The following is a 144179-nucleotide window of genomic DNA, read 5'->3' as shown; positions in this document are numbered from 1 at the left end:
GCATTTTAAGGTGTGTTTTATTCTCTCTGGTCATCCTTGTCCATTATCAGGAGCTTACAGCAAGTGGAAAATTTTAATGGTGACAAGAAAATTCAATCATCAACTTTAAGTCACGGGTTCTTTAATGAAAAAGCAAAATAAGGAAGCAAACAACTGTGCAAACCCATCATGTTTGGCAGCCCTGGTTAGCTATTCCACCCTGACTTCCGTGGCCCAAACTATGTGGAAACAGAGGGGAGTTATAACATTATTTAAGTGGCTAGTGTATTTTAATATTCTGGGCTCCTGGGGACAGTCTGTTTTCCTTTGTTAACTTGGTTTTAAAGTTAGCTTGTTGGGCTCTGTGCCAGCATTAAGTGATAAATAATAAGTTTTATATAGTATATTATTATCTAAATCTTTTAGGAACAGAAGAAATATGAAACTGAAGAAGGTGTGAATAAAGCCAACTGGCAGAAGACAGTTAATAATAATCAGTAAAGGTAGGATTTCATGTGTTCTGAAAGCTGTGTCTTTTAGAAACCCATTAGATTTCACATATACCTTAGTTTTAAAGTGCCATGTTTTGATACACATTTAATGTTCCATGTATGTTCAGCCCTTGGGCATCTTGTTTAGTCTCTTTCAGCGTCTCGATTCAAAATCCAAGGATATATCCAAAATAGCTGCAGATATTACGCAGGCAGTGTCTCTCTCACAAGGAATTGAGAGGAAGAAGGTAATCCAGCATATCAGAGGCGTGTACAAAGTGGACCTGAGCGCCAGCCGACACTGGCAGGAGCTCGTCCAGCAGCTGACACATGACCAGTAGGCAGCGAGGGAGGGCAGCTCGGGCTGGAAACTTTTATCTGCCGATGTTACTTTCATCCCAGAATAAAGATGCATAACTATCTCCTTAGTTTATTTCTTGTTTGATCATTTGTGATTTCTTTTACCTTGAAGAATAATCCTATGGGAATATTTTTTTAAATTCTTGGGGGAGAAAAAGTAATGAGAGGGAGAGACATTAACTTTTCCAGGGAGTAAAATCTACATATTGGCTTTAAATTTCAAATATGATCTTTGCAAAAGAATAATCACTGAAACAGGATAGTTGGGAAATAGTCCTTTTTCTAGTTAAGACTTTAATAATGTAGTTAAACAGATGTATCACAAATAATGAAAAGAGGGAAATTAAAGTATTATTTCCTTAATTTGATTAAGGTAACCAATTAGTGTGACTTTGGGGCTCTAAAATACACTATACATTATACACAAAAGCAAATTCCAGATGAATGAATTAAATTCAAAAAGTTTACAAAGTAGAAGAAAACAGGATGTTTATCAACTCTCGTGGACAGATAATTTTCTAAGATCAAATGTAATAGAAGAAACTATGAAGAGGAAATGAATGGATTTGAACTGTGATATTTTTTCCAGTGTGTTTAACAAGTGTAACAACAAAACATGAAAATTTACTTTCAGCAAATATTTCAAAGGGTCAGCATTTTTATTGTTTTAAAAATTTATAAACATTTGAAAGTAAAATACTAAGATCCCAAAATTTAAATGAGCAAAAGACATGAATATACACTTTACATAAGAAAAACAGAATTAATAAACAGATGGGAAAATAGTGAATATTGCTAGAGATTAATTTAGTTTTTTAAAACCTTTAGATACCATGTTTTACCTTTTGTGTTATCAAAAAAAAAAAAAAAAAGAAAGAAAGAAAGAAAGAAAGAAAGAAAGAATTAGGTGCTAATCTCCACAGCGGGAAGAAAGGTGTCTCAGCCCTTGGTCAGAGGTTTGGTGGCATAGTACACTTTGACATTTTATGTCAGGAACCCTACAAACATTTTATTTCTAGTTCCAGTTATCCTATTTTAGTGGTTCTATCCTAAGGAAAATATTCAAAATATGGAAAGGTAGTAAACAAAGGTTTTCATCTCTGCATTATTTATGCTAGTGAGTGGATTAGAAACCATTCAAATATATAATAATAGTAATAGAGTTAAATACATTATGATGCATCCACTCAGTGTAATGTTAGCCATTTAAAATGATGCAAAAAATGACTGTAAAGTGTTTGGTGAAGGAAGGCAGAATATAGAAATGTCTATATGTAATAATTTATAACTGCAATTTTAAATGACAGAAAATAATCACTACAAGTATTTTGATATGTTTAGGGTAATTTTTTTTCTCTTATCTATTTCTAAATATGTATTTAATAAATTCTACTGTCTCCTTTCATTTAAAATATTACTTTATTTTAAAATATTATAAGAAATGTGATTAACTGTAAAAATGTACTAATTTTATTTTTTACATCAGATAGTAGGCAAAATGGGAAATTCATTTTTCCTTTAGTTAACCATACTAAATCTGATAAATTGCTAAACATGTGGTAGTCATGCAATATCTTTTTTAAAATTTAATAGACACCAGAAACTAGTCCCAGGGCCTGCTTCTAGGCAGGGAGCCCAGGACTCCAGGGCAAAAGAATGCTTATTCTTTATGCGATCCCTTTGTCCTGTGTGTGTGCAGTTCCTAGTCTCTTTGTCTAAATAGTCAGGGTGGGGGTTAATTAACTAGATTATTGATGTATTTATTCAGCTTCTAGAATGATTTTTTAAAGCTACAAGTACTTCAGATTGCCACTAAAAGCATTCTTTTCTTTTCCATCTACTATCCAACTTCATGGCAGTTGGATCCAACAGAAGGGCCAAATCGGAAGACGAGGCATTTACAGAGATGCTACTTAACCATTCCAAACAAGTACCTCCTCAGGGATAGAAAGAAATCCGAAGGCAATCGTGGCTTCTTGACTCCACACGTAAATATGGCAGATAACATTGCTCACTTCACAAAGATAAGAATGTCCTTTTTTCCTCAACAGATGTGGTCAAACCACCACTCTTACCTATTTGAAGACAAAACTCACTCTTCTTTCTCTTCTACTGTAAAAGACAAAGCTGCAAGTGAGTCTATCAGGTAAATCTGAATCCATAAGACGCCATCTCTTTCTCTGAGTGTCAGAGACTTTAAAAGTCTATTGTAATGCTTATGTGCTGCTGATTTTGGAGCATACCATGGGTTTAGGAAAGATCCTAAACACAGCTCAAGAGAGGACAAGGATGAGTGGCCAGAATCCAGAAAGAACAAACATTTGAAGGGAAGGACTTACCGGACCTCAGTCCTCATTCTCTAGGCCTTGTTTGTATACATGAAGTTTTTAGTTGATTTTTCTAGCTGCTCTGTGAAATACACAGTACTGCTGGTGACATCCACAAGAGGCAACCTAGCTGGGGATTAAAGGTTCAAACTCTAGTCCCTCCTCTTCTGAGCTGTCTGCTCTCAGGCAAGTCACGTAGCCTTTTGGGCTGTTTCCTTGTCCATTGCACGAGGAAGTTGGTAACTCCCAGTATCACAGAGTATCACCTGGATCGGTATATGGTAACTAGTGGTAGTGTCTTTATGGTGGTGGAGGTTGTTATCCTGCCCATTTTATAGGTAAAAAACTGAGACTCAAAGAAGATAAGTGACTTGACTGAAGAAGAGAGGAACTTTTCTGAATCAGAAGCCCCTCTTTTTCCTGGAATGTTCAGCTTCCTTTCTCTGGAGTATCCAAGGCATGAACCAATGAATGGAAAATATGAAATATTGAAGATGCTTTTAAATAATTGAATCCCTTATTCTGAGTAAGGGTCTAGAGATTGTTCACCTTTTCTAAAAGAGTCTGTCATTTTCTCCTCTATCATAATGCCAAAAACTGAGATATTATTTTCATGTGGATTTTAACAAGACATTTTATGCTTTTGAAACTATATTCCGCTTTGCTGAATTCTTCTGCTAGAGAAAATAAAGCTTTTACTCTCTGAAAAGGGTCAAAACATTTAATCATAGTTTTAAATATGTTTTGACAGAGTGAATCGAAGATGTATCAGCGTTGCCCCATCTAGAGAGATAACTGGTGAATTGTTATTGGGTAAGCCACGATTGGGAGATTTGTACACGTATTCCCCCTGCCTTATTTTATTCTTAGATAATTTGAAGCATTGTTTGGACACACTGCCATTAAATGAGATAAACTTTCTCTAACTTTATGTAGACTGTTTTGCCTTAACATTGTATACATCGCATATGACTCAGGAATGTGAAGAAATGACAATCTTATTTCCTGAAAAGCACATGAACAGCATTTTAATTTTTATAAAGTTGACTTTCTTCATGAGTATACATTTCCATATTTAATCATCCCTTTTATTATATATCAATTTTTATTTTTAAAGTGAAGAATTATTGCCATACTTAGATGCCCACTGTTTTAATAGATATACCTATGCATAAGAAATATGTCCACCCTAAAAAAAAAAAAAAGAAATATATCCACTCTGAGATTGTTCACAATTTATATTCTTTATTATACTTCTGAGAGAAAGGCCAGGGCTGTTGATCCATGGAGAGTACATTTGGTGAAAAACTTTTTCCCCAAGATATGATGAAAGAAAGTTATGCCACTTGACTTCTGTTCCCTTAAAGAACCAGTCCGTGTGCTGTATGCCTGTTATTCTCAAAGCGCACTCGCCAGATCAGGAGGGGCCGCCTCACACGGGAGCTTCCGAGAAATACGCATTCTCAGCCCCACCCCAGGCCCCTGGAATCTGAAACCCTGCGTCTGGGGCCCAGCAGTCTGCATTTTGATGAACGCTGCAGAGATTCTGCTAGCCTTCAAATTTGGAAATCGCTGCTGTAGGGTAACTCAGTAGCGTCCAAGGTCTAACATGGAGAGTTACGAACTTGCCCAGACCGAGCCCCACGGCCCCAGGATGGAGACGGTGGCCGTCTCTGAGGCAGCCAGGCAGCGCCCTGGCGACCGAGGTGAGGGGGGAGGGGAGGTGGGGGAGGGGAGGTGGCGGGGGGGGGTGGTGGGAGACCGGCGCACAGCACAGAGCCCAGGGGAGGGCCTGCTGTTTGGTTACATTAGTAGGGACATGCCCTAACGCAGCCTACGAAGCAGGAAAAATTGGGGGACTGTCCTTAAAGCTCCTGTTCTGCCCTATTGAGTGTGTAAGTCAGCAGAATAATTAAGGTTCCTCTTTTGCTAGAAAATTTGATTTACAACTTGACTTCAGCTAATGTGTGACAAAATAAAGCCAAATAATATGCTAGTAATGTAAGAAGAATACTGGTAAAAAATAAATAGCCACTCAGTGCCAGAAACTGTTAATAACCACTTTACACATATTAAATTTAATTCCCACAGTAACCTGTGAAATAGAGTCCTCCCTTACCTCTTCCTGCCCCCTTCTTTTTATAAGGAAACTCAGACACAAAGAGGTTAAGCAACTTGCCCAAGGTCTTGTGGATGCTCTTCAAAAATATATACTGAGTATTAGGAACTGTTTCTGGGCAGTGGGATTCAAATTCAGTCCAGCTGCATCCAATGGCATGCTTTTAACCATATAAGGTAATAGTGCACATACATTTTTAAACTCATATCCAATTATGTTCTGCAGGTAAATGTGAAATGTATTTTGTGGAAGATAACGCTTCTGATACAGTTGAAAGTTCGGTGAGTAGAGATTACGTTTGCACTTATATAAATCGAGGCAGATTCCCAAAATGTATACATTTAACACGATGAGAGAGCAGGTAGAACTATTAGAGTTCAACTGTTGTCACACTATGTGTAAATTGGTATGAATTTGTTTTTAAATAATTTTACAAAGAAGACGATGCCATCCCCTCTGGTCGCTGTCTGAGTCCCGTGTCAGTATCATGAGTCAGTTGTAAGGGCTCCTCTCACTTCAGCTTCCATCTGCGTGGTCCTCGTTCCCACCCTCAGGTGCCCCAAATAACTACCCCGCCTCCCGCAGCTTCCTGTCAGGTCCATTTGCCTTCAGAAAGAAAGGAAAACAGTGTATCGCTGAATAGCTTCAGTCATCCTGATATTCACATAGCTTTTAGTAACTGTGCTTTTATTCTTCTGGTGATACTGATGTTAATCAGAAAATAACATAAAAAAAGACTCTTAATTCGCTATTTTTATACAGTAAAGCTTTTTATCCATTTAAATTAGTTTGTATGCCACTAAAATATTGTTTTGAGATCCCTGTAATAGAAGAAATAAAGCTTTTTGTTTCAGAAGTTCTAAAGGATTTCCTAAGGCTACACTGAAATATGATTATGTATGATTTAATGGTGAGTACATATTTGACTTAAAGAAATTAATGAGTGAAAACATAAAATCTTGTTGTAAAACAAATGATGTAAAAAAATTCGTTAAAATATTTAATACAGCCCCCAAAATTGCGTGGGCACTATTTCCTGATTTACATAGCAATTACTATAGTATTTATCCCAGCAAGTACAATTATAGTTATGTTATTTTTCAAGATGTATCTTTTTAGAAGCAAAGGAATTTAATAGTTGATACATGAACAAACTTTTTTCTGGGTTCAAAGGTGACATTTTCCACCTTGAAAACTCTAAAAATACCCTTGTTTTTAGTGCACTGAAGGACCCTTTCTCCCTCTGTACTTTTGTAGCATGAATTCTTACTTCTTGTAGGACATTTGCTCTCTTGCATTTTAAATGTGTGTACAAGTACCTCACGCCCCCTCTTTATCACACTTAGGTTTATTTCATGCAGAGCAGGTTAGCTGGGCACCTTGCCTGTAGAAGCTTAATATATGTATGTTACATTGAACATATGCTGAGTGTTGAAGCTAAACAGGGAGGAATTCAGTTTTAAGAATGACAATATTACACTTTCATTAAAATATTTTGCTTTCTTTGTAACATATTTCCTCCCATTACTTCTAAAAATTAGCTGGGACCCAGTACCATAGTAAAACACGCAGAGCTGGCTTAAGTGTCACTCCCTCCTTTCTGCTGTTTTTCAAATTTCTCTTTATCTTTGACTCCTGAAGAATTCATTTCCCTTCCTTTCTTGAAAGCTCAGCTATATATTTAGAAGACTATTTGCTTAGTAAAAAAAATCCATCTGGCAAATCTACATACTGTGTGGTTACAGCTCTGTGACATTCTGGAAAAGGGAAAAACTGGTGACGTTAAAAAGAGCAGTGGTTGCCAGCTGGAGCACAAGGGGTTTTGAAGAAGTGGAACCATTCTGTACAGAACTGAAATGGTGGACGCCTGTCATTAAACATCTGTAAAAACCCATGAATCCACGGCACAACACCGAGATTCAGCTGTGACTGAAGTTCAGAATACTATATTCAGTGGGGGCTCAGCCATGTTCACAGTCAGCACACAAATCCCCCCCCCCCCCGATGTTCACAGCAGGGGGGCTGAGTGTGGAGAGGTCTGCATGGGAACCCCAGGCTCTCTGCTCAGTTTTCTTACACCTGAGACTTCTCTGAAAAATAGTCTACAAAAAAGTTTAAATGAAACCTATTAATTAAAATATTTTTCTTAGATTATATCCAGCATTTTTAAATATTTAGCAGTGGGAGGATTTTCAGAGAATCTTATCTGCCATTTTGCCACAAAAGGAAGACTTTCTGTTGCATTTTGATACTTTTTAAAAATCTAAAATTAAAATGATTTTATTTCATGTAAAGCAAATACTTCCATGTATTTCCTTTGTCTTTAGAGCCTTCAGGGAGAATTAGAACCAGCATAATTTTCCTGGACATATGAAGAAATTAAAGAAGTTCACAAACGTTGGTGGCATTTGAGAGATAATGCTGTGGAAATATTTTTAACAAATGGAAGGACACTCCTGTTAGCATTTGATAACACCAAGGTAAATCTGCCTTTATTAATAGATACACTTTTTTGAAGTGATCATAGGATCAGTGTAACTATAGTCATACTGATTAAATGAAGTTTTAACTTATTTAAACTTTAAGTCACTGTTTCTGAAATCAAATAAAAATTGCCTTGTTTCTTAGTCCTGATGAAAGTAAACCCTTGGTTATATTAAAATTTGCTTTGTCCTCCAAAACCGTATTAAATTCTATTCCCCAAAGTGACTGCGTCTATAAAAAGTAAATGAATGAATGTATAACCAACCTTCAAGTGGTTTAAACTTGTAGATTCCATTTTTGACAAACCCTTCCTTGGCCACCATGTCCCTTCTGCTACTGTTTGTCTGCCGTCCTTCACAGAAGACCTCTTGGAAGAAATTGTGTGCCCGTTGCCTCCAGGTCTTCCGCTCGATCCTCCTGTGAGATGCTCATCACCCCTACCCTGTGACCTCTGCCCGGCACCCCCCCGTCACCTTCATGTTGCTCCTCCTGTGGTCCTCTTTCCTAGTCTCCGTCTTCCTTGACTCACCAGCAGCATTTGACACAGCTTATTACTCTCCTTCTCCTCAAAGAGAGGGAAAGAGGAAGCCAGAGCCCCTTCTCCCTGGGCTTCCTGGTTCCCCTCAGCTCTCCCTCAGCCTCACCGGCCATGCCTTCCCCATCTTGTTTGCAGATGCCTCCTCTGAGCGTTTCAGGGCTCCTCCTCACCTCTTCTCTTCTCATCCCATCAGTTGACTTTAAATACTGTCTGTATTATAACAACTGATGAATCTGAATCACTACCCGAACCTCTCCCCTGAATGCCACACTCAGATATTTAAGTTACCCCTTGGCATCTCCACTTGGAAGTCTCACTGGCAACTCAAGTTTAACATGTGCAGAACTGAACTCCTAATCTTCCCCCCAAAAGCTCTCTGCAGCTTCCCCATCTCAGTAAGTAGCAGCTCCAGTCTCCCTGATGTCCCGGCCCAAACCCTTGGGATTATCCCCACTCCACTTGTTCCTTCCTCCCCTCCATCTGTTCCATCAGTGAGTTCTGTGGGCTCTCCCCTGACAGTGCATCCAGAATCTGATGGCTTCCCTGCTACCGTCCTGCTCTCGCCATGGTCCTCCTGCACACACATCATGACAGTAGCCTCTGCCTGCTTCCATAGCCCTCCTGTTTGAGACTACTATAAATGCAGCAGCAGAGGTCAGATCGTGCCATTCCTCTGCTCAGAGCACTACGCCCACTGTATGTGTCACTCTGTTAGAGCCTGATTCTTACAGTGTTGAGTAACCTGGCACTTCCTTGCCCCTCTGACCTCATCTTCTCCGGCCCCACTCCTAACTCCCACCCTGCCCCTCACTCCCCCTCCACCATCCGTGGAGGGAGACTGACTTCCTCACACATAGCGGCACACCAGTGCCTCCAATCCTTTGTGCTCACTGCTCCCTGGATGCTACCTGCAATGCATTTCCTCTTAGAAATCTACATGGTTCACTGCCTTACTTTTTTCAGGTTTCCTGATCAAATACCTTCATATCAGAGAGACTTCCCTGATTACTCTAAATAAAATAGCAACCCCCTCTCACTCCCACCCCTAAAAATCCCTTGTTCCCTACACTCTGATCTGTTTTTCTCTACAGCACTTGTCTCCCCAGTGGAAGGTAAGCTTTGTTTTGTTGAGTGCTGCAGCTTTAGCACCTTAAACATACTGGGATATAGGTGCTCACTAAATACTTGTTGAATGACTAAATGTTTCCTGTCTCTTGCCGAGTGTAGTATGTAGACTGTCATAAATTCTCTTCATCAACCTTACCTTCCATAATCATCATCCTTCAGATTTAGACTGCAGATTGGGGTGGGGGGTGTTTTTAACTTTTTGCCTTGAACAGATTTTTTTTTAATCGTGGCAAAAAATACATAACATGGAAGTTACCATCTTAACTACGTTCAAGCAACAAGTCAGCCGTGTTGAGCACACTCACGCCGTGGAGATGCAGACCCACAGATTGGGTTCTTCACACCCTGCGACCTTGCCTGTGGCTCTTTTCTTGTCATTCTCCTCTCGTTGGGCTCTGACTCCCCACCTCCCTGGCTCTTCTTCCTGTGCCTGAAGCACCCACAATTTAAGAGGAGTGTTTCAGATTTGTGTTTAGCAGGGGTCTGGTTCATCTCTTTTTCCATGTGTTACCAGTTATCATTTAATTGCTTTAGCCGAAACCAGAATACCATGCCCTTTTTTTGTGATAGAACGTTTGTGTAGCTCTTTAAAAAAACAGTTTATATATTAGTTTTCAATCAGTAGTGAAAATCAAGCATTGTGTTTTACATAGGATATTTTATTTCATTCTTATGAAATAAATATGATGGCCCCTGTATTAGAGAGATGGTAACTGCAGCATAAAGGATTTAAGCAAGAAAAATGCCCAGGTCTGCCTAATTCAGAAAACCATGCTCTTTCTATTACATCATGTTACATTTATTTAGATGAAGATTCTTGTTCCTTTATTGATTTTTTTTCCCCTTAGGGTCTGTATATACATGACTTTTCCATATATACTTCTTAGTTTATTAACTGATTTCTCCAGCAGCAGAACACTGTGGTTAACAACAAGCCATGAATGAATGAGTGAATATAACAATACAGAAGCAGACTCACAGATACAGAGAACAAACTAGTGGTCCTGGTGTGGACGGGGGGCAAGAGGAGGGTAGGGAACTGAGAGGTACCAACTACTGTGTGTGAAATAAATATCCATTACGAGGGTATACTGGACAGCACAGGAAATACAGCCAATATTTTATAACACCTTTAAATGGTATGTAATGTTTATATTGAATCATTATGTTGTACACCTAAAACTAATATAAAGCTGTGAATCAGCTGTACTTCAATAACTAGAGAAATAGCCCGACCTTTGGAGGAAAACCTGGATTTGAATCTCGGTTCTTCGCATGTTAATGTTGTCAGGGAAAATGTATTTTCTTGGAGGGCTTGGGGTTAGTGACACGCCTACAGCATCCTGGGTCCTTTGCAGGAACGTGCCAATAAGCCCTAAAGTAAAATCTGGTTTTTTTCTCTTTCTCTTGGAGGTCCATGATGATGTGTACCACAGCATTCTAACAAACAACCTCCCTAACCTTCTGGAATATGGCAACATCACTGCTCTAACAAATTTGTGATATGCTGGACAAATAACTAACTTCGAATAGTTGACTCACTTGAACAAGCATGCCGGCTGGACCTTCAGTGACCTCATGCAGTACCCAGTGCTCCCATTCAACCTGGCTGACTGTGTCAGTGAGACCCTTGACCTCGGCGACCCTGCTGTCTACAGGTGAGTGAGGATGTCAGCACCTTTTGGCTGCATCAGTATGCCATATTTATTTCACTAAAGTTCTTATTGTGAGAATTTTCAAACATACACAAAAATGGAATGAGTATATAATAAACCCCTGTATGTCCCTCACCCCAACTCAATTATGAAGACCCTTGCCAAACTTGCATCTTTTTTTTCTTCTTAAGACAGATCACACATATCTTCTATGTCACTCATGTGTTCTTTAGTACACATCTCTTAAGAAAAAAACAGAACATTTTCTTACCTAACCTCAGTGCCATTGTCATTGCTGGTAACAGTGCCTGGCCCTACAAGTGAAGATTTAGCCAGCAGGACAGTCCTCACGTCATTTTTTTAAAATAGCCAAAATTTAGAGACAACCTAAATGCCCAGCACTAGGTTTGAGTAAATTGTTCCATGTTGCAGCCATTAACAATGTTATTGTAGAAATGTATATTTGGGGGCAAAAGATGTTTTTTTTATTTAAAAAGTGAATATGCACACACAGATACGGGGAAGACGTCAGGAAAGGCTTATGCCCTTCCAGACACATTATGAGTATTAGAAGCAGTTTTGTGGTTGACTTTTGGTTTTTTGCTCATCAGTAATTTCTGATTTTCCAACCACAACAATAAGGATTACTCATGTTTTAAAAAAAAGAAACTATTTACACTCTTTAGAAAAAAATTGCGAGCCAGAATCTGCAACGTGATTTCTCCGATTTTGAGATGTGAATTCGTATCTATTCCATAAAACTATCTTTACTTTTTAACAAAGCATTTAGGATTGTAAAAGTCTCAAAAATGAAATTAATGTGTTTGCTATTGCTAATTTTAATATCCTGAGGCCATAATTTCCCCCCCCAAATAGATAGATCAGCATCCAACTAAACAGACATGGTTTCACTTGCTGAAGTCTGAGCAAATCTTGATGTTGATCTGGGTACGCTGCCAGCTGTTGACCCTGCAGGGGCCTCATCCTGGTGCAGCCCAGATGGCACCTCGGCCAGGGAAGCCTGCGTCCCTCACTGAATCTTGTTCTGTCGCTCCTTCCGGGCCCCAGGGAGCTGCTGCTTGACTCTGTAGCCTGTAAAAGCAGGGCCTCCTCCTCGAGCTCCCTGCCTCCCTGCCGAGTGCGAGCACCGGCGCGGGCTTGCATGCTCACTTCGTCCCCTCCGGGCACAGCGCTGCCCCTCGCTGTCCACAAGTTAGTTCAGTGCTCAGGCTACAGAGCTCAGCGTGGTCAGTTGAAGCCTATGTTGTTTCTTTAGTTTTCCCTGAAAACCTGATAATTATGTAACATTTCCTCATGATCATATTTCCTGTCCAAACTGCCCTTCATTTTCACTGCCTTACTGGTGTGGAGTCTGGAGGTGCGGACAGGAACCCCGGGGCCTGGCGGGAATCAGCTGCCAAGCAAGTGCAGCAGCAGTTAGGATTTGGAGCGAGCGGAGGGGCCAGCGAGGGGAGGGAGAGCGGCAGCTCTGGGCTGGGTTACTCCTGGGTCTGGAGTCCCAACACCCGACTGCGTCTGACCGAACAGTTATGAAGGCGTCATTGTGAGTGGTGACTGTCAGTTGCAAAGCAGCACTTGTAAGCACTGTGCTGTTGGCCAGTGGCTCTCTTATTTACCTGCAAACATCTGGGGACCTAATCCTGACAGTGGCAACATGCGTCCTGTGCTTTCCAACGTCTCTTCCTCTGTAGAAACCTCTCCAAGCCCATCACGGTGCAGTACAAAGAAAAGACCAGTACGTGGACACCTACAGGGTAGGTTTAGTTTTGCCTCTTGTATTTCAATAAAGGAAAATGATTTTTGTTTCACAGGCTTGTGTTTTACCTAACTTTAAATTTATAAGATTGATTTTTCTGTTTCTCACTTCCTTGTGCTTTGGTTGACAGACGACTGGAAATCATTAGATGATTTTAAGTATTAATCTGTCTTAATTCTCTGAAGACATTTTGTCCAGAAAAAGAAATATACTTATTGTTGCATAAGTTGGAAGCTAATAGTCCATTGTTACGTTGAAATATGTAAATAATTGCATTCCTTATAAAAACCATAAAGATTTTCAGGGACTCAATCTTTGTATCCCCTAGTATTATATGTAATAGCGTCAGTACGTTTATAATGTACCATAATCCATTATTCATATTCAGCAGGTTATGCTTTGGTTTATTAATAAAAATACCAAATTTTAAAGTTTAAAAATAGAAAATAATTGTCCATTTCTGTGAAATTAGTATTAATGGAATCCTGTCAGAAATTCAGGAGGACTCGTTAGCTCTAGGCTGCGCTCTTCACAACAGTATCAGGACGGGGCAGCTGAAGCAGGGTCCCCCTATTCCGTACATTGTCTTACATCAGAATTCCAGAAAGATCCCTCCAGGCATCTTATGTGACAGTTATGTCACTGCTTGATTCTTCTGCAGCTGAGAATGAGACAGTGTCATGGGAGTCAAGAAGTGACTCCAGAAAATTAACTGTCACCTGAATTTGTTATTAGAGACAGAAGCTGTGGGAGGCGAGGATGGTGCCAGACATTCAAAGTTTGGTTGCGCTTCCTTCTTTATGATGGGAGATGGAAGTAGGTGGAAAATGCCTGAAGTATGTGTTACGTCTGTGTAACTCCACTGCAGAACAGCCGTAAAGAGTTCTGTTAAAGAATTCCAGTAGTGTAATATCATTTTTCTATTTCTGTGGCATTCCCACTGCTAGAGAAGCGTTTCTGTAAAGAATGTAGCATTCCCTATTGAACCTTCTTAAAATGCAGCAGCCCCAGTGTGGGGCAGCCCTCACGTGCTGAGCGCTCAGTCCGCTCAGACTTTATAGCCAGTCAGCTTGGAGCCGGGGTGATGGAGGTGGGGTGCAGAACAGGTGAGTTTTCTCAGAGGGAAGGAGACGGTCAAAGTGCAGACCTGGGGGAGGCTTCTCGAGTGCTCAGGCCTCAGCAGGGCACCACGGAGGAACCTCCAGGCCCTCAGGGTGGCTGAGGTCCAGACAGGGGTAGGGGGCAAGCCATGGAGAATGGGTCTAAGGGGCCGCAGAGAGGGACGGAGAGGATGGGCAGGCTTCCACACCCCACCAACACTCAGCGCAGTGACTTCTGACTCCTTCAGTACCTGGAGGAGGAGTACTGCAAAGGGGTCCACAAGGATGACCTGATGCCCCCAGTACAGCCCTACCACTACGGTGCCCACCAGTCCAGCAGCGGCAGGGTGCTGCACTTCCTGGTCAGGATGCCTCCCTTCACCAAGATGTTCCTGGCCTACCAAGGTAAGCGGGATCTACAGCCGCCTCCAAAGTCAGCTTGGTCATGAGGGGAGGTGGGGAAGCACTTGACAGGCAGCCTGAGCACATGTTCAGACTAATCAAACCATGACAAAAAGAATTCCACTTACTCCTTCCATAGACTTCTCTCCAGGAAACCTGCAGGCAGCCAAACCATCTTGCCCTGTCTCAGACTTTAGCTTTAAATTAAACATGTCCGAGTTTGTAAAAATGCAGTTCACATTTTAAAAATTAAGAGGTAATTCCCATAGTATAACATTTACCCTTCTTAACCCCCTTAAAGTGTCTGCAATTCACTTTTTTAACATGTTCAACTGAGTAGCCATTTCAGATCACCTAAGTGCTCTTTTGACCCTAACGGGGAATAGGTTGTTGTAAATCAGAACGTGTAACTGGTTACAGGAGAGTCATGTTGCCCCCTGCACCACAGGGACTTCCTGGTTGATAATCTTCTACCTCGGCATGTTCGGGGGCAGACTGCAGGCCTGAAGATGACTTAGGTAGAGGGGGATCCTTGTACAAATAGGGACACACCTACTTAGTGGTGTCTAACGAGAGCCATGGCAGTAGCCTTGTGGCTGTTCCTCCGGGCACTCGGAATCCTTTGTGGACATCATCCATTCATTTCTCTGACCCTTCTTGAATGTCCTTCTGTATTTCTGCTCACATGCAACTCCTTGGAGGAATGAGTTTTGTATCTGTACACTACTTGGTCTATAAAAGGGGCTTTCATAGATCTGCCCCTGTCTGAGTACACAGAGCACAGGGTCCACATGACAGCTGTCCAGACACTGGGAGGTTACTGCCCTGCCCCTCCCTCCTCCCTGTCCTGTTTACTGCCAGGCTGCTTGTCCTCAGCTCTTAGGACGTTGGGTTGAGAGCCTCCATGTGCAAGGCCTCCTCCAGCTGCTGCATGGAGCACACAATGAGGAGGACAGTTCTGTTCCTGGTAAAGAGCTTTGAAACTCACAGCTGAGCCGGTCTCACTCTGCTTCACAAGCCTGGTGCTGTGCTCATCTTTCTGGACATGATTTGCTAATGCCCTTATTAAAAAGTGGCTGTAGGAATAAAAAGGAATATCCCCGACGTGGTTTGGGGCAACTGCAGTGGATAAGAGAACTGTTACTGCCCTCATTTCTTTTAATGTAGCCCATGAACCTGTTAATATAAAACTCCCAATCAACCATTATGCTGGGTTTTCTTCATTGTGTGTTAAAGAATGATTTTAAAACAAAACAGCAATGACCTCAGTCCCCATTCACTTTCTTCTGATTCATTTAAAATGATTTGCATTGGCTTTTGAATTTACATCTAGACTTCTGGTTTAGTCTAAGTTTTCTCAGCTTGGCACTGTAGTCGCTTTGAGCCACCTAGTTCTTTGTTATGGGGACTGACCTGTGCTTTATAGGATGATTCACAGCATCCCTGGCCTCTCACTGCCAGAAGCCAGTGGCATCCCCCTGCCCAGCTGTGAGAACCAAGACTGTCTCCTGGCATTGCCAGATGTCCCCTGGGGGACAGAATTGCTGGGGTGACAACTGCTAGTTGAATATATACATGTTCTAGATTATAGGAGTTTGCAGTATTGCTTTTTTTTTTAAATTAAGAAATGACAGGGAATTTTAAAATCTGGACAGGACCCTCAGTGAGCTTGTCTCATTCCACAGTTCTGTGCTCTCAGGTCTGGGGCCTGTGGCTCCACCACAGCCTTACACAATTGCATTTATTTTTCTTGATTCCATTTAGATCAATAACTTTTCCTCCTGAATGAGTTAGTAAATATTTCTTTCAGTGGCCCTCCCTACTTTCTGTGGAAAAAAAAAAGACATATTTATAAACCTTATTTCTTCCCAGATTTTATATAGTGGCCAGCCAATGCTAACGAACTGAACAGAAGGGAAGAGAAGGTAATAAAATTGATAAAGAACATTATTCCACAAAGCAGGTCAGGCTGGGGGAGATTTAGTGCCTCCTTTAAAACTGAGCCTTGCTTGATGTTGAAATTAGTCTTTGACAGCCTCCCGTGAAAAGATGTGTTCCAATTCCAGCAAGTTCAAAGGAGTTTTAGCTGGTGCATCACGGTTCCTGAGAAGCGTCTACACTGCTGGTGTTTTCAAGGGCGGGCCTGTGGAGATCATTTAGCGTTCTAGGCTAGAAAGCCTGAGTAACTGTTGACAGAAAAGACAGGCTCAAAACTCCGTTCTTGATTAATTAGTGGTCTACACCAGATAAACTTAACAAAGTAGTAACTATTCTTAGTTTTATTTTCATTTATATGAAACTTTACTTAATTTTTTGGCATAGAGTTAGAACATCTAAAAAGCAATGCCCCCAACCCCGACAGGAAAAAAAAAAGAGGGGGGAAAGGAAAAGCAAGAAGAGTAGTCTTACTGATCAGAGGTAAAGGAATAATTTCGCTTCTTCATGGGGAAAAACGGTTTTAACTGTTTGAACTATGATTTTCCTTCCCTATTCATTCATTTGTTTATTCAGTAAACAAACCATTATCCAGTTCCTAGCATGTGCTGGGTGTGGCTACTATCCCAGGGTTCTGCTTCTGTGGAACTTTCATTCTACATGGGCAGACTGATCATAATCAGACAAACAATGTAAATGTACCTAGTTACTTGCACTGTGAAAGCAAAATACAGATTAAAAGTAATATAACACAGTCCCAAATAGGTATAGAAATATTCATTTTCAAGAACGTGAATAAACTTTTAAACCATGGACAAACAAAAGGGACATTATTTTAATCTTTTTGAAATAGTCAAAGTAAATTAACAGGTTTCAAATGGAATCACGTCTTTGTATCTTAATTGTGTAATTTGTGTTTCTTTTTAGATCAGAGTTTTGACATTGCAGACAGAACTTTTCATTCTACAAATACAACGTGGCGTCTGTCATCTTTTGAGTCCATGACTGATGTGAAAGAACTTATCCCAGAGTTTTTCTATCTTCCAGAATTCTTGGTTAACTGTGAAGGTATAAGAATAGATCATTTCTAATTTATATTTCTGAGAGCTTGTACATATTTTATAATTTTCCAAAAAGAAAAATAGCTTTGATAAATCCTAAAATTTGAGTCCCCAGGGAAGAGAAATACCTTTACTTATTAAATATATAGTTTTATTTCCAAGTGAGCTTGAGGATTTTAAGTCTTTTATAGGAGTAGGTATATTTGAAAAACTGTAACTTATAACTATTCAAAGTATTTGCAAACACGTATTTTAGTTTTGTTACAGAAATAACTTAATTAGTTTTTCTGACTACAAAAGTGATAATATGCTGATTATAAAAAAAGAATTATGAATTTATTAAAGCACAATATAAATTAACCAAAATCTTAACGATTTTATGAGGAATGACCAAGTTAGAGATAAAACACTCTAACCAGAATTATCTAATAATGGTAAGGGATACCTGGAGATAAAATCACCTTTTCTGTGATGCCAGTGACCAGCAAGCTTGGCCAGTCTTGCTTGTTCTTTACGGTGAGATCAGTTAACCCTTTGAGAGGTTACCTTTGGGTCATTTTCCTACATTACCGATTTCATATTTTTATGGGACCTTGAGGAGTAAATGTATTGAGAATTCTATCTTTAGAGAAGTTAGTTTTGGGCAACTTACTTTGGAATTTTTTCTGCCTTAACTGGCCTCTCAAGTTCGGCATATCGTTGATAAATTCATGCTGCTGTTTATGCAGAGCAGGCGCTGTCGTGTTGCCTGAGTGAGAAATGGCCCAGTGAAACATCAGCACCTTCAGTTTGGGGTCCCTGCCTCATGGCTTTCAGTCTGGGACTCATTTAAATCTACTGCTTGCTCTCTGTCCATGTTTCTTATGTGTATGTTCCAATTATCCACAGCTGCATGACAAATAACCCCAATACTGAGTGACTCCAAACAACGTTAATATATTCTCCATTGGAGTTTTTGCAGGTCAGAAATTGAGGAAAAGCTCAGCCAGGTGGTCTCTGTGGTTTGGCACAGGGTCTGTCATGCAGTTGTGCTCAGACTGGCTGCAGCTGGAACAGCTGGAGCAGAGCCGCTGGGGCTGGCAGACATCTCTCTTCATGTGGTGTCCGTGGTTTCCCACGTGGCTTCTCCACACGGATGAGTTCAGAGTTCCTCATAGCACGGCCACCTCAGACATCCTATCTTGTGACTCGGGGTCCCAGGGAGAGGAGCAGAAGCTGCATGGCCTTTTCCAGCCAGGCCTTGGAGGTCACACACTGGCACTTTGGCTGCATTCCATTCATGCCAGAGCCACAGTGCCATTCCACATTCGAAAGAAAAAGGCATGGGTGTTGCCATTTGATAGGGGTAGCAAAATTCTAGAAAAGTGCATGAGACAGCAAGTGTTGTTATAGCTGTTTCTGGAAAAGGTAACTTGCTATATGTCATGTCATTTCCAGTCAGCATTCCAACAGGATGCTCTCAGTAAACCTCCAGTCAGCTGCTCTGGGTGAAGAGGGCCCACCTCTGTGATGGGTCCCCAGAGCACCTGGAATCTGGGAATGACTTGAGTTCATGGAGACCCTTGCCACTCAGCCACTCCTCGCTCAGCCCTTAGATGCCTCATCACCACTGTCCAGTCAGTCTGCCTCTGCTTCCTCCCCTGGAGCTGCCCCCAGCGGGTGCATCCTAACCGTCAGCCCCTGCCACTGTTGGTCCTGTGACTGCAGGGCTCTCCAAGATGACCCTCACCACTACCCCCTGCTAAGCTGATGTGACCCCTTGATGTGTATTTTACATCATACCATTTCAGAGTACTTCCAGAATTAGTGAAGCTCCTTCTGTTTTCACAAGATTGAGAAGGAGGCAGACAGCAACTTAATTTTATGTGAAGCAGGATCAGCTTTTAAGAGGTCATTTCAAATTTGTATTGTTATGCTAACCACGGGGCCTTGGATAATTTAACCCACATCTCAGTTTCCCTATCTGTAAAACATGCATGAGATTAGGGCTGCCCCACAGAGCTGTCGTAAGCATTAAATGAGTTACAGTGTGCAGCAGTGTTCAACATCTAGTAAATACGATAGCCATTAAGATCATATGTCAGATTCTATATTTAGATAAAGGAAAAGAAATACCACACATCAAAAAAAAGCATCACAAGTTCAGAATAACAGTAGCTGATATGGGGAAGTTTAATCATGGTGAGTCTAGTGCCACTGCAGGTACAGATTCAGTTACCACAACTCCTACCTTGTTCAGCCACCAAGAGATCCAAAGAGATGTCGGATGCACAACAGAAAAGGTGAGAACACTAGCACTTCGTGAATTCGTATCAGAAAAAAGTTCTTCAATATGGATTCTTTTTCCCAACTGTATTTTCCTTAATCTTTCCTGATATTTGTTCAAGATTGTACCAAAACAACTGGCAGGAGGTCTGAAGACCACTCACGCTGACATCTCTCCAGTAGGAAATGTGACATCATTGGGAAACACCCTGAACAGAAATGAGGAGCTCCAGGCAGGACACTGACAGGCTGAGCCCTGACCTCCGCTGACCTTTCCATCATGAAGCACATATGGAAGGAGAAGACATGCTCTTATGAGGAACTTACAGCTTAGTTTGCAGAGGTAACTAACAGCAAAAAATGAAGACCTAAAATTAGTAACGCAAGAAACCACATTCAGTGCTGACAACAACCAGGTGGGTTAAGAGTGAGGCAGGCTCCACGCAGAAAGCCTGCCCTGGTTAAGCTGACAATTGAAGTGGACAGCGGGAATGAAGTGAATGAGCTTTCCAGGCAGGGAAATGCAAGAGGATTTCACTGACGGGTGGTTCATGTTGGGAGACTAAGAATCTGGGAATACTTCTGAACATGTAAGAGTGAAAATGTCATTTGCTTTTAAATTACCACTTAAAACATAACAACTCCCAAGTACTGAAGAGCCTAACTGGAAACAAATCCATCTGCTGCCCTTTTTCAAAAAGAGATTTAATTGTGGTAAAATACACATGCCATAAAATTTATCATCTTAACCATTTATTTTTATGTGCACAATTCAGCGTCATTAGATACATTCAGATTGGTGTGCAATCCATCACCGAAACTTTATCGTCTTACAAAACTGCAGTCTACACTCATTAAACAACTCCTCATAAGCACCTCCCCCAGCCTCTACCTTCAATCCCTATTAACTTGACTACTCTAAATATCTCATAGAAGTGGAATCACATGGTATTTGTCTTTTAGTGATCAGCTTGCCTCACTCAGTATCATGTCCCACTGTCCTTTCCAGCACTTCATACCTAACATCAAAGCCTGTGTCCAAACTGTCCTACACCCTCCCAGTGTTTCCCTGCCTCAGAGTGAGCTGTCTCACATCATCCTAAGTAGCTCCTCCAAAAAGCTTTAGGCATATCTGAAGAGGCTGTGGACATGTCTTCTGTCTAAAACACCAATGACTTAAACCCACAATCTTTATGATAAAACTATATGAAAGGGGGGGAGGGTACAGCTCAAGTGACAGAGTGCATGCTTAGTGTGCATGAGGTCCTGCGTTCAATCCCCAGTACCTCCTCTAAGAATAAGCAAATAAGTAAACTTAATTACCTCCCCTACCAAAAGAAAAAAAACTGTAGGAAAGAGGGCTAATAAAATTAGTGAATTAATTAACTTGTGCCTTTTCTCTACATATTTTCAAATCCCACCAAATCTTCTCAAATCACTCCTCCACAAATTCATCCCAGCCTCCTAATAACCAGCAAACTGTTAAGCTCCCCCTTTCTGGTTGCCCCCACCTACGTTCTGGGTGGTACTCATTTCACACTTAATAATGTCCATCATGTTGTCTTCTAATGGTCTCGTCTGCACATTTCCCAGCAAAATGCTAAGGTATGGAAAATATCATATTTTTTTAAACAAACTTTAAAGTACTAAGTATACAATAAACATTCTATAAGATGTATGATAAATTTACTTTAATAAACCAAAAAGAAAAAAAATCAAAACCACCAGAAAATAGTAACTACTAGTTTTACTGTTGAACATTTACATCTTATAAAAATAAGTACTGAGAAGATCTGGGAAGCCTGTGAAAATCAGTGGCTTAGAGGTAAAAACAGTATTGTTCTGCACAGCTAAGACTCTGATTAGACTCAGTTAAGTATGCACAGTGAAATTAAAAGTTAAAAGGAAAAGGTTAACCACTCTAAGAAAAGAAATAAAGTATATGGAGTAAATATCTTCCAAATGAGTAGAAAGGAAAAAGTGAAAAGAGAAAACTAAACAAAACCTCAGTTCCAAGAAAAAGCAAGAAAAGAGAAAGAAAAAAACACAGAAAGTACAAAGTATAAGATGGCAAAAAAAAGGACAAATCCATTTATACAACAATTATATTGTGGAGAGCCCATGAAAAGCCAGATGCTGTATGAGGCACTTTGGCTACAGCTGTAAACAAAACACAGAGAAACACCTGCCCTTGTGAAGCTTCTGCCCTGGTGGGGAAGCGTCAGTGAACCAGAGACATGAATACAGCACATGGTACACACGTCATACGGTGACAGGCACAAGGGCAAGGAGAAGGATGGAAATAGAAGGGAAGGTCTCTCTGAGAAGGTGATATTAAAAAAAAAGAGGGAGGTAAGGTCATAAAGGGGAAGAACATCTAGGCAAAGGCACTGCAAGTGCAATCATCCTGAGGTTAAGGTGTGCCTGAGGCAACAGAGTAGAGCAAAGGGGAGAGTAGCAAGTGATGAGATCAGAGGGAAAGGAAAGGTCCATCATACAGAACCTTGAGGGCCACTCTAAGGAATCTGGCTTTTATTTGCAGCAACATGGATGGACCTGGAGGTTATCATTCTAAGTGAAGTAAGCCAGAAAGAGAAAGAAAATACCATATGATATTACTCATATGTGGAATCAAAAATAAAAGAAAAAAGAGGACACTAATGAACTCATCTACAAAACAGAAACAGACTCACAGACATAGTAAACAATCTTGTTCTGCACAGCTTTTTGGTACAACATGCCAAAAAAAAAAAAAATCTAGCTTTTAATCTAAGTGAAATGGGTAGTCTTTGGTGGATGTTTTGAGAGGGAGATAATCTGATTTCTTTTTTCTTAAGGAGACTCACTCTAGCTGTTGTGATAGAAAGACTGAAAAAAGATAAAGCGGACTAGTTAGGTGGCTCCTGCAAAAATCCAGGTGAGAGATGACTGCAGTTTAGACAGTGAAATTGGTGAGACAGGCTTTAGACAGTGAAAGTGGTGAGGCAGGCTTGGGAGTCAGGATAGACTCTGAAGGCAGAGTTCTTAGAGGAGCGTGGTGTGCAAAAGATGTGTCAAGGATGACCCCAAACGTTTTGGCCTGAACATATATTTCAGGAATGACAAGTGACTGTACGTCTAACAAGCCTGCCAGTCAAAAGGCTAATTGTAAAAGCATTCAGAAAGCTTACAACTAAAATGATGCAAAAAGTTGAGACAATCTCAAAAGGCAGTGGCCAGGGCTATCCCAGGGATCATTTTGACACTGTGTCACCTCAGGCATAGTGCTTCAAATAAGGTCTTTTCAGATATAACCTTCCATGTTTTTATTAGCTTTACAGTTTTCAAGGATACATGACCTTGGAGTCAGCTTCATAGGTGAGGCCTGAGCCTGCTTAATTCCTACCTACACTCCACCAAGTCCTATGCTGTGTCTGCCTCTTCCTTTTTATTCCCCCCGCCCCCAGTTAGGTGACCCGCCCCCTACCCAGTTCCTCTGGTGTGCGATTTCCCTTGTTGCAACAACTTAATACATTTTGTTAGCTTTGCCTCAGATGGACTTTATCAGATGGGCTTTAGCACTGATTGATCAAGCCTCCTGCCCTCTTGAAGGTTGAAGGATACATTTGGCCCCAACTTAGAGGAAAACTGAAATGTAATAAAGTAAGTTATTTTACTGACATTCATTTGTGTCCTGATAAGACTGTGAACATTTTTAACTTGAGCATTTTAAATTATCTTTTGGCAGAGAATGACCACAGTTTTTGAAAACTACTAGCCTCCAGCAAATTCAGACCGGCCCCACAACCGGTATGGAAAGCACGTCCTCCTTTTTTTGTAAAGTACTTTCCTCTCTCCACCGAGTTGCAATAATATTTGCTTAGTTTTGTCTCAAGTGAAAGAATGACCCCTGTCTGCCTCTAGTCCATTTCTCATCACACTGATTTGTGCACTGCTGCCTCATCCATGTTATCACTTTGAAGTGTTTTCTCTGCTAAATTTTTCCCTAAAAGGGCCTCTCATTCCTCACCTCCCTCTCACTTCAATCCTTTTCAGCCTGATCTTTTGGCTCTCTCTCCCCTCCAGTTCTTCCATGATTACCTTCTCAAATACCACCAAGTGACTTCAAATCACCAAGGTGGTGTCTTAGTCACCATATTCCTTGATTTCTCTGTAGCATAGGCTGATAGGGTTAATTATCCCCCTTTGTTGTAAAAATCATCTGTAAAACATTGTAGGGAAAAAAGCTCACACTTAAAATATCAAATATTTGCAACACAATTAATTTTGAGGCTCATTATTTATGTTGCATCAAGTAAACAGTAAGGGCCAGCTCTGCATCAAATACTATTTTTAGGCACTGGAGAGCTAGCAGCAGAACAGAGATGCAATGTTCCAGTCTTGGACAAATTTATATCTTAGTGGTATGAGACAGATGATACATAAATTAAATAGGTAATTTCAGAATGTGCTAGGTGCAGAAAAGAAAATACATGCTATGTTACCAACTGAAAGTAGGGAGGGTAACTTTCAAGGTGACATCTGAGCTGATAGCTGCAAGATAAAAAAGGATCTAGCAATGTTAAAACAAAACAAAACAAAACAAAACTGGAGGAAGGTCTTTCTAGTGCTGTAGTGTAACAGAAGTGGGAGGCAGGGTTGAGGGAGGGTTAAGAGGGGTCACTTACTATTGTAATCATTTCATCTAGGGCACAAAAAGGAAATTGTGTCTTAAACAAGACAGGAAGGAGAAAAACTGGAAGACTGTGGGGTCACAGCTGCTGAGAAGATGAGAAGAGAGAACTGTTCACTAGATTTTGCAAAATACATGTCAGTGTCCTTGACAAGAGCCATTTCGGTGGAGTGGCAGACTCAGAAGTCAGTCTGCAGTGAGGTGAAGTGGAAAGGAGGTTGTAGGAGCACGGCTAAACTGCCCTTCAAAGACGAGACCTTCTCATTGCCATACTGAATGAATAGTTTTTGTAATAGAAAATAACAGATCTGACTCCATATTAGTTCTGTTTCTTTGGCTTTAACCCTGTCCCATTTTCTAGGCTTAATCTTGCTGGCTCTGCACTCTTTGTAAAATAATGTTGCTGTTAGCCTGAAATATACAGACAGCGTATTCTTAAGGCTCTGATCTTTAAGGACATTAACACTTTTGCACTTATATAAAAATAACAAGTTGCAGAATAGAAAATAACATTTGTTTTGGAGGTTTCACAGGAACACCATGACCTGACTCATGGGGACAGCTGCAAGGACAAAGGATTCCTACAGCAAGAAGTTTGCAACAACCAACCACACCCTCTTCCCCTTTTAGTGTTAAAGGAGCCTGAATTCTGTCTTGAGTAAGATGGTTCTCCAGGACATTAGTCTGCCATCTTCTCAGTCTGCTGGCTTTCCAAATAAAGTTCCTATTCCATGCCCTAACACCTCATCTCCTGATTTATTGGCCTGTCGTGCAGCCTGAAAGCAGAACAAGTTTGGACTCAGTAACATTTTCAGTCAGTATCCCATGTAATGGTTCACCCCTTGGAGCCAGATGGTTTCTGGTTTCTATCCAGCTGTTCTTTTTCCTTCTTCTCTTTTTCTTTTGGACAGGGAGTTACAAATCACTTTGGAAATCTAATGAAAGCTATCCACATACATGCAAATTTTACATATAATTTTAGGGAGCTAATTAATCCTTTGAAGATTATTAATGGGCCCCAGAGAATTCCATGGATTATAGATTAAGAACTCTCTTTTTTCAATTAGCCATTCTCTTCCTTCCTGGTTTCCTTATTCCTTTGATAGCTCCCTGCCTGATAACTGTCCTTGTCAACTGCTACACACTCTCTCAGTGACTACATCTACCTTCTTGATTTTTGTTATTGGGTTCATGACACCTGTTTTAGTACAGAAGCCCTCTGGAGTTGGGGGTAACCTAAAAGAAAATCAAGATCAGTTAAGCTTAATTTTCAATGTCAGGAGACTTATTTGATTTCACAGTGTCTAATTGGCTAACTGGACACCATAGGAGTTGAGGCTATGAATAACTGTTCATAAGGTCATTCTGGAATGGTTTATGTAAGAAAAAGAAATCAAAAGCTAATTCTCTCATTGTAACATTTTACAATCTTCTTCCATCTCTGTCTTCACAGCCCCATCACAGGAGGAGAGAGCCTTCTACTGGGAACTTCACAGTGGCATATGTTTATCATGCAAATTTCCCTCCAGTCTTCTTAGGAACTCTTGGTACCTTCTGATGTGCAACTTTTCATCCTGGCATGTGATTTGAAGGTTAGTTTTACAGGACAATGTGGCTAGGCCATGGCACCCAGCTATTTGGTCAAACACCAGTCTAGATATTGCTGTGAAGATTTGTTTTAGATGAGATCACCAGTTAAATCAGTAAACTCTGAGTAAAGCAGATTGCCCTCCATAACGTGGGTGAGCCTCACCCAACCATCTGAAGGCCTTAAGAGACAAAGACTAAGCTCCCCCAAGGAAGGGAGAATTCCATTTCCCCTGAAACACATGGCCACACAACATGTGGGAAATATCAGGGTTCTTTTCAGAAGGAAGAAGTTAGGAATGTCTGTTGGGTAGGCAAACACCACCTGCCATAGGTTCAGTTCAGTACCTCCTCTAATCTCTCCAGTGGCACAACTTATTATGGTTGGTCTTACTATAAGATGTTCTCTGTTCCCTTAATTATTCTTGTTTCCTCAAAATTAAGTTTTTCTATATTGTTTTGTTCCTTTTTTTTTTTAACCTTGGTCTTTCCCTGTCACTGCAGGTGTTCTATAAATTTGGGTGGGTTTCTGGCTTTCCACCTGTGTTTCAGACAGAATGAGGCAGCAGAAATGCTAAATGTGAGCTAATAGGAGCTCAGCTCATGTGACAGGGCTGGCTGGCTGGCTGGTGAGTTTCAGTGCCATGTGAGAGGGAAGGGAGCAGCCATCATGCTCCAGGAAGGCTCCCAGATGCCAGAATAGAAGAGTGTAGCTCTTTGGCACCAATACATTCTACTTGCTCAAATTTTCTAGAAACTTACTTCTAGTTCTCTAGAGGTGTCTACTTATTTTGCTTTGGGATAAATACCTGGCAACAATGATTTAGACTGCCTATTGGTGTACAAGAAGGAGGTAACATGGGGGAGTGTGCCCCTCCATTTACAGATTATCAATGAATTTCTGTTTTCATTCATGTTTATCACTCCCACCTTCTTTGTTGATAAGTATAGAGCTGTTCCAATTAGTTTCTTAATGCCTCTCTAACAAATTACCACAGTCTTAGTGGCTTAAAACAGCTTATATTTATTACCTTAGAGTTCTGCAGAGGTGCAGCACTTCTCGAGGTATCAGCAGGGCTGTGTTCCCTTCTGGAGACTCCAGGGGAGAATCTCTTTCTTTGTCCTCACTGGTTCTAGAGGCCATCAGCCATCTGTGGCTTGTGGCCCCTTCCTCCATATTCAGAGTTGGGTCCTTCTCATATCACACCACTCCAACCCTGGTTCCAACCTCACATCTCATTCTTCGACTCTCCTCTTCCACTTTGAAGAATGCTTGTAGTTGTCAATGGGTCCTTTTGGATAATTCAAGATAATCTTTTTATCTATTTTGAGATTATCAATTAGCATAATTTCAACTCCCAACCTTCATTCCTTTTTGCTACATAACCTAATATATCCAAAGGATCTGGGGGTGGGGACATGGACATCTCGGGGAGGGGGTATTATTCTATTTCAGGTTCTCATCAGCCACTCTCCATCCCCACTGCTTTCATCAATCACTAAGTAGTCTTTCTGCTTTCTGTATTCTAGACATTTTTTGAAATTTCTCACCCATTCACAAAGCCCTTACCATTCACAATGTTATTTCAATATTTTAGCCTTCTTATTCTTTTCCTTTCCTTTTAGTATTTTCTCAAGAGGGAGAAAAGATAAACACATGTACTCAGTCCAGCATCTTGAAGAGGATGAGCATTCTTTCTTCACTTCCTTCTTTCAGGGCTAGCAGAAAATTGACTCTCAGTGCTGGGGCCTCCTTACTTCTCACAGTTGCACCAGCTTCTAGGAGATTTTAGAGGAACCTGAGGGCATGCCAACTTCAGGCATCATGGACACCATAGACAGTTTTATTGCTGAAGTTGATAGTGATCCCTCAAAGCCAGGTACCTTTCTGCTTCCCTGCCACAGTGCTGCTATGCTCATTTGTGTATAAGTTTCTGTATGGATATATTTTTTCATTTCCCTTGGGTAATGTTATGTGCTGAATACTTGTGTCTCCCCCAAATTCCTATGTTGAAGCCTCAACCTCCAATATTTCTGTATTTGGATATAGGGCCTTTTTGGAAGAAATTAAGATTAATGAGGTCATAAGGGCGAGAATCTGAACCAATAGGATTAGTGTCCTTATAAGAAGAGACCTGAGAGCGTAAGCTGTCTTCTCTCTTTCCACCACGTGAGGACCCAGTAAGGCGGCGGCCGCCTGCAAGCCAGGAGAGAGCAGGAGTGCTGCTGTCCAGTCCGTCCTCCATGAAGCCTGGCTCATATCCTCGAGTGTTACCAAGACCACGAGCAATTCCCTTCCCAGGGGTCTCTACTCCCTCTGTTTGCTCTTCAAGTCGCTGCTCCTTCTCCGGGTCTTCCTTCCAGTACACCTAGCCTGATCTCTTCAATAGGCTCCAGTTATAGGAAAATTAATTCAGAAAGGGAAGTGTCTTGCAAGAAATTTTTTTTAGCTTGACCATCATAACACTTCCCTGAAGCAAAAAAGCACAAAATGGCCTGGGTACCTCTCTGGAACAAAAGATGGAAAAACAAGGGGAAAAGAATACAAATATCTCTAAAATTATTTTGCTACTAAATACTTACAGTATACAGGCAGTTTCACTGCATTAAATCACCGCACTGTGACTTAATCAATTCATACAAACACTTCCTGTCTGGGCTCCCTGCAGTCGCTCCTCTAACCCAATTCCGCTGATCTATCTTCTACTCTAAAGCTAGTAATCCTTTCCAAATTCAAATCTGGTCCTATCTCCCTTCTGAGTGGGATCCCTCTGAAGATACCCCATTGTTCTCAAATAAGGACAGACCTCCCCACCGCAACAAAGCATATCAGGGTCGGTGGGCACCCTCCCTCCCCTCCAGCCTCAGTTCCTTATACTTTAAAAAACCTCCCTCTGCACCCAAGGCTTTCCAATGCAGTTTTTTTTTTTTTTTGGAATGTCCTTTCTTTAGTTGAAACTCCAGCTAACCCTTCCGCTCTCAGCTCGAGCCTCACTTGCTCAGGAAAGCCTTTCCTTCTGTCCCAAGGGCAAATCCCATTTACAATAGTCCTGGCCCCACGGAGCTCTGATTAGCAATCGGAGGCCGTCTAAGAGGCCATCCAGGAAAGAGGTAGGGGAGGGGAAAAAATCTAGGGAAGGGGAGAGAGAAGGGAAGGGGGGCTTGGGGTGGGGGGAGAAACCATGTTCGCCCGTCGAGTCCGGAGTGAGGAGCTCGGGTGCCAGAGCGGAGGGAGACTCTTGAGCTTAAGCTTGCCGCCGCCACGGCCACCGCCTGGACCTTTGCCTGGAGGGAGCCGCAGAGGGTCCGTCGCCGCCGTCGTCTGGAGGGCAGCACGACTGGGTGCCCGGACCTCCAGTCCGGGAGGGATTTTTCGTCATCCCCCCTCCCCCCAGAGAGGGAGCCCGAGCGGCAGCCAAACAAAGGTACCAGTCGCCGCTGCGGGAGGAGGAGGAGCCGGAGTTTCAGCCTCAGCAATCACTGGACCCGCCGCCCTTCTTCCCTCATCTCTCCCCTGGGCCTGCTGGTTATGGGGGGGAGCCGAGGAGGGGACTCCGGACGTGCCAGGGTCAGAGATCGCCTCCCAGGAGGGTAGGGATGTTTTCTGGGGCTTCGCGGTCTCGTCAGGGGGTCTTTGGGGGGAGTCCCCGGGCCCGGCCGATGGGCAGGGTCAGATGGCTGTGGTGGTCTCTGCGGGCGCCCGAATTCGGGGCCGCGGACTCCGGGGGCCCCGCCCGCTCTCCGCTGCAGTCGCCGAGTCCGATTGCCCCCCCAGCCCAGCGGCCGCACACTCAGCGCTTTAGCGCCAGGCGGCCACGGAGGGGGCCCCGGGCCGGTGGGGGAGCCGCCGCCTCCCGGCCCCGCGGCTAATTGTGGGGTCTCCGCCTCGGAGCGGGCCGTGGGCAGAGGCTGCCGGGCCCCGAGCGAGGCCAGGCCTGCTTGGCTCGGACGCGGTGTGCGGCCGCTCGGAGCGGGAGGCCGGCGGGGAAGGGAGCAGGCAGCCCCGCGCCGGACCCCGGGCGGCTTGTGAGTTTCTTCTTGGACAGAAAAGGCGTCATCGTCGAGGACGGGAAACTCCATCAGTCCCGACAATGGGGACGCTCAGCCTCGAACCGTGTGGGCGGCCGCGTGTGAGGGGTGGCGAGGCCCGGGAACCCTGAGTCGGCGTTCGGGGTCGGGGCCGACGCTTCCTCGGGACCTTTTCGGGGTCCCCCGTCGGCGCCGGCTCAGGGGGTGCCGGTGGCGCTGACTGGGTGTCTTTTGTTTCTTCTCCAGGTGCAGGTGAACCCGGTGTTTTTCAGGGGATCGCAGTCCCGGAATAACCATGAAGGTAGGCTCACCTCCAGAAAAGGAAACCCGGGGCTTAGGGAATTCAGGAAGTAGGGAGGGTCTGATCGCGGTCGCGCGTGGGGCCCTCGAGTTCCACCAGGAGAGATGTGTGCAGGGGCTGGGGCCCAAGCTCTTCCCGGGGCCGGGGGTCAGCTGGCGCGGAAGTTGGTGGGCTTCGCTGCCGCGTTGGATCCGGTTACAGGGTATCTCACCGAGGACGGTTTTCCCATAGAGAACGTCTCTTTTTGCAGGAGGGTGTTAGGAATAACTGCAAGAATTCAGGTGTTTGAAAAGTAGGTCAAGTAATCTGACTCTAGAAACTGAACTGTGTTGTGGTTCTGTTACACCGATGAAAGACAATCTAACTTTTTGTGTGATGCGTACAGTACCATGAAATTTTCGCAGACCAATCTGATGAGCGAAATCCAGCATAATCTTAATCGGAAGGTTTTTAAAGAGAAATTTTGGTGGTCTTTGCACAACTCGGAGGTTACAGTTGTGTCTTGTATTTCCAGGGATTTAGGATTCTGTGGTTTATTCTCCTTTACTGATCCATTTGGTCTGTGAATTATCAGATGCTGTATCGCATTGTGATAAAACCCATGTGCGAAGCCAATGGCCAGGTTCCCCTTAAATGTAAGCATGTGAACCGAATGGAGGATATTGTCTAAAAAGTACAATTTGCTTAAATGGTGGAAGAAATTATGATCATAAAAGTATAGGTTGTTTTTTCACTTTAGAGAATGTGTGATTAAATGCTGTCATTTTTTTAATGCACTCTAGGATGAAAAGCCTTAGCTATCGGAAATGTCTGATTAAACTGGTAGAACTTAGAGACTAGCAGATATTTTTCATCCATTACAAATTCAGAAATGTTTGAAAGGGTGTATGTAATCACAGGTATAGAACTGCAGCAGCTAGAATGTAAAAATGCAAATGTCATCTACTTTTGACAGTTTATTTGAACTATTTTTAAAAAATTGACTGCTTCTCTTCAGAATCAGGACTGCTTTTATAGTACTGCATCTAAATTAAGTTCATAATGTTTGTGTTTATGGTAGAAAGTGAACGCCATGGCTACTTAAGTATTTGTCAGCTATACACAGTAATTAGATTTAGTCCAGTTTTTTTTTTCTTTTTGAGTTTGAGGTGCTATAAACTCTGAAGCAGTTTATATCTGCTGAATGACTATTTCACTTTCATGTAAATGAAAAAATAATCAGTGATATTTCAGAAATGAATTCCTTTTTTTAGTCACAGATGCTAGCTGCAACTTTGTGACCCGTGTGAAATGGTGACAAATTTATTAGGAAGATATATCTTCGCTGGTGTTGGATGAGAATTTCTTAAGAAAACATTCAGAAGGTGAATAAGACAAGTTTTAGTTTTGAATAAATGTTGTAATATGTCACAGTTCCCAGTGTAGTTCCTGGCACATCTTGGGTACTCTGTTAGTATTTGGTGAAAAGAAATATTGTAAGTTGAAAGTCTTCTAGATTTTAAACTTTCTTTCCTTTTCTCTCTTCCTTTCATGTCTTTTTTTTTTTAACTTATCTGTTCAAAAAAGTGAAAGTACTTTGGAAATTTTACCCTTGAAAATTTCATAGTATTAGGCAAATGCAAATTTTTTGGTATCATTTTAGAACTACTAATTTTAAGGCCTCAGCATTTCTATTATTGCTGCCTTTAAAAATAGTTACTAGTAATATTAAAGGGAAAGAAATATTATAATAGTCTTCTAATTTTATACAAGAAGAACTTCATGTTATTAGGAGTATAGTTAACTCCTCTCTTTGGGAAGCTAAAATCTTAGCTTATTTCTTACAGCTTAATTTTCTATGTGGTAAAAGTTGAGAGGCTGCGCATGATTGGTATTTTGTTAAAACAAAATTACCATTCAAAAAGTATGTAGTATTGATTATATTGGGCTTAAATTTCTTTTTTTTGTGTGTTCCCAATTTCTGTATTGCGACAACTGAGCTATAGAAGGGTTCACACCAATCATCGTATCTTACCAGATTTGTACTTTGAAGCAAGCTTTTGAGTTTGTATTATTTATTCCTATTAGTCACAAATTTAAATTTTGCTAAGTGGCAGTGTATTGATTTTTTGGTTGTTGCTTTGAAGCCCCAAAACAAAGAAAAATGTGTATATCATTTTAAGTGCTGTATGTTTTAGAAGCAATTTTCCTGTGGCACTACCTTCAGGAATGTATTTAAGTGAACAAAGCCCCTTTCATGACTAGTATACTCTATCATGTGATATTTTTACCTAGTGTTTTTTGAGAAATATGACTGTGACATAAAAGCAGTTTTGTGTTTTAACCTAGATCATGATGTTGGTGTTATGTTGGATTTATTTTTCATACTTTTGATAAAACTTTCAAAGTCAGTGATAGCACAGTATCAGGAAATGATGGGTTATTAAAGTTTATAAATAATACAAAGACTTAATTATGTCAAATTCATTTCCTACTTTTTTCTAACTAAAACTTTTTTGCTTTTATATCGTGCATGTTATTAACATCTCATTACACTACAGTAAATTTTCAAGTGCAAATGGGCTTGATAGACTGGACTTTGCAGCATTTTAAGAGATGAGGCAATTTAGATTGTGACACTTAGATCTGGGGAGATGGGCTTTGTCCGATGTACCATTCTCTCTTCAGTAATCGCTGGCTGAGGCCACATGAAAATAATGGATTGATTTCAGACGCTTTTTTAATGTCCTTTGCTTGTGTGCCTGTTCTCAGTCTCTCTCCCCTTCCTTCCCCTCTTCCTTCACCCTTTCCTCTCTCTGGCTCCCTCTCCCTCCCTCTCCCCATCTCCCTTCCTTCCTCTCTCCTTTTGTAAATCAGTCATGTAACAACTGCCCCTTCCATGTGTCAGGTAGTGTGGATTGAAGGCAAATATGAGAGCAAAACTGCTCTTAGGGAGCTCACAATTTAGTAGAAGACAGAGAAAAATAAAGCGAACAGCGCATATGAATTATAAGAGTATTTTTTTTGCAACATGCAGTGTGGTAAGTGCAGTGGGAGGGCAGAAGAGGACATCTAAAGCAGAGAGCCATGGAAAGTGCTCCGGTTAAACTGACATCTCAGCTGAGAGTTTAAGCTCTGGCTAGGCAAGGAAGAGTAGAAAAGAGTGTTTCAGAGAGGGAGCAACATATTGAAAAAAACAAGATGATGTGCCTGGCAACTGTAAGTAGTTCAGTGTGGCCCGATTAATTTAAAGTGTGACGTATTTAGGGTGGGAATAGGAGGGCAGTAATGAGAGATGAAGTTAAGTTAGGGAGTTGAGAATCTTTTGGAAGGCTTCATGGAACCACCGAAGGCAGAAATGCTGGGTTTGTACTGTAGACAGTTCACTTTGGTAGTTATAGTGAGTACATCAGAAGGGGGATCTGAATGGAAAGTCTGGAGTTTCCATGTGGTAAGCCAAAGTGAGAAGTGAATAGGGCTTGAAGTAATGCAATGGGAGTAGAACCGAGGGACTAGATCTGAGATACCTAGGAAGCAGAGTTCAGGACTAGTAAGTCGCTCTTGGGTAGGAGAAGACCTAGGTTTCACAGGAGAGATGCTACTGTCACTTGAATCCTGTTGTCATTGGAGTAAACCTGAATGAGGTTTTGCTTATTTAAGGCACCTGTAGGAGGTCCACATCCAAGTGGATCTACTAATTAAGATGTGAGACTAAGAAAGCAGGTAGGATGAGGAGGAGTCAGAGGCATGGTTAATCCAATGTGAATGTTAACCTAATACATGATATTCCAAGAGACTGAGATCCATACATGGCAAACGTATTCTGTGCTATAAATTTGTGGTCTTTTTGATGAACAGATACTTTTGTAACATACTGACTTGTTTTCTGTCCAAATTTCTGATTCTTCACTTATTGTAATTTTGAAAAGTGTGCTATATGAGTACATACTTCACTGAAGAACATGTTTTTGTTAACTCAGCTTGTAAATCAGTCATTAAAGAGATGTTGCATGCTTTCCTTGTGCCAGACGTGGTTCTAGGTACTGAGGCCACAGTAGTGAACACTCGTTCTCACACTTGTGGAACTTACTGTCTACAGTTGACCTTTGAACCACATGGATTTGAGCTGCACAAGTCCACTCAGACATGGACTTATTTTCAGTAAATACATAAAAGTTCTGTAAATGTATTTTCTCTTATGACTTTAATAATATTTTCTTTTTGCTAGCTTACCTTATTGTAAGAATAAAGAATATAATACATATAAGTAATCTGTTAGTCGACTGTTAGGATTGACCTGTGTTTGTGCTACCGATAAGGCTTTGGGTCAACATTGAGCTATGAGTCATTAAGTTTTGGGAGAGTCAGAAGTTGTACACAGATTTTCCACTGCACAGAGGAGTCAGTGCCCCTAACCTTAACCCTACGTTGTTTGAGGGTCAACTGTATTAGGGTGGATGGGCACCAAACCAAAAAAATTTGATACATGCTATAAAGAGAAATAAAACAGAATCCAGATGAGACGTTAGGGTTAAGGAGCATAGTTATTTTAGATTAGATCGGCCTTTTGGACCTCAGCATATTTAAGAAACAGGAAGGCAGCCTTTGGGGCTGGAGTGGTAGGACATGAGGCTGAAGAGGTCACAAGGCCAGTACAGTGTAGGGCCTTGTAGGCCATGGTAAGGGCTTTAAGTAAAATCTGAGTGTGCCAGGAAGTAACTGAAGGGTCTTGAGCAAGAGTGAAGTGGCTGTAGAGCGTGGGCTGGGGGAGCATGTGTGGTGGTGGGGGTCAGTGCAGGTTGCTGCCGGGGAGAGGTGCTGGTGGCCCAGCTGGGAGAGGCAGTCGTGTTCAAGGTGGGGGTGTAGGATTTGAATGGATTGGATGTGAGGGGAAGGTCTGCCTGCTGCTTCTGCCCCCACCCCCACCCCAGCCCCTTTTAAATAAAATCTTTCTGCTATAATTAGTTGGTGGACAGAATACTTGGAATTGAGTACAGCCAAGAAGTTCCCCACTCTTAGCCCTCCCTATAGTGAGAAGTGAACACTCAGCTGAGCAATCCTTTTCATGTTTGTTTTTTTAATTTTAGGAAATGAGATAAAATTCACACTTTCAGTGTGCAATTCAGTGCTTCTTGGTAGTTTCACAAGATATGTATCCATCATTACTGTCTAATTCCAGAACATTTCCATCTTCCCCCGAAGAAGCCCTGTTACCCATAATCACCCCTGTTCTCCCTCCCCCCACCACCCCACAGTCACTGATCTACTTGCTAAGGAGCTGCCAGTTCTGGGCATTTCCTAGCCACAGAATCTACCATATGTGGCCTTTTGTGTTTGACTTCTTTCACTTAGCATAATATTTTCAAGGTTCATTCATTTTGTAGCATGTCAGTACTTCATTCTTTTTATTGCTGAATAATACTCCATTTTATGGATATACACATTTGTTAATCCATTTATTAGCTGTTGGACATGTGGGCTATTTCTACTTTTTGCTTTTTATGAGTAATGCTGCTATGAACATTTGTTTACAAGCTTTTGTATGAACAGATATTTCCACTTTTGAGAGGGTCTTAGGAGTGAACCTTTCAGTTTTTGGGATACCACTGCCTGTGGGTGGGAGCCGAGTGTTTAACTTCAAGTGTTATGTGTTGTTGTGGCAAGTGACCACAAGGATTGGGACATTTTCAGAATTCATTCAGCATTTATTTGACATGTGCTAGGTGGGGGACAGACCAACAAGAATAAACATAATAAGTAGATGCCTAAGCTGTTAGGTGGTCAGTGGTGGGGAAGGAAGAGGGGAGATGGGGCAGGCGGATGGGCAGGTTGCAGCACTGCTGTGTGGTCCAGCAGGCACTGCTGGGAAGGATGTGAAGGACTTAGACATGTGGTCTCAGAGGACTGCACAGAGGTGGGGTGGCAGGGTGGAGGAAGGAAGGAAGAGAAAGGGAGTGGGTGGATGGGGTCAGCCAGTTAAAGGGGATGCAGGTGGAGGGTGCAGAAGATGAGATCAGATCACTTAGGAACCTGAGGGACCTTGTAAGGATTTTGGCTTTCACCCTGATAAAAATCGAGAGCAACTGTGGGGTCTGAATAGCAGAGTGATGCGGTCTCATTACAGACTGGCAAATTTTCATTGCATTTTTATTTTTATTTCATTGTATTTTTAAAGGAGCACTGACTGCTGTGTTAAAGATAGGCTACAGCTGTGTCTGCCAGATAGAAGCTGGCTGGTGCAGAAGCTGTGTTAATAAAGGATGGCGGCTGCCATGGTGGGGGTGTGGGGTGGTCAGATTCTGCACGTCCTCTGAAGGTAGAGCCAGTTCCTGTCAGACTGAATGTAGATGAAAGTCAAGGAGGACACCAAGATTGTTTTGGCTGAATAACTGGAAAACTGGGATTTATGATGAAGTTAGGGCTACATAAATTTTGGAAATAAATATTCAAACTTTAACATATTAAATATATTTATAAAATATATTTTACATTAATGAAAAATGCTAACTGGTATATTGCTCTGTGGAACGTGGGTTGTAAACAAAATACAAAGACTCTGTATAGTGGACGCTTGAACAACATGGGTTGGAATAGCTTAGCTACAAGGATTTTTTTTTTCAGTAAATACTATAGTCATACAGAATCTGTGGTTGGCCAAATCTGAGAATATGGAACTGCAGATACAGAAAGCCGGTTGTAAAGTTGTAAGGGGATTTTCAGCTGCGCCCCCAACCCCAGGGTTGTTCAAGAGTCAACTACTAATTTTTAAGAAATAGGAATTTAAAAGAGTTGAAAACCTTCATTCTTGATGAATTGTTTAAAAGCAGGACTGCCGCTGCCTTCATTCTGGTGTCACGGAACAAAGGTGTTTGTACATTCATGGGAAGCATGCTCTAGTCTTCTGTGTTAGATGTCACCACAGTCATCTGTGGGTCAAAAAGGATCAAAATCTTTTTGCTATTTATATGTTGTGGATTCTAGAAGGTGTGGATTTTGGTAAGGCACATACTACAAATAGAATTATTTCAAATTTGTATTGATTACCTAAGTGCAAAGGATCATTTTTAGCTTGTGACTTAATTTGAATATAAAAGATAAAAGAAAATAGTAAAGAAAATGGCCATTATTTATTTCTTTCAGTTGGGCCTCCTTTAAACCTAATGGACAATGAATGAAACATAAGCTGTAAATAACTAGCTTTTGTTCCCAAGATGATTGAAATATTTTCACTTAATTATTTTACATCAAAATAAGAAAGCATATTTTTTACCTCTTAAACTACTAATCAGTGTGTTTAACTTAACTTTAAGGGGGAACTTTTGTTATGAAAAGTATTATTTTTCTGCTCTTTAAGGAGTGCGGGAAATCTTGACATTCAGGTTTGGTACCCATAGTTCATCAGCTACCCTGTCAACCTGAGGACACAGTGAAGGCCCTGGGGTAGCAGAAGTCACATCACCTTACATCTGGGTAGTAAGAACCTAATGAGAACCACTTGCCAGCAACAGCCCTAGATGTTGGATGCACAAACAGAACTCTACTGAGAAGAGCATGATGGATCCTCCAACTTCCTATAGGCAAAGGTCATGCTCCCAGTAGCTCAAAAATGTTACACCTCTTTACCATGTAATTTCCTGTAATTGATAAGGTTTTTAAACATGCATTGACAAAGGCCAAATCCTCATAGCAGTTGGTTAACAAGTGCTTTGAAAATTAATTGGGAAATCTCACTGTCAGCTAATACTTGATAAATTGTTCCCTGTTCTGAGTAAAATCTATGGAGAATTATAAAGAATAAAAAAAAAATCAAGGGATTTCAAACTGTTAAGAAAGGATTTGGATGATTTAAAACACTGGTTTCCATGTGATCAGTGTTTCCCTTCGGGCAGGTGGAAGTTCTTAAAATCTCTTGACTGTTCCAACAGCTCCCTGGCTGGTTTCCACACTCATCCTCCTCCTGTTTTCAATGTAGTAGCTATAGTGTATTTTTTAAAAATATAAGTCAGATTAAGTTACTTTCCTCCTCAAAACCCCATCACACTTTGTTGTCCTATCACACGATCTCAGATTCTTGCCACAGCCCATATACATCTACAAACAGATAGTTCCCTTGCAAATTCATCTGCAACATTCTTTCCTACTCACTGTGTTCCAGCCACATTTGCAGTGCCTTTAACACACCCAGAACACTCCACTCTGAGGGCATTTGCACCTGCTATTCTCTCTGCTTGGTAACCTCCTCCCCCAGATAGAGATGTGCTTACCTCCTCACTTTTTAGGTTATTTACCCCAAATCAGCTTCTTAAAGAGAAAATTGCTGACCAATGGCCTTGTAAAAACACCCTGCAGTCATTCTATCCTCTGATTTTGCTTTATTTCTTTCAAAGCGCTATGACTATCTGATATTACATTATATATTTGCTTAGTTACTATCTCCCTAAAATAGAATTAATGTTCTGTAAACTCAAGAAATGTAGGTTTCCAGTGTAAGGAATAATGCCATAATAGTCACTCAACAAATATTTATTGAATAAATGAACTTTATTTTAGACATTGTTATACATAATATCAGTATATCTATGTGATGGGAACTTGTTACTTGGCTTGTAAATTTTCAGCCAGGTGTGCAGTGGGTAGACATTAAGAGCATAACACCTACACCCCATCAAATTAATTCTGAGTGTCACAAGTGGCAAGCCCACTTGCAGACAGTTTTCCAGAATTCAAACCGTGCTGGTCTCTGTCATGAGATCAATAAAGAACTGAAAAAGTATTTTCACACACAGATTGTCCATGGAGAGAGAATCTAATTATGTCATTTGTTTAAAAAATCATGAACCAGAGGCTGCATTTAATACTTAATGGTAGAATCCAAACCAGAGAATACTTGGGAAAGATCATTCCTCTTGGACTTTAAAATAAATCATTTAATATCTTTTAGTGGAATATTTCCTTCTTATTTACATTTTTCCTCAATTAATATTAACAAAATATATTTTTCCAACAACATGATAGTGTAGATAGAGCAAAGTCTTTGAAGATTTACAGATACCATATTGGGGCACCGACTCCAGCACTTATGGGTTGTATGTTTCCATTTTTAATTTCAGTCACAGTTTTGTATCTGTCAGATGGTGGTTAACATACCCACATTTCAGTGTAAGTGGGAGGAGTTATTAAATTAATCATCTATAAAGGATGTTGCCTAGTACCTGGCACACGGCAGGTGCTAAACAGTTTCCTTCCCCTTGGTTTTCACACCCCTCACCTTTCTCAGTGGTTAAATCAAAACCTTGTGGAGAAAGTACGGCCAGATTTACCCAGATTTTTTTCTTAAAATCTAGAATAATTACTGCATTTGTTGGAATGAAATGAGAGTTGTGTATTCCTCAATAGATAGAATCCTTTGTTTTAATATTTATTTTTGTAAGAAACTTGACATAAATCTTTTTTTCCCTCCTCCATCCTTGCAAACACAGCACTTTCTGTGGCTTTGGAGCTAATGTTACAGAACGAGTTGATATATTGGACACATTTCACCATAGCCAGCCAAATATAATTCTGATGAACTTATCTTGGCTAGTCTGTCATCTCTTTTTACTGATAGAACTTGAAATCTAAGCACATGCCATTCTATTGTAGGCTTCCAAGAGATTCAAGGGATTATATTTAATTACAGAGAACATAATTATCAGTGTTTTTGTTGTTGTTTTAGTCTGTTGAAGTTTTATCAGATATCTTGAATCAATCGGTTTGTCTACAAATTTGAACATATCCAAACTTGATCTTTGTTAATAAAATGAAGTCTAAGTATGAAATCAGTTATTTCCCATCTTCTGCAAAAGCAATATCTGCTTATAGTTCATTAAAACTAAACTAGAATAGTTTGAATGTATATCAACAAGAAAATGCAGTAACAATTCCCCTAGCCTGTGTATGTGTATATGTGTGTGTGTGTGTGTGTATACATATGTATGTATATACACAGCTCCAATTTGACACCTGGTGAGGTAAGACAAAAAGAGACAGTGAAGGGATTATTATTATTATTATGCCCATTATAGAAATGAAAAAATCGAGGTTAATAAATTTAAATAAATTATCCGAAGTTGTTACCGAGTACAAACTCGTTCTGCTCCCAGCAATGGTGCGCTCAGGGTACAAGGGCAGCAGCAGTGGCTGCAAGGGGAAGGGTGCTGCCTTAGGTGAGCTGGTGGTTTTGCTCCCTCCCCTGGGTGGCCTGGCCTGTGGGTGGCCTCTGCTAGCCAAGATCACCAGAAGCCAGACTCAAGGCAGCCAGCTCCCCAGAGGCCAGCGCCCTGCTCTTTGGGGGCAGTGAGGACAGTGAGCGGGGAGAGGGGCTGCTCCAATGAGCCTGTCCATTTCTTCTCTCCCCCGTGGCCTGGCCTGGGGGTGGCCTCTGCAGTCCCAGGTCGCGGGACACACCGGTCCCACTCAGCCGGCTGGGGAGAGGGGCTGGGCGGTCAGGGTGTGGGGTGGCTGCCTCAGGGAGCTGGTCCATTTCTTCTCTCCCCCATGGCCTCGCCTGGGGGCAGCCTTGGCCGCGGACCCCAGGTCAGCTTGCTCCTGGGAGACAGGTGCGGTGCAGTCAGGGCAGCGGCGGCAGCCCCAGGCGAGCCGGTCAGTTTACTCCCCTCTCCCCAGAGGCCTGGCCTGGGAGCGGCCTCTGCTGCCTAATTCGCCAGGCGCCCATCTCCAGGTCAGCTTGTCCCAGCGAGGTGGGCACGGTGCGGTCAGGGTGCGGGGGTGGCAGGGCTGCAGTGGCGGTAGGGGGCCTGCCGAGGGGGAGCTGGTCCATTTGCTCCCATCTCTCCCGTGGCTTGGCCAGGGGAGCTGTCTCTGTTGCCCCATGTGCCATGACACACGTCTCCATGCCAGCCTGATCCCAGGAGGCGGGCGCGATGCATTTGGGGCGGCGGCGGTGGGGAGAGGGGGTTTGCCCTGGCAAGCCGGTCAATTTCTTCTCTCCCTCACCGCGTGGCCTGGGGGCGGCCTCGGCCTCCGGAGATTCCCTATGTCCGACTTCAGGTCAGCTCTCTCCTGGGAGACAGGTGCGGTGCTATCAGGGGGCGGGTAAGGTGGTGGCTGCAGTGGGTAGGGGGGCTGCCCTGGGGGGACCTTGTGGATTAGCTTCCATCTCTGCGCAGCCTGGCCTGCTGGTGGTCTCTGCTGCACCAGGTCTAGGGACACACATGTCCCACTTTGCCTGCGGGAATATGGCGGTCAGGGTGCGGGGGCGGCGGGGGTAGGGAGCCTTCTGCGGGGGAGCCGGTCAATTTGCTCCCATCTCTCCTGCAGCTTGGCCTAGGGGGCGGTCTCTGTTGCCCCAGGTTCACCAGATGCCAGTCTCCAGGCCATCCTGCTCCCCAGAGGCCACTGTGAGGTCAGGGAAAAGGAGCTGTGTCGGCTGCGGAGGGAGGGGGCTGCCGTGGGGAGCTGGTGGATTGGCTCCAGTCTCCAGGGCGGCCTGGCCTGGGAGTGGCCTCTGCTGCCGCAGGTCACCGGACACACCTGTCCCACTCAGCCTACTAGGGGAGGGGGGCCGGGGTCGGTGTCGTTAGGGTGCAGGGGCAGAGAGGGCCGTAGAGGGCCTGCCGTGGGGCAGCCAGTCAGTTTGCTCCCTTCTTCCCCGGGACCAATCTTGGGGGTGTCCTCTGCTGCCCCAGAAGCTGGATGCCCGTCTCCAGGTCGGCTTGCTCCCGGGAGGTGGGCCCAGTGCGGTCACGGGGCGGCGGCGGCGGTGAGTGGAGGGGGGCTGCCCCGGCTGGCGGGTCCATTTCTTCTCTCCCTTGACCTGGCCTGAGGGCGGCCTCTCCCCGGGACGCAGGCGCGGTGAGGTCAGGGGGTGGGGCCCGTGGCTGCTGCGGGTGGAGGGGAACTGCTCCGAAGGAGTTGGTGGATTTGCCCCATCTCTCTGGAGGCCTGTCCTGGGGGCGGCCTCTTCTGCCCCTCATTTGCTAGTTGCCCTTCTCCAGGTCTTCCTGGGGGCAGTGGGGTGGTGGCGGGGGTATGGAGCCTGCAGGGGGGAGCCGGTGGATTAGCTCCCGTCTTCTCTGTGGCTTGGCCTGGGGGAGGCCTCTGTTGCCCCAAGTTGAAAGACATAGATTCTCTGACAGCCTCACCACCAGAGTCAGGCCACGTTGCCCTGAGGGGGCTGCCCCTGGCAGTCAGTCAGTTTGTTCCCATCTCCCCTGCAGCCTGGTACAGGGGCAACCTTTGCTGCCCCAGGTTCACGGGATGCTGCCTGTCTCCAGTTTATGCTGCTCCTGGGAGGCTGACGCGGTGTGGCGCAGTCAGCCCAAGGTGTGGGCTCTCCCCGGGGGATGGGCAGAACTCTCTTGCTCTCCTTTTCTTCATTCTTCAACAAAGGGATCAATGGAAACTGTTCATCATGCTGAGAAAGTGTAGCCTGTGTTGTGGAAGAGCTGCTGGACACTGTGGTTTCTGGGTGGGTTTTCACATCAGCTGATGCCCCAGGCAGGCAGGAAAGCTATTACACAGCGCTTCTAAGCCTGGAGTTGGGGGATGGTCCCACCATCCTCAACATGCTTTTTCTAAATGTGTTACTCCCCTCTTTTTCCTAGGTGACATTTTAGGTTATTGGGTCACAGATTGCTGGCACACTCATCCCTGTTCTCAAACACCTTTTAAACTTGGGTGAAGTGACAAGTAGTGGAAGAAGATGTACTGAAAGGTATGACCACTTAAATTTGTATTAAAGCCGCATTCTGTCAGTCTTTCTCAAACGATTTTTCTCTGATTCTAAACCCACAGTCTAGTGAGTGTTGTGCTTCTGTGTGAGTCATTGATCTTCACATCACATTTGTTGAGTGGGCGATGAGATTTGTTAATCAGGCTTATCCCTGAGAGGAGAAACTAAGGCTTTTGAGCAGAATTCCTTGTCTGATGTTGTGGGGAGCTGCCTCATGAAGTGAGAGTCTGGTAGACAGGAGTTAACAGTCCTGATTTACAAGACACAGCCCCTGTGGGGAGCTGCCTTATGGATTGAAGGTCTGGTATCTAGGAGTTAATAGCTCTGTTTACAAGACTCAGCTCTGGGAGGATTCCCTGTCCCGCCACCTCTACGTTCTTAAGATAAAGGATTAACAGATAGGAGTTTCTGTGCTTTGTTCTTTGCCCAAGGAAAATAAGATAAGGGTAAAAACAGGACTCCTTAGATTGAGGATTGTAAATGTCATTCCTTGAGATAAACATGAGTGTAATTGTAAAAGAATCTATGTAATCTTTCTGGTATTCAATGTTTCTTCCTTCTTGCATACTATAAAAAGAGTTGCAGAATAAACTGCGTTGGCGGTGTCTGGCCTTTGCCTTAGCAGGCTGTAAGACTCGTCCCTCTCGACCCCATTCTGTGTCTGTGTCCTTTCTTTTCTTAGTCGTGTCGACTGCGTCTTCGGACCTGTTCCTTTTGCTGGCAGGCTCCGGCATGATGTCACCCAGGCAGTCACAATAGGAGATAGATCTGATATAAAAGTCCCTCAGCTGCCTGAACTGCAAAGCTTCTGGGATTACTGATCCCTGAAATGCAGGTGACTCTCGATGATAATTTGGAGGTTAGTTAATATGATCATGTCTTTCCAGTCCTATAAGTGGGTTCTGTGGCCGCAGCCCTGGGAAAACTTGATCATAAGGGCCATGTCATGAGGGGTGGATGGGGAAGGCAGAGGTGTAAGAGCTGGAATCACTGAGATTCCACACTTGCTTAATGCAGACTCCAGAGCCTAATTGTTGTCAGGTTTTGCTGTGGACTTGAGAGAATATTAGGCATGATTCTTGCCCTTCAGGAGTCACTGCCTGGGTGGAAGTAACCTTTATAATAACCTGGAAAGGATGGTGATTAAAGTAGACAGGCTGTTATGTTACTCAGTTTGCCCAGGCTCTTTCTTCCAGGGATTTGTGTGACTAATGCAGAGTTGTGTTACTCACTCATTCACTGATTTATTACCCCTGAATTGATCATTTGTCCCACAGTAAATGAAACAAGGGATCAGGAACCTGAGTTTTGTCCCCTCTCCTATCACTGTATTGATCAGTCGGGTACCCTGTGTATGCATTTGTGAAATGGTGTGGTGTTTCTTGCCCTACGGGACTGCGCTGATCAGTTTTGAGAATCAGGGGAGACATGTGGATAGGACAGTGCTTTGACAAACATGAAACCTCTTTATATTGTCTCTTGGGAACTTCTCTCTCCATAGTTAGCTCTGTATTATTTTTGTTGTTGTATTTTATCCAGTGTTACTAAAAGTTTTACTTTAAAGGGATCCAAATTAGCTCTGTTCACTTGTTTCCAGACCTGAAATCTTCAGTTCTAGAGTATCTGCTTGATTTTCCTTAAAAATACATTCCAGTATATATCTCATGTGAAAATCTTTATCATGTTAGCTATTTCCCATCATTTTATTATTTTCTTGAATATATTAAAATTAATTATTTTATAGCCTTTATTGTTAACTCTGATGCCTACATCCCCTGTGGGTTTACTTCCATTGTCTAGTGTTTCTTATTCTCATAGTATCAGTCATATAGTCTTGACATGCTGCATGTCTAGAAATTCTTTATTACATGGCCGACATTGTGAGTGAAAAACCCATATGTTGTCTTCTGTGAGAGGTTTTCTACCTTCCCATTAGGCAGACAGGGTGAGGGACTGATCATGTCACTCCAAGCAGGTGCTGAGGTGGGTCAGGACTGAGATGCCTTTTTTCTTCAAACAGTTTTGAGGTATACTTGACAGAATAATTTTTACATATTAAAATGTACAACTTAAAACATTTTGACATATCCCCAAGAAACCATGACCACACTTAAGACAGTGAATGTATCCATCACCCACAGAAGTTCTCCCCTGCCCTTTCTTGTCCCTCCCTCCCTCCCCATCTCTTCCTCTGGAAACCACTGATCAGCTTTCTATCACAACATATTGGTTTGCATCTTCAGGATCCTTGTATGAATGGATTCATGCAGTATCTACTCTATTTTGTCTGACTTCTTTAATTCAGTGCAATTATTTTCAGAGTTATCTGTGTTGCTGTGGGTATTAATAGCTTATTTTTCTTATAGCAGAGTATTGTTTACTGTTCAGTTATTGCTGAGTAGTTTATTGTGAGCAGTGTTTGGATAGGCCATTTGTTTCTCCATGTACTTCTTGAAGGAGGTTATATACAACTTTGGCTATTATAAATAAAATTGCAGTGAATATTTGGTTACAAGACTTTGTACAGATGTATGCTTTTTATTTCTAAAGCACCCAGGTGAGGAATGTCTGGGTCATATGGTAGATCGGTGTTAACATTTTTTTTTAAGAAATTGCTGAACTGTTTTCCAAAATGATCATATTATTGTAAATTCCTCAGGGTGTGTATCAGTTCTGGTTGTTCTACTTCCTTGCCAACACTGAAGTCGGTCTTTCTAATCGTATTCATTCTAGTATGTATGTGTACTAGTATCTCACTGTGGTTTTTAAAAACATTTCATTAATGACTAATGGCATCTAATCAGCATCTTTTAATATGCTTATTTTCCATCTGGATATCTTTAGTGAAATGTGTTTTCAAGTCTGGCTCATCGTATTCAGGTGTTTGATTTATTATTGAGTTTTGAGAGTTCTTTATTCTGGATCAGTTGCAAAGAGAGATCTTTGTATCTCATTATCCTTTATCAGATATATGATCTGCAAATAGTTTCTGTCTGTGGCTTGTCTTTTCATTTGCTTAGCAGTGTTTAAGAAGAGCTTTGAGAGTCTTTCTTTTGATAAAGTTAACTGTATAAGTTTCTTTTTTATGTAGATTATACCTTTGGTGTCATAGCAAAGAAATATTCACCAAACCCAAGTTCATTAAAGTTTAAGCCTATGCTTTTTTCTCCTAGCTGTTTTATAGTTTGAGATTTTCTATTAAGATCTATGATCCAAATTGAGTTAATTTTTGTATATGTGGTGAGGTATGGATCAGAGTTCTTATTTATTTATTTATTTTTTGCATATGGATATCTAATTGTTCCAGCACTGCTTCTTGAAAAGACCCTTCTTCCACTGCATCTTTATTGAGAATCAGCTGTCCATGTAAGTGTTGGTTTAGTTCTGAACATCCTATTCTTCTGTTTCATTATTCTATTTTCCTATTTTACATGAATACCATACTTTCTGATTACTGTAGCTTTATAAAAAAAAAAAAAGTCTGAAAATCAGGTAGTGTCAGTTTTCCAAGTTTGTTCAAAGTTGTTTTGGATATTTGGGATCCTTTGCATTTTTATATGAATTTTAGAATCAGTTTTTAAGTTGTCTTCCTTACATCCTGTTCTGCCAAAATTCCACCCGTTTTTTGTCCACCTCCAAAGCCACATTTTCTGAAGTCTCTCTAGATCCCAGGTGAAAGGAATTTCTCTTTCATCTGTGCTCCTTTCACATTTCATATTTGATTACATTTATTCATATTTGGCTGTATGTTCTTGTCTGATATTTCCTGCCATATAGTAAACCTCTCAAGATTAGGAATCTTGACTTGGTTCCCTCTGTCTGCTGAGAAAAATAGTTCTATGCTTTGCAGGAGTGAGCCCTGCAGTAAGAGGTATCTGCAGCACACATCTAGCTCATTGCTTGCATATTGTCAAGGAATCCTGCAGACTTAAAATTGTTTATTGATTGTTGTCTCCAAGATGGCTCAGTCTTTATTATTTCTGTTGCTCCTGCTGCACTGTCAAAGAGCAATGGGCTAATTATTTTCCAAATATCAAAAAAAACTGTAATTGACTTATGCTAATTATGTGCTGCTGTGTCTTAACAACCTGCTTAGTGTTCACACACCTCTTCACTCACAGAATATTTGGGAGAATGTCATATCCTTAGAGATAGCAATGCTGTCTTTGGCGACTTGAGCAGCAGTATCTGAACTCACTCCTGCTGTATTTCCAGTGTCCCCTCTAGCCCTTCTCCTGCCCTCCTCCTGTCCTCCACAGGGGACCTGCAGTTCTGCCCTCTAAAAGTTTGTTGTTTCTCAGGAAGACTTTTCATATGAAATATAATCATGTCCTTCCTGTGGGGACATTCAGTCCAGAGACCTGACAGCAGAAGAAAATGTTTAGTCTGCTTTTGGTAGAGCCTAAACTGTCCCATACTTATTAGAAGCAAATCCAATGAGGAAACTGTTGGCATCTAGCAAATCAGCATAAATGTCTGGTGAGGAAGATCAGCTTCCCACCCCACTCAGGTGTCATGTTGATGTGACACTCAGCTTGGCTAACATTTTCTCCTATGAGCAACGTAAGGTTCAAGATGTTAGGAATGGCTTTTTGTTTTTCTTCCTTAGTCTTTCCACATTCATTGTGTCTGGCGAGATTATATGAATCCTGTTTATTTTTACACCAGCACTAATCTTTTTTTAAAGAATCACGTGTTTAAAAGGCCAGTGGGCAATTTGTTAGAAGATAGAAATTCTCTTATATTTTGGTCCTAAAGTCAAATTTTGGTTAGTGGTGGATGAAAATTCCCCTTAAAAATTTAAATACAGTGATATAAAAGTTTAAAAGTAATTAAATATTAGTCGATTTCATTAAACACTATAGCAGTTATTTACCTCTAAGCCTGTTTCTGTGGCAGTTTTGCAATGATTCCTTCTCTTTATTGATTCCCTCTCTTTATTGATTCCCTCATTATCAGAGTCCTTGAGAGGCCCCTGTCATCACTGTCAGTATCATCAGCATCATGGAACTGATTACTCTGGAAGAGTCTAGGAAAATAGAGATGGATGGGGTTATGTGTAGGTGAGTGTGTGCGTATAAAATAAGAACAGTTATCACATGTTAGATGCATAATATCCATTCCATTTAGAGAAGAACGTGGCCATGAAATCCTGATGTAAACAAAGGAAGTGGTGGGAACAGGATGGTGAATGGAAAGGAGAAGGAAGTGAGCAAAGCTGGGAGAATAGATCCTCAGTTAGAAGATCATGTTGGTGCGAATGACAGGAGTGTGGTGGCAGAATAAAGTGCCCCCCCGCAGGGTAGCCACCTGTGACATGTTACTGTACATGGCCAAAGGGATGACACATATTTTAGGACAAAAATCTTAGAGGACTTCTGTCTTCTAAATTGTCTACTAGTTAGCCTTTGAAACCCATGATACATTATTAAAAATTAGTGCTGGGCCATAAATAAACAGGAGTTATATAATATCACCAGATGTACTGAATGTGGAAAGACTAAGGAAGAAAAAAAAAGCCATTCATACGTGTTTTGAACCTTAAATTGCTTGTGAGAGGAAACGTTACCCAAGGTGAGTGTCACAGCCACATACATAATGCCTGAGTGGGATGGGACAAGGGGATCCTGAGATGAGACAATAGGGAGAGTAGCCTGGATTTTTCAGGTGGGTCCAGTGTAATCACAGGGTCCTTAAAAGCAGAGGACATTTCCCAGTTGAGCTTAGGGTCAGAGGGAGGTGTAGCCATGGAGAAAGGCTGCTGGCCATGAATATGGAGGAAGTCAAGGGGCACAAGCTAAGGAAGGTGGATGACCTCTGGAAACTGGAAAAAGACAAGTAAACCCTCTCTTCTAGATCCTCCAGAAGGCAGGCACCCTGCTGGTACCTTGAATCATCCCAGTGAGAACTGTGTTGGACCCCTGACCTGCACAGCTGTAAGGTGATAAATCCTTGCTGGTTTAAGCCATTAAGTTTGTGGAAATTTGTTATAATAGTAATAGAAAAGTAACATAGGGAGGGGGTGTGTAAGGGATTAAAGGTCTGGAATAGGATGTGGAGGGGATTCTGACATTTACACCTAAAAAAATGAGGTGAAGTGGGAAGATCGTATCCTCAAGCCAAGTTTTAGGAAGAACTATGCAGCAGACTGGAATGAGGAGCGCATTGGAGTAGAGAAATCAATGAAACCTCTACCAGGAAAATAAGGAGTAAAATGTCACAGGGCTTCAGTGGTAGTGGATGTAGGAATGGAAAAGGGCAGAGAGATATAAGCGTTTCTTCGAAGGAATTAGTATAGGTTTGATGACAGCAAGTTGGGGAAAGTTAGCCGATGTGTGGACTGAATGGGTCCCCTCAAAATCCATATGTTGAAACTGGATCTCCCAGTGTGATGGTATTGGGAGGTGGGGCCTTTGGGTGGTGATTAGTAGGATAAAATGAGGTCATGAGAGTAGAGCCCTCATGAATGGGATAAGTGCCTTTATAAGGGGCCCCAGAGAACTTGCCTCTCTCTGCTCTCAGACCCATGAAGATAGTGGGAAGATGGCCATTTTCAAGCCATGAAGCCAGTCATCTTCCAGATACCTTCATCTTGAATATCTCAGCCTCCAAAACTTGAGGAGTATGCTGGTTGTTTAAGCTGCCTGACCCATGGTAACTTGTTACAGCATCCCAGACAGACTAAGGCAGTGGAGAATGCCTCCGAGTTTGGAACTGATTGCCTGGAGAATGCTTAAACTCAGGGGAGTGGGCAGCACATATGTTAACTCATTTAATCCTGCCAGCACAGTAGGAGATAGAGTCTACATATTCCTCAGTATTTAAAAGGTAAGGAAAAAGGCACAAATCAGTTAAGAAAAAAAGAAGAATTTGTCCACAATTCACACAGAAACCCTCAGAGGCAGAGTGAGAATTCATACTCAGGCAGGCTGGCCCAAGAGCCCCTGCTTTAACTACCAAATCAGATCACCTTGCTTATGTGGATCAATTTTTTTCAACTATGATATGAGGGTACTGTGTCCAGTAACTTATAATTTCAAAATACCTCACTATAAGGAAATCATTAGTCACGGGCATTACAAACCACAGAAAGTCAGACATACAAAAATAATTCGTTAGGGCAAGAAAACCACTAATGTTTCTAAACATCATACATGCTGAGCCTGTGCAGTAAAATTTTTATTTATAGTTCTTCCTGAGTACAGAGTAACTTCATTATTCTGCACGTGACTGATGGCTCCCGAAGGAGGACAGCATGGGCCTAGAGAACTTAAATGACTTGCCCAGCCTTGCCCAGGAAGCTAATGGTGGGATCAGATCTACAGTCTGGAAGTTTTCCATCCTATCCAGCAAGTCCCTCATGGGGGCTTAGAAGCTTCTCCTTTGGTGCCCAGCTGTCTGTCCCTGCTTAAGACATCTTGTCAGGTGTCCCAGCCTGCTCCTGAGCCCCAGCCAGTACCCACTTCTGCTCCTTTCTGACAAGGTAATGCCTCTTAGTAGCTTCCATTGCCTCTTGGCATCTGTTCTTACCTGGAAGGGCAGTGGCTATAGATGGAAATGTGTCCACATGAGCAGACTGACAGACTTTTCATAAACATAGCAGGAGTGGGCAAGAGAAGGAAAAGTCAGAAATAAAGACCAGTGGAAGCAAGTCATTAAATACACCAAATGGATACATTCAATGTATGTTTGTGTTACTGAGTCCAAACTCATTCTCTTCACTGCATGACAGGCCAGTAAATTGGGAGACCAGGTTTTGGGGCAAGTAATGGTGACTTTATTTGGAAAGCCAGCTGACCAAGAAGATGGTCAACTAATGTATTGGAGAAGCATCTTCCCCAAGTTAAAATTCAGGCCCCTTTTATATTAAAAAGGGGCAGGGGGTATGCTTGGTTGTTGCAAACTTCTTGGTGTAGGAGTACTTTGTTGTTAGAATCCTTTGGTCTTGCAGCTCTCCACCTGGGTCAGATCCCTGTAAATCTCCAAGGAAACAAATGTTATTTTCCATTCTGCAGCTTGCTATCTTTATATGAATTGAACTGTCATAATTTAATATCCTTAAAGCTCAGAACCTTGAGAATAGGCTCTCCTGTATATTTTAGACTCTAGGCAACATTGTTTTACAAAAGTTGCAGGATCAGCAAGACTAAGCATAGGAGACAGAGCACAGGGTTAAAGTCAAAGGAACAGATGTAATATGGAGTCCAATTTGTTCTTTTCTATTACAGTAGTGCCATGGAGAAGGCACTTTGGGCAGCTTTTTGTGGGGCCTTGGAGCCTTTATCTCTTGGCCTCTGGGTGCCTTTATTGAAAATCCTTCCTAGCTGTCTGGCCTACTGGAAATCCACTCCATGTGTTTTGCCCTGAACATGTTTTCTGTCTATAACATTTCTACTCCTTGGGAAACAACTCAATAAAAACTCAATTTGTTTTCCACCAGCCCTGTTCAGGGGTGAGGGATAGCATGTTATTATTTTATTAAAAACATAAATAATAAAAGAAGTTACAAAACAGCACTGGGCACATAGTACAGAGTCAGATGCTTCCCAGCTTAAATCAAAAGTGATGGCTCAGTGTTTTCATGGATGCTGTATTTTCTGAACTATTTACTCCTTCCCTCCATTACACTTTTTTTTAACTGAAAAAATACATATGGTAAAAAAATTCAATCAGAGCACAAAACTATATGAGGGAAAGTTTTCCCTCATCCTATGTTCTCTCAGCCCTCCCTGGAGATGCCACTGTTCACAAACTTTGTGTGCTTTTTGAAATATGCTATGCACATTCCAAACTATGTGTGTAAATTTCTTTAAAGTTTTGCTTATTTTAACCTAAAGGGATTTAAATGCTCAAGTGGCTTCTGCCCTGGTAATAGAAAAGAACAAATCTGACTCCATATTACATCTGTTCCTTTGACTTTAACCCTGTGATCTGTCTCCTAGGCTTAGTCTTGCTGATTCTGCAACTTTTGTAAAACAATGTTGCCTAAAGTCTGAAATATACAGGAGAGCCTATTCTCAAGGTTCTGAGCTTTAAGGATATTAAATTATGACTGTTCAATTCATATAAAGATAGCAAGCTGCAGAATGGAAAATAACATTTGTTTCCTTGGAGATTTACAAGGATCTGACCCAGGTGGAGAGCTGCAAGAACAAAGGATTCTAACAACAAAGAACTCCTACACCAAGAAGTTTGCAACAACCAAGCATACCCCCTGAGCCTTTTTAGTATAAAAGGAGTCTGAAATCTGACTTGGGGAAGATGCTTCTCAAGGACATTAGTTTGCCATCTAGGTCTGCAGAAATTCGCTATTTCCTGCCCCAACATTTGGTTTCTGGATTTATTGGCCTGTCCTTTGGTGAGCAGAATGAGTTTGGACTCCGTAACACTCCTATCTGCCTAGCAAGCTGGGTGTTGGGATTGAGGACAGCTCTCCCACACCCAGGGGCCTACTGTGAGCCCTTGAAGGGCCCCCTAGAGCCAGGAGTTGTTTACCCAGGAGGGATGGGGACTATGCACCAACACTCAGGCAGTCTGCTCCATCTGGGGCTCTGACATTGTACCTCCCGCTCCCCACCAGCCCAACACCTAGGACAGTGCAGCTAAGGCAGAGAACGTGCCTGCCTCAGTTTCCCATCCTGTAAGAGGGGAATTTATACTTTATCCAAGGTGGTTTTGAGCGACAATGCCTGTGGGTGCTGCGTTCCCTGAGTGACGGGAAACTCAGCTCTCCGCGGGGATAGCAGGTGTGATCCCCTTATAGGTTCTGCAGGGGCCTAGGCTGAGGGGCTTGACCAGGGAGGTGAAATTTGAGCTGCAGGCCTTGAAGGGTTAGAGAGGGGCGTGGAGGTAGGACTGGCACCTCTTTTGCGGTGCCCCTGAAGGTAAAGCTTTTTTCCTCCATCTCAGCTACTCTCCTCCCCCTTCTCCCTCCAGATCCCTCCCTACTCCCTCCTCCTTCCGTCCATCTCTCTCCCTCCACTTTTCCCTTCTTCTCCCCCTCCCAACTTCTCCCTCCCTCGCTTCCCCAGCCTCTCTCATAGAGCCCAGAGCGGATCGCTGGCCCTCCTGTGCATGCGCATGGCCGGAGCGGGCTGGACCGCGGGTCCGAAGCGCCAGCTCCAAGCTGGGATCGGCCGCAGAGGCTGCTCGGTCCGCCGCCCGCCAGGCCATTGGCTCCTGCCCCGGGCCAGGTGTGGAATTGTAAGGTAGGGGGCCTCAGGGGAAGGGGATCCGCGTATCACAGCCCGCAAGGGCACGAGTCAGCGCGCATCCAGCTGAGGGCCTGGCGCCAGCCCCCTCTGCCCGCGCCGCCAGCCCCGGCGCCCCGGCCACACCTGTCTTGGGCCGGGCGATCGCCTGCAGGAACCCGGACACCTCTGTCCCCGGCCCGGCCTGCATCTGCCGCCTCTCGCCCCAGCTGGGCTCCCCTCATTCCGTGGCTGGGGCCCCCTTCCCCTCCCCCTCCCGACGAGTCCTCTCCTCGGCCACAGACCACACCCCGCCCCTGGGCCGGCTGGGTCCCGGGCCGACGGGGTCTGCAGACCAGAGGCGGGATGGGGGCGGGGGCTGGGACTGGCCTCCGAGCGGGGCTGCAGCCCGCGCCCCCCGCCGCTTTCCCTGCCCCGCGATCCCGAGGCTGCCCTCCTCTCCCTTTCCCGCTCCCCGAGGTCCAGCTCTGCGGTGTGGGCGCTGCTCCCCGGGCTGAGAGCCTCCGGCTGTAAAGCCCAGCTTCTGGCGGAGCCTTAGGAAAAGAGAGAGTGCATTGGTCTCCTCCCTCAGTGTTTCTGCCCTGTAAGTACCTTTGAACACTTTCGGGTGTTAGGATGGGGTGCTTGTTGATGTCACGTGTTTTTATAGCAAGAGGGATTACAGTGTTGAAAGCATGGCTTGGTTCAGTTATAAATGAGCTGAAGGCAGGAGGCTGTTACATCCTCCATCCTCCCTGTCCCAGGGTGAAAAACACGTGATGGCCTTTTTTAAAAAGGTAGTTACAATCCCTAAGTAGTCCAGCCCAGCTAGTGTGTGTTAACAGGAACAGCACCACCAGAGGCATTTTGGAGACCCAGGGATATTGCAGTCCTAAAGCACTCCTGGCAAAGTTTTGTTTGGTTTTGGTTTTTTTGTTTTTCTTAAATTGTGGGGCTGACTAGTAGTATAGAGGGAAAAACAGTTGTCAAGAACTATTTTTTTTCATGTAACACCTGTATTGTGATATTGTTCACACACCATGAAGTCCAGCAATTTAAATGGTACAGTTCAGTGGCTTTTAATATACTCACAGTGGTGCAACCATTATTATTCCAGAATGTTTTCATCGCTTCAGAAAAAACAGTGGAAATGAATGACCTATCCACTCCTCCCCAGTGGTGATTCTAAAGAAGTTTCTTGGCTGTTCCTGACCATAAATTAATTTGTTACATTCCATGAAACATCTGGTAGGAATTCTAATCAGAATTGCATTGAATCTGTATATCAGAATGGGGAGAATTAATGTTTTTATGACATTAACTTTTTCTACCCATGAATATATCTGGGACTCTATCTTTTCATCTCTCTAGAGTCTGGCCGATGGGAGGTCCTCAGTAATTGTTGGGTCTGTGAATGATGAGATTATATACATGGTTAGTTGCAACTGTAGACTTTCACAAAAGAGAAAAAACTAACCTCAGTGAAGCTATGTGATTCCTTGATGGTCAGAAAGAGTGACAGCCAGTGCTGGAGTGATCCAGTGGACTTGGTGCTTGTAACCAGAGTTCTCTGCCACCTACAGCTAAGGGGATAACAGTGTTCTTTAATTTTTTTATGGCATTGCTTTTACTTATTTATTTTTAAAATTCTTATTTTTGATGGAAGTGTAGTCAGTTTACAGTGTTACTTTCCTGTGTACAGCAGCGATTTAGTTATATATATATATGCTAATGTACTATATATATTTCAGGTTGTTTTTTTACACCTCATTACAAGACATTGAATATAGTTCGCTGTGCTACACAGCAGGTCCTTGTTATTTATTTATTTTATATTTATTAATGTGTATCTGTTAATCCCAAACTCCTAATCTGTCCCTCCCCCTTCCCTGCCTGCTAACCACGGTTTGCTTTCTATGTCCGTGAGTATTTCTGGAAGCACTGTTTTTGCTAGTAATATATGCTGGTTGGCTGCTTTCAGTTTCAGAAATTCCATCTTATGTGTGGGTATTTTTCTTCTGGTGGGCCTGCATGTGGTTTGCACATGTGTTATTCGAGATCTGTATTTGGGAGAACTTTGGGCCTCGTGTAGTGCCTGGCATGGAGCGCCCCCTGAGCTGATGCTTGAACTGGGAAAAACCATAGTAAAGGTTGGAATTTCCACTATGATTCAGCCTTCCAGGTTCCTATAACCTGTTTAGCCCACCTTAATGTTGGCTGCACCCAGACTGGATAATTTGGTGGAAGTTCATGGTATGGTGGTGTAGAGACAGGGCCTTGTATGCTTCTTCTCCTTCCTTTTTCTAACACTCATTCTCCTGGGCCTCTCAGATCCTCCCCAAGAAGGGCCCAGGGCTGGCTTGGTGCTGTGCTTATGTAATATTTGTTAGTAAGGCCCTTTCCTCATCTCTTCTGAGCCCCCATTTCCTTCTCTGGGCAATGAGGCCTTTGACTAGATAAGTGCTTTTCAGTTTCTTTTAAAGCCATGTCTCCTTTTGGGAAACAGAAAACTCAAATCTCTCCTCCCATCCCAACCCTTCAGATTTTGATACGTCCTCCAAGGGGTGACATAGCTCTTTGCGGAAAGTTGATGTGATTTTGGTTCTTTCCAGGTGGTGCAGAAAAGACTCTTCAGAGATATATTGCAGGGAGGGGGCAGGAGGGGGGCAGTATGTCACACTTTCTAGTGTGAGCACGGAGAACTTGGGTTTAAATACAGCCTCTGATGTGGCCCCTCTAATCTTGCACAATGTGATAAACCTTTTTTCCTCAGTTTCTTCATGTGTCAAGTTGGGGTTATATTATTTCAGGGTTTTTGTGGAACAATACACACATAAGCCATTTGTGTCTTGGTAGAAACATGACCTGCTAGGGAGTCTTGGATTTCTTTTTTTAAAAAATCATGTCCATAGCATTCTGTCTATGTGTATTTGAAGTTCTGGAGGGTGCAGGTTGAGTCTAAAGTCCATCATGAGACAGGTGGCCCTGGGTCTGTGGGCCCCAGATTACCCCCTCCCCGTCCTCTTCCTCTCAGTCCAGATGACGTTCCCCATTAGAATTACCCAAGGGTCTTGTGGAAAGATTTAATTTTATTGTTTAACTGGGGAGGGCTGCTGTCATGATCTCTGTGGTCAGGTTTTGGTGACCTAAAGGCTATACAATTGAGGATTCCTATTTAAGAAAAAGAAAACAGAATTATAAATACAAAACTAGACCTAGGTTGGTGGCAGGGGCTCTTGGAAGTGTGAAACATTAGCTTTGTTAGCTTCAGGTGCAGTGGCCTCTGGCCACTAGGACCCATCTTCGTGCTCTGAAGTGGGTTCAGTGGGCATGTTTACTGAGTGTATCTCATGGGCTGGGCATTGTCCCATTTGTACTGTGTGTTCCTTATTTGAGACAGTGAGCTCATTTAATCTCAATAGCCTTTTTAAGAAATTAGGCTTTTTATTTTGAGATGTAATGTAGAGTCCCATGTAGTTGTAAGAGATAATATGGAGAGGGCCTATGGACTCTTTGCCTAATTTTCCTTAATGGTTCCATCTTGCAAAGTTAGGGTACAATTTGCTATTGACTCACTAACCCTTTGAGGTTTGTGTTCCTCTTATTTCTGTTCATGATTAAACTGGGGCTTAGAGAAGCACACAGGCCTGCCCAGGTCACCCACATGGTTCGTGTAGAGTCAGGTGGAATGTGGGCTTGGGATTTCCAGGCAGTACCATTATGATGGTCTGTGGCAGGGAGCAGCATTCACTTGCTTGTTTATTCATTCATTCAACAAGCATTTATTGAGTAACCTCTGTGGGTCAGATGATTTCATATGTTTATTTGATTCTTCAGCAGTACTGAGAATCAGGTAATGTTTTCTTTTTTTAATCTGCTCTGAGAGGTTATAAACCCCCCCAAAGGAATTACAGTTCATAAAGGAGGGATAGTAAATTTGTACAGTCCCCCATTTTTCTGCAGGTGGTACCCTATGCATTTTATATTTGCAAACTTCCGTAATCCAGATATATTCTTGTAGGGGAAAGATTTTTTTTTTAAATTGAAGTATAGTCAAATTTACAGTATGTCAATTGCAAGGTGTTTTTTTGAATTTTGAGTTTTTTAAAAAAATTATTTTTTGAGGAGGTAATAAGGTTTATTTATTTATTTCATTTGTTTTTTTAATAGCGGTAATGGGGATTGAACCCAGGACCTCATGCATGCTAAGTGTGTGCTCTACCCCTGAACTGTACCCTCCTCCCCAAGGCATGTTTTCTTATCGCCATTATTTTGCAGCTTAGGAGCTCAAGTAGATTGGAGTTCAAATCCAGATCTTCTTGATCCCACTGTGGTTCTTTTCCTTATATTCTGCTGATGGGTGGGGAAGCAGTTCCTTTGTTCATTGCTTTATTCAGCATTTTTGAGCACTGAATTTGCATCAGGGCCTGGCTTGGTACTGGAAACAGAAAACAAGAAATGACCCTTTTCTGCAGGGGCTGGAATCCTAGACCAAGAGCCAACGACTGCTTCTTGGCCAAGAACTGGCTGCAGACCTTCGAGAAGCTCCACGTGCAGAGGAGCTGTGTGGCACCATGCTCTACAACACCCGGCTTTTCGTTTTCGGGTTGCAGGGGGAGGTGGCTGAGCAGCCGCTCACAGACGTGGCCTTCTACCCCAGCTGCGAGGACCACAGGATGGTGGAGAAGAAGATCGAGGACTTTACTGAGTCACTCTTAATTGTGCTCAAGTCCAAGTGCCTGGACAGGGCCACCGACAAGCCTGGGGACAAGATCCCCCAACTCTGCATCCTGTTTGAGAAGGAGGACTTCGTGGGACTGGACCCAGACAGCAGGTAAGTCTACCTGGAGGTCCAGCCACACTGGCTGTGTGCCGGGGTTGCTTCCCTACACCCAGAAAGGGATCAGCAAGAAGGATTGCTTGAGGCCAAGGAGGGAGAGAGGTGCAGCCTGCAGGTTTTAAGACTTTAAAAAATGTTTCAGAGAGATCTTTTTATGGTTAGTGTGGACACTGACTCCCGTTTTCAGCCAGGACCCCTTGTGGGACCCCTGGAGCTGCAGTCCAATATGGTAGCCATAGCCACTGTTGCTGGGAGTGCTGGGGAGGAGGCTGGTCTGAGCTGAGATGTGCTGTAGGTCAGATGCACATCAAATGCTGAGACTTAGTCTAGAAAAAGAGTGCAAACTATCTTGGTACTTTCTATGTTGATTACATGTCAAAATGACAGTATTTTACATATAGTAAATTAAGTAAGATTTGTTCTTAAAATCAGTTTCAATTTTTTTTTTTACCTTTTTAAATGTGGCAACTGGAAAACTTTTTTTGCGTGTCTCGCATTTCATTCCTGCTGGACAGCCTGCCTTGGGGCACAGTCTCGTCCCTTTGATGTATAGGTGAGGTGCTGAATCCCGAGATGGGGAGCAGAACGAGGTGCTAGTTGAGCTGGGGGTGGAGCCTGTGTCTCCTCTCCTCGCTCCCAGGCCCCTCTTCCCTTTAAAATACAGTATGAGGGAGGAGAACAGGCTGAGCTGCTTGCAGTAGGGAGTCTTCTCAGATGACTCCTTCACCCTGACCCCTGCCACCCTCCCCCACAGATCTGCACGGCAGTCCTGCCGAAGCAAGCATGCACTTTCCTCAGAAATTGGCTGAATTTCTTTGTGCCTCTGTTTGTTGGCTTTTTCTTTAAAGTACATCTTGCCCTTTGCTTTGACTGCCATTCTTGTTAGGCACCTCTTACACTCATTCTTCCAGACCTCGTCCATACATAGCTGCTGAGTGGATGAACAGAATATAGTATCTCCATGTAGTGGAATATTATTCAGACATAAGAATGAATGAAAAAGGAAAAAATAAAATAAAGGGGAAGATGAGAAAGGCCACCTGCTCTGGGAAGTCCAACCTGACTGCTCAGCCTGCTGTTTTCCTTAGGAAATCCCACCCCTTATACTCCTCTCTATTTGATAGTACTTACCACCTTCTAATAAAAAAAAGAGAGATGCTAATACCACTTCAACATGGAGGAGCCTTTTTAACAGCATGTTGAATAAAAGAAGCCAGACACAGAAGGCCACATATTGTTGATTTCAATGATCTGAAATGCCCAGAATAGGCACACGCAGAGGCAGAGAGCAGGTGATGGTTGCAGGGGGCTGGGTGGAGGGGGAATGGGGAGTGAATGCTAATGGACAAGGATTTTCTCTCGGGGTGATGGAGCGTTCTGGAAATAGATGGTGGTGAGGGCTGCACAACTGTGAGTATACAGAAAGCTGCCGAATCGTACCCCTTTAAGTGGGTGAGTTTTATGGTATGTGATTTATCTCAATTAAAAAAACTAAAAAACCAAAAAAAACCCAACCCCCCCAAGAAAACACTCCATCAAAAGACAGCCTCTCCTGGCCTGCCCCACAGTGGGGTCTGTCAGAGTCTCCCTCTGTGCTGGAGCTGCCTGTGGCATGATTTTCTCCTGCAGGGACTGTCTCCTGGAGGTGGGATAGGGAGGCATGGTCTGTGTGTCCCTGTCAATCTAGCATGTTGTAGATGTTTCCTAAATGCTTGTTAACAAATGCTGTGGGAGTAAGGACTAAAATGGGGCTCTTTCCTGGAAGAAGCTGATGGCTCAGAGAGCCTGCCAGCCACTTAACAATAAATACGGGTCAGAATGAAGTAATGAAGTTTTAGTACATGAAGCTGTAGTACACACTAAGTAGAAGAGATTCTTGAATGGACTTAAATTTCCTAATTTGGTTTCTTAAAGAGGAGAGAGAAGTAAAAGTGGGGAAAAGAAGAAATCAATGCAAAATGAAAAAGAAAACAGGTAAAAAAAATTAAGCTGAATGAGAAAGGGAAATGATGGGAGCTTGAGATCATTGTGTTGAATGAGAAGTCTGTAAATCCTCTTGACTGATGGGCGGAGGGTAGCTGTAAGATGGGGCACTTCTCCAGGATGAGAACCCACCTGGGCCCCTGACCCACATGGTGGTGACGGGCTGTCAGCTTCCTGCAGAGGACGGTGCCCTGTGCTCTTGGCCTCTCACCTTCAGTCCATCAGAAACGCACGGTGGAGCTTCCCGGGGGCTTCACAACATGTGACACCACAGCAGACAGAGCACAGAAGTGGCCATGGGGACTCGGCTCACTTGTATTGAGCCAGACAGCAAGGAAATTTGTAGAACTGTAAAACGATGCCATTCTTTTTGCTTTTTGTTTTGGAAAATAGTTATCCTTCATAAAAATTTAACATGTAATGGGCTTATTATTATTTTAATAGAAATGAATACATACATTTTAAAATCCTTCTCTATTTTTCTTCTTTTTTTTTTAATTGAGGTACTGGGGATTAAACCCAGGACCTCTTGCATGTTAAGCATGTGCTCTACCCCTGAGCCATATCCCTCTCCCCTAGTTTTATTTTTGAATATGGTAATTATCTGTAGGTGTAACCTGCACACACACACAGAAGCACTCTTTGAGATCCTCAGTGATTTTTCAGAGTGTCAGGGAGTTCTAAGACCAAATAATTGGAGGCACGTGGAGCTAATGAATACAGATGAAGACTGTATCCCAGCTTGTCAGGTGTGTGGCTGCCCAAGGTTCTCAGGGTGGAACTACCAGCGAGAGGAGAGCAAAAGTTTGCAGCCACTAACTGTGGCCACATTTGAGAAGGAGGCAGGCCTGTTAGGTATTAACTCCAGGTGAGGCAGATGAATTTAGGGTGAAAGAGGTGGAAAGGCACTCTGGTCTTGCTTCAGATGGTATTATTTTAACACATATTCAGTCCAGAGCCCTTCCTGCTCCATCCCTCATTCCTCTGTAGTGCCAGCACCTGGCCCAGAGCCTGCCGCACAGCATGAACTGGACTCTTGGTTAAATGAAGGACTGAATGGCCTGTTTCATGTGTGGGCTCAGTCCTTCAGTGGAACCCTGAGCATCGTGAGATTCGTCTGTGTCGCCAGCTTTGACACGGGCGTGCAGAGAAGAAAAGGTGGCATGTTCCTGTTTGTAACAAAACCAGAGATCTGTGGGTTTGATCTTTGGGGGAAAAATCAGCATTTCCACGTAATCAGGCTGTCCAGATCATTCTTAGTCACTGCAGTCAGAGCTGAGGATGGCCCCTAACTTTATTCATTGTATTTTCATTTTAACGCCCAGCTGACCCTGAGGGGCTGTGTTCGGCCTCTGTCATCTGTCACTATCCTGCTGAGACTGGTGGCCAAGCTGAGGCTCAGAGGTTCCAGGGCAGCTCACTTCCTGCCAAGGCAGCCAGCAGGCACCACCTAGGTAAGCTCTGCCCGTGCCTCTGTCCTGGGCTCATCGGCAGTCCTTCAGCAAGCAGGAGTAATTAATTACTATCCCCTTTGAGTTAAGCTTGACTAATGTTTAAAAAAAGAATAAAATCCGTTGGGTCAAGAGTCTTACACATGACACGTTTTCTTCTGATTTTACTGAATATGCATTGATTTTATTGAGTCTTATTGAATGATATTAATGGATTACAGTGATTGGCTGATTTCTGGAATAGGTGCGTAACATTTCATGGTAGACCAACCTTGACGTTCTGGGTCCTTTTCATAATTCCTGTGTATTTGGCAAAGTTAATTCCAGATGTCACTTTTAACAGCTAATTCATGGCCTGGGGGCTGTTTCTGTTTTTTCTGGTTGATGATGTCTTACTGAGTGAAGTTGGATTTGGTTATGTTTATTAACAGCTGCAGAGAGTAAAGAATTTTGTTTCGAGGAGCTGACCCACAAGTGATCGCTGAATGACTTTGACCCTTTTGGCCCCTAATGAATGAACTCACCTTAAATGATTCAGGACATAGTTGTCATATCACATATGTCACAAAGGTAATAACAGAGTGCAGACATCCAGGTGGGGCACAGAGCTGCTAGGTGTTTTTTGATCCATGAGGTTTTTTTTAATAGATTTTTTCACTCCATAGAGAAAGCCTATAATAGTAAATGTGTGTTTGATGAGGAAATGCCTTAAATTTCCTTTCCCCTGATTTATACCATCCTCCACCATCAATAAGTTGTGCAGAGACCACTTTTATGAACCATCAGGGCAACCGCGTGGTCTGAACCTGGGTGCACTCTTTGTAGACCTACTTAGATGAATCTGATGGTTCTTAAAGACAGTACATCATTCTTCCTCAGACTGTTCCAGTGGTTTCAGTGGGGTCTCGGCTACTGGAGAGGGAAGAGGCAGGCTGAGAAATGATAGAGGAGATCAGGTCTAGATGTCTCTGCTCCCCCTTCCCTGGGCTTGATTCTGATCTGAGGCCCCTCCTGTCAGTGTCTTTCCCCATGTTTATCCCTTGTTGTCATCCCTGCTGTCCCTGGGAGGAGGTTCCAGCTTTCTAAGTCCCGCGATCCTCTGCTGTCTCTGGGAGTGCCTGTTGTTGGGGCAGCTTTATTTTGTTCTCATCCTACAATGTGAAGAGTCATCTTCTGCTATGGCCGTTCTATTCCTGTGAGAGGTGAGGGTCAGAGACTTTGCAGAGTCATGTTTCTTTTTTCCCCCTTGCTGAGTGTAGACAAAAAAGGTTTAAGCCTGAGAAAGTGCTCCATCTGCAGAAATGTCTTTCAGTTTTGCCTGGTGGAAAAATCTTGAGAGCTTTTTAATCGTTGAGGACAGTCTGTGGGGGGAAACAGCCCGTGAAGCCTGGGTGAGACCGGGAAGAGCCGCGCTTCCCTCCCGGGCACGGGTGGGGATTTCACCCCCGTTCAGGCAGTGAAGGGCCCAGACCTGTGAGCGGAGTTGACAGTCGTGAATATTTACGTATATCCGCTGCTTCATCTTGGATATTAATTTCAAGCTGAGTCAGTTTGTGGCGGCAGCCTCATCCTACATCAGGAATTTATAGTATCTGCTCTTTGAGGTGAAGACCAGACAGACTTGGTTATTTAACAGTCTCTCTTGAATTGATATCTCAGATTCCTTTGTCAGAAGCAAAACAGCAGAAATACAGACGTCCTTTAATGCCGATGTGACCTGGAACGGGTTTAGTCTCTATGCTTCAGTGGCCTTATCTGTGGGTGGGGAAGATGAAAACAGTGCTTCCCTCAGAGGGTCTGGTGAGGGGGGAGTGAGAAGCACAAAGGGAGGACTTACACAAGATGCTCATGAATGACCGAATTTAGTGCTCTCAGCCTGGTGAGGCCTCAGCGGCAGAGATGTCAGAACAGAGCAGTCCTAGCCGGAGCTCGATCCGTGTTGGCAGCTTTTATGGTCACTATCAGCACTGTGGGTTGTCAGGTAGTTTTAAGAATTGGTAATATGAATTCATGAATAATGTTAGAAGACTAGACATCTCAGATCCAGTTTACATAGTTCTCAAGAATTCCTTTGAGAAATGGATGTTTTTTTCCCCATCTCAAATCTGAGTTGAGTCTCTAAAAAAATTCTGTATTCCTCCATCTTTTTGCTTTAATTCTCCATTTCTTAAAAAAAAAAGTTTTTAAATGGAGTATCTGGGGACTGAACTGAGGGCCTCATGCATGGTAAGCACATACTCTCCCAAATGAGGTATAATCGCCCTCCTGTTTTTTTAAAATTTTACTTTCTTCATATTCAGGTTAGAGGACTCTAATTCTTTTTCTGGAGACTTGTCCATAAACCTGTAAATCTATAATTAATGGACAAAACTTGATTTATTAAAAAAATCAATAGAATATTCTGCAATCCTTCCAAAAGGAAATGCTCGTTGACTTAAAATGTTTCTCCTTTATGGTGATTTCTACTTTTTGGTCTAGCTTAATTTATTAACAGCCATCCTCATCATAATGACCTAACTCGCTCTGGGTGGACACCTACATAAGGCTAAAATGCTTTCCTCATGTTTTAATTCATGGAAGGTGTCTGAGGGTAGGTATCAGTGTCTCCTTTTTTGCAGCTGAGGGATTGAGAGATGGAGCAGCTTGTCCCAAATCACACGCAGCTGGCGGTGGCTAGCTCCGTGCTGGAACCCAGGCTGCACAGGACGCATACTTTTGTGTGTGTGTGTGTTTCAGATATTTTTTATTTCTTCAAATTTGTTATTTACCAGGAGTGACTGAAATAAAAAATATAATTGGGTCCCATCATCATGGAAATGGCTTTAAGAGAAAACTGGTCCAGTGAATATTATTGCTTCCCATTTCGACCAGTAAGTAGTTGCCATTGATAAATAGACAGCCAACAGCCTGTCAAGAATGCTCAAGATATGTGATATAATACAACATGCCTGTTCACAGAGGGAGAAAAACTAGGAAATAACTTATGTGAACTTCTTGATCTCATCATACAAGACAAGCACAAAAGCACCACCCATGCCTCTGAGGACATTGGACCATGCGCCTTTGAAAAAGGCTTTGGCTCCTTCGTCACAAGTGATCCGCCAGCAGTCAAGTGTGCCTGTGTACATGATATCAGTTCCTTTGTGCCCTGACTGCATCATCATGCAGCGACGCACGGTGTCAAACGGATAGGAAGTCAACCCAGCAACCGCTGTGACACACTGTGCAATCATCCAGCTGATGAAGATACGAGTATTCTTGGGATCTGGATGCATTCCCTTTGCAGTGTCATAGATACCAAAGTAGGCAGCTCGGTAGATGATAATACCCTGCAGAGACACGTTAAAGCCTTGGTATCATCCCTTAATCCCATCAGATTTGTAGATCTTAACCAGGCAGTCACCAAGGCCTCTGAATTCCCTTTCAGCTCCAGCTTTGCCCACATCAGCTGCTAGACGGGTAAGGGCAAAGTCAAGAGGGTACACAAAACACAAGGATGTGGCACCAGCGGCACCACCTGATGCCAGATTCCCTGCAAAGTAGCGCCAAAACTGGGTCCTCTTGTCCACACCACCCAGGAAGATCTGCTTGTATTTATCTTTGAAGGCAAAGTTGAGAGCCTGGGTGGGGAAGTATCTGATGACATTGGCCAGGTTACCACACCAGAAGGACAGGACTCCCTGCTCCATGGGGATACGAACCACGCAGTCTATGATGCCCTTGTACTGCTTATCTGCAGTGATTTGCTTGCTGGCATGCTGCACCTGCAGCAGCAGCTTGACCCGCTCGATGGGCGCTACTGCGGTCTTGGAGATGGCCGCGGCCACTCCACCTGCCAGGAAGTCCTTGGTGAAGGACACAGCGGCATCTGTCATGTTGGAAGGTGAGAGGAAGCGGGCGACTGCGAGAATGGTAAGGGACCAGTTTGGACTCCGAGGCTGTCAGGATGCATTCTTAATTGCTCCTCTAATCAGCCTCCCTTTGAGTGGTTACCCGAACTCCTGTGACTCCATAAATGGCCAATTTTAGTGATCTCAGCCTGATGAGGCCTTCAAAGGAGGGACATCAGTGAGAATGTGAGACAGAGTGGCATAAATTAAAATTGTACATTTTCACAAATGTTTTATTCTCAGGTAATGACTTAAAAACATTTTTTTTTATTTTAGTGCTCTGAAAGCACTGAAAACAAAACATTAAAAATAAATATAGTGCAAAAGAGAAGTGGGCTTTGAAATTCCAACCACTGCTAATGATGTTACTTGTTTTTCTCTAGTGGCCCTTATTGACAGAAATACTTACAAAGACTGAATCGGTTTTATGTGGTCTTATTATGGAAGAAAAGACTGTCAGTGAATATTGTAAATAAAATCTTTACTCTTTTCTTTCCTGATGATGAATATGTAAGTTGTTTTCATGGCTTAAGTGCATTTCCTCATTTGTGAAATTTGAGTAATATCGTTTAAATTGTCTGACTGTGAGAGTTAGATGCCTTGTATACAAAGCACCCAAGAGGTGCTTAATAAAAATGTGCTGTCACATTGACAGATACTTTAGAAGGATAAACTCTGAATATTAAAGAGGGTGGCTTATTTCTGATGCATATTCAATATGTATGTATATGATATATATGAATATGGTTTAAAGTAACAAGGATTCATTTTTTTTAGTGCAGAATTAAGTTTTAATGAAATCTGTATCGTTCTAGTGAGACAGGGATTAGTTAAATTGCCTTAAGCAGATGACCTTGAAGATTACTTACACAGAATGTGTATTGTTACAACTTAGAATTCATGTTGCACTCAGAATTTTAAATTATTGGGATTCTGACCAGATCCATTAAGTTTAGAAATATCCACATTGATCATTTTCAGGGAATAAGCTTCTCTTGTGATTAAAGAAAATTTTGATTTTTTTCCCTGCACTCTAAACAGGTTTAAAATATGAAAACATTGATTTGACATGCCACTTTTTTAATAGAATAAAGCTCATGCTGTATTATTATGTAAATAAATGTTTGTATTTCAACAAACTTGTGTGATTTTCTGGCTCTTTGAGAAGTATTTTGCAAGATACTTAGATTACCTACTGTTGGAAAAATACAGACGTGACTTTTATGAATATAGGCCTAGTACAGATTTGTTGGTTTTTGCTACAGTGCAAGACATGAGGCCTAGGAGAGCTTTGCTGCCGATTGCCAGGAGGACAGATCCCAGGTCTCAGTCTCCCCTCCTGTAAAATGAAGTGGCTGGACTGGATTCTTTCCTCTTCTAAGATGAGTTTCCATGAGCCTATGTCTTTTGTTTATATTCAGGAGTATTAGCAATATCAGATTAAATACTGAATCCCCTCCCTTCCCCCGAAGCAAAGTGCAATATGTGCTACATAAGCTTTTAGTTATCTGATTCTTGTTTCTGATCCTACAGGCAATTTTTGTGTTGCATGTTTCCCGGAAAACTGGAAGGTCCTTTTAGCCATAGGTGGTGCTGTTGCACCTTCTTACAGTCTTAATTTTCCTGTTTGTAAAAGAAGGCTTAACCAACGTTATTTTATTTTGATTTCTTTGCTTAATGCTTCAGAATAGCACAATGTCCATTATGTCTGTCTACCTGGAAAAATTATTCTGCATATCTTAGTTTTATTCTGTCATCTCGCTGTGAACATTTCAGACTTGCTGTGTAAACAATGGCAACATCGGACTTTTCTTGCAGTGTTAGAAACCAGTGAGCCGGGATTTTATAAAACAGCTAGAAGCGGCCTCTGGAGCACCTTAAAGCTGAAAAGTGTATTGAGTTCCCTGAGAATTGACCCCGCCACTGTGTGATAATTGGTGGGAGGTGATTTGGTACATATACGAAGGTGTGTAGTTTTTTGACTTGGGTTTGCGTGCACGCGCTGCCACTGAGCCACGTGAGACTGAGTCAGTTCATTTTGAGTTTTTCCCTCGTCTGGGACATGGGGAAGCTCATATCTGTTTTGTAGAATTGTGAGAATTTAAACTATGTAAAGTGTTTACCTCAGTGGGTATGTCAAGAGGGCTCATAAACTTTAGCTCCTGTTTTGTGTGAAGCCATCATTTTACAGTCTTTGGCAATAAGTAAGAAACAGGAAAATAAGAAAAGCTGGTTTTATGATGAAAGACATTTGAGGAGGTTCCATAGTTCCTATACCCATAATTTAGCATCAGCAGAGTCAGAACTGTTACACAGTCACCCTGAACCAACGTTAAGCCACAGAATTTTTTGTTACTTCATATATGTTGGGGCTTAAGGGGATCCAGTACTTATACACATGTTGTCTCCAGCAGCCAACTGAGAGATGACACAAAAGAGTAGACAGACGATAAATGTCTTCTTTGTTACTCATTAAGCCACGTTCTCCATGAACTTCAGGGCTGTGGGAAAATGAGTGTCATGATACTGTGTCCCAGAAGTAGAGACTCACCCTGTCCCAGGTAACTCTGGACCACAGTGAGCCTTCCCTTGAGAGGATCTGCCCCATCATGCACAGGGCTGTCCTTCCATGGAGCTGAGCATTCCAGGTGCTTCCCAAAGGTGGCCAACACTAGAGGGAAAGGAAGGGTTTCACATGCCCTGCTTGTCTCACTGGACTCACACGTCACTCTGTTAGTGTGAGGAGGGCTAGCTGTGGGCCAGGGGTCAAGGATGTTAAGGGACAAGCACTCTCTGTGGCCAAGAGGAGTGAGGAGGAGGCATCCACTTCCTCAGTTTAAACAGGTGGTGGGATAAAACAGAAGGGTGCTCCCCAAGAGTTTATAAAAGGAGAAATAAGGATTATCTTTGGGACTTAGACTAACCAGGAAACATAGAAGATGATTAGAAGGGAGACTTGTAAATCACTTTCATATTACTTTGACATTTGTTTAGCACCAAAAATGTGCTACATTCTTTTCTCAGTGTTTTACCGAAATGAATCCTTCTATCTTCTCAACAAGCAAGTAAGAAAGGTTTGATTGTTATTCCAGTTTTGCTGTGTGGAAATTGAGGCACACAGAGGGAAAGTTGGCCAAGGTCACTGAGCTAGTAAGTAGCAGAGCTGGTATTTAAACACTGGCTGTCTGATTTTGAGGCTCCCAGAGATGGTCTTTGGGTGTTTAGAGGTATCTGCATCCCAGGATCTCTGTCCTCTGTGCATGAGTTAGCCAGAAAGGACAGAGAAAGGAGAGTTACACAGGTGCTGACAGTCATTTCTCGCCCACTGTCCACGGAGAGTGCACCGTGATTAGCGTTGTTTTCCAAGCAGTAGATCTGTTCGTATAACCGAAATTTAGTCCATTGAGTTAATCTAGAAACCCTTCCTGCTCTGTTTCTGTCCATGCTTGCCCTGTGACTGCCTGCCCGTGATTGGGCCATTGAGGAGAAAATGTACTCATGGTTGAACTCTGATATTTCAGTCTGGTTCATAGTTTCACGTCTTCTGTTACATTAATAAGATAAGTTTCTGATTTTCTTGCATCAGTATCTCATGAGTTTGGTTAATGTGAAACCAGTCCATCGGAGCCCGGGGGTGCTGACGGTATAATTTCTGAGAACGTTGTGGCACTTCTACCCGTGCAGACCTGACTGGAGAATGTCAGCCTTCCTCACTGATTTCCCACAACAGCGGGGTCCTCTCTCACCCCCGGATGTGAGGCTGGGAGCTCTCTGAGTAGGCCAGAGGCCAAGTCCACCAATCAGAAAATAATGAAGTACCTGGAAGTGGGTTTAATAGAAGGAAAGGGCTTCCAGGAAGTCCGATGGGCTGTTCGAGTCCGTTTGGTGAGAAGGTGTCCACTGTCTGTGGTTGAGCTGCTTCTTTACTGTTGAAAAGTCTGGATTAGATGAAGGGATTTTAAAAAGCAGAAAGAAGTGATTTCAGGTGGTACGTCCACACCGGTGAGAAGTGATGGATGACCGCCTGTGTGAGGCATAGACAGAGCCTTACAAACTTCATAAAACAGGTTTAAAAGCTCTGCCATCTGAGTGCACTTTATAAGGGGTCCAGTTCATGGCTGGGCGTGCTGAGAGGGCAAATAACTGATGATGGCAGAAAGGACACGGAGGCATCCAAAAGGTCTCAGTCATATTCCCTGTTTAAAGGATGTGGCACAGTGTAATATATTTGAGCTGGTTTTTCACTGAACAGTTTTGAGTGTTTTTTGGGACTCCCCAGTGCCCCAAGTTTTCATGCAGCTGGGTGTCCCCTCAAAGCAGCTCTGTCAGCGCTTGCCCTGGGCTGACGCGGTGTCACGGGGAGCAGGATGATCAGTGTCCCCGGCTCCTCCGAGCTCCGTCTCCTCATCCGCAGAGCCGGGTTTCTCATCCGTGTCTACTTAGTAGGGTTGCTGAGAATGACACGTGATGGTTGTCAGGTGTGACTTGTGGTTGTCTCTGTGATTGGCATATAGTCAATATTTGATAGAAACACTTGTTTTTTATTATAATTGTAGCACCTAGATTGCAGTGGTTTTTAGTCTGCCTTTTTTATAACTTTATTCTTATATTTTAATATGCACTTACTTATTTTTTTGGAGGTACTGTGGACTGAAGCCAGGATATTGTGCATGCTAAGCAGGTGCTCTACAACTGAGTAATACACACCCTTCTTGTCTGCACTTGAAAAGAAATATTGCAATACACAAAATAGCTCTTAAACACCATCATGGGACCTAATCTCTGTATAGGCAATTGAACACGTATGCTATTTCAATAAAAATAAATGTTCTTGGGATATACCTTTCTGAATCTGTTAATGTGATTAAAAACGATCACAGCTAGTGATAAACACGAATCTTGCATCCAGTACTTCTTAGGGCCTGCTTTGCCATCATGGGAAATTACATTCTACAGAGAAGGCTAATTGGGTCTTTTTGATATTTGGATGGTTTAGCAGATGATCAAGGCTTTCAAAAGCTGACAGTTTTGTTTTTTAAACTAACTACAAAGTTACCTTGTAGATATTGGAAGTCCTGAACTTGTGAAGTGCCCAGTAATCCAGGGCGTATGTGTCTGTGTCTATGTGAACGTTTGTGTTTGTGATTTCAAGAAGGTAGAAATAAGTTTCATATAGCCTTCTGATAACTTTCTCCTCCATTTCAAGGTGTAGGCATATATTTACACAAATAAATTGATGTTCTTTGGTCATTTGGCATATTGGGAATAAGAGGTTCTCATACTTGTTTCAGAAGGGTTGGGGAGCATGAGTTTATAAAATAGGAGGAGAAAGAGGCAAGGAGGCACTTCACACTTTGTGCAGGATATGAGAAACAGTAGCTTTTCTTTCTCTTTTCTTCTAAAGCAAATTGGCACTGAATTGTATCCTATTACTGAGAATGGCTTTTCTGATCAGATATAAGTGTCTCAGATTTTTCAAGGCAACATGACTGATGAAATATGTTTTAGCAGTTATCTTTAAAGTAGTTTTATTTTTCAAGTAAAAGCTATATAGCCTTGTCTTCAAGCGGTACAAGAAATTCTCATTGTTCTATGTACATGAACTATTTGCTTAGTTTCTTTTTTTTTTTTAATGTGCTTGTTTCATTGTGGTTTGAATGAATGTTTAAAATTTCTGGATTTTGATCTTTAGAACATGCTCATTTATCAGAAGTATTAAAAATCTGATTGTTTTTGGTCCTTGATTGTTGCGGCAACCTATTGATTTCTGTTGTCTGTTAAAGAGGGAACTTCTTCCTCTAGCCTGCAGACCATTAAGTGAATGGTTTGCAGTGTGCCTTTAAAATTATTCGAATGCATTGAGCATGTTTCTCCAGTGAATTTTTAATTGACTCATAGAAATGACTTTGCTTTGGTTCTGTGGCTTTTGCTCCTCTCCACAAGAATTTGAATTCTCTGTTGCATTTTGTATACGTGATTTTAACAGGGGAAAAAATTTTGCAATTTTTACAGAGGTGGATTTTCCTATCCCCTCTGAATGCCTTCTGTAATTAATACAGCAAAAATCTCTTATTGCAGTGCTTAATTATTTCATAAGCTATTTTTTCGCTTAATCAGAAACAATGACAAAGAGTGATAATAAAAAATACGAAAACCTTCCTTCCTTTGAAGAATAGAAATCAGGTCGTCAGGCTCACGCATGCTTTGTGCCTGACACACTTACTCTCATATCATTGTGTATCATGATTTGGAGATGGAGTTGCTTCAGGTTTCTAGATTTTTGTTTTAACATTTGTGTTGAGTACTTTCTCCAGGCTGATGTTTCCGGTTGGATTTGTGGAAAGTGTAGAAGGGAAACGAATGCTTTGTTTTCTTTTCAGGAGGCCTGAGTTGCTGATGACAAAAGAGTTGCGGTTGGGCTGAGGAACAGAGTGACACTCCTCCCGGCTGAAATCAATGAACAATGAAATCAATTATGTGTATCGGTATTTGACCAATAGAAGTTAGCGAGCCCAAACTGGCTAGATATGCCCAAAGTACTGAATTCACCTGCAGAATTATATGCTTTACCAAGTAGAAGCAGATTACAGCAATCAGAAAAATCAGTCCTATGATGACATATAAAAGGAATATAATATCTTTTATTTCTGAAACTTTTCTACGTTAAGTTGTGTAGAGCTAAAATTAAGTTTTAAGCACCAGGAGTTAAGAGTGTGGGTGGATCTGTGGGATCGTTATTCACGGATGTGCCTACAACCTGCTAGAGTGGCTGAAGCTGACAGGAAAAGACACAGAGCCAGAATTTGTCAGCCTAGTGTGTCCTCCATAATGGTTCCATGTGGGAGCCCATGATTGGGTTAACAAATTGTAACAAACCCCAGCCGCCTGTGAACTTTAAGAAGAAAAAAATATGCTTAGTAACTGCTTTGCGAACTAGGGCCTGTAGATACTCACTCCTGTCTCCTTGCCTTAAAAAGCAGAGACCATGCTTTGCTTGCATGGTTTTGGTTTTAGATAGCACTCTGCTGGTTGCAAAGCAAGAACCTAGGCCCTCAGTTATAAACGCTGGTCTTGTGTGCTGTTAGATAGTCTATTATCCCCAAAACAAGGACCTGGCTGATCTGATGGTCTGCTTTGTAATTCACATATCTAAAAATGTATCTTGTTCCCCTCACCCCATGACTTCACTGAAGATACATTAATCCTTTGTACTCGTTGTGGATTCTACAATCTCTGTCTCATCCCGTCTTTCCCCAAGTTCCTGCTTACTATTACACGTGTTAATGACTTTTTCCTTTGATTATACACAATAAATATGGGAGCATTTGAGAGACTCATGGAGTTGGCTCCCTACTGTCTCTCAATTTCTTGACTTTTTCCACAGAGTCTTGAATAATCATTCCATGTCGGTAAGACTTCTGCCAGCCAGAACCCACAGTACCAGGTGAGAAGGATGCAGGCTTTATCTCTCCTACCCGAGGGAGAGAGAAAAGAGAATTGAGATCTGCTCCCCCATGGTCCCTTCCTGCCCCAGGGCCACTGCAGTTCACCTGCAGCCTTCTGGCCCCTGCTCAAAGGGCCTCTGTCCTAGGACTGACCGCAGCCATTTCTTCCCTTATCAACATTTCCTGTGCCTTTCAGAAGTTGATCTCTTCTCTGCAATTCAACCCTGGCAGATGTGATGGTGGTTAGCGTGCTGGTGGGCAGTCATTTGGGGACTCCCAGGAGCCATGCTGATTCTCCTGAGTCTCTCATTCACGGTTACAGGAATGTCGAGCACCGAAGGAAGCCCATTCAGGTGAGGCCAGCGCAGCATTGCATTATTTCATTTTATTTTTGAATTTTCAGTGGAGAAATTATTTGCAGCTAAGTGATCCAGATTTTCGGCTGCCTGCTTTCCTCACCACCATTTCCTTGTTGGCTCTGGTGCTTGTTTTAAGAACCAGGTTTCTTCTCTGGTCATTTGTAGCAGCTGGGCTTGCCTAATCCTTGATCTGCATTTGAAGCAGAGTGTTTCTTCATGATGTCAAACTGATTTTTCTAATTGTGAATATTTCGTGTACAATCAGCAACTGTTTCAAGTGAAATGCTCTTGTCCAATTTCGGTTAACTCTGATTTGCTGAACTTCTGTTTTCATGCTGAGGGCAGTTTCTTCTTCCTGGAATAAAAGTTTGCAATTTGCATTTACTATGGAAGGTACTAGCCCGAGGTGCTTTTTTTCTTAACATTTTTCATACAATTCACCCATTAAAATGTACAGCGGTTTTTACTCTATGCCCAGAATTGTGCATCCCATTCAATCTTAGAACATTTTCATCCCCCCAACAGGAAGACCCTTATGCATAGGCAGACATTCCCATCTTTCCCAACCTTCCCCAGCCCCAACGAGCCACTCTTCTCTCTCTGTGGATTTGCCTGTGCTGGACATTTCATGTAAATTGAGTCATTTCATGTAAATGGAACCGTCTATTGTGACTCAATTATTTCACACTGAGTAACGTTTTCAATGTTTGTCCACGTTGTGGCCTGGGTCAGTACTCTATGCTTTGCTATTGCTGAATAATATTCCACTGTATGGCTGGGCCCCACTGTTTACCCATTCATCAGGTGAAAGGCATTTGGGTTGTTTCTGCTTTTTGGCTGTGATGAGTAATGGCGCCGTGAATATTCCTGTAGGAATTTTTATGTGGACATTTGTTTTCAGTTCTCTTACGTGTGTGCCCAGACAGCAGAATTTCTGGGTCATTCAGAAACCAAATGTTCAACCCTCTGAGGACCTGCCAGGCTGTTTTCCAAAGTGGCCATGCTGTGTTACGTCCTCACCAGCAAGGGCTGCGTGCTCCGCTTCCTCTGTGTCCTCATTAGTGCTTGTTACTCTTTTTTTTTTTTATTGTAACCTACTGCAGTGAGTGTGAAGCCGTTTCTCCTAGTGGTTTTGACTTGATTTCCCTTACAGCTAAAGATATTGAACATCGTTTCATTGTGCTTATTGGCCATTTGTGTATTTTCCTTGAAAAATACCTTTTGAGATCTTTATTCACTTTTTAATTGAGTTGCCTTTTTATTGTTGAGTTGTAGGAGTTTTTGTTTGTTTGTTTGTTTGTTTTTTCATTTGGAGATACAAATTCCTAATCAGATATATGAATTGAAAAAATTTTCTCCTGTGTGTTGTTTTTTCACTTTCTGGATGGTGCCCTTTGAAGCAAAATTTTAAATATTGATGAACTCCAATTTATCTCTGTTTTCATTGTTTCTTGTTCTTTTGGGGTATTATTTAAATTCTGAGGTATTATATTTAAACTTTTATATATATAATAACTAAATTCATAGGACAGTTCTAGGAGACGGGTCCTGTTGTCCCCAGTCTATGGATCGGAGACTGAAAGGCAGAAAATGTCACTGACATATCAGTGTCACAGCTACCCAGTGCTGTGGGAGTTCAGACCTTCATGTTTGTCCCCAGCATCTGTGCTCTTCACCAGCATGCACCACTCCTTCCTGGAATCATTCATGAAAACGTCTTTCATTTTTTGATTTCTTGTTAGTTTGTTTTCTCATTGGGGACCTCATCTCCTCATTTTTCTTGCAGAGATCAGTGTAGATTTATTTTAGGTCTCATGTAGGCAGAAGCATTGCTATTAGTTTACTTCTTTATTACTCACTCTCCGGTAATGATTGTTGCTAGTTGAGCTAATCAAGTCATGCTTAAGTCTTTCCTGCTCATGACACTAAAAACAGTCATGACTTACAGAATGCTCAAAGAAGAAAGTACTTGATTGATTTTATTTTGCTAGCCAATCAAACCAATCAAATAGAAACCCGGGTGTTGACACAGATTATAAGCCCTCCAGAATAGGGTCACTGTCTTCCTTGTGTTTCATTTGTTGGGTCACAGTGTCTGGATAGTGCCTTGCTGTCCAGCAGTTTTGTGAGGATACGGTGCTCGTGAATCATTGTAAGCACAGAATTTTGACAACAGACTATGTTGTTCATTTGACGACGGAAAATTAATATAGAAATACTGCTCAGATCTATTTTAAAATTAAGCTTGGAATTTTGAGAAGAGTTCAAGAAACCATACAAAGATCTTTTTCACTAATTTTAGATCTATCTTACACACATTGTGGTTACATAGCAGAGTAACTTATCAACTAGATTTGACAAGAGGAGTGTATTATTGATTATTTGTTTTAGTTGAAATATTCTACCTGGGATAAAGTAATCAGTGCCCATAAATGAACAAATATGTTTGTATTTCTATGCAACATGGGAGCAGACTTCATATGTTTCTATATAATATATATGACTGTGTTTTAATCTGTCTGTCACTGTTTTTATAGTTTTTCAGCAATGTTGTAACCTTAGAATTCTTCTAAGAAATTCACCCCTGATTCTAGTGCAGTTTGTACTGTGTATCCTGCCTTATGCATGGGATTCCACTGTCCCCTCAGTGAGGAATTTCCTCTCCTATTGAGTTAGTAGCAGAGTTAAAGGAACTGTGATTTCTAGGCCTTTGCTCTCCATGTGTTTGCACTTGGCTGTCAATCACTATTTACCCTTTCTTGAGTTTTCATTGTTCAATTAGAATTTTTGAAAATAACTATTAATATGTTGCATTGGTCTCCCTAGAAACTTGATGTGTTTGTGCTTTTCAGTTTCAATTTATGAAAAATGTAAATGCACTCTTCTTTTAACTAGTCCTTTTTCACTACATATTTGTTTACCTCTTTATAGTTAAAATATTTTTTCCCAATGAATGAATCAGTGTGCATGTTTTAAAAGATACCTTACTTTTTATTTTTCTTATTGTAATGATAATATTCATTGTAGAGAATTTAGAAAATATGGATAAACACAATAATAACTTAAAAATGGCCTCTAATCTCACCTGGAGATACAGTTGTAAGATTTGAAATTGAGAATTACAAGTCCTCTAAAGTTGTTCTTCTTTTTCAAGTACGTTTTGGTTACTGAGACCCTCGAATTCCCATGTGAATTGTAGCAGCAGCTCATCAGTTTCTGCAGAGGAGCCCGCTGGGATTGTGATCGAGACCATGTTGACTATACGGATCACTCTGGGGAGCACTACCCTCCCAAGAGCGCTGTCTTGTGATCCAGGAATGTGCATGGTGTGTCTGTCCAGATATTTAGGACTTCTTTAATTTTTTTTCAACAATGCATTCAGTTTACATAGTATTATTTTACTTTATCTTTTTGCCTTTATACTGAGGACAAGTGTGCCAGGTACCGGGATCAGAAGTGTATTTGAGCCCCTCCACTTGCTGCCACCATGGACGCTGCTCTCTTGCTTCACCTGCTGTACAATCTTACACAAAATAGGACCTCAGTAACTCTCTTGAATGAATGATTATATGATTGTTGGATGATGATGATGCTTGAGAGTCCTTGTGATGATGTCTTTTTCCCAGCCTTTCCCCTCTTCTTAACTATGTCCTTTCTCTTCCTTTCCTCCAGCCTGGTTTTCAGCCTGCCTGTGGCATTGATTTTCCCTGTCTGTGGAATATTCCTTTCACTGGTTCATGATAATGTTTCATGTGGGCTTTGGAAACTTGCTAGATGTCAAGAAAGAGCAAATCCATTGGATGCTAGTATTTTTAGACTGTAGTATTCTTTTATAGATTGAAATTAAATCAGGGTGACCCCCTGAGCCCTCCCGTGAGCTGTTTTCACCTTCCTACAGGTGATACTGCTCTGGTTGCTGCATGTGCCCTTCCCCCAGCCTTGGTTTTGGAGTTGAGTAAGTCACCATCACTGGAGCCCTCTCTTTAAAAGATGAAGAGAACATTTGCTCCTTCTCCCTGGTTGGGGACTTGGATGAGATGAGGTACCAGATAAAGAATGGAGCCCCACCTCATTCTGACCCCAGCTCTTTCCGTTTCTTTCTCCAAGGGAAAAGAGTACGATTCAACAGTATAAAGATTGTGAGCTAATGAGATAGACAAGACAACCAAACATTTATTAAATATCCTTTCATGCCAGAAACAAATGTATTATACACACAAAAAGCACATAAAGCACGGTAGTACTGTGGTTACAAACGTGGGTCTGAGTTCGAGTCCTGCTCTGGAGTGACCAGTCCTGTGAGATGAAGAACTGATAGGTCGGCTTAGCTTTTCCCGGACTTGTTTTCTGTCCTTCAGAGACGGGGTTCGATAGGCGTCCCCCCTGTAGAGGTCCTGAGGGGTGTAATTGACACGCTTGGGCAGCCCGAGCACAGCTGCTCGTTCCTCCTGAGTGCAGGATAGCATAGCTTTTCCGGTGATGGCTTTATTACCGCCCTGTGTAGACTCTCAGTGCTCCGAAGGGATGCCTCGTGGTTTGGGGATGGGATTGTCACTTCTGTAAATACCCAAGGATTGTGTTATTGGGCCCTGCTGATTTGAATCTACTCTTTAGAAAGTACATATAGTAGATATATTTTTCAAGCATGCGTGCTTTTTTTCTTTTATTATTTATAGTTCTACCCTCTCATCTCTTGGTGTGACTTTTCATGGAATCCAGGAAACAGTCCTAAGCTACCTGCCTCTTCACATTTCTCCGTGGTGGTTTTCTTCCCTGACTAGAAGAGGGTTTTGCATAGGAAATTATCTTTGTTCCCCTTTTCTTGGAGTCTCTCTGTTTATCTGCCCAACTCTCACCTGTCCATCTGTCTATTTCTCTACCCACTCATTCTTCTGAGTTGTTCCAAAAAGCATTTCAGGCAGCTTACAGAAGAACAGATACCAAATAAACAGGTGAGAAAATGGGGCCAAGTTCAGTGAGGCTAGGAGGCGAGCCTGTGTGAGGGTTGCACACGTGAGAGACACACCTCTGCCCTGTGACTTACAAGATTGAAAGCAAGTGTGTGCCTGAGGCTCCCAGCAGACACAGGAAAGCAGGTTTTGTGGGAGATGCTTACTGGCTGTGAAATAAATAAGTGGCTGAGGAGAAGCCCAGCCTTTTCAGCTACTAAGGCTTAGGAGAATATTTTGAGTGTCTTCCAAAATCAGAGTATTTCATCTTTTCTTTTGTCAGAGTTCTATGTATTGTTGGTTACATTCTATACCTGGAAATTTCTCCAAAACTGCTTCCCATGTGAGTCTCATGGCTCGGGAATGGGGTGGTTCTGCTCACTGACGGTTTTGGCCAGAAACAGAAAATGACAGCCTCAAAGAAGCCTAGGATTTGTCAGTTATGTTTTGTCAGTGCTGTAGAGTTCAGAAAATGCTTTCAATGTTTCTCTCCATCTGAGGCAGCAGCGTGCTCTCTTACCAGAATCAGCTCAGGGCCACGTGATGGTGGGGGCTGACTGCACTATCGTCAAGACAGCTGAGCCAGTCACTGCAGGCGTGTTGATTTTACTTAGTGCATTTTATGTTCTTTAATAGAAGATTTCAAAAGGGAGTTAATTAACTGAGTTGATTATCATTTAATTAATATGACGCTTTGTTGAAAAGACACTTATAGGCAGAACATAAGCTTTGAAGGCTTTAAAAATGGTTTCATTACTGAAATTTCAGTAGGGAAGATTCACAGTTTATCTTATTTGTGCCTCTCTTTTAAAGTAAAAAGGAAACAAGTCAGAAAAGGCAGAGGATGATTTCTGTTCTTCCTCTCCGCTTTCAGGTGCCCTCACCTCCCGTGGCATCCATCCAGACACCAGCACTGACACTGGCCGTGCTCAGAACTGCCTCAGCCCTGAAGACACAAATGACAACTAGAAGGGGACCATGCCCTGTGAAAGCAGGTGCTCTCACTTTGTGGGTCCTTATGTAACTGCCAGTGTTATTCAGGATCGCCCGTTCTACACTGTGTGGCGCTGCTGCGGTGTCTCCTAGTTACTTGTTTCTGTAAGTACTCGTGTATTATTCTCCAATATGTTGTACTGCACACCTAAAATTGCTTTTCTCAGATGAAAAATAATGTGTATTTAATATAAGTCTGAAAAAAAGGGACAAAAGAGGCTATCCTGGTCCCGCTACTCAGAGATAATAATTAACACTTTAACATCTATTTTCTGTTATTTTCGTCAGTGTGTATCACCTCTGTCATAAAAACCAGCAATCACTCTGTGCCTGTTTACTGTGTGGAGACCTCCATTTTCCATTCAGCTTATTGAAAGTTTTTCTACAATATTATATCTACCATGGCGTGATTTTTAATGACCAGTACAGCATTCTGTCTTGTGGAGGCATCGTCCATTATATTTCAGACTTACATAAACTTAAAAGTTCCAAGTATACTTAACTGAAATACTGAAAAGAGAACTGCGGTGGTACCGAAAGACTCCTACCTCCCTTCCCCTTATTTCCTGAGAGTAAAAGCTGTTGACAATGTGGTGCATATATTTCATGACCTTTATGCCTATTATATATATATATATATATATATATATACACACACGTATATGAGAAATCTATGTATATGTGTCCGTATATATCCTTTATTGAAAAATGAGGCCATAGTATATGTTTTCTGCAGCACGCTTTATTCACTCAGGGGTGTGTCATAGACGTCCTCCCAATCCAGACTCACCCGGTCCTTTCAGATATAGTGGAGGTGTCTACCGATGTGCAGGTGTGGTCTCTTGTGCAAGGACACACTTGGTGGGAGAGTGCTGTGGACAAGGCCCTGGGCCACGGGGAAATGCCGGCCCCCTCAGTGCCCACAGCTCGCCATGATTTAACGCATCATTGTCTTGATGGTGGACACTTAAATTTTCTCTATTTTCCACTGTCAGAAAGGATGTTTGGCATCCTTCTTGTACAGACATTCCTATGATCTTGTATGAGTATTCCTTTAGTTAAGTCTTCTGGAAATTTAGTCCCTGGATGTGACATTTACATTCATCACAGGCTCCTTTCAAGTGACTCTAGAAATTCCTTCTCCAGTGGGGAATGAAAAGATGTAGAATAACTTATGTAAACAATTCTCTATCGCTAGATATGATTTCACTTCAGCTTTTCTTCCCACCATTGTGACCAGTACTGTGTAAATGCTCTGATGAGTACATCTTTTTGAACTGATTCTTTTTCTAAATGAAACGATTCCTAAAAGTGGAGTTCAGCCTGTGTGTACACACGTTTTTCAGAGTTTACATATCCATTGACATGTCGTCCTCCAAAAAGGTTGCTCACAGTTTTTTCTCCCACAGATGGACACTAGCTAGAATATCTTTGAAAAATATTTGGCAATATGATGAGCCAAAGTGCTTTTTCATTGTTTTAGTTTGCATTTGATGACCAGTGAAGTATTGAGCATTATTCACTCATTAGCCATCTGATTTTCAAAAAGTGAATGATCCCTTTTGTCCTTTGCAAACATTTAAGTGAGGGAGCTACTTGTTGCTTTGTGACAGCTCTTTGTATGTTATCAACATTAACCCCTTGTCTTCATCAACATGTTTCACAGAGCTTCTTCTTGTCATTTCTTGCCTTTCATTTTGTTCAGTAGGTTTATTTTTGTTTTGGCCCAGAATAAACTAAAGATAGTAAATGTCTTCTTTTTGGTTTTATCCTTGATATTATTCTTAGAAATACATTCTTATAATGGTATAAATCTCTTCTGTAGGCTTTTTTAATCTCTAAGATGGAGATGATAATGGTACTTGTCATACTGAGGAGAAGTTGAATTAATATGAGCAAAGGGTTGCATTTGCTCTTATTACTACTTTTTAATATTTACATCAGTATCTGTAATTTTTCTTGTGGTCATTATGACTGGAATAGAATTTCTTCTTTCCAGGTGGTTCTCTGATTGTCCCAAGACAATTATTGAATTCATACTTTGCCCTTTGATTTGAAATCCCACATGTACAAAATACTTATATACACTAGAGTCTCTTTTTGAGCTCACGGTTTTTTTCTGTGGATCTTACTTTCTTACTCCAGCGCTATATCTTACATATTGTAAAAACTTATTGAATATCTGACAGTGCGATTTTTTTGGATTCTTTTTTCCATCTCAAATTTTCTTCGCTAGTATTATGACATCATTATTCCTGAAGAATTCTAAAATACTTTTTTCAAGTTAAAAAAAACAGATAAGGGTTTTCATGGGATTTTTTAGTAAGTTTTGAATTATGTTTAGGAGAACTTACATCTTTACAAAATTGCTTTCCTCCATACAATATGTTGATGTCTCTACATTCACATCTCTTACATTACTCCTCAGTACAGTCCTGTAGTTTCTGCATGTACAACATTGACATTGTTCTTTTGAGTTTATTCCAGATTATTGTTGATGTTTTTGTTAATTTTGTAAGTGAGAATTTTTTGCTATTATATTTTTTAACTGTTTACGCTGACAACTAGGATGGCAGATTCGGTTTGTAAATACTCACTTTGTAACTTGTCATTTAAATTTGTAAGTATTAAGTACTTGTTCCAGAATCCTTTCTTTTCTGTTTTTAAAAATGTGTTTCCAAGATTCTCAAAATGGTCATAGCTAAGTAGTATAAGTAGGGAGACTTGTGGGGAGAGGTAGTGTGGCTCATGGACAAACTGTGAGCACTTTCATGGTTGCCTTTAGGCTGGAGAAGCCTCAGAAGAGCCAAGGTTAGACCGGGGGTGGCTTTGTATGCACTTGAAAGCCAGCTTTCCAGCCTGTATGTTGAAGCCTGGTGGGCGAGGCAGGTAGATGATCAAGGTTTGATGGAGGTCATTGGCTGCACAGAGCGCTGTGTCTGTGAGAACTGGTGACCACTACCATGGGAAATGCTTGGTGCCAGGAACACTGCAGGGGAGCTGGGAAGCCTGTATGTTAAGGATTTTCCAGTCCTGGGAGTGGGAAGATCAGACTCTGCATTCAGATCTGAGTTTGAATTCATCCTCTCTTGTTTACTGGTCCTCTGACTTTTGTCAAGTTATATACCCTCTTTGAACTGTTTTCTTGTCTCTCAAAATAGGAGAATTACGGCCTGCTGCTAGAGTGTTTGATCAGGGTAAATGATTTGTGTCTATAAGATGCCACGTACAGTCATAAGGTCAGAGAGAAATGGGCTACCGCCTCTTCTTCTGCAACTCAGTGCTTGACAAGTCATGGGGGAAAGCCAGTCCCTAATATGTGTGTGATGCAAGTAGGAAAAAAATTGATGTCTTGCCTTTCCCTAGCAGTATATTTACTCCTTTGTTTCATTTACTTCTTTCCTCCTTTCCTTTCCACTCCTCCAACAAAAGAGCCTGAGTCTCTCTCAGAACAGTAGATTCAAATTACTTTAAAGGTTGGCTTATCCTCATGAAACGACAGTAACATTAAAAAAAATTCTATACACATCCCAGAATTCATATTTGATTTACACACACACACGCACACGCACACGCGCACACACACATAATCAGCCTACCTCCCACCTGCAGAGGGAGAAGGAACACTTTTTCTGAGTTTTCATTCACTGAGCATAAGAGCAATGTCTCTTACACAGAATTTCACCAGGCTTCGTGCATGGTGTTTTTAATTGGATTTTTGCTTTGTGGCCATAGATATATTCTCATAAATGAAGAGAGGAAGTGGAGACATAGACATTCTGCTGAGATATTTGTGTCATTATATTTGAGTTGGAAAAGACTTAAGAGAGAATAGAGTCGTAACTTTTTATGGGTGAGAATCCATGATGGTGTAACTTGGACAAGAACCTGGGTCTCCTGCCATCGTGTCCACGTGGGGGAAGGGGCAACTGGGCGGGGGATGGCAGGGATCCTTCTTGCTTGAGTTCCAGGGTCTTGCTAGATTTCATTGTTCAGCTGCTTTTAGTTTATGTCCATGTGGCCTCTCATGGGAAGGTCACTCTGTCCTGATAGATTGAGTTTCTAATCAGCAAAAAGCTCTGGACCCACTTATATTTCCCAGAGTTTTCTGCTGACCTGCTGACACTTTATATAAATGAGACCTAAGAAACTACTGAATCTAAAATCCTTATTGTTATCATTTGCCCTTGAGTCCCAAAGGAATGGGATGCTGTCTCAGGCTGTCTAAGGATAGATCTGAACAAAGGGTGATAGGCTATGCTGCTGGACCCTCCACAGTCGAATGGTATTTCCACCTTAATATTTAGAATCAGGCAGATGAGTTCAAGTCTTGCCTTTACCAGTTATAAGCTTTGTGACCTTGGGGAAGAAACTGTACTTTTTTGTGTCCAATTTTCTTTGTAAATAAGTTCAGTATTTATTTTAAGGTTTTTGTTTTAGAATTGAATGAGATAATTCCCTCATTTATACCTAAAATGCTGATCACGTGGTTCTATTCTGGTGCCTTGGTAGTTGATTACTAAGGGACTCGGCAGTGAGAATGGGGTGGGGGACCCCTGGATAATAAAAGACTGGATGTGCAGTGGAATTTTAGTAAGTATCCACTCCTTTCCTAATTTGCATTGGTTGTGTATATATATTTATACTAATATAGGAACAATTTTTATTGAAATTTAAATATCTTTGTAGTATTTACAATATGTAGCTATAACAAAAATACGTGAAATTAAATGATTTGACTTTATTTTCATTTCAATAAGCAAAACAAAATAACATAGAAAAGAAAAAAAGTTCTGAAGGAGTAGAAATAATCTTATTTCCGTGGAATCAATTCCCTATGATAGGTTTTTTGGTTGTGTTGTTAAACAGCATATAAAATTGATAGGTTGTGACATACTGGAAATGAGGAAACAGTGGAGACATAGTACCTCCAATGCAGTCATTTTGTTACCAAGTCCAAACTCATTCTGCTTGCTGCATGACAGGCCAATAAATCGGGAGATGAGGTGTTGGAGCAAGGAATAGTGACTTTATTTGAAAGGCTGGCAGACCCAGAAGATGGCATACTGATATCCTGGAGAACCCTCTTCCCCATGTCAGAATTCAGTCTCCTTTTATAATAAAAAGAGGTGGGTGTGTGGTTGGTTGTTGCAAACTTCTTGCTGTACAAATTGTTTGTCATTGGAATCCTTTGTTCTTGCAGCTGTCCATGTGGGTCAAATCATGTTTCCCCTGTAAAACCTTCAAAAAAACACAAAGGTTATTCTCTATTTTGCAACTTGCCATCTCTACATAAGTGCAGAAGAGATAACATCCTTAAAGATTAGAGCCCAGAGAATAGGCTCTTCTGGATATTTCAGGCTAAAGGCAACTTTTTTTACAAAAGGTGCAGAGCTATCATGTCTGATCCTAGAAAACACGGCACAGGTTTAAAGCCAAAGGAACACATCTAACATGGAGTCAAAATTGTTCTTTTCTATTACAATTTCTTTTTCCACCTCATAAATAGTTTTAGTAAGAAACATGAGCAATTTTTTTTTTTGCTTCTTAATAACGGATAAGTGGGCCAACTACAGTTATGTGAGCAGGGATTCTGTGCGTGCCTTGGGGTCACAGCAAACTCTTGTTGGGGGTGGCTGCCCTGCAACATGTCTGATGCCCCATGACTGCTGGCGAGGGTCCCCCTAGCCAGGGGCTCTCTTCAGGAACCACCATATGGGCATTGACCTCTGGAGACCTTTTTCAGCTGCAGGAAATTTTTTCAGATACTGTGGTGGAAAAATCACTCCAGTTGGGGATAATCAGGGAATACAGGAAGAGGAAAAGTGCTTGGAGTAGAGTAGAAGAGGACAGAAGATCAGGGAGCCTGGGGGCCTGGCAGCGGGGCCTCGGGAGAGAGAGGAGCAGAGATGGGGAGGGTACCAGCTCCTGCACTTGTTCCCGCACCCAAGCTACACAGCTTTTAATTGGCCCAAGACTCTCTCCTGTCTGGATGTCACCCTGGGCAGAACCTTGAGAATCGAAGGTAAGGGGTGGGCGGCACTCACCTAGGGGTTCACTGAGGACTTTGATCAAGTCCACAGTGTCTTTTCTGGTCATGTGCCTTCACTTGTTCTTTATCTTAGGATCTGAGAAGCAGGAGCAAGGAACTCAGGGAGAGATCCAGGAAGACTTCTGACTGTGTTAAGAGATGACAGTCACAGCGACACGGGGAGTGAAGACACTTGCAGCAAAGTAAAATGACTCCACAACTGTTGCATCAGAGCTGCAGGTGTGAGAGAGCCTAAGCCTGTCTCAGAGTTCAGGGGACAAGGGGAAAGGAGTGGTAAAATTAACACTGAGAATTGAAATTTTGTTTAATAGCCTGCTACTGTTGTTTGTATCACTTGAATGAATGCAGGCATATTTCTGTGGGCATTTATAGGTTCACACAAACCCACCAGCTCCTCTTGCCCCCATTGGGGATGGGCTTTCTCTAGCACAGTGCCCTTCCTGCTTGGGTGGGCCACACTGCTGGTCCTCGCCTGGAGCCGGGCTGCTGCAGGGCACTGAGTCCCCGAGGCACGGCCTGAGAGACACGACAGGAACACCTCTGCTCTTTACTGAGGGCCTCCTTTTCCCCCTGCAGTGTAAGAATGCCGGTGACTGAGTTAGAAGCATGCTTCCAAGCTGTCCGTGTCCTTGCCATTCAGAAGCAGAGCCTGAAAGCTTCCGAATTTCTCCAGAATTCGGTTTACTTTCACCTTCGACAGTTGAGTGTATGTCCTTTTACATGTGGAGGAATTACTGCAGTTTTCCTGGAACTTACTCACCACTAGTCCATCTGATTTGTCTGTGCTAGGATTCAGTATGGCCTGCTAAAAATTCTGGAGTCAGATCTTGAAATCCAGATGAAGAGGATTAATTAATTTATTTCTTTATATGGTAGTATTTTACTTTCAAAATTCAGTTTTCAGTTCTTTGAGGAATTATTTCGGGGGTTGGAGAAACAACTTTGCTCTTACCATCTTTGTGACCTGTTGCTATATACCTCTCACCTGTCTTCAGTCACTTGTGAGGTAGTTCCATTTGTGACCCTGTCCAGGTTGTTCATGTTATAAAACATAAAGTCTGTTTTACTCTGAAGACATTCCACAAATACTACTTAAGTCTGGGTGTGGGTTTAAGAAGACAGAATCATTAGAACATATACTTGCAGGTTGCTAGTGCAAAATCCCCTAATCAATAGTCTAGCTTAACATCTAAAATCTACCTTGGATTTGTATGGATAAGTGAAGCAGTTTGCTAAGAACAAAAGACCAGGTTAGAATACAGGCTGGTGTAGCTCAGCAGGTTATCCTGAGCCAGCCCTGTGACAGAGGGCGGGGCCTTGGGGAAAGGGGAGGGTCAAGGGGGAGGGGGGTCCTACCCTCCCTGAGCTGACACTTTCATGGCAAACACCTTCACCAGGTGAAGAATTTGGAGTTTCTTCTAAGAAGAGTGGATTTGAAAAGTCCTAAAAGCGCAGGAGTGACACAATCCCATTTGTCTCAAGTAAGGGAGAACGGCTGTGGGGCCACTTGGGAGACTCGTGAGTCCAGGTGGGCAGTGTTGGTGGCTTCACTTGAGCGGTGGGGCGGTCAGTGGGTAAAAGCGAACAGATTTTAGGCATGTTTAGATGGTAAAAAGGACAGGATGAATGCTGTCTGTGAAGGTAGGATGAAGTAAGGCACAGGTTTCTGGGTGGATTCATGAGGTAAATGATGGTCCTGCTTTGATCTGTGGAGGGAAAGCTACAGAGGGAGCTCTGGGGGAAAACTGATGGGTTCAGCTGTGGGTAAAGTGAAAAGCTGTTAGATGTGTGGTCTGGGAGCTCTGGTGAGAGCCAGTAGTGAGTAGGGGGGAGGGGAGAGAGACCTTCAAATCATTTTTTCTTGTGAACGTACAAATAAGTATGAGTAATGACACACTTAACACCTCTATATTCTGGATTAAAACCCAGTAACATTTTGCTATATTGACTGCAGAGGTTCTTAATTTTTTTTAATAGAAATAAAACAAATAGAAACAAAATAGTGGAGTTAATGAACATCTTAGAGTTGATGTGTGTCCTTGTATGTATTTTGATACCTCATCTGTTTATAACCATAGTCTACAAAAAGTTAGCTTGCTTAGCATAAGAGTTAAACAGAGGGACGTGACACACAATGTTGGGGGTTGAAGCTGATCTTCTTGGGCAAATTATGTAGCCTCTCTGTGCCTTAGTTGCATCTTCTGTGACTGCCCCCATGCCCCTCATCACAGCTGATTTCCTAGACTAGATGTTGGGAGGGAGGCTGCTGAAGGAAATAAGAAGTGGTAACTGCTTGGGATAATGAAGAGAGAGACAAAAACAGATTAAAGCCGAGAAACTGAGTATAAATACCCTCATAAAAGAAAGAATCCCAGTGTTTTGAGCCACTTAGCGTAAGGGAAACAAAATCACGTGGATCGAAAGCTCTTGATCATGTGAGTATTGTGGGTAGGGGGGTGTCATCAGAAAAGGGTTGAGAAAAGGCTTTTTGGTTTCCCTTGATGTTTCCAGTAAGGATGGGGAGCAGAAGTGAAACCCCCTGCTTCACAGTGGAAGCTGCTATTTTGTGCGAAACTTACCAAAGGTTGGAGACCAGTCATCAGCGGTACTGGCAAATGAAGAAGCTTCTGGATTGGGTGGGGCACTTGCTGTGACTTCCAGGTGACCTGCTGGCTGGGGGCTGTGAGGCGGGCAGTTAGGTTTGCAGGGTGGCCCGGGAATAATGCCTCGGTCTGAGGCTGCTGGTCTGATTAGCAGACCTGGGCACCCCCAGTCTTGATGGGGCAGCTCGGGATGTGGCCTGGGACACCTGCCGTGCTGAGGGCGAGAAGAGGGCTCCCCTGAGGGGGTGTCCCTGCGGAGAGTGGAAACGTCCTCCTGCAGGGGAGGAAGAGCCTCTGAGCAGGGGGCTGGATGCACAGGCAAGACCAGCCTGAGCACGGAGGTTTTGGGGAGCCGGAAGTCATACAGTGCCCCGAGCAGCATTGTTTCTGTGAAACCGGAGGGAAAAGATGCCGAAAAGGCAGTCTAGGGACAGACCCTGTGGTGGGTTATGAGTGACAGGAAAGGACTGCTCAGGCAGGCACGAGAGAACCCTGGGGGGGTCCCAGCTGGGGCGTCACGCCGGAGGGAGGAGCAGAGTTATAAACTTTGCCACTTATTAGCTGTGTGACTTTGAGCAATATCACCCCACCTCTCTCTATATATATCTTCATCTGTAAAGTGACACAGTGACAAGCTCGTGTCATCATAAGGCTTAGCTTAGTTCTGATCCTTTTGTCCAGTCCTGTCAGTGCTTCCCTGCAAGGTTCTGCAGCGGCTGCTCTTACCCTGAGAAGGGAGGCGTAGAGGGACATTGTAATTCCCGAGGGCAGAAAGGGGTTGCCTTAAAGATAGACATGTAACCACCTGCAGCTGCAGACCTGCAGGCAGTTTTGTTGACGGTCCTGGAGAGGACTTTGGAGGCCTTAGAATTGTCTTAAAACGTGCTTTCCCTTGGGGACCGGATTTGCCTTTGCAGATTAATGTTGAAGATTTGGGCTTCTGGCAAAGCTGTTTTCAGAGATGGGTATATACGTAACATATAGTATAAAATAAAATGCTTTTATTTAATATGTGGGAGTTTGCAGCTGTTGGAGCAGCTCTGTTGGCCTGGTCTCCACGGAGGACACCAAGGGTCAGCAGAGCGTGCGGGAGGGCAGGCAGGCTGCAGTGCTTCTACGGGGGTTCTCCCAAGCAGGGCGCTCTGTTGAGTTGACTCTTCTCTGAGTTTGGTTGCCAAGTGAGCAGGCAGCAAATTAATGAGTTCTGGTGGGATTGTATAATGACAGGAAGAACGAGGGACCCGTAGTTTTTCGGGGCTAGAGCACGCATTTGGTTCCTGATCCAGTGTGTTACATTACAGAATTGATGAGTTGTGTTTATTCTGGGACTTAACTGAAATAATCGTTCAGCCTAAAATTTAAGACTTATGTTTTATTTGGCGGGAGGACTGGAGCCTGAATGGCAGCCTCTCAGATCACTCTGAGGGACTGCTCCCAAGAGGTAGGGGAGGAGCTAGGATATATAGGAGCTTTACAACAAAGGCCAGGTAGTGGGAACAATAAAAGATTGCTTGTTATCTAAAGAAAGCCAGGTATCTCAAGCTCAAGAATTTAGTGCTTTTCTATGTATGGGAGGAAGCAAACATATGGGTCATTGAATTCATTCCTTTGGCAAGCACCTAGCTATCTAGGGCCAGTATCCTGTCCTTTCTTACTGAGTCTGTTCAGAGGGCACCATTGTGAGTTGCTGCAGCGGCTGGGCTGCAGTCCTGTCCTTGCTGGGAGGTGGCAGCAGCCACTAATTACTTGGTTTCAGCATTCTTTGTTTACTGACATGGTTGCAGTACTTTAATTCACACTGTAGTATTTTTGTTCACGGACTGATTATGGATAATCTGCAACCTTGGAAAGCAACCGAGATGGAATTACTGCAGGTACCTTCTACTTTAATAAGCCGAGTGCAAACATATACATGGAGGAAGCATACACTTGGATTTGGTGGTGTAGGGACGGGTTTCTGCACATTACAGGAGAACGCAAGGCAGAATTCCTTACGTCCACCTTTCTTTACTGTAGTGGTTTCTGAGAACAGTTTATGGTCATTAACCCACATTGACAAACGGTGGCACACATTGCATTTAAGAGCTGGCCGGCTGCAAACTTGTGTATTGGACAGGTGGAATTCATAGGCAAGTTGTCAGGTGGATGGGAGAGAGATTGAGCCCAGGCCTCGGCCCAGATTCAGGTTCAAATCGCCATTTCCTAACCATAGGGACTTGGACTGGAATGTAACCTCTCTTAACCTGTTGGTGAATCTGTGAAATGGGCACGATAATATTCGTTTCTTCCTGGAGTTGTTGTAAGTTCTAAAGAGTATTATATCACACATGAAGCACTTAACACACTGGCACTTAGCAGTGTTCACTGTGTCCGTCCGCCCAGCTTAGCGTGTGTCAGAGCCGTAAAGGCAGCATTTGTCTGTTGAGGATGCACTGGTAGCCCCTTGGCTAGGTTGTGAATTTGGTGATTTCCTTTAATCCTTGTAACTCTGTGCCATGAGCAGTTATTTTCATGGACAGATGAGGAATTTCAGGGTAAAGAAGACTGTGTAATTTGCCCAAAGTCAGACCATAATTTTGGGTGCAGGGTCTTCGGTTCAGCATGGACCCCTGGGCCTTCTGCCCTCTCCGTTCAGCACCAGAGCTAGATGTGGGGTCGGCTGTTTCCATGCCCAGAATATCCGGCAGGCCGCAAGACACATCTGGCCCTGTGCTGCTTGAGCAAAAGCTCAGGAGGAGAGGCAGTTACAAAAGGGACAAACATAAAAACAGACGACAGTAAACTGTGATCAGCTCTGAGAAGGACAGGAACAGGCCTCGCCATGCAGCGCTGGCAGCTTTCCCGTCGGGGCTGCTCTGGGGGCGTTCATCTCAGCTAAACTGTGCTGCTGCACCAAGGCAGGAAGGCAGGGCGCGTGTGACCAGGTAGACTGGGCCTTGTAAATCATACTCATTCCCCATTAAGCGGCAGCTGTCACGGGATCTTACCTAGTAAACAGGTGTCGGCCATAATCATCACGCACTTTGCTTGGTAGTTTTATTGGCCCCACCTTTGAGATGAAGTCATTGAAGCTGGGGAGTTTGCTGCATGCCCGTGATTACCTTGGAAATGCCCCCAATGGTCTTTCAACGTAGACTGGTGTGGCTGTCATGTCCCAGCCCTGTGAATGGCATCCTGTAGCTTCTCCCAAGCGGCCCAAATGACTAACATTGATATACTTAATTCGTAGGAAATGGTATGTGACAATAAGAGAAAAAGGTTGTAAGAAATTGGAAAACTAGAAAAAAAATCTATTCTTCCCCAGCTAGGGGAGTGTACCCTGTGTCACTCGTCCCACTCACTGCCTGTCACCTCCTCCCTGCCGACTCCGTGTTCAGAAGCCACTCTGAGCCTTGGAAGAACATTTTGCCTCATGACACTGTTGACTAGGACCTGCGACCTCTCTGTCCGTGGTTAACTTTCCCTTCAAAGACATTTAAATTTTATGCAGGCTCCTCCGCTCAGATGTAAGACTAGCCTCTTTAAAGTTCTTGATGCAGCTCCTTAATGAAGATCTTGCGAAGGAAACCTTGCCAAAACCTGGGAGGTATGCAGTGACTGCAACCTCAGCACTTTGTGATGTTCAGAATCAGAGGGGTGGGTGACTCAGGAAAGGCTTTTTTAAGGTAACAAGGGGAAAGTGAACGGATGCAGGCTGTGTGAGATTGAAACATCTTGGCCCCAGCCAGCAAGGCACCTGCGTTCAGGATGGTGTGTGGCGAGTGCAGAGTTCTCACAAAGAAAGAAGTGGTGGGATGGGAGGGAGGACAGTTGGGTACTTTACTGGGGAAGGAAAAAGTGGGCTGAATATCTCCTGGTTGAACAAGAGGATTGTGACATGATGTGCTTGTATTTTGGAGAGAAGGGTTTTGTGGAGACAGGCCTAGGAGAACGCTCTCTGGCTGGGGAGTCAACCCAAAAGAGAACCACAGAGAACCGGGCCGACCCCAAGCCCCTGCTGGGGGAGGGCCTGCCCACCAATTTGAGCCCTGGGGGCTGCTTCTGTACCTTAGCTGGGGCCTCAGACCTCCCTTCACAGCCCAGTCCTGTTGATACAAGAATAAAAAACGTTGGGCATGAGCAGGGCTGTGTCCCAGGCTTTGGTTGAGCCTCTGGGATTTGCCCCACCAGATTTTGTTCCTTAGCTTTGTGCAGTAAAGAATTCAAGAGCAAGCCAGTGTTGAGTAAATGTAGATTTATTCAGAGAGATACATTGAAATGCAAGAGAAAGGTCACGAGGTTTGGGGGTTGGATGCTCAGATTAAAAGTAGGTACACACTCCACAGACAGAGTGTGGGCCTTCTCAGAAGAGGGAGAGAGAGTGGTGACCACGAGGTGGCGCTGTGTTGCTGGTTTTCTTGGGCTTGGCGGTTTCATATGCTAATAAGTAGAAGGACCAGCCTTAGGGCAAGGGGCTGGGATTCCCAGGGAGTTGGCCACTTCCCACCCTGTGACCTTTTGTGGCTAGCCTTGGGACTCCCACGGTGCCTGGGGGCGTGTTATTCACCATGTTACTATTACAAGGTGTTTACTGAAGCTCAAGATCTGCTAGAAGTTAAATCTCTTCATCCTGAGCCTCAAGGCATGTTGGGGGTTGAATCCTTCACCATTTTGATGTTAATTGCTGTGGCCTTCCTTGAATGGCTGTGCTCTGCCCCCTTCCATCCTGTCTCACTGTGATGACACATAGACAGCGAAGGCCTGGCCCTGCCTGTGCTCCTGTATTTAACAGCGGGAGGGGTGGTGTGGGCTGAGGATGACTCTGAGTGGTGAGAAGGATGTTTCAGATTTTCCCACGTGAGACATGGGGACCTGCCAGCAGCCACCGCAGATTTATCTCACGGGCATTATCGCTTGTGTTGTTATGGAAACAATAGGCCAGCCAAGAAACAAGAATCACTCAGAGGGTTGGAGTACTGAGATTTACTACACTGGCGGGGTCAGAGGGGCTTCTGTTCCGAAGCTCTGAGCACCTCCAAGACGTGCACATGAGGTTTTATAGGGTTAATTACAAGTATGGGGCTATTAGCCAGTAAGGCTCAAACAACATAAAGCAAGGAATCAGGACACTGAATCTTATCAATTTGGAACAGATCACGTTACTGACAATTGTTGACCTTGGATTTACGAGTTAGCTTACTAGCCCAGTAAACTGACTCTAAACTTCATGTTTACCAGGTAGCCCAGCAAAACTTAGATCAGTAAACCGACACTTATCACACTTGGATTTGTGACTTAGCTTGTTAGCCCAGCTGGGGTTTTCCTTCACAGTGTCACATATCTTTTCTATTTTTCTATTTTTCTTTTTTTAAGTATTTAATCCAAATTTAATATCAGGGTTTTTCGGGAAAGAAATTTCTCTTTTTCTTTTCTTTGGGGCTCTTTTTGGGGGGGAGGTAATTAGATGTATTTATCTGTTAGTGGAGGCCCTGGGGCTTAAACCCAGGACCCCGTGCACGCTAATCACACGCTCTACCACCTGCCCCATCATCTTTTTCTTTTTGCTTTAGCTGCCAAGTATCTTACAGGTGAATTTCTAGTCGGCCTTTAACACTTGCCCTGACTTCATGGAATCCATTTTTATGACTTTATGTCCCCCTGGTTTCATTTAAGTATTGAATCTCCATTTTCTGTTCACTCTCAGTTTTGCCTTTTTGTTGTTATGGTTGTTAAGCTGTGTTTAAAAAAATTGTTCAATTTCTCTTTTAGCAAGAGGCTGAATGTAAATAAATATGTAAAAAAAAAGCACAATTAAATGCTTTTATATATTCTAAGCTGTTCAGTAGTTACTTAAAAACCGAACTGAATATTAAAGTGATAACATTTTAAAGTTATTTTTTTAATTTTTATAAAGATATAGCTGATTTAAAATATGATATTAGTTTCAGGTGTACAATAGATGCTCCATTTATAGTTACTGTAAAACATTGTCTGTATTCCCTGTGTTGTAAGATACATCCCTTAAGCATGTTTACATTACACATGTTGCAGTTTGTGTAAGAAAGTTGGGTAACGCAGAGTCTGGGACGTGGCTGTGTCTGACCCAGGTTCACGCTCATCCTGCCTGTCAGAGCTCAGGCCCTTACTAATGTCTGCAGGGGAGGGAGTTGAGGGAGCTCTCATCAGCCCTGGCACCACCCTCTGAGTGGCAGTGGCAGCAGTGACTGTGTGTGGACGTGCAAAGTGTTGTTCCAAGAGCTTTACATGCGTTTCTGCATTTAAAAATTAAAGACCTTCTGTGAGGAAGCGTTTTATGTTTTTAATGCATAATACATTTTATTTTGATATTGACAGATTTCAAACCTCCGGAAAATTTACAGGAGTAATACAATAAACACTTAGACACAGTTCACCTTAAAGGGCACTATTTGGCTTTTTGTGTCTGGCTTATTTTAGCAGAAAGTTTCAAGGTTCATCCATATTTTAGCCTGAATCAGTACTTTATTCTTTTTGTTTGATAATATTCTTTTTCTTTTTTTTGTTTTTGGTCTTTTTAAAAATATTTTCATTACAGTCTAGTCAGTTTATAATGTTGTGTCAGTTTCTTGTGTACAGCACAACACTTCAGTTAAATAGGAACATACCTGTATTCATTTTTCATACTCTTTTTAAACATATGTTACTATAAGATATTAAATATATTCTCCTGTGCTATAGAGTATAAACTTGCTGTTTTTTCTTTACATACTCAGTATCTGCAAATCTTGAACTCCCAATTTCTTCCTTCCCACACCCTCTCCCCTCTGGCATCCATAGTTTGGTTTCTCTGACCCTGTGTCTGTTTCTGTTCCTTAGATGTTTATCTTTTTGTTTCTTCGTGGATTTTTTTTTTTAAGATTCCACATGTTAGCAATCTCATATGGTATTTTCCTTTCTCTTTCTGGCTTACTTCACTTAGAATGACATTCTCCACGTCCATCAATGTTGCTGCAAATGGAATTATTTTATTATTATTTTATGGCTGAATGGTAGTCTATTGGACAAATATGCTACAACCTCTTTATCCAGTCATCTGTCAGTGGACATTTAGGTTGTTTCCATGTCTTGCTATTGTACATAGTGCTGCTGTGAACATTGGGGTGTAGGTGTCTTTTTGAATTAGGGTTCCTTCTGGATATATGCCCAGGAGTGGGATTGCTGGGTCATATGGGAGGTCAATTTTTTGTCTTTAAAGGAACATCTATACAGTTTTCCACAAGGGCTCCACCAAACTGCATTCCCACCACAGTGTAGGAGTGTTCCCAATTCTCCGCAGCCTCTCCAGTATTTATTGTCTGTGAACTTCTGAATGATAGCTATTCTGACTGGTGAGAGGTGATACTTGATTGCAGTTTTGATTTGCATTTCTCTGAAAAGGATATTGAACATTTTTTCATGTGCCTACTGGCCATTTGTACTTCATTGGAGAAATGTTTTTTTAGGACTTCTGCCCATTTTTGAATTGAATTGTTTGTTTTTCTTCCTTATTAAGTGTAAAAGCTGTTTACATATTCTGGGAATTAAGCCCCTATCAGCTTCATTTATTGGAAATATTTTCTCCCATTCCATATGTTGGTTGTCTTCTTGTTTTTCTTACTGTTTCCTTAGCTCTGCAAAAGTTTGTAAGTTTAATTAGATCCCACTTGTATAGTTTTGGTTGTTTTTCTACTGCTTGAGTAGACTGCTCTAGGAAAACATTGCTCAGATGTATGTCAGATGTTTTGCCTATGTTTTCTTCTTTTTTTTTTCACTTTTGCCCTCCAATTTTATTGAGATACAATTTGTACACAGCACTGTGTAGTTCTAAGATACACAGTATAACGATCTGACTTACATCCATCATGAAATGATTACAATAAGTTTGGTGAATATCCATCATCCCAGATAGATTCAAAACAAAAGAAAAAGAAGGAAATATTTTTCCTTGCTATGAGAACTCTTATAAAATTTACTCTTTTAACAACTTTCATATAGAACATATAGTAGTGTTAATTATATTAATCATGCTATACATTACATCCCTGGTACTTGTTTATCTCATAACTGGAAGTCAGTACATTTTTTTAAACATTTTTTATTGATCTATAATCATTTTACAATGTTGTGTCAGGCCTATGTTTTCTTTTAAGAGGTTTATAGTGTCTTGTCTACATGTTTAAGTCTTTAACACATTTTGAATTCATTTTTGTTTATGCTGTGAGGGAGTAGTCTAACTTCAAAGATTTACATGCAGCTCTTCAGTTTTCCCTACACCATTTGCTGAAGAGGCTGTCTTTACTCCATTGTATATTCTCACCTCCTTTGTCAAAGTTTCAATGACCAAAAGTTTGTGGGCCTATTCTTGGTAATTTTGTTTATCCGTCCATTGATGAATGGATATTGTTAGTAACTTTTGGCTACTCTGAATGATACTGCTATGAATATTGATGTGAAATATTTTATGAGAATATGTGTTCATTCTGTTGGCTGTACTGTTGGCCCGCCTTATCTATAGTTTCCACTTCATGGATCCAGAGGGTGATTGTAAAAGGACTCGAACATCCTTGGATTATATTATCCAGGGTGTGGGGTTCCTGAAACCAACCCCCCGAGGATACTGAAGGATGACTCTATATGTAGGAGTGGAATTGCTGAGCCATATAACTCTAAGCTTTTGAGGAAATGCCAGACTTCTCCAAAGAAGCTGCACCATTGTCCCTTTCCACTGGCCGCATATGAGGTTTCTCTGCCTCCTGAACGACATTTGTTATTGTCCATGTTTTGGTCATAATCATCCTAGTGGGTGTAAAATGAGATCTCATTTTGATTTTGATTTGGCTAGTGATGCTGATCATCTTTTCATATGCTTATTGGCCATTTGTATATCTATTTAAATTTGTGGTAAATTTAAAAATTGGGTCTATTTTCTTGTATTGTTCAGTTGTAAGCTTTTGTTATATACCCTAGATACTACTCTCTTATCAGATACATGCTTTGCAAAATTTTTCTTCTATTCTGCACATTGTCCTTTCACTATATTTTTTTAAACATTAAAACAATTTCTTTACAGGGCAGGTAATTAGATGTATTGATTTATTATATTTTTCTTGCTAAGCACGCACTCTATCAATTGAGATACCCATTTCCCCTGTCATTTCACTTTCTTGATGATGTTCTTTGTAAGAAAAGGTTTAATTTTGATGAAGTCCAGTTTATCTGGTTTTTTCTTCTATCACTTGTGCTCTTGGCATTTTATCTAGGAAATCAAAGCCTATCCTAGGACCACAAAGGCTTATACTGTGTCTTCTTTTAGAAAGTTTAAAGGTTTAATTTTTACATTTCTTTCTGTGATCTATTTTGAATTATTTTTTATTTTTTATATAAAATATGGGTGTTCAGATTCCAGATTGATTCTTTTGCCTGCAGATACCCAGCTGTCCCTGAACCATTTGTTGAATAGACTATTCTTTCAATGGAGTTTTGTTGGCCCCCTTCTGGAAAACTGTCTGTAAATGTAAGTATTTTCCCCCTGGGTTTTTATTGTGTCTCATAGATTTATTTATCCAAACTCATGCCAGTACCGTACTGACTTAGTACTATAGCATTTTAATACCCTTTAAAGCGAGTCCTCCAACTTTACTCTTCTTTCTCAAGGTTGTTTTGGCTGTCCTGGGCCCCTTGCACGTCCATATGAATTTTGGCATCAGTTTTTCAATTTTTGCAAAGAAGTCAGCTGGAATTTTGATAGGGATTCCACTGAATATGTAGATCACTTTGGGGAGTCTTAACATTTTTAATAATATTGTCTATCATTCCATGAAAATGGGATGACTTCCATATATGTAGATCTTTTAAAAGTTATTTTGGTGATACTTCAAAAAGTTCAATGTACAAGTCATGTAAATTTTTGTTAAATGTATCTCTCATTTTATTTTTAATGCTGTTATAAATGGGAAGGCTGAGTTTCTTATGGGTGGGACTATATTTTCAATCTTCTTATTTCTAGAATTCCTTTACAGCAAATACCCTAGGTTTATATTTGCTACATAAATCTATCCACAACTATTCCCCGCCCCGTGTTATAAGAAACCACGACTCAAGTTAAGCTACCTGAACACCTATGTAGAAGTGAGAAATGAGACTGTTGGGTGCGGCTTTGTGCAGATGATACTGAGAGCTTATTGAGGATGGCTCCTTCTTAATTCCTTTTAAAGAACCCTTTCGGTGTATTTAGTCAGATACATTAAGAACACGCCCTTTAGATGTGCGGAGTAGCTAAGACTATAGTTTTAAAATAATTTCTAGTGAGAATGTTGCAATTGAAACCTAATTTGCATCAATTTTTGAAGATTTATGTTTCAGGAGCTTTGACTAAAGAACACCTGTCTTTGTTCAATAACGACAACTAAATGCTCAAGCAACATGTAAGAGCTTGAGCAAACTGCCCCCCCGTCCGTAGTGCTGGTGGCTGCAGCCGCAACTGGAGTCCGCGCTTACCTCTCCCAGTAGGCTTGTGCTGATCTGCTCAAAGGGCTTCGTCCAACAGTTTGTCAGTAGTCTGTTGGACAAAGTCATTAAACGTTGATTGAAGGTCGCTGGAATGGAATCTATTCTTATTAAGTAAGCACATATTGAGTGCTTACTGTATGATGGAATTGTCCCTCAGCCTCACATGAATATTATTTCTCTTAAAACCTCACATATTTCCTTCTTATTCTCACTTTACAGATAAGGAGACTAAGAATTAGGTCTTCTCCCTTTTGGGTGGAGCTCATTATCAATGACGGGAAGTTGTAAGGAAAAAGATATTGACTCATCCTGAGAAAACATTTTTCTGAGTGTCAGCAATGAAGAAGATGAACACTGAAGAAGGTGATCATTGTTCGAGTGAGAAAAGCCCTGGGTTGTACGGAGTCAGCATCCCTGTCCTGGACGCTGCACGTGTAGAGCTGCGTGGTGGGTGAGGCGGCGCGGCCGCGTAGGGAAAGTGGATGCTGGGCCGTTGGGCTGTGCTCAGGCCCGGTGGGGCTTTCTCCTAAGGGCAGTGGACCGTCATTGACAGATTTTAAGTAGGGGAGCGGGGTGCTCTCGTAGTTCACTTTTGTCTTGTAGAATGCTTGGAAACATTTAGAAGGCTTGGCAGGAGGTGATGTGATGAGTCAGAGTAGGGTGGCTGCGAGGTGTAGCAGTGTTCAATTTTCAAGTGGTTTTCAGTCCCAGGCTTGTAGCTCAGTAGCCGTGTCACTCTGGATGACGCACTCAAGGAAGTGAAACAATTTATCTAATCAATTGAAGCAGTGATGTACCCAATTCCCAGGGCTGTTTTGGAGATCCAGTGAGATAACGTGTGCACAGTGTGCAGCGTGGTCTCCAGCACAGAGTCAGTGCTGAGTGAGTGCCAGTGAGTATCTGGTAGGTCAGTTGAGGGTGGTGGGATTCGGTGACTTAAGATATCTGGGCCCTGAAGGTGGGGTCCATTCACATTTGTGAGTGATGGGCCTGAGTTGGGAGAGGCAGGGAGACCTTACCTCCGGACCAGGGGCCTTGGGCAGGACAGCTATTGGAGGAGCACCGTGAAGTCAGCTTTTTGCAGGTGGAGTTGGAGGTGCCCTTGAGACATCTAAGTGCAGTGTCACGAGCTGAAAGAGGAGATCTGGGCCCAGGCTGTGCATTTTCCTATAATCTCAACCCCTGAGGACGCCGAAGTATTGATCACTGAACGTGAGGTCATACTTTACAGGACAAATGAATAGTAGTTTCATCTCTGTCATCAAAGCTCACGTCTATTTATTCATCACTCACTTTGCTAATTGGGTACTTACAGAGCTCAGTTCACTGTCCTCGCGCGGGCTCAGGCTCCACAGAAAAGAGCTGGTGAGTCTCCCTCTTTTCCAGAAGAAGACACATTTAGCTGGTAGCCTTCTGTGCCTCGCCAGAATTAGGATAATAGTTTGTTGGTTTAATTGTATTTTCTGTTGCCCAAGTCCTGACACGAGAGACATTTTACCTCATGGTCATGTTTCAATTAGCTGTTACTGAGAATTGCTGATCTGATACATACTGTATGTATTATATTAACTTGTAGAGTAGTTATCATTTTTCTGTCTTTGCCCTTTAATTTTGTTTGCCCCTTCAGTGTTCTATCCTATTTGGGGCCATATTTTTTTTTTAATTAAAAAATGTCTGTTAACAGTTAAGAAAACAAAAGCAAAGAAAAAATGCACACGAGAGCTAAATTTAGAAAATGTCTAGTGTGTTTTCTGTCTCGGCAATGGAAGGTTCTAGAAACTCGTGAAAACCTTCATTACGCAAGTTCCTTAAATGCTGATTAAGAAATAAAACTTCCTTCCTCATCTTTCAAGCTGCACAGCTAATTGTCAAGAAAGTGAGGGAAAATTCTCAGAAGCCAAGACAAATGAGAAAGCAGGGATTCTGGGAGATACGTGAGCCTTAGAAGCCCTGGGGTGCTGGTTGGCTCCTGAACTGATTTTCAGTTGCCTTGACAGGAGGTCAGGAGGTCAGCCCCAGGCCTCTCACACTAGGAGTTGGATGGCTGATCCTATTATCGGCCAAGCGCAACCTGAGAATCTTGGTTTACTAAAGGGTGAAATAGGAAACAAAAATTCCTCAAGGCAAGAAAGTAAGGAAAGTCAATTTTGTTGGAAGAGAGGAAAAATAGCAAATCCAAAGTAAGGATATAGTTTAAAGCTCTTCTGGCATGAGAGTGACCACAAAATCCTGGCAGAAAAGCACTACTCCTTGATTGAGAAGTTGTGTTTTGAATGAATCAGTGAACAGCCATTCCGAAAAAGGCCTCCAGAGTCTTGTGGATCAAGATACTGGACAGCAAACACCTCTCTTCCAAGGTCTCATTCAAATAACCAGAAAGGTTTTAAAGGAAAGTATCAATAATCATAGTTCTATTTATTGACATTACTATATGCTAAGAATTCAGAGGTGACTATGTAGTTGTCTCCTCTTTTATGGACCTTACTTTCTCTTTGGGGAGACAAAATGACATAGTTGGGTAGCTTGGTGGAGGAAGGTGTTAGTCTGTTGCAATTAGCCAAGCGAGGAGATTAAGAAAACAGTGAAGGGTGGGTGAACTTTTTAGCTGAGGACAGTCTTGTTCAATTGGCTTTTAATTGCAGGCTCAATGAGCTGTCACTGGAGGGAATAGATATTACGGAGGATGGACTTAGCTCAGGCCCCTTTAGAATGGACAAATGAACCTGGAGAAAGACAGTCAAATCTGTGTAGACATTAAAGTTCACTTGAACGTGCTCCATCCCTGAGCCAAAGATAGGACAAATATGCAGCACTTCTTGAGGACAGAGGAGTGGTTTTTAAGGTTCTTCAAGAATGAATCCCAGGGAACCGAGATGGCCAGTTGTCAAACTGAGACTTTGCTCTTTGGACGGTGTACCCAGCAAGGGTATTGGCCTTTTATATGTTTCCATTTCTCTTTAATACATGTCTGTTGATGAGTACATGCGCACAAGTGTTTGACACCTTGTCGAGGTGACTTTGGATACCTGCCTAGAAGCACGGGCACAGTTGTGGCTGCGTCATACATCTTGTAGCCCATCCCTTTCCCCGCATCCGTGATCACGGCAGAGTGGTTCCTTGTTGACCTGTCCATCTCCTCTGTGACATCATAACCCATGAAAAGACCGGAGCATATTAAATTGGCTTTGTTAAACTCAAAGGAACAGATCAAATATGGAGTCAGATTTGTTCTTTCCTATTTCAGTAGTGCCATGGGGAAGGCAGTTTGGGCAGCTTTTTGTAGTGTCCTGGAGGCTTTCTCTCTCAGCTTCTGGGCACCTCTATTGAAAACCCTTCATAGCTGTCTGGGCTGCTGGAAAAGCACTCTGCCTGTTTTGCCCTGAAGATGTGATCTGTTTATAACACATCTCTACTCCTTGGAAAACAACTCAATAAAAACTCAGTTGGTTTTCCACCAGCCATGGGCAGGGGTGAGCTATACCATGTTATTATTTCATAAAATAATAGTAATAATTATTAGTAATAATAATAATAATAATAATAATAATTATAATAAAAGAAGTCTTAAAACAGCACTGAGCACATTGGAGAGAGTCAATAAATGCGTCCTGACTTAAATCAAAAGTGATGACTCAGTGATTCCATGGCTGCTGTATTTGCTAAGCTAGTTACTCCTTTACTCCATTACATATTTTTTTAACTGAAAAAGTAATACAAGCAAATGGTTAAAAAAAAACTCAGAGCACAAAAATACACAAGTGAAAGAAGTATTCCCTCATCCTCTGTTCTTTCAGCCCTATCTGGAGATGCCACTGTTTACTATCCTTTGGGTGCTTTTCCAGATGAGCTTTGCACATTCCTACCTATGTATGTAAGTTCCTTTAAAGTTTTAGTTATTTTTAACTTAAAGGGATTTAAATCCTCAAGTGGCTTCTGCCCGGGTAATAGAAAAGAACAAATCAGACTCCATATTAGATCTGTTCCTTTGACTTTAACCCTATGCTCTGTCTCCTAGGTTTCATCTTGCTTTTAAACCAATGTTGCCTAGAGCCTGAACTATACAGGAGAGCCCATTCTGAAGGCTGTGGCTTTTAAGGATATTTAACACTTTTTCATTCATATAAAGATAACAAATTGCAGACTAGAAAATAACATTTGTTTTGTTGGAGGTTTACAGGGATCTGACCCAGGCAGATAGCTGCAAGAACAAAGGATTCTAACAAGAAGGAATTCCTACACCAAGAAGTGTGCAACAACCAATCATGTAGGAAAGAAGCCTGAATTGTGACTTGGGGGGATGGTTTTCCAGAGTATTCGTTTCCCATCTAGGTCTACAGAAACTTGCTATTCCATGCCCCAACACCTGGTCTCCCAACTTACTGGCCTGTCCTGCACTGAGGAGAATGAATTTGGACTTGGTAACACTCCTATCTACCTAGAAAGCTGGGCACTGGAGCTGAGTGTTATGGAAAAAGGCCAGCCAAGAAACAAGCACCAATCGGATTGTTGGAGTACTCAGAATTATGCCAGCGGGCTCAGAGGGGCTTCTGCTCCAAAGTTCTGAGCACCTCCAAGACGTGCACATGAGATTTTAAAGGCTTAATTACAAGTAAGGGGGTATTAGCCAATAAGGCTCAAAGAACAAAAAGCAAGGAATCAGTACACTGGAGCTTATCAACTTGTAATAGATCACGTTACTGACACTTGTTGAGCTTGGATTTATGAGTTAGGTTGTTAGCCCAATAAACTGACACTAAACTTCAGATTTATGAGATAGCCCAGCAGAATTTAGATCAGTAAACCGACACTTATCACACTTAGATTTGTGACTTGGCTTGTTAGCCCAGCTGGACTTTTCCTTCACATGAGGACAGCTCTCCCACACCCAGGAAACTACTGTGAGCCCTTGATGTTTCCACTAGGGTGGGGTGTGGTTTACCCAGGAGGGATGGGGAGTATGCACCAACACTCAGGCAGTCTGCTCTGTCAGGGGCTGTGATCTTGTACTACTCCGCTCCCCGCCAGCCCAACACCTGGGAGAGTGGAGCTAAGGCAGAGATCCATCCTGCCTGCCTGTTTCCCAGCGTGTAAAAGGGGAATATGTACTCTTCCCAAGGTAGTTCTGAGCGTCAACACCCGCGGGTGCTTGGTTCCCAGAGCAACAGGAAACCCAGCTCCTTGTGGGGGCAACGGGTGTGATACCCATAGCGGTTCTGCAGAAGCATCGGATGGAGGGTTGGATCAGGGAGGTAAAACTTGAGCTGCGGGCCTTGAAGGGTTACAGAAGGGTACAGAGGCAGGTCTGCCGCCTCCTTCGGGGTGCCACAGAGGTAAAGCTTTTTCTCTCCAACTCCGCTACGACCCTCCCCTCTCCAGATCCCTCCCTTCTGTCTGCTCCTCCTGTCCATCTGTCTCCCTCCACTTTTCCCCTTCTCTCCACCCGATCCCATCTTCTCCCTCCCTCGCTCTCCCACCTCTCGCAGAACTCGAGAGGCTCGCTGGCCCTCCTGCGCATGCGCAGTGGGTGCCACCTGGTCCGCTGGTTGGAAGCTCCAGCTCCGAGCAGGGGATCGGCCCAAAATCTTCTGAGCTCTGTATCCCGGTAGGCCTTTGGCTCCTGCCTGGGGCCGGGGCGTCTGTCTGTGGAAGTGCAAGGTGGGGGCTCCCGGGAAAGGGGTCAGGCGGCTGCGGGAGGGCGGTCCGCCTGTCACAGCCTCCCAGGGCACCAGTCAGCCTGTGTTCAGCTGAATTGCTCAGGCCAGAACCCTCTGCCAGCGCCACCTGCCCCGGCGCCCCGGCCACAGCTGTCCAGGTCCAGGTGTGCACCTGCCGCCTCTCACCCAGCCGGGCTCCCCTCAGTCCGTGGCTGGTGTCCCCTTCCCTTCTACCGCCCGCGAGTCCTCTCCTCCCGTGCTGCCTCTCCTCGGCCGCCGGCCCGTCCCCACCACTGGGCGGGCTGTGTCCCGGGCGGGCGGGGTCTGCGGACCCGGACGGGGCGGGTGGCTGGGCCTGGCCTCTGAGCGGGGCTGCAGCCCGCGTCCCCCACCCCCCCCCGCTTTCCCTGCCCCGCGACCCCGGGGCTGCCCTGCTCTCCCTTTCCTGCTCCCTGAGGACCAGCTCAGTGGCGTGGGCACCGCTCCCTGGGCTGAGAGACTCAGGCTGTAAAGCCCAGCGTCTCCTGGTGGAGTCGGGAAAAGGGAGCGCCAGTGCTGAGGGAGCTTCTGTCTCCTCCCTCACTGTTTCTGCCACAGGTAAGTACCTTGAACACTTTCAGGTGTTAAGATGGCGGTGCTTGTTGATGTCACGTGTTTTTATAGTGCGAGGGATTACAGTGTTGAAAGCAAGGCTTGGTTCAGTTAAAAATGAGCTGAAGGCATGAGGCTGTGACATCCTCCTACCTTCCCTCTCCCAGGGCGAAACGTGTGACCGTCGATTTTAAAAAGATAGTTACAGTCTCTAACTAGCCCAGCCCAGCTAGTGTGTGTTAAGAGGAACAGCACCACCAGAGGCCTTGGAGACCCAGGGACATTGCAGTCCTAAAGAGCTCCTGGCACAGTTTGTTTTGTTTTGTTTTTTTGTTTTTCTTAAATTGTGGGGCAGACTAGTGGTATAAACAGAAAAATAATTGTCAAGAAATATTTTTTCATATATCAGCGTTATTGTTATATAGTTCACACACCATGAAGTCCATCCATTTAAATTCAGCAGCTTTTAGCATATTCACAGTGGTGCAACCATTATTATTCCAGAACGTTTTCATCACTTCAGAAAGACCAGTGGAAATTAATGACCTATCCACCCCTCCCCAGTGGTGGTTCTAAAGAAGTTTCTTGGCTATTCCTGACCATAAATTAACATGTTACATTCCAAGAAAAATCTGGTAGGAATTCAAATCAGAATTGCAATGAATCTGTCTATCAAAACAGGAAGAATTAATGTCTTTATGGCATAAACTTCTTCTACCCATGAATATATCTGGGACCCTATCTTTTCATCTGTCCAGAGCCTGGCCTATGGGAAGTCCTCACTACTTGTTGGGCTTCTGAATGATGAGATTCTATACATCATTAGTTGCAACTGTAGCCTTTCACGGAAGAGAAAACTAGCCTCAATGAAGCAAGTGACTCTCTGATGGTCAGAAAGAGTGACAGCCAGTGCTGGAGTGATCCAGTGGACTTGGTGTTTGAAGCCAGAATTCTCCACCACCTACAGTTAAGGGGATTAGAGTGTTCTTTTATTTTTTCTTAATGGCGTTGCTTTTATTTTTACTTATTCTTTTAAATTATTTTTTATTTAAGTGTAGTCAATTTACAATGTTAGTTTCAGGTGTACAGCAGAGATTCAGTTATAAACATATGGATATGTATATACATATGTTTTATATTGTTTTTAGTACAAATCATTACAAGAAATTGAATATAGTTTCTTGTGTTATATAGCAGGTCCTTGTCATTTATTTTATATTTACTAATTTGTATCTGTTAATCCCCCCTTTCCTGCCTGCTAACCACAGTTTGCTTTCTATGTCCATGAGTGCATTTCTAGGAGCACCGTTTTTGCTAGTAATATATGCTCTTTGGCTGCTTTCAGTTTCAGTAATTCCATCTTATCTGTGGGCGCCTTTCTTTTGGTGGCCTTTATGTGGTTTGCACACGTGGTAATAGAGATCTGTATTTGGGAGAACTCCAGGCTTCGTGTAGTCCCTGGTACAGAGTGCTCACTGAATTGATGCTTGAACTGAGAAAATAAGCACAGTAAATGTTGGAATTTCCACTATGGTTGAGAATTCCAGGTTTCTATAACCTGTTTAGCCAAATTTAATATTGGCTGCACCCATACTGGGTAATTTGGTGGAATTTCATGGCATGCTGGTGTAGAGACGGGAAATTGAATGCTGCTTCTCTTTCTGTTTTCTAACACTCATTATCCTGGGCCTTCCAGATCCTCCCCCAGAAGTGCCCAGGGCTGGCTTGGTGCTGCGCTGAGGCAATATTTGTTAATAAGACCCTTTCTTCATCTCTTCTGGGCCTCCATTTCTTTCTCTGCACAATGAGGAGTTAGACTAGATAAGTGCTTTTCAGTTTCTTTTAAAGCCATGTTTCCTTTAAGAAACAAAATGCAAATCTCTCCTCTCAACACATCCCTCAAGGTTTTGGTAAGTCCTCCAAGGAGTGACATAGCTCTTTGTGGAAAATTGATGTGATTGTGATTCCAGGTGACAGAGAAAAGACTCTTCAGAGATTTATTGCAGGGAGAGTGCAGGAAAGGGGCAGTATGTCACACTTTCTAGTGTGAGCACTGGAGCAGGGGCTTGGATTTAAATATGGTGTCTGACGTGGCCTCTCTCTAATCTTGTAGAATGTGATAAACTTCTCTACCTCAGTTTCTTGATGTGTCAAGTTGGGGTGATAATATTTTAAGGCTATTGTGAAACATTATACACAGAATCCATTTGTGTCTCGGTAGAAACAAGACCTGCTAGGGATTCAGTGATTTGTTTTAAAAAAAAATCTTGTCCATAGCACTCTGTCTGTGTGTATTTTGAAGATCCTGGAGGATGAGGATGAGTCTAAAGTCCATCGTGGGACAGGTGGCCCATAGTTCTCTGTGCCCCAGATTACCCCCTCCTCCCCAGTCCTCTTCCTCAGTCCAGGATGAAGTTCCCTAGTAGATATACACAGATGTCTTGTGGAAATGGCTTTTCATTTTATTGTTTCACCAAGAAGGGCTGCCATCATGATCACTGTGGTCAGGTTTTGAAGGGCTGCCATCATGATGTCTGGTCAGGTGAAGGCTATGCAATTGGGAGTTTCTATTTAATAAAAAGAAAAAAAATTACAAATGGAAAATTAGAACAAGGGTGGTGACGGGGCTCTTTGAAGTGGGCACCATTAGCTATGTTAGCTTCAGGTGCTGTGGCCTGTTGCCACGAGGACCCATCCTCTTGCTCTGAAGTTGGAGGTACCAGTGGGTTCAGTGGGAATGTTAACTGAGTGTATCTCATGGGCTGGGCATTGTCCTATTTGTACTGTGTGTTCCTTATTTGAGACAGTGAGCTCACCTCACCTCAATAACCTCTTTAAAAAATTAGACTTTTATTTTGAGATATAATGTAGATTCCCATTTGGTTGTAATAGATTATATACAGAGGGCATATGGACCCTTTGCCCAGTTTTCCTTAATGGTTCCATTTTGCAATGCTGGGGTACAATTCATTACTGACTCACTAACAATTTGAGGTTGGTGTTATTGCCCTCATTTCTATTCACGATTAAACTGGGGCTTAGGGAAGCACACAGGCCTGCCCAGGTCACCCACATGGTTAGTGCAGAGTCGGGTGAACGTGGGCTTGGGATTTCCAGGCAGTACCATTATGATGGTCTGTGGCAGGGAGCAGCATTCACTTTGCTTGTTTATTCATTCATTCAACAAGCATTTATTGAGTAAACTCTGTGGGTCAGATGCTTTCTTAGGTTTATCTGATTCTTCAGCAGTACTGAGAATCAGGTAATTTTTATTTTTTTTAATCTGAGAAAATTAGCTCTGAGAGGTTATAAACCCCCAAAGGAAGTATAGCTCATAAAGGAGGGATAGTACATTTGTACAGTCACCTCTTCTTATGCAGGTGGTACCCTAGACATTTTACATTTGCAAACTTCCATAATCCAGATATATTCTTGTAAGGCAAGGATTTTTTTTTTAATTAAAGTATAGTCAAGTGTACAATGTTGTGTCAATTGCAAGGTGTTTTTTGAATTTTGAATTAAAAAATATTTTTTCAGGAGGGTAATTAGGTGTATTTATTTGTTTCTTTTTTTTAAATGAAGTACTGGGGTTTGAACCCAGGACCTCGTACATGCTAACCACGTGATGTACCACTGAACTGTACCCTCCTCCCCAAGGCAAGTTTTCTTATCCATTATTATGAAGCTTAGGAGTTCTAATAAATTGGATAGAAATCTAGATCTTTTGATCCTACTGTGGTCCTTTTCTTTATATTCTGCTGAAGGGGGTTGGGGAAAGCATTTCCTTTGTTCATTTCTTTATTCAGCATTTTTGAGCAGTGACTGCATCAGGGCCTTGCTAGGTGCTTGGAAATAGAAAATAAAGAATGACCCTTCTCTGCAGGGGCAGGAAGCCTAGACCAAATGCTGGGTAATGTGATCTGAGCTACAGTTGCCATGTGCAGACTCTGAGGACAAACTGTACCCCCGGATTTGCTTTGGCTTCCCTTGCCTTCTGGCTGGTACACACCTGGTCACCGAAACCCAGATGGGCCCGCAGCACACAGCATTGTATGTACCTCGATCTCTTCTGCCCTCTCGGCAGGGCCTGTAACATGAGCATCCCTGACTTCGTGCAGTGTGCTGAGGACAACCAGAATCTTCCCGTTGTGGTCCAACCCATGGGGATCATCTCAGAAGAGAATTTCTTTTGCATCTGTAAGCTACTCACCTTGGTGAGCCATATTAGCCCATGCAGCTCCCAGTGGACACTCTGTATCCACTACAGGCAACACTATGTGCCCAAGAATGGTTGGAGCATCTTCCAGACCCACCGCAAGGTCGTGGGCCTTTTCACCATTACCGACTGTCTCTCTGCCAAGGCCTTCGAGAAGCTCCACATGCAGAGGAGCTGTATGGCACTGCGCTTAATGACTCTGAGCTCTTTGTCTTTGTGCTGCATGGGGAGGTAGCCGAGCAGCCTCGCACCGACGTGTCCTTCAATCTACGAGGACTGCAGGGTGGTGGAGAAGAGGATCGAGGACTTCACTGTGTCACTCTTGATCTTGCTCAAGTCCAAGTGGCAGAATGGGGGCCCCAAGAAATCTGGGGAAAAGATCCACCTCCTCTGCATCCCGTTTGAGGAGGAGGACTTCATGGGAATGGACACAGACAGCAGGTAAGTTTACCTGGAATCCAGTCCACCCTGGCTGTGTGCCGGATTGCTTCCCTACATCCAGAAAGGGATCAGCAAGGAAGAGGGCTGTCTTGTAGCCAAGGGGGGAGGGAGGTGCAGCCCGCCTGTTTACAGACATTTCAAAGTGAATCCCCCTTTGTTTCAGAGAGATCCTTTTAGGGTTAGTGTGGACACTTAATCCCACTTTTCATCCAGGACCATGGTGGGACCCCTGGAGTTGCTGTCCAATAAAGTAGCCGCATCCACTGATGCTAGGAGCACTGGGGAGGAGGCTGGTCTGAGCTGAGATGTGCTGTAGGTCAAATGCACATCAGACACTGAGGCTTGTCTAGTAAAAGTATATAAACTATCTCGTTACTTCCTATATTGATTACATGTCAAAATGTTAGTATTTTACATACAGTATATTAAGTAAGATCTGTTCTTAAAATCAGTTTCTAGTATTTATTTTTTGTTTGTTGGTTTGTTTCTTTGTTTACAATTTTAAACTTGGCAACTGGGAAACTTTCTTTACATGGCTCTCATTTCATTTCTGTTGGTCAGCCTGTCCTGGGACAGTCTCATCCCTTTGCTTATAAATGAGATGCTGAATCCTGAGAGGCAGAACGAGGCACTGGTTGAGCTGGGTCTGGAGATGGTGTCTCCTGCCTCCCAGGCCCAGCACCTGTTCGGCTCAGGCCCTCTCTTCCTGCCCGACAGCCACCATGCCTAGTTAGGACATCAGAAAAAATGCCAGGGACTTCCAAATGAACTCCTTACGCACGGAAAGGCATATCACGGTGTATGCTACAGAGCAAGGAAATGTTCATTCTCACTTTGTCCCTGTGATACAGTCAACGGCCCCACTTTGCCTCGGAAGTACAGACGAGCTCTTCTGGGCTGCCTACCCCCGAACTTCTTCTCTGTTTCCGCGTGTATCTATCGTGCTCTCCCTCTGGCAGAAGAGGGTGAGATGTCTTTGCCGAGAGGTGGTCCCCCTTTGCTGGGGAGAGTGAGGGAAGCTGTGACCCCCGGCCTATGGCATCTGTCCTTGAGTCTGGAGAGCGCTCATGGTGGTCCCACAGGTGACAGTCGGAGGACCTGGCACATGCTGCTGGGCCCGCTGTGGAGGTGGTGCTCTGTGATTCTTGAACTTACCTAAGATCAGATCCTACTTTCTGGTTGTTGGTAAGTTGGAGGAGAAGATGCTAGAGAATTGATGAAAAGAATGTCCAGACCAGCCCTGTGAGTGAGAGGCACAGTGGACCCGAGTCCCACCTGCGAGAGCCCACCTAGCGGGTGTTGGATGAATTTTCTCTTCCTCCCAGACATACCTCTATGGCTTAAGGAAGGGGCAAGGCATGTCGTGTCCATGATCTGTACTTGTCCTCACAGGACCCTGTGATCTACATGCCCGCACTCCCCTTCTGCTTCTTGGAGATGAGCTGGCATGTTTAGGAGCCTGGGCACTGCTGAGGGCATAGCTGCCAGCACTGTGCTACACCGAGTCTGACTCCTTTCACCTCACCTGTCAACTCCTGCTGAGGCCCCGGCGTTAGTCAAGGTAGGTGCTTCGGTGCAATGCAAGCAGGGACCACCTTCTCCCCCCTGGACAGACTGGTGAGTGAGCAGTGGAAGCCTGGAGCCCTGCCTCAGCCCCCAGGGAGAAGCTGGATGTGTGCTTAGCCCATAGTGGTTGACACTGTCACCATTGTTTACCCAGAACCTCGTGTACCAGGCATGGCTCTCGGCATCAAAATACAGCAGCGCATTAAGCCTCCCTCCTGGTTGGTCTGTCTGTTTTGGTACAGTAAGCGCCCAGCCAGCATCTGAAGGTCAGTGAGATAACGCGGCCAGTGAGCTTGGGTCAAGCAAGTTCTCCTCCAGTCACATTTACTCCATTGTTGCTTTTACTATTCCACAGTCATTAATTTTTAAAACAATGCTTTGGTGCAGGAGCAGAGTCTATTTCTCTCCTGCTACTCTTGTTGGGAGTAAGTAAAACTGTCCAGACTGAAATGCGACCACAATTTGTAGCTCAAAAGCTGCCTAGACGCATGTAGGTGGAGTTTTTGTTTGGGGCGCTGACCACGTTGGGGTCCCCCGGCAGCGCCGCTCCCCTCAGGCCCCTGCCTTCCCTGGAGCAGGAGGTGATGTTGGGTCTCACCGTCCTCGCGTCCCTGGCCTCACATACTCACGTAAATTCTTGTACTTGCTGTCAAAATCATTTTTGTTCTTGTGTGTTTCTAAATTTCTCTTGTTCCTCTTTTCCTTCTTCTTTATTCCTTTTTCTCTTGTACTGCCCACTGAGCATGTTGTTGCGTCTAAAAATGTGGGATGTGCACACCCTGCATTGGAAATAGCCAGATTGCCCTCAGTACTGTCTCCATCGCTTTAAAAAGCAAAAACTTAACAGTTGTCTTTATCCATGTATTATCCTAGTCATTTTTTATTTTCTAATTTTTTGGAATATTTGCTTTGTTAGCACATTACCCACTGGTGTTTGATACCTGTTAAAATCCTTGCTTTGAGGAACCTGTTTGGTCCTCCTTTTATTTGGTGACAAATGCGCCCTTATTAAATTTGTTTGATTGTTTTGAAGAAGTGAGATGCGAATTGATTTAGGCGGCTGCTGAGGGATTCTTTTCATGGAGTATTTAAACTTGTAAAGTCAAATCTGCAGCATCTTGCTCGATTCCTGCTTTTACACAAACATGCTCGGCACGCGGTTCCTGGCTGTCACTGTGTGTGACGTCCGTGACGGCCCTTCCTGGTTGGCGGTGACTCGTGAGGAAGTGGCCGGCTCGGGGGTGAGCAGCTGCAGGGGACGATGTTGGAGAAAGCAGTCACCGTTTGGTTCATTAATTTTTTTTTTTTTTTGCATTCAGCTTCCCCGTGCCATTTACTTTACTTTTCCTTCATAAAGGGGCAGAATTGGGTCTAAAATCCATGCCACTCTTTTGTTCCCTTTACGAGGCTGGTTTTTCTGAGTATCAGGACAACATGGCCTTCTCCTAACTAGCTGGCTCACCTGGATCTGGTGGACACAGGGACCGCTAAAGGGGACCGTAGCTTCCTCTCTGCTCCAGCCAGTGGGCATTCAGAGCTGGGTCTGTAGTTTGCCTTAGCAGCAGTGCAGGCCTCCCTGCCCCGGCCTTTACTTTTAACCCATGTTGGCATTAAGTAGCTGACTCTGAGTCTGTTGCAGCTGACGTCCACCACTGACGGCCGTGTCGTTAGTTTGCGGTAGTGAGTCTCCAACACCCCAGTCAGCCGTGAAGGAAAATGCTTTGGCCGATCTAGGACCTTGGATTCTCACCCCTACCATGGTTCATCTCACCTGGGGGAAGGGTTTGGCCACCACCAACATGCTGTCCATGAGGCCTTGTTTCTCCTTTCATGCTCTGGTCCAAATGTGGGCAGTTCATTTTTCAGTGAACTTGCTTGAGACAGGCCAGAATATCTGAATGAGTCCATCACTTTCTGGGAGGGGAACAGAACAGAAGTAAGTGTCGCCAGTAGATGGAGTCTAGGCTGTCCGGGTTGGCAAATGCAGGCTGGGACCTGTGATGCCCGGGCTGTGCCCTGGACACAGGCCTTTCCCGTGGCTCCCGAGAGACCAGGGGTCGGAGCGAGAACAGCCTTGCCTGGGTTGCCCCATCCTCATCTAACTGGCAGGAGTGTCAGCTAATTAGGAGCTCCCCCAGACCTCGGGCCCTTCAAAGCTCAGGCCACGGGGGAACCTTGAGTCCCTTCTCCTGGGCCTCCTTTGTGAGAATCACAGTGCCTTCTGAGGTGACCCATGCCAGGAGATGCCTCCCTCTCCAGGGAGCACCCTATGGAGGACTGTGACTCACTGCAACAAGCTGTGAGCTTGTGGGGTTCCGACCATGGTCCCTGCAGAACCAGACCTGAGATGGGCTTAGCAAGGGAAAAAATAGGACTGATTCCAGGGCAGGGCTTGGGGGAGGGAACAGTGGAAATTGAATGTGACCTCAAACACCTAAGTGGGTGCTGGGGCTGTTACTAAAATGGGGAGTCTGGGAGGTCCTGCCAGGAATCGAATTCCAGAGTAAATGGTGGACATTTAGCATTTTTAAGATGCCATTTGTCATCCAAGTTAGGACTTCAAACAGGCACTAATGTCTATGAGACTAGGGCTCAGGTGATGGAGCCAGAGTAGAGATAAACGTTGGGAGTCGTTATTCTTAGCTGGTGTTCACAGCCTTGTATGTGAATTAGATCATCTCGAGAGCTGCAGACTGGCTGAGGGGGGCAGGGCTGTGCCTGTGTTGGAGGAAAGCCCAGACCATGCAGCTTTGATGTATCAGTCAGCGGCGTTTGAGATTTTCAGTCTAATGCCATTTATCTTTTAGGGGCCAGGTGGTGGGCAGGGCCAGCCAGGAAGAAATCTGAAGGGAGTGTCGTGGCCACGTGTGTGTCTTGGGAAGATGCAGAGTCTGCAGGGTCCGGGAGGGTAGACTCCTCAGAAGCTGGAGTTGTAGTGGGGAGTGTGGTGAAAGTGGTCATATTCACCTGTGAGGGAGAGGGGAGTCCTTGGGAGTCCCCACCCTACCTGACTCGCTTTCCCGTGAACAGAAGGCAATCATACAGAGTTTCTGAGGTGAGAAGGGATGGGCGCTGGGAGGGAAGCCAACCTGGAGAATGGTGCTTGGAAATTTCTGGAATAGTCTCCCTGAAAAATAGAATTATAAATACCCAGACTCTTAAGAACATTGATAGTGAGTGGGGAGGAGGCTGTTGTTTTTCTGGCCTCCTAAGGGTAAGGCATGTATCCGGAGATACACAGAAGATACGGGCAGTCTGTTCCGGGGGCTTGAACTTTACTGGGGAAACAGAGCAAGTTTAAAGGGGGAGAAGGGCAGCGGAGGGATACTAGCCAGGTCCCGTATCAGGTATCAGTCGGCCGCCCTACTTGCGTGTTGCATTCACATCCATGCCTCCCAGGTGGGCGGTGGTAGCCCCCTTTTGCAGGTTGGGAAGCTTTCTAAGAGGGGTTAAGGAATTGGTCCGTTTAGTGGATAGTAAATGCTGTAGCAAAATTCAAGCAGGGCCTTGTCAGGCTTCAAGGGCATGTTCCCTCTACTAATTCCAGTACCTCCCTGTTATACCTGGAATGGTGAATTGGGTCACTTTTGGAGCCTTTCAGAAAAAGTACGATTTAAGTGCCTCAGGACTGTTTCACAAAGCTCAGTGTTCTTTCATGCTTCTGAAGCACCACAGTGATTTTCGCCCCACAGATGTAAGGTCTTACTCCTTTAACGATGACGTGGTTGCAAATGACGTACAGGTGCAAAACCAGACTTAGCAGCTTCTGAAGGGAAACTCTCCAGTTCTCCCTTGATCCGCTTTCTTCCTCGGGATGTAGCTGTGCTGCAGTGTAAGCCTGAGCTTTACTTATGGAGTGAGGGTTTAATATCCAATGTTAGCAAAAAACGGTCAGATGAAGAAAATCGACGTTGACAATTTATTTATGGGTTTCATTAGTCAAGATATACTATTATTTAATAGCCCATATAGCAAATGAAATTGAGTACAGAACATTGCATTTCTTACTTTCTATTTAGAATTCTCTTACAGAATAAGGTTGCCTGCTTTGTAACATCAGCTCCACCACCACGGCACCTATCAGTGTGTTGGTGTGATTGCATTTACACAGTGAATATAATCTGGGCTTCCTCAGCCCCAAAAACTCCAGTGCAGAATCACGGGCTGTAGCCATCTGTTAGTCACGCAAATACTTCTAAAATTATATGACGCCAGAAAAGAAAGAAGAGAGAGAGAGAGAGATTGCCTTTATCAAAGTTCCTTTCAGTTCTAACTGCAAACTGTTGTTGAGCAGCTCTTGTTTCCTTTGGATATGAATATATACATTTCTTTGCATGTAATCTGGATTTTGGACTAGAACACCAAGCTCTTGCTGTCCACAAGCCACAAAAATAGTAGCCAAATTGCACACTTGTGAAATAGTTTATACTTTTTTTCTGAGAAAGCATCCTTGAATTTGGGACTTGGGCTGTGATTTTTGCTTTTTGCTTCCCCCACCCCTCTTGTAATCTCTCACTCCTTCCCACGTGTCCCCCAAGAGGTTGTGGTCTCAACGGAGCAGGCAAACACCCAGTTGGTCACCATGCAGTGCTGCTATAAATGGAGCCCAGCCAAGACCTAAAGGACATTATCAAAGAGGATTTCCTGGAAGAAATGGGCTCTACTTTCAGTTGTGAGGGCAGAGTAAGAGTCAACCAGGAGAAGGAGTCAAGAATGTGGCTCAGGTGGCAGGTGCAGCCCGGGCAGAGGCCTGGAGACTTTTGGCGTGGGGACCCGGGGAGAGTGCCCTGTGTGGTCCAGGTTGGAGGGTGCCCCTGCTGGGGAGGACACTGGAGAGAGTCCGGAGTGGAAGGCTTTGGAAGACGTTGGTTTTTACTAGAACTGATACAGTAGGCAGTGAAGGGTGTCATCAGAAATTGACCATCAGGAAAAGTACTTTTGCTTATGCTTCTGATATTCTACAGACAGAAGGGTCGGGACGAGCGAGAGCAGGTATGTCTGTCCCTTTGAGACCCATCCCATCATTCATTTATTCATAACACGCGCACTTCTGAGTGTCAAGGGGAGAAAAGCTTCAGCCACATTATAAGCAAAATGTATTTGGTTCTTGTGACCTTAGCATTGTCAGAAGTTGAATTAGCCTAGAATGTTCTAGGAACAGAGGAACAAATTGGGGAGGTTGGAGGGAGGGAAGGCTTCCTTGGGAAACAGTCAAAATGAGCCTGGAGGCAAGTGAGAAGTAGGAGCATGTCAGGGGCCCCTGAGGTCACTGGGGTCCTGTGTACTGAGACGAGGCTGGGCAAGCAGTGTCTGGGGTGGGGCTAGAATTCCACCAGGGAGCTTCTGAAGGGTTTGAAGTGGGGTTGATGAAATAAAATTTGTGATTTGGGGAGGTTTCCGTGGCTCTGTGTGTGTGTGTGTGTGTGTGTGTGTGTGTGTGTGTGTGTAGTGGGGAAGAGGGGGAGGGTGCCACCAACTGGAGGGGTCATTAGAAGACCATTCACAGGCTGGGAGTGGGGCATCGGGGCTGCTTGGGGACGGCAGGGGCAGTGTCGATGACGGATTTTCTTATGGGGTTGCTTGTTAGCGGGGCCAACCTAGAGGCGACTTTTGGCTGGAAGAAAACAGATGGAGGCCGCCAGGTGGACTTTCCTCTTCTCTCCTTCCCTGCTTTGTGTGATGATCTTAGCTCAGCTAACTTTGGAAAAGAAAAGCTAAGTTCCAGGGTAGCCCAGGAATTTGTTGAGCTCGTTCGAGTTAGATCTCATAGGATTTAGGCTTGTTTTGAGATCTGCATGTTCACTTAACTAGAAACGTCCCATCATTTCGACTTCCATAGGGGTTTTTATTCTTCAAAATGATTGTTTTATTGGTGAGAGGAAATTTAATATCACTGTTGACTTTCTCAAGAAAAATCGTATCTTTTAAGAACTTTAATATTCAAAAGAATAGGAATATATAAAAATGTTAGAGTAATTCTTTGGTGTAGTTTCTTTGCTTTCTGAGCTAATGTGGAGTTAGAGCCTTTGCATTACTTAATAGCACATCATTGTCAGTATTTAAAGAGCTATTAGTGAGCGCCCCAGGCCCCACCTCTCAAAACATCATTAAAGTTTGCTCTGAAATAGTGGGATCATAAAGGTTTTGTTTGCAGGAATCAGAAGGTTGGTTTATAATACGCAGTATAGCACCATTTATAAAATAATAATAGGTTCAAAATTAAGAAAGTGGAGGATAATTGATTTTTTAAAGCTGAAACATAAACTTTCTTGTGCTAATGTTGCAACTGGAAATTTTGAAAAGAAAAATCCTACTGTAATATCATCTACGTGGAATACATATATGACTTTCACGTTTGAAAAGTAACTGCGCAGTGGTTTTTGAAGTCAGGAGCATTCCAGCTCAGTTACTGGTAGTGGTGGTTGCTGCTTTTCAATGGAAGAGCCTAAATTTGCCTTCTTAGCTTTTTTTTTTTTGTAGTGAGTGGGTTGATTAGTGATTTGCCAGCATGATTTTGGGGCAATTTGAGGGCAGATGTCGTGTACCAACAGTGAGATATTTCATTGCATTTTATCTTCTGGACATCACCAGGGCACACGTGGGGTTTGTGTCTGCAGGCTGGGATGCTGCATGATTCCCTGATCAATCACCATTATGTCTTGGAGCTGCTCCGGTCAGTGAATGATTTTCTGTGGCTTGGAGGTAAGGTGGTCTGATGCAGATGATCAGATTTGCAGTTAAAGTGCTATTACTTGAAATATGAGTAACCTAGAAACATGGCTCTAACAGTACAGGATGAGGGGGGAGAACTGGCTGAGCTGCTTACAGTGGGGCGTCTTCTCAGGTGACTCCTTCACCGTGATTCCTGCCAATATCCGCCCCAGCCCTGCACGGTTGTCTTGCTGAAGCAAGCATGCCCTTTGCTCAGAAACGCACTGAATTTCCCTGTGCTTCTGGTTGTTGGCTTTTTTTGAAAGCACATCTTGCCCTTTGCTTAAATGCCATCCATGCTAGTCACCCCTTACTCTCATTCTTCTGGACTTCGTCCATACATAGCTGCTGAATGGATGAACAGAATGTAGTATCTCCATATAGTGGAACATTATTCAGACGTAAGATTGAATAAAAAAGAAATAAAAATAAAGAGGAAAATGAAAAAGGCCACCTGTTCTGGGAAGTCCACCCTGACACTTCAACCCGCCCTTTTCCCTTTGAAATCCAATCCCTTTTGCTCCACTCTACTCTTTTTGATAGTACTTACCACCTTCTAATAAACTTTAACGTTTAAAAAAAAAAGAGAGAGATGCTGATACCACATCAACATGGACAAGCCTTGATAACAGCATGTTAAGTGAAAGGAACCAGACACAAACGGCCAAATATTGTTGAATTCAGTGATCTGAAATGCCCAGAAAAGGCACATGCACAGGCAGAGAGCACGTGATGGTTGCAAGGGGCTGTGAGGAGGGGGATTAAGGAGTGACTGCTAGTGACAGGGGGATTCTTTTGAGGGTGATGAAGTGTTCTGGAAATAGATGGTGGTGAGGGCTGCACAACCGTGAGGGTGCAGAAGACTGCTGAGAGCTGTCACTTGGAGGTCCTGTGGTTGGGGCGGCCTTATTTTGTTCTCACCCTGCAATGTGAAGAGTCATCTTGTGTTGAGGCCGTTCTACTCGTGTGAGTGGTGAGACTCAGAGACTTTACAGAGTCATGTTTCTTATTTTCCCCTTGCTAAGTGTAGGCAAAATAGGTTTAAGCCTGAGAAAGTGCTCCATCTGCAGAAATGTCTTTCAGTATTGACTGGTGTAAAAATCTTGAGAAGTTTTTAATCGTTGAGGACAGTCTGTTGGGGGGAAATAGCACGTGAAGCGTGGATGAGACCCGGAAGAGCAGCGCTTCCCTCCCAGACACGGGTGGGGACTTCACCCCCGTTCAGGCAGTGAAGGGCCCAGACCCGTGAGCGGAGTTGACAATCGTGAATATTTACGTGTATCCGCTGCTTCATCTTGGATTTTAATTTCAAGCTGAGTCAGTTTGTGGCGGCAGCCTCATCCTACATCAGGAATCTATAGTATCTGCTCTCTGAGGTGCAGACCTGGCCAACTTGATTATTTAACAGTCTCCCTTGAATTGGTATCTCACATTCCTTTATCAAAAGCAAAACAGCAGAAATACAGACATCCTTTAATGCCAATGTGACCTGGAACGGATTTAGTCTCTGTGCCTCAGTGGCCTTATCTGCGGGTGGGGAAGATGATAACAGTGCTTCCCTCAGAGGGGCTGGTGAGGGGAGAGTGAGAAACGCAAATGGAGGACTTACACGCAATGCTCATGAATGACCGAATTTAGTGCTGTCAGCTTGGTGAGGCCTCAGGGGCAGAGATGTCAGAACAGAGCAGTCCTAGCTGGAGCTCGATTCGTGTTGGCAGCTGTTATGATCAGTATCACCACTGTGGGTTATCAGGTAGCTTTAAGAATTGGTAATATGAATTCATGAATAATGTTAGAAGACTAGACATCTCAGATCCAGTTTACATAGTTCTCAAGATTTCCTCTGAGAAATGGAACGATTCTTTCCCACCTTAAATCTGAGATGAGTCTCTAAAAAAATTCTGTATCCTCCATCTTTTTGCTTTCATTCTCCATTTCTTAAAAAAGAAAGTTTTTAAATGGAGTTAATGGGAACTGAACTGAGGGCCTCATGCATGCTAAGCCCATACTCTCCCAAATGAGGTATAATCTCCCCCCTGATTTTTTTAAAATTTTCTTTCTTAGTATTCAGAGGTTAGAGGTCTCTAATTCTTTTTCTGGAGACTTGTCCAAGAACCTGTGAATATAAAATTAATGGACAAAACTTGGTTTATTAAAAAAAATCCATATAATATTCTGCAAACCACCCAAAAGGAAATGCTGATTGACTTAAAATGTTTCTCCTTTAAGGTGATTTCTCCTTTGTGTTCTAGCTTAATTTATTAACAGCCATCCTCATCATCATAATGACCAAACTCGCTGTGAGTGGACACCTACCTAAGGCTAAAATGCTTTCCTCTTGTTTTACTTCATAGCAGGTGTTTGAGGGTAGGTATCAGTGTCTCCTTTTTTGCAGCTGAGGGATTGAGAGATGGGCCAGCTTGTCCCAAATCACACGCAGCTGGCGGTGGCTAGCTCGGTGCTGGAATCCAGGCTGCACAGGATGCATTCTCAATTTCTCCTCTTATCAGCCTCCCGTTGAGTGGTTACCCGAACCCCTGTGAGTCCATAAATGATCGATTTTAGCAATCTCAGCCTGATGAGGCCTTCAAAGGAGAGACATCAGTGAGAATGTGAGATAGAGAGGCATAAAATAAAATTGTACATTTCACAAATGTTTTATTCTCAGGTAATGACTTAAAAAGGTAATTTTTTTTTATTTTAGTGCTTTGTAAGCACTAGAAACAAAACCTTTAAAATAATTATATTGCAAAAGAGAAGTGGGCTTTGAAAGTCCAACCACTGCTAATGATGTTACTTATTATTCTCTAGTGGCCCTTATTGACAGAAATACTTACAAAGACTGAATTGGTTTTATGTAGTATCAATATGGAAGAAAAGATTGTCAGTGAGTACTTTAAGTAAAATCTTTACTCTTTTGTTTCCTGATGATGAATATGTAAGTTGTTTTCATGGCTTAAGAACATTTCCTGGTTTGTGAAATTTGAGTAATATCGTTTACCTTGTCTGACTGTGAGAGTTAGATGCCTTGTATACAAAGAACCCAAGAGGTGCTTAATAAAAATGTGCTGTCACAATGACAGATATTTTAGAATGATCAACTCTGAATACTAAAGAGTGTCGCTTATTTCTGATGCATATTCAATATGTATATATATGATATATTTGAATATGGTATAAAGTAACAAGGATTTATTTTTTTTAGTGCAGTATTAAGTTTTAATGAAATCTGTATCATTCTAGTGAGACAGGGACTAGGTAAATTGCATTAAACAGACAACATTGAAGAATAGTTACACAGAATATGTGTTGTTACAACTCAGAATTCATGTTGCTGTGTAGCCATCCACTCAGACATTTATATTCATGAGATTCTGACCAGATCCATTAAGTTTAGTAAAATCCACATTGAACATTTTCAGGGAATAAGCTTCTCTCTTTTGTGATTAAAGAAAATTTTGATTTTTTTCCTGCATTCTTAACAGATTTAAAACATCAAAACATTGATTTGATATGTCACTTTTTTAATAGAGAGAATAAAGCTCATGCTGTTTTATTATGTAAATAAATGTTTTTGTATTTCAACAAACTTGTATAATTTCCTGGCTCTTTGAGAAGTATTTTGCAAGATACTTAGATTACCTACTGTTGGAAAAATACAGATGTGACTTTTATGAATATAAGCCTAGTACAGGTCTGTTGGTTTTTGCTACAGTGCAAGACATGAGGCCTAGGAGAGCTTTGCTGCCGATTGCCAGGAGGACAGATCCCAGGTCTGAGTTTCCCCTCCTGTAAAATGAAGTGGCTGGACTGGATTCTTTCCTCTTCTAAGATGAGTTTCCATGAGCCTATCTCTTCTGTTTATATTCAGGAGTATTAGCAATATCAGATTAAATACTGAATACCCCTCCCTTCCCCCGAAGCAAAGTACAGTATGTGCTAAGTAAGCTTTTAGTTATCTGATTCTTGTTTCTGATCCTGCAGGCAATTTTTGTGTTGCACCTTTCCCGGCAACCTGGAAGGTCTTTTTAGCCATAGGTGGCGCTGTTGCACCTTCTTACAGTCTTAATATTCCTGTTTGAAAAGAAGGTTTAAACAACGTTATTTTATTTTGATTTCTTTGCTTAATGCTTCAGAATAGCCCAATGTCCATTATGTCTGTCTAACTGGAAAAATTATTCTGCTTATATCTTAGTTTTATTCTGTCATCTCGCTGTGAACATTTCAGACTTACTCTGTAAACAATGGCAAAATCGGACTTTTCTTCCAGTGTTAGAAACCAATGAGTCGGGATTTTATAAAACAGCTAGAAGCGGCCTCTGGAACACCTTAAAGCTGAGAAGTGTATTGAGTTCCCTGAGTATTGACCCCGCCACTGTGTGATAATTGGTGGTAGGAGATTTGGTACATATACGAAAGGGTGTAGTGTTTTGACTTGGGTTTGCGTGCACACGCTTCCACTGAGCCACGTGAGCCTGAGTCAGTTCATTCTGAGTTTTTCCCTTGTCTGTGAGATGGGGACACTCGTATCTGCTTTACAGAATTGTGAGAACTAGAAATTATGTAAACTGTTAACACAGTGGGTATGTCAAGAGGGATCATAAACTTTAGCTGATGTTTTGTGTGAAGACATCATTTGAGAGTCTTTGGCAATTACTAAGAAACAGGAAAATAAGAGAAGCTGGTTTTATGATCAAAGATATTTGAGAAAGTTCCATATTTCCTATACCAATAATTAAGCATCAGCAGAGTCAGAACTGTTACACAGCCTCCCTGAACCAATGTTAAGCCACAAAATTATTTGTTACTTCATATAGTTTGGGGCTGAAGGGGACCCAATAATTATACACATGTTGTCTCCAGCAGCCAACTGAGAGATGACAAAGAAGAACAGGCAGGCGATAAATGTCTCCTATATTACTGATGAAGCCACGTTCTCCATGAAATTCAGGGCTGTGGGAGAGAGGATGTCATGACACTATGTCCCAGAATTAAAGACTCACGCAGTCCCAGGTAACTCTGGGCCACAGCGAGCCTTCCCTTCAGAGGATCTGTCCCATAATGCACAGGACTGTCTTTCCATGGAGCTGAGCATCCCGGGTGCTTCCTAAGGGTGGCCAACACTCGAGGGAAAGGAAAGGTTTCATATGCCCTGCTTGTATCCCCGGACTCACACCTAAATCTGTTAGTGTGAGGAGGGCTAGCTGTGGGCCAGGGACCAGGGGTGTGAAGGGAGAAGCACTCTCCGTGGCCCAGAGGAGTGGGGAGGAGGCATCCCCTCCCTCGGTTTAAACAGGTGGTGGGATGGAACAGAAGGGTGCTCCCCAAGAGTTTGTAAAAGGAGAAATAAGGATTTTCTTTGGGACTTAGCCAGGAGTCTAGCCAGAAGACACATAAGATGATTAGAATGGAGACTTGTAAATCACTTTAATATTAAATTGACATTTGTTGAACACCAAAAATGTGCTACATTCTTCTCTGAGAGTTTTACAGAAATGAAACCTTCAGTCTTCTCAACAAGCGAGTAAGGAAGGTTTGATTGTTATCCCAGGTTTACAGAGTGGAAATTGAGGCACACAGACGGTAAGTAAGTTGGCCAAGGTCACAGAGCTTGTAAGTGGCAGAGCTGGTATTAAAACCCTGGCTGTCTGGTTTTGAGGCTCCCAGAGATGGGCTTTGGGTGTTTAGAGTTATCTTCATCCCTGAATCTTTGTACCTCTGTGCATCAGTTAGCCCAGAAAGGACAGGGAAATGAGAGTTACACAGGTGGTCATAGTCGTGTCTCTGCCACTGTCCACAGAGAGTGCACCGTGATTGGCGTTAATTGTTTTCCAGGCAGTAAATCTGTTCGTATAACAGAAATTTAGTCCATTGAGTTAATCTAGAAAACCTTCCTGCTCTGCTGCTGTCCATGCCTGCCATGTGACTGCCTGCCCGTGATTGGGCCGTGGAGAAAATGTGCTCATGGTTGATCTCTTATATTTCAGTCTGGTTCATAGTTTCACATCTTCTGTTACATTAATAATTTAAATTTCTGGTTTTCTTGCCTCAGTTTCTCAAGAGTTAGGTTAATGTGAAACCAGTCCATGGGAGCCCAGGGGTGCTGACGGTATAATTTCTGAGCACTTTGTTGCACTTCTACCCGTGCAGACCTGGCTGGAGGATGTCCGCCTTCCTCACTGATTTCCCCCAACAGCAGGGTCCTCTCCCACCCCCAGATGTGAGGCTGGGAGGTCTCTGAGTAGGCCAGTCAGAGGCCAAGTCTACCAATCAGAAAATGATGGAGTACCTGGAAGTGGGTTTAATAGAAGAAAAGTGTTTCCAGGTAGTCCGATGGGCTGTTCCAGTCCGTTTGGTGAAAACCTGTCCACTGTCTGTGATTAAGCTACTTCTTTGCTGTTGAAAAGTCTGGATTAGATGAAGGGATTTTAAAAAGCAGAAAGGAGTGATTTCAGGTGGTACGTCCACACCGGTGAGAAGTGCTGGATGACCGCCTGTGTGAGGCATAGACAGAGTCTTACAAACTCCATAAAACAGCTTTAAAAGCTCTTGCATCTGAGTGCACATCATATTGGGTCCAGTTCATCACTGGTCACGCTGAGAGGGCAAGTAACTGATGATGGCAGAAAGGACACAGAGGCATCGAAAAGGTCTCATTCATTTTCCCTGTTTAAAGAATGTGGCACAGTGTAATAAATTTGAGCTGGTTTTTCACTGAAAATTTTTTAGCGTTTTCTGGGACTCCCTAGTGCCCCATGGTTCCATGCAGCTGGGTGTCCCCTCAGTGCAGCTCTGTCAGCGCTTGCCCTGGGCTGACGCGGTGTCACGGGGTGCAGGACGGTCAGCGTCCCCGGCTCCTCCGAGCTCCGTCTCCTCATCCGCAGCGCCGGGTTCCTCATCCGTGTCTACTTAGTAGGGTTGCTGAGAATCACACGTGATGGTTGTCAGGTGTGATTTGTGGTTGTCTCTGTGATTGGCATATAGTCAATATTTGATAGAAACACTTGTTTTCTTAGTATAATTGTAGCTCCTAGATTGCAGTAGTTTTAGTCTGCATTTTTTTATAACTTTATTCTTATTTTTAAATATGCACTTATTTTTATTTTTTTTTTGGAGGTACTGGGGACTGAAGCCAGGATATTGTGCATGCTAAGCAGGTGCTCTACAACTGAGTAATACACACCCTCCTTGTCTGCACTTGAAAATAAATATTGCAATACACAAAATAGTTCTTAAACAACATCATGGGACCTAGTCTCTGTGTTGACAATTGAACACATATGCTATTTCAATAAGAATAAATGTTGTTGAGACATAAATTTCTGAATCTGTTAATGTGCTTAAAAATGATCATAGGTAGTGATAAACACGAGTCTTTGATCCAGTACTTCTTAGGGTCTGTTTTTCCATGAAGGGAAATTACATTCTACAGAGAAGTCTAATTGGGTCTCTTTGATATTTGGATGGTTTAGCAGATGATCAAGTTTTTCAAAAGCTGACAGTTTTGTATTTTAAACTAATTACAAAGTTATCTTCTAGAAGTTGTAAGTAGTAAGCTTGTGAAGTGCCCAGTAATCCAGGGTGTATGTGTCTGTGTCTGTGTGAACGTGTGTGTGTGTGATTTCAGGAAGGTAGAAATAAGTTCCATATAGACTTCCGATACCTTTCTCCTCCAGTTCAATGTGTTGGCATATAATTACAAAAATAAATTGATATTCTTTTGCATTTGGCATATTGGGAATAAGAGGTTCTTATACTTGTTTCAGAAGGGTTGGGGAGCATGAGTTTATAAAATAGGAGGAGAAAGAGGCAAGGAGGCACTTCACACTTTGTGCAGGATATGAGAAACAGTAGCTTTTCTTTCTCTTTTCTTCTAAAGCAAATTGGCACTGAATTGTAACCTACTATTACTGAGAATGGCTTTTCTGATCAGATACAAGTGTCTCAGATTTTTCAAGGCAACATGAATGATGAAATATGTTTTAGCAGTTATCTTTAAAGTAGTTTTATTTTTCAAGTAAAAGGCTATAGCGTGTTCTTTCTTCAAGAGGTACAAGAAATTCTCATTGTTCTATGTACATGATCTATGTGTATGTGCTGTTTTTTTTTTTTTAACATGCTTGTTTCATTGTTGTTTGAATGAATGTTTAAAATTTCTGGATTTTGATCTTTAGAACATGCTCATTTATCAGAAGTATTAAAAATCTGATTGTTTTTGGTCCTTGATTGTTGGGGCACCCTATTGATTTCTGTTGTCTGTTAAAGAGGGAACTTCTTCCTCTAGCCTGCAGATCATTAAGTGAATGGTTTGCAGTGTGCCTTTAAAATTATTTGAATGCATTGAGCATGTTTGTCCAGTGAATTTTGAATTGACTCATTGTAATGACTTTTCTTTGTTTCTGTGGCTTTTGCTCCTCTCCACAAGAATTTGAATTCTGTGTCGCATTTTGTACACGTGTTCTTAACAGGGAAAGAAATTTTGCATTTTTTACAGAGGTGGGTTTTCCTATCCCCTTTGAATGCCTTCTATAATTGATACAATAAAAATCTGTTATTACAGTGCATAATTATTTCATACACTATTTTTTAACATAATCAGAAACAATGATCAAGAATGATAAAAAATATGAAGACCTTCCTTCCTTTGAATAATAGAAATGAGGTGGTCAGACTCACTCATGCTTCGTGCCTGACACACTCTCATGTCATTGTGCATCATGATTCTGAGATTGAGATACTTCAGGTTTATAGATTTTTGTTTTAAGATTTGTGTTGAATTCTTTCTTCAGGCTGATGTTTCCTGTTGGGTTTGTGGAAAGAGAAGAATGGAAACAGATGCTTTGTTTTGTTTTCAGGAGGCCTGAGTTGATGAGAAAAGAGTTGAGGGTGGGCTGAGGAAAAGAGTGACACTCCCTCTCCTCCCGGCTGAAATAGATAAATAAAGAAATCAATTAAGTGTATCGGTATTTGACCAATAGAAGTTAGTGAGCCCAAACTGGCTAGATATGCCCAATGGAAATTAGTGAGTTCACCTGCAGAATTAAGTGCTTTACCAAGTAGAAGTAGCTTAGAGCAATCAGAATAATCAGTAATATGATGAGATATAAAAGGAATATTATATCTCTTATTTCTGAAACTTTTCTACAGTAAATTGTGTAGAGCTAAAATTAAGTTTCAAGCACCAGGAATTAAGAGTGTGGGTGGTTCTGTAGGATCGTTATTCACGGATGTGCCTAGACCCTGCTAGAGTGGCTGAAGAGGGCAGGAAAAGACCCACAGCCAGGATTTGTCATCCTAGGGGGTCCTCCATAATGGTTCCATGTGGGAGCCCATGATTGGGTTAACAAATTGTAACACATCCCAGCCGCCTGTGAACTTTAAGAAGAAAAAAATATGCTTAGAAACTGCTTTGCAACAAGTGCCTGTGCATCCTCACTCCAGTCTCCTTGCCTTAAAAAGCAGAGACAATGCTTTACTTGCATAGTTGAGGTTTTAGATAGCACTCTGCTTGTTGCAAAGCAAGACCGAGGCCCTCAGCTCTAAACGCTGTGCTTGTGTGCTGTTAGATAGTCTATTATCCCCAAAACAAGGACCTAGCTGGTCTGGTGGTCTGCTTTGTAATGAACATATCTAAAAATGTATCTTGTTCCCCTCACCCCATGACTTCCCTAAAGATACACTAATCCTTTGTACTCATTGTGTATTCTACAATCTCTGCCTCATCCTGTCTTTCCCGAAGTTCCTCCTTACTATCACACAACTGTTAATGAATTTTTCCTTTGATTATACACAATAAATATGGGAGCATTTGAGAGGCTCATGGAGTTGGCTCCCTAATCCCTCTCGATTTCTTGACTTTTTCCACAGAGACTTGAATAATCATTCCGTGTCGGTAAGACTTCTGCCAGCCAGAACCCACAGTTCCAGGTGAGAAGGATGCAGGCTTTATCTCTCCTACCCGAGGGAGAGAGAGAAGAGTATTGAGATATGCTCCACCGTGGTCCCTTCCTGCCCCAGGGCCACTCCAGATCCCCTGCAGCCTTCAGGACTCTGCTCTCAGGGCTTCTGTCCCAGGACTGACCGCAGCCGTTTATTCCCTTGTCAACATTTCCTGTGCTTTCACAAGTTGGTCTCTTCTCCGCAATTCAACCCTGGCAGATATGATGGTGGTCAGCGTGCTGGTTGGCAGTCCTTTGGGGACTCCCAGGAGCCATGCTGATTATCCTGAATCTCTCAATCGGGGTTACACAACTGTCGAGCACCGGAGGAAGCCCATTCACGTTAGGCCAGCACAGCATTTCATCAATTTCATTTTATTTTTAAATTTTCAGTGGAGAAATTATTTATAGCAAACTGTTCCAGATATTCGGCCTCCTGCTTTCCTCACTACCATTTCCTTGTTGGCTCTGGTGCTTGTTTTACGAACCAGGTTTCTTCTCTGGTCATTTGTAGCAGCTGGACTTGCCGAAGTCTTGATCTGCATTTGAAGCAGAATGTTTCCTCGTGATGTCAAACTGATTTTCCCATTTCTGAATATTTCGTGTACACTCAGCAACAGTTTCCAGTGAAATGCTCTTGTCCAATTTCGGTTAACTGATATTTGCTGAACTCCTGCTTTCATGCTGAGGGCAGTTTCTTCTTCCTCTAATAAAAGTTAGCAATTTGCATTTACTATGGGAAGGTACTGGCCCGAGGTGCTTTTTTTCTTAACATTTTTCATACAATTCACCCATTAAAATGTACAGCGGTTTTTACTCTATGCCCAGAAATTTGCGTCCCAGTCAATCTTAGAACATTTTCATCCCCCCAACAGGAAGCCCCGTACGCATAAGCAGACATTCCCATCTTCCCCATCCTCCCCCAGCCCCAGGCAGCCACTCTTCTCTCTCTGTGGATTTGCCTGTGCTGGACATTTCATGTAAATTGAGTCACTTCATGTAAGTGGAACCGTCTATTGTGACTGAATTCTTTCACACTGAGTAACGTTTTCATTGTTTGTACACGTTCTGGCCTGGGTCAGTACTGTATACTTTCCTATTGCTGAATAATATTCCACTGTATGGCTGGGCCCCACTGTTTGCCCATTCGTCAGGTAATAGGCATTTGAGTTGTTTCTGCTTTTTGGCTGTTATGAGTAGTGACGCTGTGAATATTCCTGTAGGAGTTTTTATGTGGACATTTGCTTTCAGTTCTCTTACGTGTGTGCCCAGACAGCAGAATTGCTGGGTCATTCAGAAACCAAATGTTCAACTCTTTGAGGACCTGCCAGGCTGTTTTCCAAAGTGGCCACGCTGTGTTACATCCTCACCAGCAAGGGCTGCGCGCTCCGCTTCCTCTGTGTCCTCATTAGTGCTTGTTACTTTTTTTTTTTTATTATAACCTATTGCTGTGAGTGTGAAGCGGTTTCTCCTAGTGGTTTTGAATTGATTTCCCTTACAGCTAATGATATTGAAAATCGTCTCATTGTGCTTATTGGACATTTGTATATTTTCCTTGAAAAATACATTTTCAGATCTTTTATTCATCTTTTAATTGAGTTGCCTTTTTACTGTTGAGTTGTAGGGTTGTTTTTTTTTTTTTCATTTGGAGATACAAATTCCTAATCAGATAAATGATTTGAAAAAATTTTCTCCTATGTATTGTTTTTTCACTTTCTTGATGGTGCCCTTTGAAGGAAGGTTTTAAATTTTGATGAACTCCAATTTATCTCTGATTTCTTTGTTCCTTGTGCTTTTGGGGTATTATTTAAAATCTGAGGTATTTTATTTAAATTTTGTATGTAAAATAACTTAATTCATAGGACCGTTCTAGGAGATGGGTGCAGTTGCTGTCCCCAGTCTATGGATAGGAGACTGAGAGGCAGAAAATTTCACTGAAATATCAGTGTCACAGCTACCCAGTGCTGTGGGAGTTCAGACCCTCATGTTTGTCCCCAGCATCTGTGCTCTTCACCACCATGCTCCACTACTGCCTGGAATCGTTAATGAAAACGTCTTTCCTTTTTTGATTTCTTGTTAGTTTGTTTTCTCATTGGGGACCTCATCTCCTCATTTTCCTTTCGGAAATCAGTGTAGATTTATTTTAGGTCTCATGTAGGCAGAAGCATTGCTATCAGTTAACTTCTTTATTATTCACTCTCCAGTGATGATTGTTGCTAGTTGACCTAATCAAGTCATGCTTAAATCTTTCCTGCTCCTGACACTAAAAAGTCATGACTTACAGAATGCTCAAAGAAGAAAAGTACTTGATTAATTTTATTTTGTTACCCAAACAAACCAATCAAATAAAAACCCCAGTTTTGACACAGATTATAAGCCCTCCAGAATAGGGTCACTGTCTTCCTTGTGTTTCATTGGTTTGGTCACAGTGTCTGGATAGTGCCTTGCTGTCAAGCAGTTTTGTGAGGATACGGTGCTCGTGAATCATTGTAAAGACAGAATTTTGACAACAGACTGTGTTGTTCATTTCACAAGGGAAAAGATAATATAGAAATGCTGCTCAGATCTACTTTAGAATTAAGCTTGTACTTTTGAGAAAATTCAAGAAACCGTACAAAGATCTTTTTCACTAATTTTAGATCTATCTTAGACACATTATGGTTACATAGCAGAGTAACTTATCAAGTAGATTTGACAAGAGGAGTGTAATATTGATTATTTGTTTTAGTTGAAATATTCTACCTGGGATAAAGTAATCAGTGCCTATAAATGAACAAATATGTTTGTATTTCTATGCAACATGGGAGCAGACTTCATATGTTTCTATATAATATATATGACTGTGTGTTTTAATCTGTCTGTCAGTGTTTCTATAGCTTTTCAGCAATGTTGTAACTTTAGAATTCTTCTAAGAAATTCACTCCCGATACTACTGCAGTTTGTACTGTGTATCCTGTCTTATGCATGGGATTCCAACGTCCCCTCAGTGAGGAATTTCCTCTCCTATTGAGTTAGTAGCAGAATTAAAGGGACTGTGATTTCTAGGCCTTTGCTCTCCATGTGTTTGCAGTTGGCTGTCAATCTCGATTTTCCCTTTCTTGAGTTTTCATTGTTCAATTAGAATTTTTGAAAATAACTATTAATATGTTTCACCGGTCTCCCTAGAAACTTGATGTGTTTGTGCTTTTCAGTTTTCAATTTATGAAAATTGTAAATGCACTCTTGTTTTTAAGTAGTCCTTTTTCACTAGATATTTGTTTACCTCTTTATTGTAAAAATAATATTTTCCCAATGAATGAATCAGTGTTCATGATATAAAAGATACCTTACTTTTAATTTTTCTTATTCTAACAGGTATTTTCATTGTACAGAATTTAGAAAATAAGGATAAACACAGTAATAACTTAAAAATGGACTCATCTCATCTTGAGATATAGTTGTAAGGTTTGAAACTCAGAATTACAAGTCCTCTCACGTTGTTCTTCTTTTTCAAGTACGTTTTGTTTACTGAGTCCCTCGAATTCCCATATGAATTGTAGCAGCAGCTAGTCAGTTACTGCAGAGGAGCCCGCTGGGTTTGTGATCGAGACCACGTTGAGTATATGGATCGCTCTATGGAGCACTTCCATCCCAAGAGCGCTGTCATCTTATCCAGGAATGTGCGTGGTGTGTCTGTCCAGGTATTTAGGTCTTCTTTAATTTTTTTCAACAATGTGTACAGTTTACATAGTATTATTTTATTTTAATTTTGCCTTTATGATGAGTACACGTGTGCAAGGTACAGGGACCAGAATTGTATTATAGCCCCGCCACTTGCTGCCACCATGGATGCTGCGGCCTTTCTTTGCCCTCAGTAAAATCTTGCACAAAATAGGACCTAAGTAACTCTCTCTTGAATGATTGATTATATGATTGCTGGATGATGCTTTAGACTCCTTGCGATGATGTCTTTTTTCCCAGACTTTCCCCTAACTTAACTATGCCCTTTCTCTTCCTTTCTTCCAGCCTGGGTTTCAGCCTGCCTATGGCATTGATTTTCCCTGTCTGTGGTCTCTTCATTTCACTAGTTCACGATAATGTTACATGTGGGCTTTGGAAACTTGCTAGATGTCAAGAAACAGCAAATCCGTTGCATGCTAGTATTTTTAGACTGTGGTATTCTTTTATCAACTGAAATTAAATCAGGCTGACACCCTGAGCCATCCCCTGAGCTCTTTTCGCCTTCCTACAGGTGATACTGCTCTGGTTGCTGCATGTGCCCTTCTCCCAGACTTGGTTTTTGAGTTGAGTAAGTCACCATGAGTGGAGCCCTCTCTTTAAAAGATGAAGAGAACATTTGCTCCTTCTCCCTGGTTGGGTTGAGCAAAGATTTGTATTTGCTTTTATTAGCACTTTCTGATACTTACATCACTAACTGTAATTTTTCTTGTGGTCATTATGACTGGAAAAGGATTTGTTTTTTCCAGGGATTCTCTGATTGTGCCAAGACAATTATTGAATTTATAATTTGCTCTTTGATTTGAAATCCCACCTGTACAAAAGAGACTAGAGTCTCTTTTTGAGCTCATGGTTTATTTCTGTCAATCTTACTTTCTTACCCCAGCGCTATATCTTACACATTGTAAAAATTAATTTAATATTTCACAGTGTGATTTTTTTTTTATTCTTTTTTCCATCCCTAATTTTCTTGGCTAGCATTATGACTTTATTACTCCTGAAGAATTCTAAAATACTTTTTTTAAGTTAAAAAGAAACAGATAAGAACTGTCATGGGATTTTTTAGTAAGTTTTGAATTATCTTTAGGAGAACGTACATCTTTACACAACTGCTTTCCTCCATACAATATGTTGATGTCTCTACATTCACACCTGTTACTTTACCCCGCAGTACAGTCTTGTACTTTCTCCATGTACAACATGGGCATTGTTTTTGAGTTTATTCCAGATTATTGTTGATGTTTTTGTTAATTTTGTAAGTGAGAATTGTTTGCTACTATATTTTTTAACTGTTAAAACTGACACCTAGGAAGGCAGATTTGGTTTGTAAATACTCACTTTGTAACTTGTCATTTAAAATTGTAAGTATTAAGTACTTGTTCCAGAATCCTTTCTTTTCTGTTTTTAAAAATTTGTTTCCACGATTCTGAAAATGGTCATAGCTAAGTAGTATAGGTCGGGAGACAGATGGAGAGAGGTAGTGTGGCTCATGTGCAAACTGTGACCACTTCCATGGCTGCCTTTATGCTGGAAAAGCCACTGAAGAGCCCAGGTCAGACCGATGGTGGCTTTGTATGCACTTGAAAGCCAGCTTTCCTGTCTGTATAATGAAGCCTGGTGGGCGAGGCAGGTAGATGATCAAGGTCAAATGGACGTTATTGGCTGCACAGAGCGCTGTGTCTGAGAACTGGAGACCATTGCCATGGGAAATGCTTGGTGCCGGCAACACTGCAGGGAATCTAGGGAGCCTGTGTGTTAAGGATTTCCTAGCCCTGGGAGTGGGAAGATCAGAATCTGCATTCAGATCTGAGTTTGAATTCATCCTCTTTAGTTTACTGGTCCTAGGACTTTTGTCAAGTTATATACCCACTTTCAATTCCTGTTTTCTTGTCTCTCAAAATAGGAGAATTACGGCCTGCTGCTAGAGTGTTTGATCAGGGTAAATAATTTGTGCCTATAAGATGCCACGTACAGCCACAATCTCAGTGAGAAATGGGCTATCGCCTCTTCTTCTGCAACTCAGTGCTTGACAAGACATGGGGGAAAGCCAGTCCCTAATTTGTGTGTGATGAAAGTAGGAACAAAATTAACGTCTTGCCTTTCCCTAGCAGTATTCGTACTCCTTTGCTTCATTTAGTTTCCTCCTTTCCTTTCTCCTTTCTCCTCCTCCACCAAAAGAGCCTGAGACAGTCTCAGAACACTAGTTTCAAATTACTTTAAAGGTTGGCACATCCCCATGAAATGACAGTAACATAAAAAAATCTGTACACATCCCAGAATACATTGTATTTGATTTACACACACACACTCACACACACACAATCAGGCTACCTCCCACTTGCAGAGGGAGAAGGAACACTTTTTCTGAGTTTTCATTTACTGAGCGTGAGAACAAATTCTCTTACACAGATTTTCACCAGGCTTCATGCATGGTGTTTTTAATTGGATTTCTGCTTTTTGGCCATCGATGTAGTCTTCTAATAGAAGAGAGAATGTGGAGACATAGACATTCTGCTGAGATATTGGTGTCGTCATATTTGAGTTGGAAAGGACTTAAGACATCATGGAGTTGTAACTTTTTATGGATGAGAATCCATGATGGTGTAAGTTGGACAAGAGCCTGGGTCTTCTGCTATCTTGTCCACATGGGTGAAGAGGCAACTGGGCAGGGGATGGCAGGGATCCTTCTTGCTTGAGTTCCATGGTCTTGCTAGTTTTCATTGCTCAGCTGCCTTTAGTTTATGTCCTTGAGGCCTCTCATGGGAAGGTCACTCTGTTCTGATAGATTGAGTTTCTTATCAGCAAAAAGCTGTGGACCCACTCATATTTCCCAGAGTTTTCTGCTGACCTGCTGACACTTTATATAAATGAGACCTAAGAAACTACTGAATATAAAATCCATTTTGTTATCATTTGCCCTCAATTTCCATAGGAATGGCGTGTTATCTTAGGCTGTCTAAAGCTAGGTCAGAACAAAGATAGGGTGATAGGCTGTGGTGCTTTACCTCCACAGTCAAAGGGGATTTCCACCTTAGTTTTTAAAATCGGGCAGATGAGTTCAAATTTTGCCTTTACCAGTTATTATCTTTGACTTGGGGGAGAAACTGTACTTTTTTGTGTCCAATTTTCTTTATCTGTAAATAAGTTCAGTATTTATTTTAAGGTTTTTGTTTTAGAATTGAATGAGCTAATTCCCTCATTTATACCTAAAATAGTGATTGCGTGGTTCTATGCTGGTGCCTTGGTAGTTGATTACTAAGGGACTCGGCAGTGAGAATGGGGGTGGGGGACCCCTGGATAATAGAGCTTATATTCCAGGATATGCTTGTAAAAGTCTGGATGTGCAGTGGATTTTTAGTTAATATCCACTCGTTTCTTAATCTGCATTGATTGTGTATGTATCTTTATACTAATATATGAACAGTTTTATCACATTTTAAATATCTTTGTAGTATTTACAATATGTAGCTATAAAATATATGTGAAATAAAATTATTTGACTTTTATTTTCTTTTCAATAAGCAAAACAAAATAAAATAGAAAAGAAAAAAAATTTTGAAGGAGTAGAGATAATTTTATTTCCGTGGAATCAATTCCGTATAATAGGTTTTTTGGTCGTGTTGTTAAACAGCATATAAACTTGATAGGTTGTGACATACTGGAAATGAGGAAACAGTGGAGACATACTACCTCTAATGAAGTCATTTTGTTACCAAGTCCAAACTCGTTCTGCTTGCTGCATGACTGGCCAATAAATTGGGAGATGTGATGTTGGAGTAAGGAATAGTGACTTTATTTGAAAAGCTGGCAGACCCAGAAGATGACATACTGATATCCAGGAGAACTCTCTTCCCCAAGTCAGAATTCAGTCTCCTTTTATACTAAAAAGTGGCAGGGATGTGGTTGGTTGTTGCAAACATCTTGCTGTACGAATTGTTTGTCCTTGAAATCCTTTGATCTTGCAGCTGTCCTTGTGGGTCAAATCATGGTGCCCCTGTAAACCCTCCAAAAAAACAAAGGCTATTCTCTATTTTGCAACTTGCCATCTCTACAAAAGTGTAGAAGAGCAAACATCCTCAAAGATCAGAACCCGGAGAATAGGGTCTCCTGGATATTTCAGGCTAAAGGCAACTTTCTTTTACAAAAGGTGCAGAGATAACAAGTCTGAGCCTGGAAAACAGGGTACAGGTTTAAAGCCAAATGAACATATCTAACATGGAGTCAAATTTGTTCTTTTCTATTACAATTTCTTTTTCCACCTCATAAATACTTTTAGTAAGAAACATGAGCAATTTTTCAATTTTTGCTCCTCAATAACGGATAAGTGGGTCAACTACAGTTTTGTGAGCAGGGATGCTGTGCATGCCTTGGGGTCACAGCAAACTCTTGTTGGGGTTGGTCGACCCTGCAACATGTCTGATGCCCCGTGACTGTTGGTGAGAGTCCCCCTAAACAGGGGCTCTCTTCAGGAACCACCATATGGGCATTGACCTCTGCAGACCTCTTTTTCAGCTGCAGGAAACTTTTTCAGATACTGTGATGGAAAAATCACTCCAGCTGGGGATATTCAGGGAATAAAGGAAGAGGAACAGGGCTTGGAGTAGAGTAGAAGAGAAGGACAGAAGATCAGGGAGCCCGGGGGCTTGGCAGATGGGCCCCGGAAGAGAGAGGAGCAGAGGTGGAGAGGGGCCTGGCTCCGGAACCAGCTCCTTCACCTGTCCCCGCACCCAAGCCACACAGCTTTTAATTGGGCCCAAGACTCTCTCCTGTCTGGATGTCACCCTGGGCAGAAACTTGAGAATCGAAGGTAAGGGGTGGGCAGCACTCACCTAGGTGTCACTGAGGACTTTGGTCAAGTCCACAGTGCCTTTTCTAGTCATGTGCCTTCACCGGTTCTTTATCTCAGGATCTGAGAAGCAGGGGCAAGGAACTCAAGGAGAGATCCAGGAAGACATCTGACTGTGTTAAGAGACGACAGTCACAGCGACATGGGGAGCGAAGACACTTGCAGCAAAGGAAAATAACTTCACAACTATTGCATCAGAGCTGCAGGTGTAAGAGAGGCTAAGCCTGTCTCAGAGTGCAGGGGAAAGCAGAAAGGAATGGTAAAATTAACACTGACAATAGAAATTTTGTTAAATAGCATGTTACTGTTAATTGTATCACTTGAATGTATGCAGGTGTATTTCTATTAGTATTTATAGGTTCACACAACACCACCATCCCCTCTTGCTCCCATAGGAGATGGGATTTCTCAAGCACAGTGCCCCTCCTGCTTGGGTGGGCCTCGCTGTGGGTCCTAGCCTGGGGCAGGTTGCTGCAGGGCACTGAGTCCCTGAGGCATGGCCTGGGATACATGACAGGAACATTTCTGCTCTTGACTGGGGGCCTTCTATTCCACCTGCAGTGTAAGAATGCCGGTAACTCAGAAGCATGCATCCAAGCCGTCCTTCTGTGTCATCACCATCTAGAATCGGTGACTGAATCTTCTGAATTTCTCCAGAATGTGGTTTACAGTCACCTTCGACAAGTGAGTGTGTGTCCTCTTTCAAGTGGAGGAATTACTGCCGTTTTCCTGGAACTTACTCACCACTAGTCCATCTGATTTTTCTGTGCTCGGATTCAGTATGGCATACTAAAAATTCTGCAGTCAGATCTTGAAACCCTGATGAAGAGGATTATTTATTTTATTTCTTTATATGATAGTATTTTACTTTCAAAATTCAGAGTTTTCAGTTATGGAGGAATTTTTTTGGGGGTTGGAGAATCAACATTGCTCTTACCATCTTTGTGACCTGTTGCTATATGCCTCTCACCTGTCTTCTGTCACTTGTGAGGTGGTTCCATTTGTGACTCTGTCCGGGTTGTTCATGTTATAAAACATAAACTCTGTAAAAGTACAGTCCCTTTACTCCGAAGACATTCCAGAAATACTTCTTAAATCTGTGTTTGGTTTTAAGACGACAGAATCATTAGAACATGTACTTGCAGGTTACTAATACAAATCAATAGTCTAGCTCAACATCTATAATCTTTCTAATCTACCTTGGATTTGTATGGATAAGTGAAGCAGTTTGCTAGGAACTCAAGACCAGGTTTAGAATACAGGCTGGTGTAGCTCAGCAGGTCCTCCCAAGCTGATGCTCTGCCAGAGGGTGGGGCCGAGGGAAGAGGGCATGTCCTGCCCTCCCTGAGCTGACAGTTTCATAGCAAATACCTTCACCAGGTGAAGAAATTGGACTTTCTTCTAAGAACAGTGGGTTTGAAAAGAGTCCTAAAATCGTGGGAGTGACACAATCCCATTTGTCTCAAGTAGGGGAGAGCGGCTGAGGGGCCACTTGGGAGACTCGTGAGTTTAGGTGGGCAGTGTTGGTGGCTTCCACTTGAGCAGTGGGACGGTCAGTGAGTAAAAGTGAACAGATTGAAGGTATGTTTAGATGGTAAAAAGGAAAGGATGAATGCTGTCTGTGAAGGTAGGATGGAGTAAGACCCAGGTTTCTGGGTGGATTAATGAGGTAAATGATGGTCTTGTTGTGCTCTGAGGAGGAAAAGCTGCAGAGGGATTTCTGGGGGAATACTGATGAGTTCAGCTGTGGGTAAAGTGAAAGGCTGTTCGATGTGTGGTCTGGGAGCTCAGGTGAGAGCCAGTAGTGAGCAGGGGGAGGGGAGAGAGACTTTCAAATCATTTTGTCTTGTGAACATACAAATAAGGATGAGTAATGACACACTTAACCCCTCTATATTCTGGATTTAAAACCCAGTAACATTTTGCTATATTGACTGCCGGGGTTCTTAATTTTTTTTAATAGAAATAAAATAAATAGAAACAAAATAGTGGAGTTAGTGAACATCTTAGAGTTGATGTGTGTCCTTGTATGTATTTTGATACCTCATCTGTTTATAACCATAATCTACAAAAAGTTAACTTGCTTAGAATAAGAGTTAAACAGAGGGACGTGACTCACACTTTTGGGGTTGAAGCTGATCTTCTTGGGCAAATTATGTAGCCTCTCTGTGTCTTAGTTGCATCTTCTGTGACTGCCCCCGGGCTCTTCATCACAGCTGATTTCCTAGACTAAATGTTGAGAGGGAGGCTGCTGAATGGAGTAAGAAGTGGCAACTTCTAGGGACACTGAAGAGAGAGACAAAAACAGATTAAAGCCGATAAACTGAGTACAAATACCCTCAAAAGAGAAAGAATCCCGCAGTGTTTTGAGCCACTTAGCATAAGGGAAACAAAATCACGTGGATCCAAAGCTCTTGAGCATGAGACTATTGTGGGTGGGAGGGTGTTATCAGAAAAGGGTTGAGAAAAATTCTCTTGGTTTCCTTTAACGTTTCCAGTAAGGATGGGGAGCAGAAGCGAAAACCCCCTGCTTCACAATAGATGGTGCTGTTTTGTGCAAAACTGACCAAAGGTTGGAGACCAGTCATCAGCGGTGCTGGGCAAATGAAGAGACTTCTGTATTGGGTGGGGCACTTACTGTGACTTCCAGGTTACCTGCTGGCTGGGGGCTGTGAGGCGGGCAGTAGGTTTGCAGGATGACCCGGGCATAATCCCTGGCTCTGAGGCTGCTGGTCTGACTAGCAAACCTGGGCAGACGCAGTCCTAATGGGGCTGCTCGGGACGTCGCCTGTGACACCTGTTGTACTGAGGGCGAGAGGAGGGATCCCCTGATGGGGTGTCCCTGCGGAGAGTAGAAACCTCCTCCTGCAGGGGAGGAAGAGCCTCTGAGCAGGGGGCTGGATGCACAGGCAAGACCATCCTGAGCACTGAGGTTTCCGGGAGCCGGAATTCATACAGTGACCCGAACATCCTTGTTCCTGAGAAACTGGACGGAAAATATGCTGAAAATGCAGGCTAAGGTCAGACACTGTGGTGGGTCATGAGTGATAGGAAAGTACTGGTCTGGCAGGCACGAGAGAACCCTGTGGGCTTCCCATTTGGGGCGTCACACTGGAGGGAGGAGCAGAGTTATAGACTTTGTCACTTATTATCTGTGTGACTTTGAGCAAGGTCACCCCACCTCTCTATATATATATCTTCATCTGTAAAGTGACAGAGTGAAAAGCTCGTGTCATCAGAAGGCTTAGTTTAGCTCTGATCCTCTTTGTCCAGTCCTGTCAGTGCTGCCCTGCAAGGTTCTGCAGCGGCTGCTCTTACCCTGAGATGGGAGGGTGCAGAGGGACATTGTAGCACCCGAGGGCAGGACGGGGTTGCTTTAAAAGCAGACATGTAGCCTCCTGCAGCTACAGAGCTACAGGCAGTTTGGTTGATGGTCGTGGAGGGGACTTTGGAGGCCTTAGCATAGTCTTAAGACTTGTTTTCCCCTGGGGACCGGATTTGTCTTTGCAGATTAATGTTGAAGATTTGGGCTTCTGGCAAATCTGTTTTCAGAGATGGGTATATACGTAACATATCGTGTAAAATAAAATGTTTTTATTTAATATGTGGGACTTCGCAGCTGTTGGGAACAGCTCTGTTGGCCTGGTTTCCACGGAGGACACTAGGGGTCACCAGAGCGTGTGGGAGGGCAGGCAGCCAGCCCTGCTTCTGTGGGGGCTTCTCCCCAGCAGGGCGCTCTGCTGAGTTGACTCTTCTCTGAGTTTGGTTGCCAGAGGAGCAGACAGCAAAGTAGTGAGTTCTGGTGGGATTGTATAATGACAGGAAGAAAGAGGGAGCCATAGATTTTCGGGACTAATACACGCTTTTGGTTCCTGATCCAGTGTGTCCCTTTACAGAATTGACGATTTGTGTCTATTCTTGGACTTGATTGAAATAAACGTGCAGCCTAAAAGTTAAGAGTTATGTTTTATTTGTCGGGAGGACTCGAGCCAGGTTGACCGCCTCTCAGATCACACTGAGGGACTACTCCGAAGAGTATGGGAGGAGCTAGGATAAATAGTAGCTTTACAACAAAGACCAGGTGGTTGAAACAATAAAAGATTGCTTGTTATCTAAAGAATGCCAGGTATCTCAAGTTCAAGTATTTGGTGCTTATCCATGTATGGGATAATGCAATCATTTGGGTCTTTGAATCCATACATTTGACAAGCACTTAGCTGTCTAGGGCCAGTATCCTGTTCTTTCTTATTCTGAGTCCGCTCAGGGGGCACCACTGTGAGTGGCTGAGAGGCTGGGCTGCAGTCCTGTCCTCGCTGGGGGAGGCAGCAGCCTCTGATGACTTGGTTTCAGCACTCTTTGTCTACTGACATGGTTGCAGTATTTTCATTCATAGTGCTCCCCCTTGGTCCTAAATTCGACCAATGTTTTGAGAGACATTTCATGACCAAATTTGTCCCACGTTGCTAGGATGGCTCATTCCTAGTTCAGGTGAAGAATATTCTGAGCTGCCATTCAAGGTGTTAGGTTTTATTTCAGGCTCTGTTGATACTGAAATTTCTCTGGACCGCCTGTCTTGCTAGTCTATTTTGATCCAGGTAATGTTTGCCCTTCGTTGCTCATTCCCATAACTAGAATCACACTATTATATTTATTTTATGCAGGGTTATAAATTTTATCTATTTCTTTAAGATGTTTAGCCATCATCAATCTTCTAGGCCTAGTTATGCATTCGGAAATGTAAGAGACAACAATTTTATAAAATAGACAGTATATAACTAATACAGCTAGTAACGTTAATAATGTCACGAGTAAGAGTTTAATAGTCGAGAAGTTATATTTTGGGTTAAAATTTTGCTTGTGTTTCTGATTGAGTCTGAGTGATCTTATGAGTAAGTTCATATTTATGATCAGGCTCAGAGCAGGTATTAATTGGCCAGGTGAAATCTCCCACCTTGTAAGATCAACAGTGGCCTAAACAGAACTATAATTTCTTTTTAGAATAACGTTTCTGAGGGCTATATAGTTAGAGCCTTGGAGTAGGGAAACCCACCAAGGTAACACAGAAGTAATAGACATAGTTAATTTACCATAAACTTAACAATTGGTGTAGTTCATAATCAAAGGTAGGAGAAATCAAAGTAATTATTATACAGGCCTGGTCCAATGTCTAGGGTCATCTGTCTACCTCAGATGTCGTCTTCTCATCCTGACATGGTAGCTTTTTGTCCAATTGGGCATTGCTTTAAGGTGAGCAGTGCTCTATATGCCATTGCACTGCAGGGGATGTTTCTTATAGGAAATGAATCTGAAAGTCCGTTTCCTTCAGTTTTGGTGTGTATGGTGTAGTTAAGCGTACCTGATAAAGGGTCCTTCCGTTCAGGTTGGAGACAGTTCTTTAAGTCATGCCTGTTCCAGTATGTATAATCACCTGGCTGCAGGTCATGGGGCATTGGAAGTTTACCCAAGGATAGATTACTGAGCTTCAGAAACAAAGCTAGAGTATCCTCTTAATAATTCAATTAAACTTTTCAGCAATGTGACATAACAGCAAGGAATGATCTGGGAAGTGTCTTACTAAATATAGACCTCAATTAACAAAACTAGAATTTAATATCCACTACAATATAATCTTTTTTCTCTATAAAGTTACCCTCATTTTTCTCAAATATAGCCAAATCAAGATTAATTTGTTTACAAGTTAATTCTGATTATTTGATCATATAGGCTTTATTAAATTGGCTGTGCTGGAACTTTTAATAAAGAGTCTCAGGGTAGAATGTTAATAAGTTTTTCTAAGGCCAGGAAAGCCACGTCAAGGGCTTGACATGGATTTCTTCCTTACATATTTAGGTAAATTCTTTTCTCTTTAAAATCCTTAAAATACCTTGAGATTCCTATATCTTTTAGGAGATGATCTTCCTAATTTGTCTGATAGAGCCACTGGGCACCTAAGTGTTTTTAGTCCCTTGAGGAATCAGAGAGAAAATATACCTGTTCCATGGCTGCTTACCTAGGTATAATTTATCAAATTGCCATGAATCATAACTAGCTTAAGGAGAAGAGTTTCTTTATGTCTGGGAAACAGGTTTAAAGTGAGTAGAATTTCAGAAAAAATCAAAAATTATAACCATATTCATCAGGTTACTCAGTCCCATATAACTAATTCTTTTAATGAGAGTTTTCATTAGAACTTAAAAATTTCTTACCCAGTTTAGTTCAGTGCTATAGTTTGAAATTTATTAGAAATCAGTAAATCACCTTGAAGAGAAAGCATTTTGCAAAATCATCAGAAGAAAACAATTAACTGTCTATAAATGACAAAAGATTTAAAAGCATGGTTAAACACCATTACACTGTAATCAATAATGAAACCTGGTCACAATAACCAGAATTATGACTGGTAACCTTTCAGATATACCAGAATTTTGGGGAGTCCATATAATTTCTGTAATATCTATATTAATAATATTTTCTCATACAATATAACCTAGGAAGATTTATTATTCATCTGACAATACCATGTTATTTAACATGCCAAATGAACCTTACTAGTTTAATATCTCTCTTTGGGATATTTCAGGGGCCCTTTCTAGCATCCCAACCTTAACTGGAGATTAAAAGAAATTTTATTAGAAATTGATATTTGGGGATCTTTTTGAAAGATTTCAAAACACTTGGTCTGATAAACATATAGATCAATGTAAAGTAGTACTTATTCATTAACAAGATAATTCACCAAAGGTAAAGGCAGAACAGATCAGTGAAGTGGTATAAGAAGTTTCACAATTTGTTACTGAATGTGGATTAACATTTTAAGAAAAGTTTTTCCTCTTAACAGCGAGAAAACCAATTGTAGCCTTGTACCACCTTACTTCTAAGATTCATTTACTTTGCCCAAGTTGATTCTAAACTTAGCCAATTCTGACCACGTACAAAACTCTTTCCTCAGGGTTCCTCTTCCACAAGCCTTCCACAGCTTTCTATGCTCATATTAGTGTGTCCCTTATTTTCTCTTCCATTCAGAAGTAACCAGCTTCAGGACAAAGTCACAATTTTCATTTACAAAATATAATTCCATTCCTTATATCTTCCCTTACACATTTATCTTACTTTCCCAGGATAATGAGATCTTTCCCTAAATAATAGAGACTATTTCCGGGTGGCACCAATCATTTATTAATATTTCTAAACACCTTTAGTTTCTCTGTAAGAGGAAGTTAAATGTTATGTAATTCATATATCAATCTTATTTTATCTGAAAATGGCATAGCTATTTAATAAAATCCTATCATTTAACTTAATTTAGCAGAACTCTAGAATTTAAAGATACCAAACATTTAGAGATTATCTTAAGCATACATTTTAAAAATGTATTTGAAAGAATTTACCCAAAGTTCTCATCTCATTTGCATTAAATTTACTTAAAATTTTACCACACCACATTAATATTGTTTTTCTTTTTGACAAATCTGCAATGGATGTAACAGAATCCTATTTGACTTTCATTAAACCTAGGTAGAGTAAAGGTGTTATACTTAATATTGATGACTTTAAAGATGTCTATATTAATTAGAACATACTTAAACAAAACAATATCAAATATTATCTTAATATTGAATATTTTCCATTTCACGTGAATCTGAAGGTCAATTTGGTCAGTTTTTATTTTAAAAATTCTAAATTTGTAACCTCTTATATTTTACATCAATTAAGCAGAGCTCTTTGACTTTGTTTTTTGTATTTTTTTTTTTATTTTTAGCTGTAGAAATATCTCACATCTATAATGTGTACACCGGCTTATAAAGAGACAAAAGCTAGAGATCTCATACCTTCACTTTAAAACTTACCTATGAGATAGGGATAATAATAGTTGGAGTAAGCTGAATTTGCTTGCTCAAATCACTAAGGCTTACTATTTATGAAACAGACATTAAAGATTTCTTGACAAAGTGTGAAGGACCCGTCAGAGTTCTCAGTTCTAAAATGCAAAAACTTTTTTGGCCTTAAGTTTTATCTCGTTCAGCTAATTAGGCTCACCCCTAGGTCACTGTGTATTTATATTTCTGATCTGCAAGACAAAGACAAACACGTCCAGTTCCCCAGAGAACTGCTCTGTCACCCAGACCCAATTGTATCTCCTTAATTTGCCTTTTTGTATCAGTGTGAAGAGCTGTAAACAAAGAATTCCATGTGTTAAAACTTTAAAGTTTACTTTATATTGTATTCCAAAGCTTGCATAAGGCATTTAGTAAGGTCTCTTTCCCTTGAGGTGTAAGTTAAACAGAGGGTAAACCTCTTATTATATTTTTTAATAGC

General features: G+C 42.6%; 1 protein-coding gene and 1 pseudogene across 10 annotated transcripts; one reads left to right on the top strand and one right to left on the bottom strand.

Annotated features, from left to right (window-relative positions):
• Positions 1-29333: 29333 nt before the first annotated feature.
• Positions 29334-120220, top strand: LOC140689410 (trafficking protein particle complex subunit 9-like). 10 transcript variants are annotated; one of them, XR_012064327.1, is made up of 8 exons: positions 29334-29471; positions 30156-30210; positions 42795-42904; positions 57588-57946; positions 71657-71761; positions 72953-73074; positions 76235-76406; positions 78904-79127. XR_012064327.1 is itself a non-coding variant. In XM_072950125.1 (5 exons), the coding sequence occupies exons 4-5, from the start codon at positions 57687-57689 to the stop codon at positions 120184-120186; spliced, it is 273 nt and encodes a 90-aa protein (XP_072806226.1). In that variant the 5' UTR covers positions 29334-29471; positions 30156-30210; positions 42795-42904; positions 57588-57686; the 3' UTR covers positions 120187-120220. The 10 variants fall into 10 exon arrangements, 3 of the variants coding, with proteins under 3 accessions (XP_072806226.1, XP_072806225.1, XP_072806227.1); XR_012064325.1 differs by having other exon boundaries at positions 72918-73074; XR_012064328.1 differs by lacking the exon at positions 76235-76406.
• Positions 64295-65516, bottom strand: LOC102540562 (ADP/ATP translocase 2 pseudogene; annotated as a pseudogene).
• Positions 120221-144179: the final 23959 nt, after the last annotated feature.

Source organism: Vicugna pacos, chromosome 26, assembly GCF_048564905.1.
Source record: "Vicugna pacos chromosome 26, VicPac4, whole genome shotgun sequence".
NCBI classification, from domain to species: Eukaryota; Metazoa; Chordata; class Mammalia; order Artiodactyla; family Camelidae; genus Vicugna; species Vicugna pacos.
This window is presented reverse-complemented; position numbering and strand designations above follow the sequence as displayed.

Excerpts from the sequence above, each read along its gene's own strand:
- LOC140689410 (XM_072950124.1), top strand. The coding sequence starts at position 57,687 with ATGCTCTACAACACCCGGCTTTTCGTTTTCGGGTTGCAGGGGGAGGTG. Across the intron at positions 57,947-71,656 it reads GGACTGGACCCAGACAGCAG|GAGGCCTGAGTTGCTGATGA; the intron begins GTAAGTCTACCT and ends TTTTCTTTTCAG.